Source organism: Narcine bancroftii, chromosome 5, assembly GCF_036971445.1.
Source record: "Narcine bancroftii isolate sNarBan1 chromosome 5, sNarBan1.hap1, whole genome shotgun sequence".
NCBI lineage: Eukaryota > Metazoa > Chordata > Chondrichthyes > Torpediniformes > Narcinidae > Narcine > Narcine bancroftii.
Genome location: NC_091473.1, coordinates 180,139,461 through 180,283,206, shown reverse-complemented (window position 1 = coordinate 180,283,206; position 143,746 = coordinate 180,139,461). Strand labels below are relative to the sequence as shown.

Here is a 143,746-nt window from a genome sequence, read left to right as displayed (position 1 = left end):
ACTCTGTCCCCGAACCCGTAAGTGTGTGACGGGACTGTGTTTTTTTTTAAATTTTTTAAAATTTTTTTTAATTTTTCACACCATAAACCGTATTGACCAAGATACATACATTTTCCTTTTCAAATATATACAGTGTCATTTTCTCCCCCCCCCTCCTCCCATCCTACCCTCCCTACCTCTCCCCCCATTCATTTCAAGTACAAAATCTAAGATACATTAAACCAGTCAAACAATGTTGTCATTCAATAAAAATAAACAAGAAATTCCACTGAGTCAATTCTTTTCATTTCTTTCTCCTTTCGTTATTTTAGGTGGTAAATGTCCCCGGTAGGTTTTCTCTAATGTGTTTCATGTATGGCTTTCATATTTGTTCAAATATTTCAATATTATTTCTTAAATTATATGTTATTTTTTATTATTCATTTCTATATATCATTGTTGTATTCTCAAATTATCTTCTAATTTCCAGGTTGACATAATACATTTTTTTGCTACGGCTAGAGCTATCTTAACAAATCTTTTTTGTGCTCCATCCAAATCAATTCCAAATTCTTTGTTTTTTATGTTACTTCGGAGGAAATCTCTGGGTTTTTTGGTATATTGTTTTCTGTAATTTTATTTAATATCTGGTTTAGATCTTCCCAAAATTTTTCTACTTTCTCACATGTCCAGATTGCATGAATTGTTTGTTGTTCCCATTTCTTTTTTACAACGAAAACATCTGTCAGATACTGTTGGGTCCCATTTATTTAACTTTTGAGGTGTAATGTATAGCCTGTGTATCCAGTTATATTGTATCATACATAACCTCGTGTTTATTGTATTTCTCATCGTTCCAGAGCATAACTTCTCCCATGTTTCCTTTTTTATCTTTGTATTTAAATCTTGTTCCCATTTTTGTTTAGTTTTACAATTTGTTTCCTCATTCTCCTTTTCTTGCAGTTTAATATACATATTTGTTATAAATTTTTTGATTATCATTGTATCTGTAATCACATATTCAAAGTTACTTCCCTGGTAACCTCAGACTGCTTCCCAATTTGTCCTTCAAGTAGGATCTCAATTGGTAATATGCCAGCACTATATCTTGAGTTATATTATATTTATCTTTCATTTGTTCAAAGGATAATAATCTATTTCCTGAAAAACAATTTTCTATTCTTTTGATCCCTTTTTTTCTCTCATTCTCTAAAGGATAGGTTATCTATTGTAAAAGGGAGTAACTGATTTTGCGTCATTATTAATTTTGGTAATTGGTAATTTGTTTTATTCCTTTCTACATGAATCTTCTTCCAAATATTGAGCAGATGATGTAATACTGGAGAACTCCTCCGTTGTACCAATTTTTCATCCCATTTATATAATATGTGTTCAGGTATCTTTTCCACTATTTTATCTAGTTCTAATCTAGTCCAATCTGGCTTTTCCCTTGTTTGGTAAAAATCTGATAGGTATCTTAATTTTGCGGCTCTATAATAATTTTTAAAGTTTGGCAGTTGTAAGCCTCCTTGTTTATACCATTCTGTTAATTTATCTAATGCTATCCTCGGTTTCCCCCCTTTCCATGAAAATTTCCTTATTATTTTCTTTAACTCCTTGAAGAATTTCTCTCTCAAGTGTATTGGCAAACCTGAAATAGGTATAGTATCCTTGGGAAAATGTTCATTTTAATACAGTTTATCCTTCCTATTAGTGTTAGTGGTAAGTCTTTCAAATGCTCTAAATCGTCTTGTAATTTTTTCATTAGTGGATAATAATTGAGTTTATATAGATGGCCGAGATTTTTATTTATTTGTATACCTAGGTATCTTATTGCTTGCATTTGCCATCTGAATGGTGATTCCTTCTTAAATTCTGAGAAATCCGCATTATTCATTGGCATTGCTTCACTTTTATTTACGTTAATCTTGTAACCCGACACTTCTCCATATTCCTTCAATTTCTTATATAATTCTTTTACTGATAGTTCTGGTTCTGTTAAGTATACTATAACATCATCTGCAAATAAACTGATTTTATATTCCTTGTCTTTTATTTTTATCCCTTTTATTTTATTTTCTGTTCTTATCAATTCTGCTAGTGGTTCTATAGCTAACGCAAACAATAAGGGTGATAGTGGGCATCCCTGCCTTGTTGATCTGCTTAAATTAAATTGCTTTGATATATATCCATTTACTGTCACTTTCGCCAATGGCCCCTTATATAATGCTTTAATCCAATTAATATACTTCTCTGGTAAACTGAATTTTTACAATACTTTGAATAAATAATTCCATTCTACTCTGTCAAAGGTCTTCTCTTCGTCTAAAGCAACTGCTACCGTTGGCGCTTTACTCCCTTCTACTGCATGAATTAAGTTAATAAATTTACAAATATTGTCTGTTGTCCGTCTTTTTTTAATAAATCCAGTTTGGTCTAGATTTACCATTTTAGGTACATAATCTGCTAATCTGTTTGCTAATAGTTTAGCTATTATCTTATAATCTGTGTTAAGTAATGATATTGGTCTATATGACGCTGGTGCGAGTGGATCTTTCCCTTGCTTTAGTATTACTGTAATTATTGCTGTTATACATGAATCTGGTAAGCTTTGTGTTTTATCAATCTGGTTGATTACTTCCAGGAGGGGAGGAATTAATAAATCTTTAAATGTTTTATAGAATTCTATTGGGAATCCAATAGTGTTTTATTATTTGGTAGTTTTTTTATTATCTCTTGTATTTCTACTATTTCAAATGTTTCTGTTAATTTATTTTGTTCCTCTATTTGTAATTTTGGTAGTTCAATTTTAGTTAAAAATTCATCTATTTTGCCTTCTTTCCCTTCGTTTTCAGTTTGGTATAATTGTTCATAGAATTCTCTAAAGTTTTCATTAATCTCCGTTGGATTATATGTGATTTATTTGTCTTTTTTCCTTGATGCCAATACCATTTTCTTCGTTTGTTCTGTCTTAAGCTGCCATGCTAGAATTTTGTGCGTTTTTTCACCTAGTTCATAATATTTCTGTTTTGTCTTCATTATGTTCCTCTCCACCTTATATGTTTGTAGTGTTTCATATTTTATTTTTTTTATCTGCCAATTCTCTTCTTTTAGTTGTGTCTTCCTTCATTGCTAATTCTCACCTCACTGACAAAAGGCAAAGGAGGAAAAACCCAACACCTAACCCCAACCAACCAATTTTCCCCTGCAGCCGCTGCAACTGTGTCTGCCTGTCCCGCTTCGGACTTGTCAGCCACAAACGAGCCTGCAGCTGACGTGGACTTTTACCCCCTCCATAAATCTTCGTCCGCGAAGCCAAGCCAAAGAAAAAAAATTCTTTTTCTATATTTACTATTTCCCTTTCCAACTGCTCTGTTTCCTGATTGTAGTCCTTCTTCATCTTGGTTACATAACTTATTATTTGCCCTCTGATGAACGCTTTCATTGCATCCCATAGTATAAACTTATCTTTCACTGATTCCGTATTTATTTCAAAGTACATTTTAATTTGTCTTTCAATTAATTCTCTAAAATCCTGCCTTTTAAGTAGCATGGAGTTTAATCTCCATCTATACATTCTTGGAGGGATGTCCTCTAACTCTATTGTCAATATCAAGGGTGAATGGTCCGATTATATTCTAGCTTTATTTTCTGTTTTTCTTACTCTATCTTGCATACGAGCTGATAACAAAAATAGGTCTATTCTTGAGTATGTTTTATGTCTAGCTGAGTAATATGAATTTTCCTTTTCCTTTGGGTGTTGTTTCCTCCATATATCCAAAAGTTGCATTTCTTGCATCGATTTAATTATAAATTTGGTTACTTTGTTCTTTCGGTTAATTTTTTTCCCAGTTTTATCCATATTTGAATCCAAATTAAGGTTGAAATCCCCTCCTATTAATATGTTCCCTTGCGTGTCTGATATCTTCAAAAAAATATCTTGCATAAACTTTTGATCTTCTTCATTAGGTGAATATACATTGAGTAAATTCCAAAACTCCAAATATATCTGACATTTTATCATTACATATCTCCCTGCTGGATCTATTATTTCCTCTTCTATTTTGATTGGTACATTTTTACTGTTTAATATAGCTACTCCTCTTGTTTTTGAATTATACGACGCTGCTGTTACATGTCCTACCCAATTTCTCTTTAATTTCTTATGCTCCACTTCAGTTAAATGTGGTTCTTGCACAAATGCTATATCAATTTTTTCTTTTTTCAGTAAATTTAGCAGTTTCTTCCTTTTGATTTGGTTATGTATTCCGTTAATATTTAAAGTCATATAGTTCAACGTAGCCATTTCATACTTTGTTTATCTTCCCTTTCCGTTTCCTCATCATCACCTTTCCTTCTTATCCATTTCTGCTTTCTTGTTTTGAACACTTTATAAGACAACATTTCTAAAACATCAAACATTTTCCTTATTCTCCTATTTAAAACTTCTTTAACCCCATTCTCCCATCCCCCTCCTGAGTTGCCTTTTATCCCTTGTCGGGCAACCACATCTCCCCTCTCCATTTGGATTTGCGAATTCACTCGCAAGCGTCAACTGATTTTGCAGTGACCGTAACTCCTCTCCACCCAGCCCCTCCCGGAAAAGATTTCAATTTTCATATATAACAAAGGTCACTCTTTTAATTCCCTCCTTATTTCCTCTATTCCCTTTCATTCCCTTATTAATTCTTATCTATACTCTATATATTTTCCTCTAAATACGGATGCACTCAATTATACACATACATAGCCATATATATACCCATATCCACACATATATATAGTTCATGGTCATTTTTACTCTCATTACATGTCTTCATCTCTCTGCTTGTTTTGTAGTTGTTCTGCAAATTTTCGTGCTTCCTGTGGATCCGAGAATATTCTGTTTTGTTGCGCTGGAATAACTATTTTAAGTACCGCTGGGTACTTTAACATAAATTTATATCCTTTTTTCCATAGGATCATTTTTGCTGTATTGAACTCCTTCCTCTTCTTCAGGAGTTCAAAACTTATGTCTGGATAGAAAAAAATTTTTTGACCTTTGTATTCCAGTGACTTTTTGTCTTCTCTTATTTTCTTCATTGCTTTCTCCAATATATTTTCTCTTGTTGTATATCTTAAGAATTTTACTAAAATGGATCTTGGTTTTTGCTGCGGTTGTGGTTTCGGGGCTAGTGTTCTATGTGCCCTCTCTATTTCCATTTCTTCCTGTAATTCTGGTCTTCCTAGGACCGTGGGGATCCAATCTTTTATAAATTCTCTCATATTCTTGCCTTCTTCATCTTCCTTAAGGCCCACTATCTTTATATTATTTCTTCTATTATCTTCTTCTTCTTTGGCTTGGCTTCGTGGACGATGATTTATGGAGGGGGTAAATGTCCACGTCAGCTGCAGGCTCGTTTGTGGCTGACAACTCCGATGCGGGACAGGCAGACACGGTTGCAGGGGAAAATTGGTTGGTTGGGGTTGGGTTTTGGGTTTTTCCTCCTTTGTCTTTTGTCAGTGAGGTGGGCTCTGCGGTCTTCTTCAAAGGAGGTTGCTGCCCGCCGAACTGTGAGGGGCCAAGATGCACGGTTTGAGGCGATATCAGCCCACTGGCGGTGGTCAATGTGGCAGGCACCAAGAGATTTCTTTAGGCAGTCCTTGTACCTCTTCTTTGGTGCACCTCTGTCATGGTGGCCAATGGAGAGCTCGCCATATAACACGATCTTGGGAAGGCGATGGTCCTCCATTCTGGAGACGTGACCTACCCAGCGTAGTTGGATCTTCAGCAGCGTGGATTCGATGCTGTCGGCCTTTGCCATCTCGAGTACTTCGATGTTAGGGATGAAGTTGCTCCAATGAATGTTGAGGATGGAGCGGAGACAACGCTGGTGGAAGCGTTCTAGGTGATGCCGGTAGGGGACCCATGATTCGGAGCCGAACAGGAGTGTGGGTATGACAACGGCTCTGTATACGCTTATCTTTGTGAGGTTTTTCAGTTGGTTGTTTTTCCAGACTCTTTTGTGTAGTCTTCCAAAGGCGCTATTTGCCTTAGCGAGTCTGTTGTCTATCTCGTTGTCGATCCTTGCATCTGATGAAATGGTGCTGCCGAGATAGGTAAACTGGTTGACCGTTTTGAGTTTTGTGTGCCCGATGGAGATGTGGGGGGGCTGGTATCTATCTTCTGAGCTAACAGCTCATGTGCCTCTTTAACTTTTTTATTAGATTCTTCTAATTTCTCTTTTAAGTCCTCTACTTCCATATCTACGATTATTTCTCGTTCTTCCACATTATCCACTCTTTTTCCTATCTCTGATATGACCATTTCTATTTTATTCATTTTTTCTTCTGCACTCTTAATTCTTCTTTTTATCTCATTAAATTCTTGTAATTGCCATTTTTTCACTGATCCATATATTCTTTAAAAAAAGATATATCCATTGTCCTGCCTTTCCCTTCTTCTTCCATTTCTCTATGTTCTTCTTCTTCTTCTTCCTCTGGGTTGGCCATCTGTTGTTTCCTTGTTTTCTTTTTGCTCTCTTCTTTCTTGTTCTCGTTGTTTTCTATGTTTTCCTCCTGTTGCTGTGTTGCAGCTGCCACTCTCGACTCCGCAGCTGTTCTCCCCTCCCATCAGTGTGTTGCGCACTTTTACTCGGCTCCGCGAGCCATTTTTGTAGTCCCGAGCTCAGGACTTCCACTGACCTTAGGGAGCGGGCTTCTCTCTCCGCGGCGGGCCTCCTCGGACAGGTAAGGCCTTCACCTTCTTCTTCCGACGTTCTTTCATCTTCTCTTCTTCGCGTTGCTTTCGACTTTTCTCTCTTCGCTGCCATTTTCTTCTCACCTTTACTTTTACTTTCTTTTAATTTTTATTCTTGTACCTTTGTGTTTTGTGCATTTTTTTTCAACTTTTCCGGAGAGGGCTGGAATTCCCTGACCGGCCACTACTCCATCACGTGACTCCTCCCCTGACGGGACGTTGTTGAGGGAGCTTCACTCTGTGTCTGAGCCAGGGAGTGTGTGAAGGGATGGTGCGGAGGAAGCTTCACTCTGGGTCTGACCCCGGCGGTGTGTGATGGGACATGCGGAGGGAGATTACTCTGTTTCTGACCCTGGGAGTGTGTGACAGGATGGTGCGGAGGGAACTTCACTCTGTGTCTGACCCTGAGAGTGTGTGACAGGACGGTGCGGGGCGAGCTTCACTCTGTGTCTGACCCTGGGAGTCTGTGACAGGACGGTGCGGGGGGAGCTTCACTCTGTGTCTGACCCTGGGAGTGTGTGACAGGACGGTGCGGAGGGAGCTTCACTCTGTGTCTGACCATAGGGGTGTGTGATGGGAGGTGGTGAGGGAGATTCACTCTGTGTCTAACCCTGGGAGTGAGTGATGGACCAGTGCAGAGAGAGCTTCCATCTGTGCCTCATCCCGGAGGTGTGTGATGGGTCGGTGCGGAGGAAGCTTCACTTTGTGCCTGACCCCGGGGGTGTGAGATGGGACAGTGTGGAGGGAGTTTCCCTCTGTGTCTGATCCCGTGAGTGCATGATGGACCAGTGCAGAGGTAGCTTCCCTCTGCATCTGACCCCGGCAGTGTGTGACGGGACGGTGCAGAGGGAGCTTCATTCTGTGTCCCATCCTGTAAGTGTGTGACGGCACGGTGCTCACTCTGTGTCTTTCATCGGGAGTGTATGATGGGATATTGCAAAGGGAATTTCACTCTGTTTTTGAGCTAGGGATTGAGTGATGTGACAGTTCGGAGGAACCTTCACTCTGGGTCTGAGCCTGGGAGTGTGTGAAGGGACGGTGCGGAGGAATCTTCACTCTGGGTCTGATCCTGCCGGTGTGTGATGGGAAATGCGGAGGGAGATTACTCTTTGTCTGACCCCAGGTCTGTGTCATAGGAGGTACAGAGGTGGCTTCACTCTATGCCTCATCCCAGGGGTGTGTGAGTAGACAGTGTGACGGGAGCTCTCCTCTGTGTCTGACCCCGGGAGTGTTTGATGGGAATGGTGCAGAGGTAGCTTCACTCTGTTCCTGACCCCGGGGGTGTGTGATTGGACAGTACAGATGGAGCTTTACTCTGTGTCTGACCCCAGGAATGTGTAATAGATCTGTGTGGAGGGAGTTTCACACAGTGTCTGACGCCGGGAGAGTGTGACACGACGATGCGAAGGAAGCTTTCGTTTGTGCCTGACCGTGGGGGTGTGTGAAGTGTGGTGCGGAGGGAGCTTTACTCTGTGTCTGATCTCGGGGGTGTGTGATGGGTCATTGCGTAGGGAGCTTCCCTCTGTGTCTGATCCTGGGAGTGTGTGATGGGACAGTGCAGAGGGAGCTTCACTTAGTGTTCGAATCCGGAAATGTGCGATGGGAGGTGTGGAGGGAGCTTCATTCTGTGTCTGACCCCAGGTGTGTGTGACACAACGATACAGATGGAGCTACCATTTATGTCTGACCCCGGGAGTATTTGATGGAATGGTGCAGAGATAGCTTATCTCTGTCTCTGACCCCGGGAGCGTGTGACGGAACGGTACGGAGGGAGCTTCACTCTGTGCCCAAATTCGGAAGTGTGTGACGGGACAGTGCAGAGGGAGCTTCACTCTGTGTCTGACACCAGCAGTGTGTGATGGGACGTTGCGGAGGGAACTTCTCTCTGTGTCTGAACCTGGGAGTGTGTGAAGGAACAGTGCGGAGGGAGCTTCACTTTGTGTCCGACCCAAGGAATGTGTAATAGAACAGTGTGGAGGGAGTTTCACACTGTGTCTGACCCCACAAGTGTGTGACACGATGATGCGGAGGGAGCTACCATTTGTGTCTGACCCCGAAGGGTTTGTGATGGAACGGTGCGGAGGGAGTTTCCCTCTGTGACTGATCCCGGGGTGTGTGATGGGTAATTGCGGAGGGAGCATTCCTCTGTGACTGACCACAGGGGTGTGTGATGGGAGGTGGTGAGGGAGATTCACTGTGTCTCTAACCCTGGGAGTGAGTGATGGACCAGTGCAGTGATAGCTTCCATCTGTGCCTGACCCCGGAAATGTGTGATGGGTCAGTATGGAGGGAGCTTCACTCTGTGCCTGACCCCGGGGATGTGTGATGGGTGAGTGTGGAGGGAGCTTCCCTCTGTGTCTGATCCTGGGAGTGTGTGATGGGATAGTGTGGAGGGATCTTCACTCTGTGCCTGACCCCGGGGATGTGTGATGGGACAGTGTGGAGGGAGCTTCCCTCTGTGTCTGATCCTGGGAGTGTGTGCTTGGAGGTGTGGAGGGAGCTCACTCTGTGTCTGACCCTGGGAGTGTGTGATGGGATATGCGGAAGGGGGGTTCCCTGTGTCTGAGCATGGGAATGTGTGATAGGACGTTGTGGAGGGAGGTTCACTCTGTGTCTGACACCGAAGTGTGTGATGGGACGGAGCGGAGGGAACTTCACTCTGTGTCTGACCCCAAGAACGTGTAATAGAACCGTGTGAAGGGAGTTTCACACTGTGTCTGACCCCACAAGTGTGTGACACGATGATGCGGAGGGAGCTACCATTTGTGTCTGACCTTGAAGGGTTTGTGATGGAATGGTGCGGAGGGAATTTCCCTCTGTGCCTGATCCTGGCGGTGTGTGATGGGTCGTTGCGGAGGGAGTTTTTGTCTGTGTCTGAGCACAGGGGTGTGTGATGGGAGGTGGTGAGGGACATTCACTCTGTGTCTAACCCCGGGAGTGAGTGATAGACCAGTGCGGAGAGAGGTTCCATATGTGCCTGACCCTGGAGGTGTGTGATGGGTCGGTGTGGAGGGAGCTTCACTCTGTGCTTGACACTGGGGGTGTGTGACGGGTCGGTGTGGAGGTACCTTCACTCTGGGTCTGACCCCAGGAATATGTAATGCAACAGTGAGGAGAGATCTTCACTCTGTGTCCTTCCCCGGGTGTGTGTGACACTTTTTTTTAATTTTCAAGATTTTTTTTTTTTTTTAATTTTTTATTTTTCACACCATAAATCACATTAGCCATGATATACACTATTTCTTTTTCACACATATACAGTGACTTTTTCTCCCCCCCCCCCTTTCCTCCCAAACCACCCCCCCACCCCCCCCTCTCATCCATTTTAGGTATACAATCTAGGTTGCATTAAGCCAGTCAGACAATGTTGTCATTCAACAAAATTACACCAGAAATTCTACTGAGTCCATTCTTTTCTTTCCTTCTCCTTCCATCAACTTAGGTACTGTTTGTCCCCGGTAGGTTTTCGCTATTGTATTTAATGTAAGGCTCCTATACTTGCTCGAATATTTCAATATTATTTCTTAACCTATCTGTTATTTTTTCTAATGGAATACATTTATTCATTTAAATTTAGTAGTTTCTTCCTTTTAATTTGGTTATGTATTCCATTAATATTTAAAGACATATAGTTCAGCGTAGCCCTTTTATATTTTGTTTATCTTCTCTTTCCGTTTTTCCATCATTACCTTTCCTCCTTTTCCATTTCTGTTTTCTTATTTTCAACTCTTTATAAGACAACATTCCTACAACATCCAACATTTTCCTTATTCTCCTATTTCTATCTTATTTATCCCCAATCTCCCCTTCACCTCCTGAGTTGTCCTTTATCCCTTGTCGGACAACCACATCTCCCCTCTCCATTTGGATTTGCGAATCCACTCGCAAGCGTCAACTGATTTTGCAGTGACCGCTATTTCCCCCCACCCCGCCTCCCCCAGAAAAGATTTCACTTTTCATATGTCACAAAGGTCACTCTTTTAATTCCCTCCTTATTCTCTCTATTCCTTTACCTTCCCTTATTAATTCTTGTCTATACTATCTATATTTTCCTCTAAGTACAGATACATTCACGTATGCACATTGTCTCTATTCACTCTTATACCTCTTTACCCGCATACATATCAATCGTGATCATTTTTACTCTCATTACCCGTCTTCATCCCTCAGTCTATTTTTGTCTTTACCCACATACATATCAATCGTGATCATTTTAACTCTCATTACCCGTCTTCCTCCCTCAGTCTATTTTTGTAATTGTTCTGCAAATTTTCGTGCTTCTTCTGGATCCGAGAATAGTCTGTTTTGTTGTCCTGGAATAAATATTTTCAATACCGCTGGATGCTTTAGTATAAATTTATACCCTTTCTTCCATAAAATCGCCTTTGCTGTATTGAACTCTTTTCTCTTCTTTAGGAGTTCAAAACTTATATCTGGATAAATGAAGATTTTTTGCCCTTTATACTCCAGTGGTTTGTTGCCCTCTCTTACTTTTTCCATTGTCTTCTCCAGTACCTTTTCTCTTGTAGTATATCTTAGGAATTTTACTACAATAGATCTTGGTTTTTGTTGTGGTTGTGGTTTAGAGGCCAATACTCTATGTGCCCTTTCTATTTCCATTTCATGCTGTAGTTCTGGACATCCTAGGGTCTTAGGGATCCACTCTTTTATAAACTCCCTCATATTCTTGCCTTCTTCATCTTCCTTAAGGCCCACTATCTTTATGTTATTTCTTCTGTTATGGTTTTCCATTGTATCTATTTTTTGAGCTAGTAGTTCTTGTGTCTCTTTAGTTTTTTTATTAGATTTCTCCAATTTCTTTTTTAAGTCTTCTACCTCCATTTCTGCTGCTACTGCCCGCTCTTCCATCTTGTCCATTTTCTTTCCCATTTCTGTTAAGGTCATCTCCATTTTATTTATTTTCTCTTCTGTGTTGTTTATTCTTTTTCTTAAATCCTTAAATTCCTGTGTTTGCCATTCTTTAAATGACTCCATGTATCCTTTAATAAGAGCAAGTATATCCTTTACCTTGCCTTTCTTTTCTTCTTCTATTTCACTGTACTCTTCCTCTTCCTCTTCTTCCTCTGGGTTGGCCATCTGTTGTTTCTTTGGTGCCCTTTCCTCCTCTTCTTTCTTGTTTCTATTGTCTTCTGTGGTCTCTTCTTGCTGCAGGTGTTCTGCAGCTGTCGTTGCCGGCTGTGGAGATCGACTCCCCAGCTGGTCCCCCCTCCCGTCGGTGAGGAGTCGCGCATGCGCGGTTGCGCACTTTTACTCGGCTCTGCGAGCCATTTTTGTAGTCCATTATTTACCGACCTGAGGGAGCGGGTTTCTCTCTCCGCAGCGGGCCTCTCCTTTGTCTTCTCTTCCTCTCTTCTTACCGTTGCTTTCGATTTTTCTTTTTTTGTCGCCATCTTCTTTCCACCTTTATACTCACTTTTCTGTAACTTTTATTTCTGTGCCTTTGTGTTTTTCTTTGTTTTTCCCGACTTTTCTGGAGAGGGCTGGAGTTCACCGTCTGGCCACTACTCCATCACGTGACTCCTCTGTGTGTGACACTTTGATGCGGAGGGAGCTACCATTTATGTCTGACCCTGGGAGTGTGTGATGGGATGTGCGGAGGGAGCTTCACTGTTTCTGAACCCGGGAATGTGTGATAGGACGTTGTGGAGGGACCTTCACTCTGTGTCTGACGCCGGGTGTGTGTGACACGGCGATGAGGAGGGAGCTACCATTTGTGTCTGACCCTGGGAGTGTTTGATGGAATGGTGCAGAGGTAGCTTCCCTCTGCGTCTGACCCCGGGAGTGTGTGACGGGACAGCACTGAGAGAGCTTCACTCTGTGTCTGACACCGAGAGTGTATGATGGGATGGTGCGAAGGGAACTTCACTCTGTTTTTGAGCTAGGGAGTTGATGATGGGACGGTGCGGAGGAAGCTTCACTCTGGGTCTGACCCCGGAAGTGTGTGATGGGAATTGTGGAGGGAGCTTCACTCTGTGTCTGACCCTGGGGGTGTGTGATTGGACAGTGTGGAGGGTGCTTCCCTCTGTGTCTAATCCTGGGAGTGTGTGCTGGGACAGTGCAGAGGGAGCTTCCCTCTGTGTCTGACCCCAGGAGTGTGTGATGGGACGGTGTGGAGGGAGCTTTGTTCTGTGTTTGACCCGGGAGTGTGTGATGGGACGGTGTGGAGGGAGCTTTGCTCTGTGTCTGACCCATGGAGTGCGTGATGGGATGGTGTGGAGGGACCTTCAGTCTTTGTTTCCCTACCCCCTAACCCTCTAGTTTTCTTCTATCCATGTGCCTATCAAAGGGTCTCTTAAACGCCCCCACTGTTCCAGCCTCCAGCAGCATCCCTGGTAATGCATTCCAGCCCTCCCACAATTTACCTCTGACGTCTCACCTAAACTTCCCTCCCCTCACCTTCTAATCACGTCCTCTGGTGTTTGCTGATCATGCACTTGGAAACAGGTGCTGGCCGTCCACCCTGACTATGACTCTCAGAATCTCGTCGACCTCTATTAAATGTCCTCTCATTCGATTTCACTCCAAGGAGAAGAGCCCCAGCTCAGCGAACCTTGCCTCATGAGACATGTTCTCCACTCCTGGTGAATCTCCTCTGCCCACTCTCCACAGCTTCCACAATCCTCCATGTAGTGATGTGATTAGAACCAAACACAATATTCCATGTGTGAGCTGAAACATTACTTCATGATTCTTGAACCCAATTCCCCGATGAATGAAGCCCAGCGTCCCATACACCTTGTTAACTGTCCTATCAGCCTATGTGTCATCAGAAAGAGATGACTGGAGTTGAGCCCCAAGATCCTTCTGTACATCCACACTGTTAAGTATCTGACCAGTAACACTGTCTTTCTGGTTTGCCCTTCCCAAGTGCATCACCTCACACTGATCCAGATTGAACTCCATCTGCCACTTCTCCATCTGACTCTGCATTCCTGAACTAATTTGACAAATCCATGGATAGGGCCGAGGAGTATGTTTGGAGGCTGGGTTACTCTCGTGCAATGTTGAGAGGGTTCCTCACCTGGACATCAGGTGACCACTTGGCTCCTGAGCCTTTGTTACACAAGGACAGGAGGAAGTTGGTAAGGCCCTCTCAAGCGCGTTAGACAGGGCCAGGAGTAATCACACATTGGGATACAGAGGAGAGATCCATGCTCCATCATACCCTTCCTCCAGCAGATCGATGACCTGTGGATCTGAAAGGGGTCATCTGCTGCATCCGGTGCTCCCATTGTGGTCTCCTCTACATCGGATGCACACTGGGAGATCATTTCGCTCTGTCCTTTGCAATAACAGGGATTTCCCAGTGACTACCCCTTTCTATTCCCCGTTCCATCCCCACATCGGCTTCACCCACTGCCAAACCAAGACCTCCTGCAAGTTGGAGGTACAGGACCTGGTATTCTCTCTGGGCCCCTCCATCTGTACGGCAGTAACATCATCTTCTCCAGTTTCTATTAACCCCCTCCCCCTGTCTCTCCCCCTTGCCATCCCTCTGTCTCCTTCCCTCCAATTCCCACCCCTTCCCTTCCCTCTCCATTCAGAGCTGCCTCCTCCCCCATCACTTCTCAGCTACTTTCTCTTCTACCCTCCCACCCAGATCCACCTGTGACCTCTTACCTGTTGGTCTCTCCTCCCCTGCCCCTTCCTCCCTCCTCTCCCCCTGCTCCTCCCTCCTTCCTTCCTCTCCCACTGCCCTCCCTCCCTCCCTCTCCTCCTCCCCTGCCCCTTCCTTCCTCCCCTCCTCCCCTGCCCCTTCCTTCTCTCCTCCTCCCCTGTCCCTTCCTCCCTCCTCTCTTCCTCATCGCTTCTCTCCTCCTCCCCTGCCCCTTCCTCCCTCTCCTCCTTCCTTTCTCCTTACACGCTTCTCTCTTCCTCCTCTCCCATTTTATTTAATTTTGATGAAGGGCCCAGTCCCAAAACATTGGTTATCCTACAGATTCTCTGTTCCCTGCAGAGTTTCTCCAGCACATTTGTGTTTGTCCTGTAGCTGTTGCCTTCTTCACTGTCCCATCCAACTCAAGGCACAGTTAACTGAGATCCCTGGCTCTCTTTGTTTTATCTAATGTCTGAGAGCAAGTAAATTATTCCATCTCATCCATAACTGGGTGAAATTCCCCCAGCCCCCTCAGCAAACAACAGGAAGCATTCCCCACAGATGCTGCCTGAGCCACTAGGTAAACTCTGACCATCACACCAATTTTGTCTCGGCATTCCATCAGCTGCAGGATTTCACGTTCAGCTTGCTATAAGAATGCGGACTCTCTCTTCCTCAACACAGGTTTTGGAACCTGTCCCGAAACAGGACCCTGAAGATCTTGGTGGTTTTTGGGGTATCTTCCACTGTGTCGGCGGTGACATCCACCAAACTTTGCAGTCGACCGGGAGATGGGCGATTGGATGCTGACTGGGATCCTGATTTCCAGCAGAAACTCCAGGAAGTGGAAGAGAGAGTCCAGGGTTTGAACCCTCTCCAGATGCTAACTGCTGACTCCAACCAACGGACATAAGTTCTACTCTTCCATCCCCACCTAGATCCACAGATGCCACCTTCCCTCCCACCAGATAATCCAACCCCAGGGTCACTGGGCAGGGATGGGGAGCAGGACCCTTGGCTGATTCCCTCCCCTTCTCTCTAAGCCTCTGTTTAATACTCTCTGCTGACATTCTTCATCGAGCTGTTCTGCTCAATAACCGCCTCCTGGTTTTTGCTCTCACTCGAAAGATGTCTGTGGTGGGATGTCTTGATGCTCAAGATGTTAGTGAAAAGGTCAGTGTGTGTGTGTGTGTGTGTGTGTGTGTGTGGGCGGGGGGAGAGACCAGGGGAGTGACGGGGGGAGACTGACAGGAACCTTGCGGGCGCTCACCGTCTTGGCTCCTCTCCCCACCTCACACAGACAGCCCTCCACATTGCGGTGCAGCACGACCAGCCCCAGATCGTGCATGACCTCCTCAGCCTCGGTGCCAACATCTGCGTCCAGGATGGCTTCGGGAAGACTCCGCTCCACATCTGAGCCGAGGATTGCCTCAGTTCCATCATGGAGGTGAGCAGCCACTCGACCAAACAGAATATTCCCGAAACCAGAGCCCAGAAACAGGCCCTGTGTTTGCCAATCATCCTTGGGTTTCAATTTCCCTACAAATGTCCAGCCTGACCCCAGTGAGGTTACAGGGAGTGGGTGAGGTCAGCAGGAGTTTACTGTGCACAGTCTCGGAGATCGCGCACCCTCGCTCTGTGCACTGCAACAAAAGGGACATCCCAGTGGCCAACCATCCCCAACCCCACATTGACCTGTTTGTCCATGGCCTCATGCATGGCCAAACCAAGGCCACCCACAAATTGGAGGAACAATGCCTTATTTTCCATCTGGACTCTCTCCAACACCGGCTTCCCAGGGCGACAGTAGCAAACACCAAGGGATGTCTGTACAGGGTGAGGGGAGGGAGATTTAGAGGGAGGCTATTTTATACAGAGAGTGGTGGGGGCCTGGAATGCATGACTGGGGGTGGGGGTGAACGCTGGTACAATAGAGACATTTGAAACTCTCTTAGACAGGAACACGGATGGAAGGGAAATAGAAGGTTGTGGATGTGGGGAGGGAAGGGGGAGATTGTTGAGTAGGTTTACATGAGTCAGCACAACATCATGGGCAAATGCTCTGGAGTGTTCTGCGTTTTAAATATAGAAATATTCAGGGGTGATTTATTTGGTTACAAGACACCAGTTATCCATTTCGCAGCCTGTGGGGAGAAGCCATTCCCCAACTTGCCAGTCCTGATTTTGATGCTCCTGTACCACCTCCTGATGGCGGTGGGTCAAAGACCCCGAGCGCTGGATGGAAAGGGTCTTCGATCATTCTCTGAGCCCTGTTTAAGCAATGGTTCCTGTGAATGGGGTCAAAAGAGGAAAGGGGGGACCCCAGTGGTCTTTTTGGCCATTTTGCCGACTCTCTGTATTGACTTCCGGTCCGATGCTTTGCAGCTCGTGTCCCACACATGATGCAGCCGGACAGAACATGCTCGACTGTGCTCCTGTGAGAAGTTGTCGAGATGGGGGCTGGTAGCCCTGCCCCCCTCACCCTTCTGAGGATTAAAACCTCAGTAAGACTGTAGTTAGAACCCACCTGGAATATTATGTTCAGTTCTGGTCGCCACACGACAGGGAAGGATGTGGATGCTGTAGAGAGGGGGCAGAGGAGATTCATAAGGACACTGCCTGGGTTGGAGGGCATGCCTCGTGAGGAGAGGTTGAGTGAACGTGGTCTTTTCTCCTTGGAGCGATGGAGGATGAGGGGTGACTGATAGAGGTGGACAAGATGATGAGAGGCATTGATCATGTGGATGGTCAGAGGCTTTTCCCCCGGGGCTGAAATGGCCGACACGGGGGAGGGGGGCATAGTATCAAAGTACAGGGGGATGTTCTTCGCACAGAGAGGGTGGGACATGGAATGTGCTGCCGGTAACGGTGGTGGAGGGAAGGGCAAAAGGATCTTTAGGAGACCCATAGACAGGTACATGGAGCTGCAGAAAATGGAGGGTTATTCAGCAGGGAAATTCTACAGTTATTAGAGCAGGTTATTGGGTCAACACAGCACTGTGGGCCAAAGGGCCTCTAAGCTGCCCAAACTGTTGAAACTCTGTGACATTAACATGGGCTGTCAGTCATTCTGTCCCAAACATGGCCCCTCCTCTCCTATCCTTGCTCCTCTCCCCTCCGGGGACAACATTCCAAGCTCTCTTCATGGGGCTGAGCAGGATGTTGGCCTGATGCTTCGGTTGAGATGGTGCCTAATTTCTCCCCCGCAGGCCATCAGGAGGATGGGTCTTCATGGAGTGTTGCTGGCACAAAGCACAGAAGATGCCAATGGTCAGTAGCTAGCCCCGCCCAACCCATCCCAAACCTGCTGACAGGGGGCTTTGCAGACAGGAAGGGTGACGGGAAAGGGGTGGGGTTCTTGGGGAGGGAGGGGGAAGGGGTGAGGTTTTGTGGGGCGGTAAGGCGAAGGGACGGGTTCCATGTGGAGGGAAGGAAAGGGGTTGGGAATGGTGGAATGGAATGGGGTCTGTGGGGAGTGAATAGGATGGGTTGGGATCTGTAGGGAGGGAGGGGAAAGGGGCGGAATCCATTGGGAGTGAGGGGGAAGTGGTAGGGTCCCCGGGGAGTGAATGGGATGGGATGGAGTCCATAGGTAGTGGAGGGGAAGGGATGGGGTCCCTGGGGAGGGAAGGGGAAGGAATGAGGTGTGAAGGGGAAGGGTTGGGATCCCTGGGGAGTGAACGGAATGGGGTGGGGTCCATGGCGAGAGCAGCGAGTGGGTTGATAACATGATCTTTTCATGTTGAAATTCTTTGCAGGATGTACACCCATGCACTATGCAGTGGAAAACCTGTCCTATCCAGACCTGATCCTAGAGGTGTGGCTGTGGAATCAAAAGTCGTACAACTTATCAGCAGCTTGTTAACTGTGGGAACCCACAGATATCTACAGGTGAGGGGGTTCGTGGAACAGGGTCTGAGCAAGTGGCAGAATGTGTGGGATGGATGAAGGTGTACAAGGTGTACAAGGTGTAAGTGCATATGTGTGAGTATCTGTGTATGTGTGTGAAGGAGTGAGTGTGTGTGTATGTGAAAAAGTGTTCGTGTGTATGTGAAAAAGTGTTCATGTGTAAATATTGTGTATGAGTGGGCTTGGGTGTATTTGTAAGTGTGTGGGTGGTTGTGTGTATATGTGGGTGTGTAAGTGTGTATGATTGTGTGTATGAGAATGTATGTGTGTGTGGTTGTGTGTATTTGTGAATGTGTGTATAAGTGTGTATGTGTGAGTGTGTGTATAGGTGTGTGTGTGAGAATGTGTGTATAAGTGTGTATGTGAGTGTGTGGTTGTGTATACATGTGTGTGTGTGCATGTGAATGTGTGTATAAGTGTGTATGGTTGTGTGTATATGTATATATGTGAGTGTGTGGTTGTGTGTGAATGTGTGTATGAGTGTGTAGTGTGTGTATATGAATATTTGTTTATGTGTGTGTGGGGTCTACATGTGAATGTGTGTGAATATGTGTATGTGTGAATGTGTATACATGTGTGTGTGAGAGTGTGAATGTGTGTATAAGTATGTATGTGTGAGTGTGTGTGGTTGTGTGTATGTGTGTGTTTGAATGTGTGTATAAGTGTGTGTGGTTGTCTGTATACGTGTGTGTGTGTGTGAATATGCATATAAGTGTGCAAGTCTGTGTGGTGTGTATACATGTGTGTGTGAATGTATGTGTATGTGAGTGTGTGTGGTTGAGTTTATATGTGTGGGGTTGTGTCTATATGTGTGTGTGAATGTGTGAATGAGTGTGTATCATTGTGTGTATACAAATATGTATATGTGTTTATGTGTGTGTGGTGTGTATATGTGAATGTGTGTATAAGTGTATATGTGTGAGTGTGTGTGGCTGTGTGTATACATGTGTGTGTGTGAATGTGTGAATAGGTGTGTATCATTGTGTGTATATGACTATGTGTAAAAGTGTGTATGTGTGTGTGGTGTGTACACGTGAATATAAGTGTGTTTGAGTGAGTGTGCGGTTGTGTGTATATGTGTATGTGTGAGTGTGTGTGGTTGTGTGTATACGTGTGTGTGTGAATATGTGTATAAGTGTGTGTGTAAATGTGTGTATGTGTGAGTGTGTGTGGTTGTGTGTATATGTGTGTGTGAATATGTGTATTAGTGTGCATGTGTGTGTGGTTGTGTGTATACATGTGTGTGTGAATGTGTGTATAGGTTTGTATGTGTCTGTGGTTATGTGTATAACTGTGTATGCGTGACTGTGTGTATAACTGTTTATGTGTGAGTGTGTGTGTTTGTGTGCAAATGTGTGTGTGTGAGAATGTGTGTATAAGTGTATATGTGAGTGTGTGAGATTGTGTGTGTATGAATATGTGTACAAGTGTTTATGTGTGTATGGTGTGTATACGTGTGTGTGTGAATGTGGGTATGTGTGTATGTGTGACTGTGTGTGGTTGTGTGTGTGTGAATGTGTGTATAAATATGTGGTGTGTATACACATGTGTGTGAATGTGTGTATAAGTGTGCATGTGTGTGTGGTGTGTATACATGTGTGTGTGAATGTGTATATAAGTGTGTATGTGTGAGTATGTGTGGTTGTGTGTATATGTGAATGTTAGAATGTGTGGTTGTGTGTATATTTGTGTGTGGTGATGTGTGAATAAGTGTATATATGTGAGTGTGTGTCATTGTGTGTGTGTATGTGAGTGGCTGTGTGTATACATGGGAGTGTGAATGTGTGTATAAAAGTGCATGTGTGTGTGCTTGTGTTGTATACATATGTGTGTAAATGTTTGTATGTGTGGTTGTGTTTATACGTGAATGTGTGTATGTGTAAGTGTGTGTGGTTGTGTCTATACGTGTGTGTGTGTGTAAATGTGCATATAAGAGTGTATGTGTGAGTGTGTGTGGCTGTGTGTATACATGTGTGTGTGAATGTGTGAATAGGTCATATCTGTGAGTGTGTATTGTTGTGTGTACATGAATATGTGTATAAGTGTGTGTGTGGTGTGTGCATGTGAATGCGTGTATGAGTGAGTGTGTGTGGTTGTGTGTATACAGGTGCATACATGTGTGTGTGAATGTATGTATAAGTGTGTATGTGTGAGTGTGTGCGGTTGTGTGTACATGTATATGTGTGTTTATGAGTGGTTATGTGTATACATGTGTGTGAATGTGTGTTTAAGTCTGCATGTGTGTGTGTGGTTGTGTGTATATGTGTGTGTGCATGTGTAAATGTGTGTATAAGTGTGTACGTGTCTGTGGTTATGTGTATACCTGTGTGTGTGTGCATGTGTGTGTGAATGTGCGTATAAGTGTATATGTTTGAGTGTGTGTGGTTGTGTGTATACGTGTATGTGAGAATGTGTGCATAAGTGTTTATGTGTGGTTGTGTATATACATGTATGTGTGTATAAATGTGTGTGTGTGTGGTTGTATGTATACGTGTGTGAATATGGGTATAAATGTGTATGTGTGTGTGTGCAGTGTATACATGTGTGTGTGAGCATATGTGTGAATGCATGTATAAGTGTGTATGTGTGAGTGTGTGTGGGTGTGTGTATATGTGTATGTTAGAATGTGTGTTGATATGTGTATATCTGTGTGTGTGAATGTGTGAATAGGTGTGTATGTGTGAGTGTGTGAATGCGAATATGTGTATAAGTGTGTGTGGTGCATATATATGAATGTGTGTATAAGTGTGTGTGTGAGTGAGTGGTTGTGTGTATACATGTGCATATATGCGTGTGTGTTTAAATGTGTGTATGTGTGACTGTGTGTGGTTGTGTGTATATATATGTGTGTGTGAATGTGTGTATAAGTGTGTATGTGTGTGTACGTGTGGTTGTGTGTATATGTGAATGTTAGAATGTGTGTGGTTGTGTGTATACATGTGTGTGAATGTGTGAATAGGTGTGTATGTGTGTCATTGTGTGTATGCGAATATGTGTATAAGTGCATGTGTGTGTGTGGTGCATATATGTGAATGTGTGTATGAGTGAGTGTGTGTGGTTGTGTGTATATGTGTCTGTGTGAGTGTGTATGGTTGTGTGTGTATGTGTGTGTGTGTGGTTGTGTGTATACATGTGCGTATGTGTGTGTGTGAATGTGTGTATGTGTGATTGTGGCTCAGTCCAAGATTCCGCCCTGCTCCAGCTCCCTCAACAGCCCCTAAGGCTAGAGCTGGATGAGGTTCTCACCCTGGATGAGACATATAAGGCAATCGAACAACTGAAAAGTGGCAAAGCAGCAGGTATGGATGGAATCCCCCCAGAGGTCTGGAAGGCTGGCGGCAAAACTCTGCATGCCAAACTGCATGAGTTTTTCAAGCTTTGTTGGGACCAAGGAAAACTGCCTCAGGATCTTCGTGATGCCACCATCATCACCCTGTACAAAAACAAAGGCGAGAAATCAGACTGCTCAAACTACAGGGGAATCACGTTGCTCTCCATTGCAGGCAAAATCTTCGCTAGGATTCTACTAAATAGAATAATACCTAGTGTCGCCGAGAATATTCTCCCAGAATCACAGTGCGGCTTTCGCGCAAACAGAGGAACCACTGACATGGTCTTTGCCCTCAGACAGCTCCAAGAAAAGTGCAGAGAACAAAACAAAGGACTCTACATCACCTTTGTTGACCTCACCAAAGCCTTCGACACCGTGAGCAGGAAAGGGCTTTGGCAAATACTAGAGCGCATCGGATGTCCCCCAAAGTTCCTCAACATGATTATCCAACTGCACGAAAACCAACAAGGTCGGGTCAGATACAGCAATGAGCTCTCTGAACCCTTCTCCATTAACAATGGCGTGAAGCAAGGCTGTGTTCTCACACCAACCCTCTTTTCAATCTTCTTCAGCATGATGCTGAACCATGCCATGAAAGACCCCAACAATGAAGACGCTGTTTACATCCGGTACCGCACGGATGGCAGTCTCTTCAATCTGAGGCGCCTGCAAGCTCACACCAAGACACAAGAGCAACTTGTCCGTGAACTACTCTTTGCAGACGATGCCGCTTTAGTTGCCCATTCAGAGCCAGCTCTTCAGCTCTTGACGTCCTGCTTTGCGGAAACTGCCAAAATGTTTGGCCTGGAAGTCAGCCTGAAGAAAACTGAGGTCCTCCATCAGCCAGCTCCCCACCATGACTACCAGCCCCCCCACATCTCCATCGGGCACACAAAACTCAAAACGGTCAACCAGTTTACCTATCTCGGCTGCACCATTTCATCAGATGCAAGGATCGACAATGAGATAGACAACAGACTCGCCAAGGCAAATAGCGCCTTTGGAAGACTACACAAAAGAGTCTGGAAAAACAACCAACTGAAAAACCTCACAAAGATAAGCGTATACAGAGCCGTTGTCATACCCACACTCCTGTTCGGCTCCGAATCATGGGTCCTCTACCGGCACCACCTACGGCTCCTAGAACGCTTCCACCAGCGTTGTCTCCGCTCCATCCTCAACATCCATTGGAGCGCTTTCATCCCTAACGTCGAAGTACTCGAGATGGCAGAGGTCGACAGCATCGAGTCCACGCTGCTGAAAATCCAGCTGCGCTGGGTGGGTCACGTCTCCAGAATGGAGGACCATCGCCTTCCCAAGATCGTGTTATATGGCGAGCTCTCCACTGGCCACCGTGACAGAGGTGCACCAAAGAAAAGGTACAAGGACTGCCTAAAGAAATCTCTTGGTGCCTGCCACATTGACCACCGCCAGTGGGCTGATAACGCCTCAAACCGTGCATCTTGGCGCCTCACAGTTTGGCGGGCAGCAACCTCCTTTGAAGAAGACCGCAGAGCCCACCTCACTAACAAAAGGCAAAGGACGAAAAACCCAACACCCAACCCCAACCAACCAATTTTCCCCTGCAACCGCTGCAACCGTGTCTGCCTGTCCCGCATCGGACTTGTCAGCCACAAACGAGCCTGCAGCTGACGTGGACTTTTACCCCCTCCATAAATCTTCGTCCGCGAAGCCAAGCCAAAGAAGAAAGATGTACATGTATATGTGTGTGTATGCGTAGTTATGTGTATATGTGTGTGTGAATGTGTGTATAAGTCTGCATGTGTGTGTGGTGTGTATATGTGTGTGTGTGTGAATGTGTATGTGTGAATGTGTATGTGTGAGTGTGTGTGGTTGTGTGTATACATGTATCTTTGAATGTGTGTGGTTGTGTGTATACATGTGTGTGAATGTGTGAATAGACGTGTATGTGTGAGTGTGTTTCATTGTGTGTATGCAAATATGTGTATAAGTGTATGTGTGTGTGGTTGTGTGTATACATGTGCATATGTGTGTGTGTGTTTGAATGTGTGTATGTGAGTGTGTGTGGTTGTGTGTACATGTGTATGTGTGGTTGTGTGTATATTTGTGTTTGTGTGAATGTGTGTATAAGTGTGTATGTGTCTGTGGTTATGTGTATACCTGTGTGTGTGTGTGAATGTGTGTATAAGTGCATATGTGTGAGTGTTTGTGGTTGTGTGTTAATGTGTGTGAGTGAGAATGTGTGTGAGTGAGAATGTGTGTGTATGTGTGGTTGTGTGTATACATGTGTGCGTAAATGTGTATGTGTCTGTGGTTATGTGTATCTGTGTGTGTGTGTGTGTGAATGTGTGTATAAGTATGTGGTATGTATACAAATGTGTGTATGTGTGAGTGTGTGTGGTTGTGTGTATAAGTGTGATATGTGAGTATGTTAGGTTGTGTGTGTGTGAATATGTGTATAAGTGTGTATGTGTGTGTTGTGTCTATATATGTGTGTGTGAGTGTGTGTGAATGTGTATGTTTGTGTGATGTGTATACATGTGTGTCTGAATATGTATATAAATGTTTATGTGTGAGTGTGAGTGATAGTGTGTATACATGTATCTTTGAATGTGTGTGTTTGTGTGTATACATGTGTGTGAATGTGTGAATAGGTGTGTATGTGTGAGTGTGTGTCATTGTGTGTATGCGAATATGTGTATAAGTGTATGTGTTGTGTGTATATGTGAATGTGTGTATAAGTGTGTGTGTGAGTGTGTGTACACATGTGTGTGTGAATGTGTGTATAAGTGTCCATGTGTGTGTGGTTGTGTGTGTGTATGTGTGAGTGTGTGTGGTTGTGTTTATACGTGTGTGAATATGTGTATAAATGTGTATGTGTGAGTGTGTGTGGTTGTGTGTATACGTGTGTGTGGTTGTGTAGGTACAAGCTTCTGGTATGGGTGTGGGGGTGATGGGGACTGTGTTGCTCCATTCAGGTGAATCCTTGCAGACCCTCGCAGGTTGACGGTACACAGTAACCACGGCTCCGGCAGTAGCCCACATAGGCATGGGGATGCCAAGCCCACTCTAGCCCATGCTACTCCATCTGTTCTCATCCAGGGACCAATCACTGACCCCGCATGGACTGCAAGATGCCAAACACCTCAGCAAAAGAGGTTGTCTCCTCATCTCAGATCAACCACATCCCAAGCCAAATCACGATTATTTTCATCCGATTGTAAAGTGCAACCTAATGAAACAGTGTTCTCTGGTCCTTGGGGCAAAACACGCAGAGACACAACCAGACATAACATTAGGGTTAGGGTTAGGACACTAAGGACCCAGGACAAGTATTTCATCAATACAAATAGATTTACAAATATTGTTTTGTGAATATGAGAGTCCTGGGTGGTCAGTGTGAGCAGTTCCTTTGGTCATTCAGCGTTCTCATTGCCCATAGGAAGAAGCTGTGAGTGGTGCCGGCTCTGATCCTTCTGTATCTCTTCCCCAATGGGAGCAGCTGAAAGATGCTGTGTGCAGGGAGGAAGGGGTCCTCAATGATTTTGCTCTCTCTCTTCAGACAATGATCCCAGTAGATCATGTCGATGGGGAGATGGACACCTCAGTGATCCTCTCTGCCACACTGTCCTGGTGATTGACCTCTGATCCATTTCTCTGCAGCGACCGTACCGCACTGTGATACAGCCGACCAGAACACTCTCGACAGAACACCTGTAGAAGGTTGACATGACCGTAGCCAGTAGCCTTGCCCAACTAAGTCTTCTCAGGAAGTGCAGTTGCTGTTACACCTTCCTGATGAATGAGGCGATATTGAGTGTCCACGATAGATCACTAGTGAAGTGAACTCAATGGAACTTGATGCTTTCCACTCTCTCCACTACAGAGTTGTTAATGTGTAGTGGAGGGTGTTCGTATGTGGTCCTCCTGAAGTCCACGATCATCTCCTTCATCTTGTCCATTGATACTCTCACACTATTTCATATGCACCATGTCAAGGATGTCTCCAACGATATATTTCCTAACAGTCATGTCTCTGAGAAAGTCTCACACTCTGGGAGGAGCTGGGAGGAGGGAGGGGGCAGAGTAGGGAGTGCAGTGGGGAGGAGGGGCCATGAGGAGGGAGGGGTCAGTGAGGAGGGGGTCGTAAGGAGGAAAGTGTAGTGAGGAGGAAGGGAACAGTGAGGAGGGAGGGGTGGTGAGGAGGGAGGGGATGGTGAGGAGGGAGGGTGTGATGAGGGAGGATGTGATGAGGGAGGATGTGATGAGGGAGGGGAAGGGTCAAACATCCTGTCACACCTCCCGATCAACTGTGGAGACGGCTAACCCATGTCATGAAGACCACTCCTCCCTCTCCTCATTGGGCAATGAGAGAAGGCAGATTTAAAACTGATTCTAAGCTCCAAACCCCACCATCCTTGAAGGAATTATTTTGTTTTAAAAACTCTGTATAACCGAATAATTATTAATTTGTGATTCCACGTGAAATCTGCTTTGTGAATAAATAAAGCTGCATTTGGCTCATTGCATCTGAGGTCAAAGCTCCGCACTGGTAAAAACACACAAAGGAAAGGGATTGTTGTTGCATTCACAGCAGAGGCAGAGAGCAAGGTAGGATAGGGCATCTACTGTGTCAGGGCAGTGTCAGTAGGGGAGGTGGAAGGGGGTAGAGAAGGAGTGTATAAAGATCATTAAGGGTTGTCCAATGCGGAATCTAGCCCAGATCTCTCTCAACCCGTCTGATCCACGGATCCGTCCAAATGTCCCACCTACACTATGTCCCTCTAAATCCATCTGATCCACGGATTCATCCAAATGTCCCACCCACACTGGTCCCACCTGCCGCACATCCCTCTCAACCCGTCCTATCCATGGATCCATCCAAATGTCCCACCCACACTAGTTCCACCTGCCCCATGTCCCTCTAAACCCGTCCTGTTCACGGATCTGTCCAACTGACCTACCCACATTTGTCCCACCTGCTCACGTCCCTCCAAATCTGTCCTAGATCAGAGTGGTCAAATGTGTGTGGAGCCTCATGTAGTGGGGAGATCTTAAAATGTTTTTTTTTGTCTCAGTATTTATTCAGGAAACTGGCAGAGTGTATAAGGTCAGGGCACAGATGGAGATTAAGGAGGAGGTGCTTGCTGCCTTACAGTGAATAAAGGTAGCCAAATCCCCTGGGCCAGACATGATATTCCCTCAGACCTTGAAGGAGACAAGTGTAGAAATTGCAGGAACCCTGGCAGATATATTTAAAATGTATTTAGCCATGGGTGAGGGGCCAGAGGATTGGAGGGTAGCTCATGTTGTCCTATTGTTTAAAAAAGGTTCCAAAACTAAACCAGGTAATTATAGGCCGGTGATCCTGACATCTATAGTAGGTAAATTACTGGAAGGAGTTCTGAGAGATGGGATATATAGATATTTGGACAGCCAAGGGCTGACTGTCAGCAGGGCTTTGTGTGTGGTAGGTCATATTTAACCAATCTTGTTGAGTTTTTCGAGGAGGTTACTCTGAAGGCAGATGAAGGAAAGGCTGTGGATGTTGTCTATGTGGGTCTTAGTAAGGCCTCCCCTACATGGGAGGTTATTCAGGAAGGTTCATGGTGAATAGTGACTGGGATCAGGCAATTTTCATACTGTGCACAGAATGTAACATTGATGCTCTTCTCCAGGCTCTGGTAATTCAACTTAAATTGTTACAGCAAAGGAAGTTTCTTGTTGGTTTAAGAGAGATATTCGTTGTTAGTTGGACACACAAACTGATCTCCTTCAATCAGCCACTTCAGTGTCTTGCAGAAGAAACTTGCCCCCTTGAGGTTTTTCCAAAAGAGAACCTCTTCTTCCAGGTTCCCACAAAGAGTTCTTCCCCTATTCAAGGAAAAAACACAAGAACCAGTAACATCCTCTTGTAATTGACTACCAAGGTTTTGAATAGGCTGAACTTGGAACTCAAAACCCATCTTCAAATGGAGTACTAAGTGTCGCAATTTTGCAGCCTTCACCATGAAGCTGCTGCAGTTAAAAATTCTCTCTCTCTCTCTCTCTCTCTCTGTTTGTAAAACCACATGAGTCCTCTTAGAACAGCAACCTTCAACCAGCAATTTAACTTCTGGCACCAGTCTAAATAGCAACAGATTTTCACTTCTCGAGCCTGGTCACCTGTCCCTTTAAAGGTGTTAGTCCATTTCAATTCTATTTTAACACTTACTTTTGAAGTCTCCACAAACACTCTTCAAGGTTTCTGTAAAGTCACTGGCAGACGTGGAGACCACATTTTGGATGTGTTCTGTGAAATGTTAATGTTTCATGTGGAATGTAAATGGATCCCTAAACCCTCACAATCTAACCTTACACTTAAGATCTATTGACTTATTCTGTATCAAGAGATTTGATTGAGGTTTACGAGTGGTACAGACAGAGTGGATGCGAGTAGGCTTTTCCACTTAGATTGAGGGGGGGATAAATTCAAAAGGTCATCTTAAGCTGAAAGGGGGAAGGTTTAGGGGGAATATTAGGGGAAGTTCTTCACTCAGAGAGTGGTGGGAGTGTGAAACAAGCTGCCATCTGGTGTGGTGATTGGAGGCTCGATTGTGTGTTTTAAGAATAAATTGGACAGGGACATGGATGGGAAAGGTCTGGAGGGTTATGGATTGGGAGCAGGTCAGTGGGACGAGGGAGATGATGGTCAGCACACACTAAAAAGGCCAAATGGCTTGATTTCTGTGCTGAGGCATTCTATGGTTGTACCATGGATCCATCCAAATGTCCGACCCACACTGGTCCCACCTGCCCATGTCCCTCTAAACCCAGCCCATCCATGGATCCGTCAAATCCTTCCTCAAACATTGCAACAGTCCCTGCATCAACCCCCTCCTCCGGGTGCCCGTTCCACACTCTCTTTCCCCATCCAGCTCACACACACATTCACTTCCTTTTCCTGTATCTCTCCATCAAGTTACTCTCTTCTTCACCATCCCTCTTTTTCCATCTCTCTCCCTTCCCTCTTTTCCCTCTCACTCTCCTTTCCTTTTCCATTCTCTCTATTCTTCCCTCCTTTCATCTATATCTCTCCTCTTCCTCTATTTTCCCTTTCTCTTCTCTACCTCTCTCTCTCTGTGCTGTGTGAGCAGGAACAAGATTTGTTTTCAGACCACATGAGCAAGTTGTTCCTTTATTTAAGTCCATTCAGCCCCTCTCAAGCCTGATGTAGGACCTCAACCTGAAATCTCGACCTTCCCTCTACAGGATCTGAAATCGTCCATCAGTTTGTTCTCCTTTGGCTCCTGGTTCCAGCATCTATCCAGAGGAAATCCCACAGAATTTTGGGTTCAATTCCCACCTCTGCCGCTATTGGTTTGTGTTTGGGCTGGGTGTATTCAGGGAACAAGGGTTTGAGAAGTGTTTGGGAAGCGTGGGTGTGGGAGGACTGTGTTTGAGGAGCCTGTGTTTTGGCAGCGTGTGTTCAAGGGGCTGCATTGGGTTGGCTTATGTTTGAGAAGCCTGTATATGCCAAGCTAGTGTTCTGTGTATTGTGTTGGTGAAGCCAAAACTAAGAAGTCATGTGTTGGGCAGGCCTGAGTTTGAGAATCTTGTGTTCAGGAGCTTGCGTTGGGTCAGCCTGTATTTGGGATATTGTGTTAGAGAAGCCTATGGTCAGGACCCTGTGTTGAATGCCTGAGCCTGATTAAGGAAGCACTGCTTCCCTTCCCCTACACCTCAAATGACTCCCTGTCAAAGGATTCCTGTCAACCTATGGGTGACCATACACGGCTGAAGCAGGCCTGCATGTCAGCTGCAGAAGATCTTGTGGTTTCCTGTCTTCTACGGAACCCTGTCACTGGTGGAACCAACCCCCTCCTTCCTGAATACCCCTCCCTGTCTCTGTAACACCCTCTGGTTCCCTACATCCCTCCCTGTCTCTAACCCCTTCCGGTCCCTGACACCCGTCCCTGTCTCTGTAACCCCCTCCAGTCCCCTACACCCCTCCCTGTCTCTGTCACTTTCTCCTTCTTAATTCCTCTCATACATTTCTCTCTCTCTCTCTCTCTGCCTCCATCCAATTTATCTGTTCCTACTTTCTTCATTCAGTATCATCCAGCCCCTCCTCCACCCTCTCTCCCCACCTTTCTGTACTGAACCTTTTCTCTTCCCACTTTTCCCCCTGCCCTCCACATGCATATTCCAAACTCTCTTTCCCCTCTCTCTGGTGGACATGATATTACAGTACATTTCTCACTGTTCTCCCTCTATCATTATTCTCCAACTTAAATACAGTCTCGCATCCATCCCTGCCTTCTATCACTCCGTCTCTCACTCCCTCTCTCTCTCCATCAATTTGTTTAATATTTAACTGTCTCTCCCCCACACTCCCTTTATCTCCCTCCCTCTCCATCTCCCTCTGCTCCTCTCTCCTCTCCAGATAGACTTTATGGGTAACACTTTTCTCCCTCTCTCCATTTCCCTCCCCTTATTCTCTCTCTCCCTGTCACTCCCTGAACCCTGATAACATTACACTTGATTCTAACCCTCTCTCTCCTGTCTCAATATCCTCTCTCTCCACTGATCGAATTATGGATAACTCTCCCCATTCTTTCCCTTTCCCTCTCCATCTCCCTCCCCCCCCCCCCCCCCCCCACACACCCACCTCCTCTCCCAGGTAGTCTATAGTCTATAACACTTCTCTCTCTCTCCCTCCCCCTCCCCTCTCTCTCTCTCTCTCTCTCTCGCTCTATGTCTGTCTGCCTGTCACACTCACACACACAAACATCCCTGATCCCTGTCGGTATTACACCGATACATAATCCTCTCTCTGGTCGTCTTTAACACACTCTCTCTCTCCCTTTCCCTCTTTCTGTCACCCCTGATCCTAAATGGTATTATGCTGATACATAACCCTCTCTCTCCACAGCCCCTCCACTCGTGGGCTTCCACCACTGCGCTCTGACGCAGTGGGAATTCCCCCCCACCTGCACACACACACACACACACACACACACACACCCTCTACCCCCGTCCACGCAGCCTGCCCCTTGCAGTCTACAGACAGGGAAGTGGGAACTGCCGGCAGATTCAAGGCGAGAGTGTGACAGGGAGGACGCGGGCTCTGCGATTGATGATGCTCTGGCAGAAGTGTAAGTGTGCTGTTGTCTCCCTCCGAGCCTGGATCTCACCGAGAGAGTCCGTCGCTGAAACAGTCCCTCCTCCCTCGCCACCTCCCCCTTCCCAACCCCGGTCGGCACCCCTCTGGCCCACTCTATCATCCCCAACCTTCCTCCAGTCTCCACATCTGTACCCCTCTCCCTGCCACCCTCCCTCTCCTTTCTCTGCCTTTCTCTCCCCTTTCTTTCTGTCCCCATCCTTCCCTACACCCCTCTCTTGCCCCTCTCTATCCCTCCTTCGTTCCTTCCCCTTTCTTCTCCCCCCCCACTGTCCGCTACATCGCGCTGCCTCTCCTTTACTCTCGATCCTGTATTTCTCCACTGTTTTTCTCTTTTTTACTCCTCCCTCTCTCTCCATCTCTCCTTCATTCCCTCCATCTCTCCCTCGCTCTCCCCCCCGCGCTCTCTCCTCTCCTCTCACCCTCTCTCTCTCTCTCCCCCTCCCTCTCCTCTCATCCTCGCTTCCCCTCTTTCTCCCCTCTCCCCATCCTCTCTCTCTCTCCCCTCCCTCTCTCTCCCTTCTCTCGGCTCTCCCCCTCCCCTCCAGCTGAGCGGGGACGTCATCGTGACCTCATCCTGTCTCCGTGGGAGGCGCGGAACCCCCGCCCGTCACCGCTCGGGACCCCGGGATTCCCCCGCCTGTGGCAGCGGGGACTCCGCTCGGGCGCGCACCAATCAGCTCCCGCAGCAGGCCTGACGTCACCGCCCCGTCGGCAACACCAGGTTCCAGGAGGGACTCGGAAACTTTCCACCAGTGCTGGGAGAGTACGGGAATGACGTCACCACGGCTGCGTCCAATCACACGGCCCAGCGGGGCACAGGGAGAGCCCAGCTTGCTGGCGAAGACAGTGGAGAGGGGACGAGGAAGAGAGGGTCGGGGTTGGGGGGGGATGAGTCAGAGGTGTGAGAAACAGAAGTACCTTCACAGAATTTGCTCGAGACAAAAATTGAGAACAAAGAACTTTTATTACAACAATGCAAAGTTGGGTGCTTCCCCTTACCCTGGGAATACACACAGATACTGAGGCTGACCCAACTTTTATACATTTCATTTCAGTACAGAGATACCTTCCCCTAACATTCTTCTGCCTCCTGGATTGGTTTAGCATTAGGTAATTCTGCCCACGTGGATTCTAACTTCTTATCAGTTTATGTGCCTTCCTGCAAACTTGTTAGCTGGGAAATATCATGTCTTTGTTCTTTACTCATTAATCAATCCCCAAGACTTGCTAAAGCTATCTACTTGCCATCCTGTTTTGAAGATCCTTATTTTATTATACTTTTATAACCCTTCCTCCCATTCCAGCATCCCTTCACCCTGATTTAACCCATAATACTTCATTTCTAATGAGCACTTGCTTGACTCCTCCCATTCCAGCATCCCTTCACCTTAAGTTAACCCATAATACTTCATTCTTAATTAGCACTTGCTTGACTCCTCACATTCCAGTATCCCTTACAATCCACCCTTTTTCTTTAGCTACGCTTAGTAAATCCCCATTCGGTAGTGTTCCGTTAAGCTTGGTCCCTTTCCCAGCGAGTGAGTAAACGAACTGCGGCCTCAGCATCATCAGACAGAGTTTGGGAAGCATACATCATTTGGGTTGTAGTGACCTGCCAAAGGGCCCGTTGAATTAAACACTGCACACAAGTCTTTAGGCAGGGGAACACCATAATGGCCAGAATAGTGAATCCAGCTGCTATAAGGGCTATGGGTATCAGACTCCAGTTACCAATAAAAAGTCTAGTTCATCCCACACCGGACCAAGGTTGCCCCGTCTGAACCTGGGCATGGGAAGATTTTCGAACTCCTGAAGAAGTGTCTTTAACCGCCTGACCGTTGTGAGCATTGTCATTAACCAGTCTTTCACAAACGCTGCCTTTAGCAGCCAACGAGTAATCGAGTGCCAGGCGGTTTTGTTGAACTGTGGCTCGTATCTGTCGTTTTTCTTCAGCCCCTAAATTCAGGGCCATTGCTATCTGTTCGGTGATGATCTCCAAGGCTGCCTGGAGTCTGATTAAATGATTTAAATGCCAAGCAGCTTTAGTATTCTGGAGCAGCTTATTTGTTTACAGCTGGAACTCCCCTTACAGTGGTGGTTTTTTTTAACATTCCGAATGTCTGTGTGACCCAAAGGATGCTTTACAGGAGACCAAGTTGGGGGGGGGTGTTTCTTGTCACTTAACCTGTGAGTTGCAGCTTGTCTGCGAACATTAGCATAAGTATCACTGAGCCTGTGAGTTGCAGCCTGTCTGTGAACATTAGCATATGTATTAACTCTATCTCTGCCACATGTACAATCCTGACTACCATTCTGTCTGTCTTTGTCCCACCATCTCCTTTGTGCTATCCCTTTAAAACTCCTCTCTTTAATACCTGTAGAGGCCAAAATACAAATCAAATCTACTCCTCTAGAGCCATTCTGTTCCCTTGGTTCATGTTGGGATCCTATATTAACCCACACCCCACTATGACTATACTTTATATCTATGCCCTGTCTACATTCTAAAGGTAAATAATTGTCACCTCTGCTGCCCCTATTCCAGGAGGACTTAATACATCGTGAGTAATTTAGGGATGTCCCAAAAATGGGGAACCAACAAGAAAAACAATACAATAAATGGTAAAAAACAACATTACAGCACTTTTTCCCGGCGTAGTGTAACTTTCAGATCAGAAGGATGAAGGACTGCACGCCCGGTGGAGGGTAGATTATCAATGTCTTTAGTCCGTGGATCAGCAGCTTGTTTAATTCGTTGTATTTGAGTCCACCCCTTTTCTTTAGTTCGCACTCGCACTGCAGTATCTGTAATCAAAAGTACACAATAGGGGCCATCCCAGACAGGTTTTAGTTGGTGATCTTGCCATGCTTTTACATATACCCAATCACCAGGTTTAATAGAATGAATAGGATACTCCAGGGGTGGACAGTAACAGCTGCATGTCTATTTTCTCCGTGAGCACAGCCTGTTTGGCTGCTGCATCTGCCTCTGTTCCCCTGTGCTTCAGGACTGTCACCACTTTGATGGCTCCGTACATGAACTACAGCTATTTCCTTAGGTAATGTAAGACCATCTAGAGATTGGACAATTAAGTTTTCATGGATCAACTTTTGTCCTTTTCCAGTTATCATTCCCCGCTCTTTCCAGATCTCCCCAAAGGTGTGCACTACACCAAAAGCATTCTCTGAGTCTGTGTAGATCGTGCCCACCTTGTTCTCTAGACCCTGGAGAGCTCTACAGAGGGCATACAATTCACAAGATTGTGCTGACCAATGACCAGGAAGGCGACCGGCTTCAATCACCACTCCTTCTTTCCCATCCACTACACTATACCCGCTATAGCGAGTGCCATCAATGCAACGAGAAGGTCCATCAATAAACCACCTTTCACCCTCCTGTAAAGGCTCATCACTTAAATCCTCTCTAATTTTGGTCTGTAAATCTATTACCTCTAAACATACATGCTCTAACTCATTTATGGTATTGTCAGAATTTGGAGAAACCAAGAAAGCTGCTGGATTGTGTTCTTTATTCGTAATCAGGGTCAAATCATCCCTATCCATTAGGATCGCTTCATATTTTAAAATTCTAGAGTCTGTGAGTCACCTTCCAGCACATCGTAAGAGAATATTGCGGACTGTGTGAGGGGTGTGAATTATCATCGGGGCACCAAACATAATCTTTCGTCCTTCCTCATCTAAAATAGCAGTGGCTGCGATGGCTTGCACACACTCTGGCCAATCATGACAAACAGGGTCTAAAACTTTTGACAGAAAAGCAACTGGCTGTCTACAGCCTGCCCTCTCTTGTGTTAGTACTCCGGTGGCTACACCTCCTTTCGCATTGGTATATAGGTCAAATGGCTTATTTAGGTTGGGTAAAGCCAACACTGGGGCACTAATAAGGGCACTGTTTCACCAAGTTAAAATCTTTAATCTCTTCCTCTGTCCAGACAACAGCTTCGCCCCCTAGAATCGTGAGTTTATCATAGAGAAATCTGACCAGGCTAGAATAATTTTCAATCCAGATTCTTCAGTATCCCACTAAACCAAGGAATTTCCTAAGTTCTTGTGCATTCTGGGGGGGGATCTGTAATATACCACGTATCCTCTCTGGACTTATTTTCCTAGTTCCCTGGCTTACCAGATGACCTAATTATTTAACTTCTAACTGAACAAATTGTAATTTGGATTCGCTCACCCTGAGACCCTTATTCTCCAGAAAATTCAAAAGTTCAACAGTATACTGTTTAGCTAATTCATACGTTTTTCCCGTAATTAACAAATCATCAACATATTGTATCAACTGACAATTCTCTCTCTGAGGAGCCTCATCTAGTATTTGTTCTAAGACCTGACCGAATAAATTTGGTGATTCTGTAAAGCCCTGGGGAAGGACCGTCCACCGATATTGATTCTTGCGTCCAGTAAAAGGATTTTCCCATTCAAAGGCAAACATGTCCCTGCTCTCTGTTGCTAACGGACAGGTCCAGAAAGCATCTTTGAGGTCAATCACACTAAACCATTTACTATGGGGATCGATTTTACCCATTATTGTATAGGGATTAGGTACAACCGGGTGACGGGTGAGAATAATTTTGTTCAGCTCCCTCAAGTCCTGCACTAATCGATAGGTACCGTCTGGTTTTTGGACAGGTAAAATTGGGGTATTAAAAGGTGACATACAAGGTTCGAGTATACCATCTTTCACCAACTGGTCAATTACTGGCTGCAGCCCCTTTCGGCCCGCCATAGGAATTGGATACTGTTTTCATCTAATTACTTGTTCAGAATCTTTTAAAGTAACTTGCAGGGGAGGAATATCTAATACTCCTCTATTGCCTCTTTCTGCCCATACTCTTGGATTGATAAGTTCTCGATCTTCCTCGCTTAATACATACAATTGAACCCTGATACTTGATTCCTGTGGTCTGGTGCCGATAGCCAATTGGTCCTGTAAATCTCGTCCTAACAAACAAACTCCAGCTTGGGGAACTAGTAAAATATCCTCGGTTATTATCTTTTCTCCCATTTGTATTCTTACATCCCTTAATACAGGGACCGTAAAATCTCTTCCTCCTACTCCCGAAATCATCACAGTCCCCTCTATCTTAACACCCTCGGGTGGTTGTAAAATACTAGACCGGGCTGCCCCAGAATCTACTAAAAAGGTCATCTTGTCACTGTGGGGTCCTATGCTTAAATTTACCAATGGTTCTCCGTGCAGCCCCACGGTGTGTATTGACTGAGAACCGTGACCCCCCCTATTCATAATCTGCTTCCATCTGTCTGACTCTGGCTTTACCCTACCCTTAATTTAGTCTATGTGTCGTCTGAGTCCAGCGTGTTCGTTAAATGAAATGATAGGAGAATCAGTTTATTACACAGCATAAGAATAAAGCTTAACAGAGCTCTGGTTCAGTCGTTAGTTCGTAGGTCACCTGCACAATGAGCTATTCCTAAGACTGACCTCTACTGTCCAGTCTCTACAGTTTATATAGCTCAACCTTATCATACAGAACAAAAGTTGGCTTTCTTTTCTAGATTTCTTGCATAAGATTTATCACAAGTAATTTTCTGCTCTGCAGTTATCTAGGGTGTAGAGCTCCCATCTTAATCCTCAAGGTCAGAATATCCTGTTGTTTTGATCAGAAATCAATTCATATCCCAGATATTTCTAATTATTTCTTTGATCTCATCTGGCCATATTCTTCTGTTCTACTAAACTCCTCCTTCTGTCTTAGCTTCTTACTGATTCCATTCTCTTTGTTTCTGACAGTCTCTGTCAGCATTCTTTTTGTTTGTGCTAATCAACACCTCCTTTTGCCTTAACATTCCTACTAAATTGTTTCATACATATCCTCTCTTTTGTATTTTGGGAGCAGGCAATTCTAAACCTACTGTAATCAGCCAACTTTGCTACATACTGTGGCTGCCCCTTACTTACATTACTCTTTCCCTTCACCATGACGTAAACATTAAACTGCCACATAGTACTGGATCCATGCACACAAACTGAACAGTACATAAGCACACACTCCACACACTCCCCACAATTAATTAACCCCTATATTCCAACACATCAGTGCGTAAGATCACGTCTCCCTGGCTTGCATTGGGCATTCTCTCTTAAAATGTTCCTCCTTTTTACAATGGTAGCAAACTAATACTCCTGTTTCCCAATTCCTACCGGGATTACCACGAGGTCCCGGGAATGGTCGTCATCCCCGGAATTCCCCTCTACCCTTGCCCCTGCTTTGGTCTCTACTCTCCCACTCCCGGAGCTCCTCCCAATGTCCAGGAGCTGGCACACAGCCCCTACCCTTTCCATGCTGTCCCTCAACGACTTCCTTGACTGCCTGCATCAAAATCTTAGCCTTTCCTTTCTGTTTATTGGGCATTCTCTTCTTAAAATTACGCACCTCCGTACTAGTCAGGGGCACATTTACGAAACTGAGACCCCCTCCCATGGGAACTTCCCGTAAAGATCTCATCCAGTTAATTTCTGGCTTATCCTCTCCTTTATAATGTCTAGATTCCTGCTCTCTGGGAAATGAATCAAAGGGTTCTGCCCTTTCTTCCCGGAGGGTCTCACACTGCTCTGAATTAAAGTCGCCTCTCTCTCTTGTCAATAGAGGTGGTAATCAAGTACTTTGTGAAGGGTCATCATACCACCCCTACTTTCTTCTCCTTTCTTTAGCTGTGGGGGAGGAGGGGAAGGTGAAGAAGGGTAGAGCATAGGAGGGGGGAAAGATAGGAGCCGGCATAGGAGGAGCATAAGGTGGAGGAAAGGAATGTAACACATCCCATCCTTGTGTTTCAGGGACAAAAGGTTCCTCATCCTTCTTGTCCTTACATTCCTTTTCATTCAAAACCAGTTGATCAACCGATACACTGAGCCAGCAGGCTGTATATTCTCTGCTCTCAATATTATCTCTTTGATTTTGATAGAGCCAGATGTTCAATGCTTGACACATCCAGTCATCCTCGGATCCGAGCTTTGGCCAATATACTGAACTCTCTTTAATCAGACTTTTAACCCATTCCAAACTGGAATACCTGACCATGGTCTGTTTGTCCTTCCCACGGGTTCTTCCTGCACCCCAATCAGATGGCATTAATCCTAACGGACTTTGCTTAGTTATCTGATCGTCCCGTCCTTCCTTAGGACCATTTCCCTTGCTACTCACACCTCCCATACTAACAGGTAAGTAAAATTCCTCTTACCGGGATCCAGTAGCTATTCCTAGCGCGCTTCCTTAACATCCTCCCGCCGTTTGTTCTCAATGCCTCTTCTCGGATATCACTCGCTTCGTCCACTGACAAGTCACCCACCGTCCGTGAGTCCAGCTGAATCAGCCGGGGTGCACCTACCCTCGTCGTCGGGCACTCTGTCAGTGGAGGGAGTGGGATCCCGGACGAGTCCCCATTTGTGAGAAACAGAAGGACCTTCACAGAATTTGCTCGAGACAAAAATTGAGAACAAAGAACTTTTATTACAACAATGCAAAGTTGGGTGCTTCCCCTTACCCTGGGAATACACACAGATACTGAGGCTGACCCAACTTTTATACATTTCATTTCAGTACAGAGATACCTTCCCCTAACATTCTTCTGCCTTCTGGATTGGTTTAGCATTAGGAAATTCTGCCCACGTGGATTCCAACTTATTATCAGTTTATGTGCCTTCCTGCAAACTTGTTAGCTGGGAAATATCATGTCTTTGTTCTTTACTCATTCATCAATCCCCAAGACTTGCTAAAGCTATCTCCTTGCCATCCTGTTTTGAAGATCCTTATTTTATTATACTTTTATGACCCTTCCTCCCATTCCAGCATCCCTTCACCCTGATTTAACCCATAATACTTCATTTCTAATGAGCACTTGCTTGACTCCTCACATTCCAGTATCCCTTACAGAGGGAAAGAGGAGGTGGGAGAGAGGGGATGGGGAGGAAGTAGAGGGCTTATGAGGGAGAGAGGAGGGGATGAGGAGAAGAGCAAGGATGAGGGAGAGGAGGGGATAGGGAGGGATGAAGGAGAGTGGAGAGATGAGGAAGAGCAGAGGGATGAAGGAGAGGGAGGGATGAAGGAAAGAGGAGAAGAGATGAGGGGTAGGGCACAAGGGGATGAGGGAGGGGATGAGGGAGATCAGAGGGGGAAATCCCCACTTCCTTTCCCTTGTTACCTGCAGCACTCCCTCCTCTCTTCCCCAACAAAAGGAATGATGGCCTTTTGCCTTAGTTGTGGCTGTGGGCTCTTGCGTTCTATATGTGCTCCCATTCCAACACTGCCTGTGATGAAAGAAATTGAGGAAGGTGAGGAGGTGGATGATGTGACTATGCATTTCTCCAATCCCTCATCCAGGCATGGGATCGCAGGAACCTTGGCTACTTGGATTCGGAATTGCCTTGCCTGCAGAAGGCAGAACTGCCAGGACTACTGGTGTTCCGCCAGGGCCTGTCCTGGGACACTTGGTCTTGGTCGTTCTTTTTTTCATAAAATGACTTGGACAAAGAAGTGGAAGGGTGGGATGGTGAATTTGCAGATGGCTTGAAGGTTAGAGTTGTTGTGGATAGTATCGAAGGTTGTCATAGGTTACAGTGGAATTTGCAGAGTTGGGCAGATGGAGTTCAATCCAGATCAACGTGAAATGACACACTGTGGAAGGTCGACCTTGAAGGTGGATATGTGGTAAATGGGAGCATTCTTAACAGTGTGGAAGAACAGATGGACCTTGGGGTACAAATCCATGTATCCCTCAAGGTCACGCGCAAGTTGAGAGAACATTTCACTTTTTTACATTTAGACCTACAACATGGTACAGGCCATTGCAGCCCAAGAGTCGTTCCACCCAATTTACATTCCATTAACCAACACCCGTGCTACATTAAGAAGGTCCATGGTGTGTTGGGCTTCATTAGTCGGTGGGGGGGGTTGAGTTCAGGAGTCGAGAGATCATGTTGCAGTTCTATAAATCTCTGGTGAGACCCCACTTGGAGCATTGTGTTCAGTTCTGGTCGCCTCATTACAGGAAGGATGTGGAAGCTGTGGAGAGGAAATTTACCAGGATGTTGCCTGGATTGGAGAAAGTGTCTTATGAGGCAAGGTTCACAGAGCTGGGGCTTTTCTCTTTGGAGCGAAGAAGGATGAGGGGAGTCTTAATAGAGGTCGACAAGATTCTGAGAGGTGGAGACAAAGTGGACGGCCAGCTCCTGTTTCCCAGGGTGGGAATAGCAAACACCAGAGGATGTGAGTACAAAGTGAGGGGAGACACAGAGCATGCTGGGGGCCTCGAATGTGTTACTGGGAGTGGGGGTGGAGGCTGGTTCAATAGGAGTATTTAAGAGCCTCTTAGACAGGAACACAGATGTAAGAGAAATAGAGGGTTGTGGATGTGGGGGAGGGGAGGGTGAGATTGTTGAGTAGGTTTACATGGATCAGCATTGTGGGTGGAGGGGCCTGGACTGTACTGGAATGTTCTATGTCCTTCCAAAGGCTGCTTGGAGAACAGTGGCTGGAGTTTGGGGTTTGAGTATCAGGGCCTTGGGAATAGGAAAAGACTGTCTTGAACCAACCAGTGTTACTCAGGAGAGAAAACAGATCCCACTGCTAAATCAACAGGATTTCTGCCCCTTCAACGCAATTAAACTGGAAACCAGCCTCTTGAAGAGGATTTAACTTGGAAAACTACCCCTTCAAGAAGAGTCCTGCTCCTTTAAGACAATTTCACCAAGAATCCTACCCCTTTTAGAGAATGGAAACAACAACCTGGCCCTTTAAGAGAATGGAAACTAGAACCCTGCTCCTTTAAGGTAAAACTGAACCAGGAGCAAGGTTTCTGTCAACCTTGGTGATCGGGATGGAAAAGCAGAGCATGAGTCAGGGTGGGGTCCGGCATGTGGTGACCTGACAGCAGTGAGAGTCTCTGACAAGGGGAAGACAGGAAGATTGTGTTACACCCTGATCGTTAAAGTGGCGCTCTCTCTCTCTCTCTCTCTCTCTCTCTCTCCATCCCTCTCCATATCTCTCCATCCCTTTCTCTTTCCATCCACCCTCTCTCCATCCCTCTCCTCCATATCTCTCTCCATCGCTCTCTCTATCTTGTTGGGTTGTCCTGGTACAATCAGATAACAGTAGATATGACGGTGTCTATACCTCTCTCTCACTATCTCCCCATCTCTCCCTCTTTCTCTCCCTCATTGTAACCAGCCAGGCAGGTCTGCATAGAGACAGATGACCCTCGTCCCCCCTTGGTGTACTCATCTGCGTATCGGGGGGGGGTGACTGTGGGGCTGATTCCTCTCGTTTCCTCCACAGCTTCGAAGGAGAAGTCTCAATCCAACCTGCCCACAGTCAGGGAACTGCTGGAGGCGAAGCGGAGAGGAAGCGACGGGAGTGAGGCGGTGGTGAGCTATGGGTGGAGGGGCGGAGTGGAGGGTGGAGAGAGAGAAGAAGGGGCCTGAGGGGGATGAGTGAAGGGGGCGGGTTACAGGACAAAAGGAGGGTTGGGGAGGAGAGGGTGAAGGGATGGAGGGGAAGTGGAGAGAGTGGGGATGAACGAGGGGAGGGGAGAGGGGCCTGAAGGGGGTGGAGCTTGGTGGAGATGGGCATGGTTCAGTGAGGGGCGGGGATAAACAGGCAGTAGAGCTCTGATTGGTTGAGCTGAGCATCAGTTTAAGTGATTTGTCTTCTGTTGCAGCTCAGGCCACCAAACGACCCTCAGCAGGAAGGTAAGAGTTAAATATGGACAGAGGGTGTCCCTACCCCACTCACCGGGGTCTCTCATTCTATATACAAACCCCTGGATCAGACCCCAGCCTGTGACACACTCCTGGGGATCTGTGTTATTCTAAATATAAACCCCACCAAACCCCTGGATCAGATCCCAGCCAGTGACTCACTCCCGGGGATCTGTTATTCTATATATAAACCCCGAACCCCTGGATCAGATCCCAGCCTGTGACCCACTCCCGTGGATCTGTTATTCTATATATAAACCCCCAAACCACTGGATCAAACCCCAGCCTGTGACCCTCCACCAGGATAAGTTAGTCTATATATAAACCCCTCAAACCACTGGATCAAATCCCATCCAGTGACCTACTCCCAGGGATCTATTATTCTATCTATAAACCCCCCCCCCCCGAACCCCTGGATCAGATCCCAGCCTGTAACCCACTCCTGGGGATCTGTTATTCTCTGTATAAACCATCCCGGACCCCTGGATCAGACCCCAGCCTGTGACCCTCCCCCGGGATCTGTTAGTCTATATATAAACCCCTCAAACCACTGGATCAAATCCCATCCAGTGACCCACTCCCAGGGATCTATTATTCTATCTATAAACCCCCCCCCCCCGAACCCCTGGATCAGATCCCAGCCTGTAACCCACTCCTGGGGATCTGTTATTCTCTGTATAAACCATCCCGGACCCCTGGATCAGACCCCAGCCTGTGACCCTCCCCCGGGATCTGTTAGTCTATATATAAACCCCTCAAACCACTGGATCAAATCCCATCCAGTGACCCACTCCCAGGGATCTATTATTCTATCTATAAACCACCCCCCCCCGAACCCCTGGATCAGATCCCAGCCTGTAACCCACTCCCGGGGATCTGTTATTCTCTGTATAAACCATCCCGGACCCCTGGATCAGACCCCAGCCTGTGACCCTCCCCTGGGATCTGTTATTCTATAAATAAACCCCCCAGACCCCTGGATCAGACCCCAGCCTGTAACCCTCCCTCGGGATCTGTTATTCTATATATAAACCCCCCGAACCCCTGGATCAGACCCCAGCCTGTGACCCACTCCCCGGGATCTGTTATTCTATATATAAACACCCTAGACCCCAGCCTGTGACCCACCCCTTCGATCTGTTATATAAACCCTCCATCCTCTACTAGTGTTAGGTTCTGTGTTGAGGATATTCCCTGTTGTTTATCTTGCAGATGTGTTCAGTTTTCCGAATTCTGAAGCGAGCTTTGGTCCTGTTTTTCCAACCCACTACCCCTCTTGGCACACCGATGTGTCACAGGGTCTTCTCTCCCCTGAACCCCCTCTCATTGACATGTCAGCTGACAACCTGGGCAACGTGAACCCGGTCGGGGTGTCCGTCCCCTGTGGACCTCCTGCTCCCGACAGCCTGTACCTGGAGCAGCCAGCTCCCTACAGGGTGAGTGAAGCCCTGCCCATGTGAGGGTGGTGGCTTGCTGGAGGGAGGGGAACCAGGGGGTGGGGTGGGTCAGGAAGGTAGGGGGGAGAGGTCCAGGGACGGGTCTGGGAGGGAGGAAAAAGCTCTTGGGGAGGAAGGGGGAAAGAGGGAGAGAGGTGGGGTGGGGAGTGTGGAACGGAGGGGAGAGAGGAGTGGGTGGGGGAGGCATGGGTGGGGGAGGCAGATGGGAGGGAAGGATGGAGGGACTGGGAGAGTATATTGGAGTAGAGGGATGAGAGTCAGTAGGGATGGCGAGGCATGGGGTCAAGGGAGAATGGGAAGGAGGGGAGGGGGTGATGAGGGTAGAATTGGGGTGAGAGAGGAGAGAGAGGTGGAGGGGAAGTAGGGGCAGAGTGAGGGAGAAGGGGACAGGGTTTGGGGGGTGGAGGGGATTGGGATGGGAAGGTGAAGGCGTCAGGAACTGAAGTAACCATTCCCTTTTCTCCCCCTCTCTACCACCCTCTCTCCTCTCTCTCTCCCCCTCTCTCCCCACCTCTCTCCCCTCCTCTTCTCTACCCCTTCTCTCTCCCCAGCCCATGCTACCGGGAGCTGAGCCCCTCTGTTTTGAGCCCCCGCAGCTGCCGTGGACACTGTCTTGCGGCCAAGGGGAGGTGCAGCCACTGCTCCCCCCCAGCCCCTCACTGGGGCTGTTTCCCCACACCCCTACCCCACTGGGTGGGCCGGCATTGGACAGGGTGAGGGTGAGGGTTGGAATGATGGAGGTGTCCGAGCTCCTTGAGGTGGACCAGGATGGTGACACGTGAGTCTCCTCGCCCTCTCCCCCCGTCACCCTCTCCCTATCACTCTCCCCTGTCACCCTCTCCCCATCACTCTCCCCGTCACCCTCTCTCCCATGTTAGGTCTGCTTTGTTCATGAATGAGTGAGACAAACACCAGGCTGAGTCGAAATCAGGGTTCTTTGTTCTTTATTACCGGATTGTAACACTTGCGACTAACAAAGTTAGTCGGAGAATGCATTCTGCCGTTATCAGCAAAATGGTGATTTTTTATACCCTTGGATACATGCTTAGAACATCATCATATCATTACTTGTCCAATGACTAAAACTGTTGCTATCCTTTCCCTGCTAGCTTCCTGCCTCTCAATCCATCAATGTCTCTCTTATCTTGTAAGTACAAGGATGCATTCTGTTACTCCTTAGTACTGGGTGACTCCTTCTCCGGTCCCATCTCATGATGTTTTACCTAACAGGAGTACAAGGACACCTCCCCTTCTTGTTACTGCCCTGTACAGGGTAACTCCCTACACATTCCCATCTCATGATGTTTTACCTTACACCCATCACTCTCCCCCCATCGCCCTCTTCCCCGTCACCTCTCCCTGTCACACTCTCCCCAGTTGCCCTCTCTCCGTCACGCTCTCTCCCGTCACCCTCTTCCCCTCGCCCTTTCTCCCCCTTGCACACCCAGCAAGCCTTTGTATGACCACACCTGCCTCGCGTGCCCTCCCCTCACACGCCTATTTGTATACCCCTGCACACTTTCCTGCAGCGGCCTTCATGCATGCACGCTCCTGCTCGCCTCCATCCTTACAGTCCAGCATGGCACTATACCTCGCACGAGACCGTGCACACGCGTTTCCTTCACCTGCTCCGTCCCTCCCATTTGGCAAGCATGCACCCAGGCCCACAGACAGGTTTAATCCCCCTGTGCCGCACGGAGCTCCCTCCGAAGAACACATGTGGCCTGCTCCTGCACAGAACCCACTGGCAGGTGTGCATGCCTGGCATGTACATGTGCTTCCCCGCTGACGCTCTCTGTCTCTGGCAGGATCCTGCATATTTACGTGGCCAAAGGGATGAGGGAATTTGCCCTTGCTGCTGCCGACAGAATCCGGGGGCTCGGGGGCCTGGAGATCCGTGAGCACAGGGGCAAGGTGAGGAACGGAGTGCAGGAGGGGCGGGGGCATTGGGGACTGTGTCACCTCAAGTTTATTGTTATCTGATCGTACAAGTACTACCCGACGAAACAGCGTTCTCCAGTCGTCAGTGTAAAACACGCAGACACACAACCAGATATAACACATGTCCAGACAAACAATACACATGCAGATCAAGTATTTCATTTATAATAAATAAATATTATTTTGTGAATATGAGGGTCTTGGATGGTCAGTTCCTTTGGTCGTTCAGCGTTCTCACTGCCCGTGGGATGTAGCTGTTTCCACAGCCTGGTGGTGCTGGCTCTGATCCTCCTATATCTCTTCCCCGACGGAAGCAGCTGAAAGATGCTGTGTGCAAGGTGGAAGGGGTCCTCAATGATTTAGCACGCCCTCTTCAGACAACTATCCCAGTAGATCACGTCGATTGGGGGAGGAGAGGGAGACCCCAGTGATCCTCTGTGCCACTCTTTCGGTCCTGTGGATTGACCTCCGATTCATTTCTCTGCAGCAACCGTCCCCGCACTGTGATGCGGCCGGCCAGGACACTCTCTATAGAGCTCCTATAGAAGGCTGACATGATGTTGGCCAGTAACCTTGCCCACCTCAGTCTTTGTAGGAAATGCAGTTGCTGTTTTGCCTTCCTGACAAGTGAGGAGATGTTGAAGTGTCCACGATAGGTCAATAATAAAATGAATTCCAAGGAACTTGGTGCTCTCCACTAGAGAGTTGTTGATGTGTAGTAGAGGGTGGTCAATCCTGGTCCTCCTGAAGTCCGCAATCATCTCCTTCGTCTTGTCGCACCATTTCACAAGATTTTCCACCTCTTCCCTTTAATGTGACTCGTTGTTGTTGCTGATGAGGACAATGACTGTTGGAGCTAGATCTGGCAACAGAGTCATGGGTCAGTAGTGCGAACAACAGCAGGCTGGACAGTGCTCTGCAACGTCGGTCGTTTATCTGTACCTGGTAGACGGATGTTGGGAGACTAGCTGAATTCCTCCAGCATTTCTGTGCTTTTAATGCTTTTCCGGATTCTCAATTTCCCTCTACAGACACCTCTCCTCGTGGCCGTGACAGCGAATCAGCCTGAAATCGTGTCAGACCTGATCATTCTGGGTGCTGATGTGCACGCTGCAGATCTGAAAGGACAAACTGCCCTCCACCTTGCCGCTTCTGAGGGGTATTCACAAATTCTGCAGGTACCAAGGCAGAGGGTCGGGATAGTGGCCCTTTTTCACAGTCGTCTCCACCCACCCATTCCAGGAGGGAGCTTCACTCTGGGTCTGACCCCAGGAGTGTGTGATGGGATGGCAGGGGGGGGGTATGAGGAGACGGTTGGGGGGAGGGTGTGATGGGACGGTGGGGGGAGGGTGTGATGGGATGGTGGGGGGAGGGTGTGAGGGGACAGTGGGGGGAGGGTGTGAGGGGACAGTGGGGGAGGGTGTGATGTGATGGTGGGAGAGGGTGTGTTGGGGAGGGGGTGATGTAATGGTGGGGGGGTGGGTGTGAGGGGACGGTGGGGGGGAGGGTGTGAGGGGACGGTGGGGGAGGGTGTGATGTGATGGTGGGGGGGAGCGTGTGATCAGATGGTTGGGGGGGAGAGTGTGATAGGACAGTGAGGGGAGGGTGTGATGTGATGGTGGAGGGGGGAAGGGGAGATGGGACAGTGGGGGGAGGGTGTGATCAGATGGTGGGGGGAGGGTGTGATGGGATGGTGGGGGGTTGGGTGTTATGGGAGGTTGTTATGTGATGGTGGGGGGGAGGGTGTGATTGGACGGTTTAGTGGGGAGCTGCAATGACTTTGCTCTGTCACACAGGCGATCCAGTGGACTGGGGTACAAGTGAATGTTGAGGCTCGAGACTATGAAGGTAATTCCAAACCAATTGCTTCTTATTTTTATTCTTTCTGCTTCACCACTTGTGCCCACACCATGGGTTTGATCGTTTATCTGCACGGGGTGGGGGGGGGAGAGGTGTTGTCATTGGTTCTCTGTAGACCCTTTCTCCGAGTCAATAACCATGTCCTTCCAATAAAGATAAGGCGGTTGAACCTTCTTGAACAGTTTCTACTGTTAGACCCCATCAAGTCTGCAATCGACATTGTTCACCAACTGAAAGTGGTGTAGGGGCCACAAGCCTTGCCCCACCAGGTTCAGGAACAGCTGCTCCCCCTTCACCATCAGACCCCTCAACAACAAATTCAATCAGGGACTCCTTTACAGACTCCGACTTCTGCACTTGATTGATTTTCTTTCTCTCTGTATTGCACAGGCAGTTTGTTTGCATAAGGACATCAGAAACAGGAGCAAGAGTCGGCCATTCGGCCTGTCGAACCTGCTCCCCCATTCAATGTGATCGTGGCTGATCTGACGATCGGCTCATCTCCACCTTCCTGCTTTTTACCCATAACCCGTAATTCCACGAAGATGTAAAAATCTACCCAACCTTGTTTTAAATACATTTACTGAGGTCGCCCCCATTAGTTCAATGGGGAACAATTTCCACAGATTCCGCACCTTCTGGGAAAAGCAGTTCCTCCTCATCTTTGTCCTAAATCTACTGCCCTGAATCTTGAGGCTGTGTCCCCTAGTTCTGGTCTTCCCCACCAATGAGAACAACTTACTGACCTCTATCTCTGCCTTTCATAATTTTATACATATCTGTAAGATCCCCTCTCATTCTTCTAAATCCCAGCGGGTCCAGTCCCAGATGACTCAATGTCTCCTCGTAGGCCAACCCCCTCATCCCTGGAATCGACTCTGCACCCCCTCCAAAGCCAGTCCACTTTTCCTCCAGTTAGGAGACCTGAACTGCTCGCAGTACTCCAGATGCAGCCTCACCAGGACCTTGTCCAGTTGCGGTAGAACCTCCCTGCTCCTAAACTCAATCTGTCAGCCGATGAAGATTACATTTCTTTATTTCTCAGTGGTATGTAATGACATGTCTGATGATAATCTGACATCTGATCATTCCTTTGACATTCATTTCTTTCATTGTCTTGCCATACTTGAAAGAGTGCGTACTGGGATGTTGCCCGGACTTCAGGAACTGAGTTACAGGGAAAGGTTAAACAGGTTAGGACTTTATTCCCTGGAGCATAGAAGAATGAGGGGAGATTTGATATTTAAAATGATGAGGGGGAGAGACAGAGTAAATGTAGGTCAGCTTTTTCCACTGAGGGTGGGTGAGATACAAACCAGAGGATGTAGGTTAAGGGTAAAAGGGGAGAAGTTTAGGGGGAACTTCTTCACACAGAGAGGGGTGGGACTGTGGAACGAGCTGAGGTGGCGAATGTGGGCTCAATTTTAACATTGAAGAAGAATTGGACAGGTACATGGATGGGAGGGGTATGGAGGGCTATAGACTGGGAGAAGGTCAGTGGGACAGCACAGAATAATAGAGCATTAAACAAGAACTTACCGGTTTGAAGATTGATGGTTATTTATTTGAGTAACGGGAGTGGTGAGAAACATGTGCAGCTAACCTATGAATCTCAGAAAAGACGACCACTGGTAAGATTCTGTCAAAAGAGCATTTTATTGTGAGCTATACATGCAACACGAAAAACTAGCTTAATAACGTCATGGTAATTACGGGGGGGGGGGGGGTGGGGGGGGTGGCGGAACAGAGGGCGTATTATCTTACCACTCAAATAATAATCATTAAACTTCGAACCGGCAAGTTCTTGTTTAATGCTCCATTATTTTTCATAATGCTCGTTGGTTCGCTAATATGAGATCTCAAAGCTCAGACGTCTCTTTCTCATATTGTCCAAAAGACCATAGGGTAGATCAGTGGGCCTCCAGTAAGAGGCTCCATTAAATCAGCAGCCTGGAAAATTGCTGCAGTGAATTTTTTTTTCCCCCTCTGTCCTCAGAGGTTTATTGTAAAACCTGTTAAAAGCTCTTTCATTTGATCATCCCGCCAGACAGATGAGATCCCAAATGGAGACTTCCGCTCTCCCAGCTGTAGACATAGCTGCCGCTCTCGTTGAGTGGTATCCACTCCAGCCAACCTCATGGTCCTCTTTAGCCATCTGGTCAAGGCCTGAGAGGATGCCGCTGATGCAGTTTCCTGTAACATACAAACAAGAATCTCTCTTCCCCTCTGATATCGTGAGTACATTCAATATATTGTCTCAAATACTGAACGACACATCCTCTTTTTTTTAAAATTTTTTATTTTTCACACCATAAATCACATTAGCCATGATATACACTTTTTCTTTTTCACACATATACAGTGACTTTTTCTCCCCCCCCCACTCCTCCCAAGCCACCCCCCCACCCCCCCCCCCCCTCATCCATTTTAGGTATACAATCTAGGTTGCATTAAACCCGTCAGACAATGTTGTCATTCAACAAAAATACACCAGAAATTCTACTGAGTCCATTCTTTTCTTTCCTTCTCCTTCCATCAACTTAGGTAATGTTTGTCCCCGGTAGGTTTTCGCTATTGTATTTAATGTAAGGCTCCCATATTTGTTCGAATATTTCAATATTATTTCTTAAACTATATGTTATTTTTTCTAATGGAATACATTTATTCATTTCTATATACCATTGTTGTATTTTCAAATTATCTTCCAATTTCCAGGTTGACATAATACATTTTTTTGCTACGGCCAGGGCTATCTTAACCAATCTTTTTTGTGCATCCTCCAAATCAATTCCAAATTCTTTGTTTTTTATGTTACTTAGGAGAAAGATCTCTGGATTCTTTGGTATATTGTTTTCTGTTATTTTATTTAATATCTGATTGAGATCTTCCCAAAATTTTTCTACTCTCTCACATGTCCAGATTGCATGAATTGTTGTTCCCATTTCTTTTTTACATCGAAAACATCTATCAGATACTGTTGGGTCCCATTTATTTAACTTTTGAGGTGTAATGTATAGTCTGTGTAACCAATTATATTGTATCATACGTAGCCTCGTATTTATTGTATTTCTCATCGTTCCAGAACATAAATTCTCCCATGTTTCCTTTTTTATCTTTATATTTAAATCTTGTTCCCATTTTTGTTTAGTTTTACCATTTGTTTCCTCATTCTCCTTTTCTTGCAGTTTAATATACATATTTGTTATAAATCTTTTGATTAACATTGTATCTGTAATCACATATTCAAGGTTACTTCCCTCTGGCAACCTCAAATTGCTTCCTAATTTATCCTTCAAGTAGGATCTCAGTTGGTAATATGCCAGCGTTGTATCTCCAGTTATATTGTACTTATCTCTCATTTGTTCAAAGGATAAGAATCTACTTCCTGAAAAACAATTTTCTATTCTTTTAATCCCTTTTCTTTCCCATTCTCTAAAGCAAAGATTATCTATTGTAAAAGGGAGTAGCTTATTTTGCGTCAATATTAGTTTTGGTAATTGGTAATTTGTTTTATTTCTTTCTACATGAATCTTCTTCCAAATATTGAGGAGATGATGTAATACTGGAGAAGTTCTATGTTGTACCAATTTTTCATCCCATTTATATAATATGTGTTCAGGTATCTTTTCCCCTATTTTATCTAATTCTAATCTCGTCCAGTCTGGTTTTTCCCTTGTTTGATAAAAGTCTGATAGGTATCTTAATTGTGCGGCTCTATAATAATTTTTAAAGTTTGGCAATTGTAAGCCTCCTTGTTTATACCATTCTGTTAATTTATCTAGTGCTATCCTCGGTTTCCCCCCTCTCCATAAAAATTTCCTTATTATTTTCTTTAACTCTGTGAAGAATTTTTCTGTCAGTTGTATTGGCAATGCCTGAAATAAGTACAATATCCTTGGAAAAATGTTCATTTTAATACAGTTTATCCTTCCTATTAGTGTTAGTGGTAGATCTTTCCAATGCTCTAAATCATCCTGTAATTTTTTCATTAGTGGATTATAATTGAGTTTATATAATTGGCCTAGATTTTTGTTTATTTGTACCCCTAGGTACCTTATTGCCTGCATTTGCCATCTGAATGGAGGTTCCTTCTTAAATTTTGAGAAATCCGCATTATTAATAGGCATTGCTTCACTTTTATTGACGTTTATCTTGTAACCCGACACTTCTCCAAATTCCTTCAATTTCTTATATAATTCTTTTATTGATAGTTCTGGTTCTGTTAAGTACACTATAACATCATCCGCAAATAGACTGATTTTATATTCCTTGTCTTTTATTTTTATTCCTTTTATATTATTATCTATTCTTATCAATTTTGCTAGTGGTTCTATAGCTAGCGCAAACAATAAAGGTGATAGTGGGCATCCCTGCTGCGTTGACCTGCTTAAGTTAAATTGCTTTGATACATGTCCATTTACTGTCACTTTCGCTAACGGTCCCTTATATAATGCTTTAATCCAATTAATATACTTCTCCGGTAAACTGAATTTTTGCAATACTTTGAACAAATAATTCCATTCTACTCTGTCGAAGGCCTTCTCTGCGTCTAAAGCAACTGCTACTGCAGGTGCTTTATTTCCTTGTACTGCATGAATTAAGTTAATAAATTTACAAATATTGTCTGTTGTGCGTCTTTTTTTGATAAATCCAGTTTGGTCTAAATTTACCATTTTCGGTACCTGCTCTGCTAATCTGTTTGCTAATAGTTTAGCTATTATCTTATAATCTGTGTTTAGCAAAGATATTGGTCTATATGACGCTGGTGAGAGTGGTTCTTTCCCTTGTTTTAGTATTTCTGTAATTATTGCTGTTTTACATGAATCTGGTAAGCTTTGTGTTTCATCAATCTGGTTGATTACATCCAGGAGGGGGGGAATTAATAAGTCTTTAAATGTTTTGTAGAATTCTATTGGAAATCCATCCTCCCCTGGTGTCTTATTATTTGGTAATTTTTTTATTATCTCTTGTATTTCTACTGTTCCAAATGGTTCTGTTAATTTATTTTGTTCCTCTATTTGTAGCTTTGGTAGTTCAATTTTAGTCAAAAATTCATCTATTTTCCCTTCTTTCCCTTCATTTTCAGTTCGGTATAATTGTTCATAGAATCCTCTAAAGTTTTCCTTAATTTCTTTTGGATTATATGTAATTTGTTTGTCTTTTTTCCTTGTTGCCAATACCATTTTCTTGGCTTGTTCTGTCTTAAGCTGCCATGCTAGGATTTTGTGCGTTTTTTCACCTAGTTCATAATATTTCTGTTTTGTCTTCATTATATTCTTCTCTACCTTATATGTTTGTAGTGTTTCATATTTTATTTTTTTATCCGCCAATTCTCTTCTTTTAGTTGTATCTTCCTTCATTGCTAATTTTTTTTCTATATTTACTATTTCCCTTTCCAACTGCTCTGTTTCCTGATTATAGTCCTTCTTCATCTTGGTTACATAACTTATTATTTGCCCTCTAATGAATGCTTTCATTGCATCCCATAGTATAAACTTATCTTCCACTGATTCCGTATTTACTTCAAAATACATTTTTAATTGTTTTTCAATAAATTCTCTAAAATCCTGTCTTTTAAGTAGCATGGGGTTTAATCTCCATCTATACATTCTTGGAGGGATGTCCTCTAGCTTTACTGTCAATATTAAGGGTGAATGGTCCGATAGTATTCTAGCTTTATATTCTGTTTTTCTTACTCAATCCTGCATACTAGCTGATAACAAAAATAGGTCTATTCTTGAGTATGTTTTATGTCTAGCCGAGTTGTATGAGTATTCCTTTTCTTTTGGGTTTTGTTTCCTCCATATCCAAAAGTTTCATTTCTTGCATTGATTTAATTATAAATTTGCTTACTTTGTTCTTTCTGTTAATTTTTTTCCCCGTTTTATCCATATTTGAATCCAAATTCAGGTTGAAATCCCCTCCTATTAGTATGTTCCCTTGCGTATTAGCTACCTTCAAAAAGATATCTTGCATAAACTTTTGATCTTCTTCGTTAGGTGAATATACATTAAGTAGATTCCAAAACTCCGAATATATCTGACATTTTATCATAACATATCTCCCTGCTGGATCTATTATTTCCTCTTCTATTTTAAATGGCACATTTTTACTAATTAGTATAGCCACTCCTCTTGCTTTTGAATTATACGATGCTGCTGTTACATGTCCTACCCAATCTCTCTTTAATTTCTTGTGCTCCAATTCAGTTAAGTGTGTTTCTTGGATCAATTTTTTCCTTTTTCAGTAAATTTAGTAGTTTCTTCCTTTTAATTTGGTTATGTATTCCATTAATATTTAAAGTCATATAGTTCAGCGTAGCCATTTTATAGTTTGTTTATCTTCTCTTTCCGTTTTTGCATCATTACCTTTCCTCGTTTTCCATTTCTGTTTTCTTATTTTAAACTCTTTATAAGACAACATTCCTACAACATCAAACATTTTCCTTATTCTCCTATTTATATCTTCTTTATCCCCAATCTCCCCTTCCCCTCCTGAGTTGCCCTTTATCCCTTGTCGGACAACCACATCTCCCCTCTCCATTTGGGTTTGCGAATTCACTCGCAAGCGTCAACTGATTTTGTAGTGACCGCTATTCCCCCCCACCCAGCCCCCCCAGAAAAGATTTCGCTTTTCATATGTAACAAAGGTCACTCTTTTAATTCCCTCCTTATTCTCTCTATTCCATTACCTTCCCTTATTAATTCTTGTCTATACTATCTATATTTTCCTCTAAGTACAGATACATTCACGTATGCACATTGTATCTATTCACTCTTATACCTCTTTACCCACATACATATCAATCGTGATCATTTTTACTCTCATTACCCGTCTTCATCCCTCAGTCTATTTTTGTAATTGTTCTGCAAATTTTCGTGCTTCTTCTGGATCCGAGAATTCTGTTTTGTTGTCCTGGAATAAATATTTTCAATAACGCTGGATGCTTTAGTATAAATTTATACCCTTTCTTCCATAAAATCGCCTTTGCTGTATTGAACTCTTTTCTCTTCTTTAGGAGTTCAAAACTTATATCTGGATAAATGAAGATTTTTTGCCCTTTATACTCCAGTGGCTTATTGCCCTCTCTTACTTTTTCCATTGTTTTCTCCAGTACCTTTTCTCTTGTAGTATATCTTAGGAATTTTACTAAAATAGATCTTGGCTTTTGTTGTGTTTGTGGTTTAAAAGCCAATGCTCTATGTGCCCTTTCTATTTCCATTTCTTGCTGTAGTTCTGGACATCCTAGGATCCTAGGGATCCAATCTTTTATAAACTCCCTCATATTCTTGCCTTCTGCATCTTCCTTAAGGCCCACTATCTTTATGTTATTTCTTCTGTTATAATTTTCCATTATATCTATTTTTTGAGCTAGTAGTTCTTGTGTCTCTTTAGTTTTTTTATTAGATTCCTCCAATTTCTTTTTTAAGTCTTCTACCTCCATTTCTGCTGCTACTGCCCACTCTTCCATCTTGTCCATTTTCTTTCCCATTTCTGTTAAGGTCATATCTATTTTATTCATTTTCTCTTCTGTGTTGTTTATTCTTTTTCTTAAATCCTTAAATTCCTGTGTTTGCCATTCTTTAAATGACTCCATGTATCCTTTAATAAGAGCAAGTATATCCTTTACCTTGCCTTTCTTTTCTTCTTCTATTTCACCATACTCTTCCTCTTCTTCTTCCTCTGGGTTGGCCATCTGTTGTTTCTTTGTTGCCCTTTTCTTCTCTTCTTTCTTGTTTTCGTTGTCTTCTATGTTCTCTTCTTGCTGCAGGTGTTCTGCAGCTGTCATTGCCGGCTGTGGAGATCGACTCCCCAGCTGGTCCCCCCTCCCGTCGGTGTGTTTTTTTTCATGCGCGGTTGCGCACTTTTACTCAGCTCAGTGAGCCATTTTTGTAGTCCTATTTCTACCGACCTGAGAAAGCGGGCTTCTCTCTCCACAGCGGGCCTCTTCGGACAGGTAAGGCCTTCTCCTTCTTCCTCCGTTGTCTTCTCTTCCTCTCTTCTTACCGTTGATTTTGATTTTTCTTTTTTTGTCGCCATCTTCTTTCCACCTTTATACTCACTTTTCTTTAACTTTTATTTCTGTGCCTTTGTGTTTTGCCTTGTTTTTCCCGACTTTTCTGGAGAGGGCTGGAGTTCACCGTCCGGCCACTACTCCATCACGTGACTCCTCCCAACGACACATCCTCTTGATAAGCGTAGAATCTAAACTTTGTTCCAGGTTTGTTATGTTTCAATAAGTCACGAACATGAAATTCAACAAAATAATTTTTCCAAATGATATAGTCCCAGTGTAAACAAGTTAAAGTCTGTATTCTTTGGTCCAAAATCAAAGCCAGAAACATGATCAATTTCCAGAATAAATCACTAAGTCCAAAGTGTACGCTGGCAACAAATGTTGCAACAAATCCAACACAACTTTAACATTCCAGTTAGCATGATTACATGGTGTAGGTGGACGTAAGTGAATTACTCCCCTCATGAATCTTGAAATCAGGGGATGATTACCGACAGAGTGTTCGGTGTCTTGTAGAGTCAGGAAAGCCACCAAAGCCCTCTTGGCTGTATGGATAGGACTATACCTGGCTACCTGAACAGAAATCAAATCCGTGAGGAAATGTAAAACATCTGAAACTGAAACATAATGAATGTTTAAACTCTCATTAAAACAAAACAGTTGCCATTTGTTAACATAAGTGGCGAATTGCTTCTGAGTTGACTTTCTCCATGAAGCACCAATAATGTCAATTTTTCAATGCAATCCTTTAACACCGAACTTTTCACACCAGTCCTGCAACGTAAGAGATGGAGATGAGTGAGAGGATGGGGAAGGAGAGATACTGGCTGAACTAGCAGGTCCTTGCTCCTTCTCAACAGTAAAGGCCGTTCTGGCAGCATCCAGTTCAGCACTGGGAACCAGGATTGGGAAGGCCAATTTGGCACCACCAGGAGTCCAGTGCCCCCATCCTCCTGAACTTTGTGCAGGCATTTAGCTACTAATGAGAAAAGCATAGAAAGTCAGTTCTGCACAATCAATCATAGAGGCGTCTATGCCTTCTGCCTGGGGGTCCGGCAACCAGGATACATATCTTGGTACTTGGGCATTTAAACAAGATGCAAACAGCTCGATCTCTGGCAACCCAAAATTCTGTACGATCAGATTAAAACTCTTTCTCCCCTCCCAACATCCATTCCATTTTTATCATCAAACTTTCTAGTTCAGACGCCCTGGCAAATATGTGGCCGTAATCCAGATATTCCTTTCGATGCACCAACTCCACGTCTGTATTGTGAGCCAGTTTCATGATGGGGACTTCAAGCCTCCCATTTTAGTCAGATATGCTGTTGCTCTCTAACGTCACATGTACATCCCCTTTTCTCTGCACAGAATGACTTCAGTGCCAACTGAACTGTCAACACTTCTAGGAAGTTAATCCCAGATGCTGATGCCAGTCTAATGTCTTGAATAGTCATCTGCCACCAGCCGAGGTAGTTAAGTCTGTGAGACCCCATTCTTCCCCATGAGGATTTGATCGGATTTCCATATCAAACTTTCTAATCTCTATCATGGCATAAGCCTGAGATACATTTGTTGTCCACCATGCAAGTTCTGCTCTAGCCTCTTGCGGTAAGCTCATAGGTCCATCAAAATGACCCCTGGCGGCCTTTAAGGCTCGTACTTTATTTCTTTCCAGGATTCTATACTTCAGCGCACTACACTGAACGGCTGGGAAAACAGCCAACCAATTTCCCAATGACTTTTGCTACATTCCATACAGAGGGACATGATTCTGCAATCAAAGCATGCCAAGCCTGTACCGTTTTATCTTCGGGCAGGGTTATTCTCATAGATTCTATATTTAAGAGGAATGCGAGGAATTGAATTTCTCTGTTTGGGCTGAGGAATGATTTTTCTGGGTGTATAATAAATCCCATCTCCTGCAGCAGCGCCGTAGTGGCGATCACTGTTCTCTGTGTTTCGCCCATGGACCTGCTGATCACAATGGTGTCCTCCAGTAACCCATCACCTTATGACCCTCCTTTCTGAGCCGGGAGAAAACCGGTTTCAGCAATTTAGTAAGTATTCTGGGCCAGAACTAAGTCCATTAGGTAGTACCTTATATTGCCATAATTCACCCTTCCAAATAAACCAGGTTCTTTCTAGAAAGCGGGTGAATAGATACTGAATAATAAGCATCTTGTAAATTGGCGGATGCCATAAAATACCCCTTAAGTAATAATGGCATAATGGGGTGTATTGTGTCCATTTTAAAAGGTTGGTATGAGACATGCTCATTTAGGTCAGATCAATCTAAGATCACTCTTGTTCCCCTGCTTCGCTTAGTTCTCATGACTGTGTTTGAGACTAACTCATTCTTTTCCCGACAGCAGTGTTCTATTAAATGTTTGCATTCTGAAGCCATAATCTCTTTCTGTGTAGTTTCCATGAGCTGGGGGCTGCGTATGAAATTGTATAAGCCCTTACTCCTAGCCAGAGGGAATTTCTCTGGGTCAAACTCAATTTGACGCACAGACACTGTATGCCAAATATTAGCATCAGTAGTAAGATTACACCATCGGCTAAAGAACATTGTTAATCGACCACCCACAATCTTATCACCGTAATTAGAAAATGCACTCAGCTGTCTTTAGGTGGGGCTCATTTTCTCGGCATGCTTGGCTGGCATGGCTGTGCAATCTGGCTCGACCTCTGCGAAGAGCTTTGGGCAGGAAAATTCTGCTGCTGCTGTCTCCACATAGGGCGTTGGCCTAAAAAATGCCTGTGAGGTGGTGCTGCCTGAGAGGGATATCCCCTCTTAAAGTCCCCCGCGTTCCTGCAATGGGAATGAAGCATAGCAGTTGCTCTTGCTTGTACTCTCGAGCCTCTGATGGTGTAATCTTTTCAGCTTCACGTCCTTGGCTCTTGAGGGGACGTTCAAATTGTCCCAAATTGTGGGTACATCCACCACAGGGCAATTGGTAGGGCAGGGATATATTTTAATCGAGTCCTCTAGCACCATCTCTTTGAAGACATTAGATAACCAGCTATGATATTGAAGCTGTGGAGAGGGGGCAGAGGAGATTCACCAGGGTGTTGCCTGGATTGCGGAACATGTCTTGTGAGGCAAGGTTCACAGAGCTGGGACTTTTCTCTCTGGAGCGAAGAAGGATGAGAGGGGACTTAACAGAGGTCGACGAGATTATGAGAGGCTTAGACAGGGTGGGCAACTTTTTCCCAGGGCAGGATTAGCAAACACCAAAGGACGTGTGTACAAGGTGAGAGGAGGGTCATTTAGGGGAGACACAGAGGGTGGTGGGGACCTGGAATGCATTGCCGGAGGTGGGGGTGGAGGCTGAAATGCTGGAGGCACATGGATGAAAGGGAAAGAGAGGGTTGTAGCAGGAGTATGTGGTCCAGTAGTCAGCCACAATCTGGATGGGGAGGAGTCTCGATGGGCTGAATGGTCTCCTTTTCCAACGGCCTTCTGGAATCAGTCACTGGTGTAACGTTGTGGACGTGCGTGAGTGACTACAGCAGTTGTGGATTTGACCATCTGTACCTTTCTGCTCTCACAGGATTCACACCACTGCACAGTGCTGTCAGATCCCACAACAGCAGCATGCGGAAGCAGTGCGAGGCAGAGAGGTTTCACGGAGAGGTCTGCATGGATCTCCAGACCCTCATTCAAAACAAACTCGACTGTATCATCCTTCTGCTGAACATGGGAGCTTCCATCTTCACTCAGGTACCTGTCCCACAGAGCTCCCTCCACCAGCCCCTCGGTACGCCATCCTTTCTCCCCCTCTCCACTCCTCTCCCCTCCCTCTACCCCTCTCCTCTTTTCCCACTCTCTATCCCCCCTTCCCTTCTTTTCCCTCTCTCTCACTCTCTCCCCTCTCCTCCTCTCTCTACCCCTCTCCCTCTTCTTTCCCACTCACTCTCCCAACTCTTCCACTCTCCCCATCCTTCTTTTCCCCCTCTCTTACTCTCTCCCCCTCTTTAGCCCTCTCTGCTCACCTTCTCTCTCCCTCTCAACCTCATTTCCCCTTCTCTCACCCCTCCTCTCTCTGTCTCTCTACTCGCCTCTCACCCTCTCTCTCCTCCCCACCCCTCTCTACCCCTCTCCCCGTCTCTCTAACCCCCTCTCACGCCCTTTCCCCTCTCTTTCTCCTTTCCCCTCTCTCTCCTCCCCCTCTCCCCCCATCTCTCTCCTCCCCCTCCCCTTCTCTACCCTCCCCCCTTACCTTCTCCATTCTCTGCAGGATGTGAAGAGCAGTATGTCGGTACTCCACCATTCTGTGCAGGAAGGGAACGTGTTGCTGGTCCAACTATTCCTCCAACTGCCCAACACCAGGCTGCAGGAGTTCCTCAACATGAAGGTAAGCCTGGGGTTAGGCGTCCGTGCTCTCTGAGGGCACAGGGTGGGAGGGGGGGTTCATGATCTCAAGAGCTTGCCACTGGCCTCAGAGGTTGGAGGTCATGCCCTGTGGCCACGGGAAGGATCATGGGAGGGAGCGTCGGGGGTCACCTTTCCTTGGTATCGCACGGAGTCAGGGCCTGCCGGGTGTGGGAGGTCATGTCTCAGCCCAGAGGGTTTAAGGGTCGATGCCCAGTGGGTCAGGAAGTCTATGCCCACAGGGAAAAGGGAATCATTACCTTTGGGGAGTCACGGGGTTGTTGCCAACGAGGGTCAGTGGGTTGTGCCCTCATGGAGCCTCCCTCCTCTGGCAGGCTCATGGCAACACGGCCCTGCACATGGCAGCTGGCCTGCACGGACACAGGAACCAGGAACGGATCATCCGGCTCCTGCTGAACCATGGAGCGGATCCCGGACTCAGGAACTTAGAGCACGAGCAGCCGGGGCACCTGGTGGCGGCAGGGCCCGAGGGAGCACAGGTCAGGGTGAGGGGTCAGAGGTCAGGGTGTGGGTAATGGGGTGGAGTTCAGGGTGGGTGAAATGGCGGTTAGGGTAGGGGTGAGGGGGCAGAGGTCAGGGTGGGGCTAATGGGGTGGAGTTCAGGGTGGGAGGTGAAGTGGTAGAGGTCAAGGTGGGGATGAGGGGTGGAGGTCAGGGTGACGGGCAAGGTCAGGGTGGAGGTAATGGGGTGGAGTTCAGGGTGGGAGGTGGTGGTGGAGGTCAGGGTAGGGGTGAGGGGGCAGAGGTCAGGGTGGGGGGGTGAGGGGGCGGAGGTTAGGATGAGGGGGCAGAGGTCAGGGTGGGGGTAATGCGGTGGAGTGCAGGGTGGGAGGTGAAGTGGTGGAGGTCAGGGTGGGGGGGTGAGGGGGCGGAGGTTAGGATGAGGGGGCAGAGGTCAGGGTGGAGGTAATGGGGTGGAGTTCAAGGTGGGAGGTGAAGTGGTGGAGGTCAGGGTGGGGGGTGAGGGGAAGGGTGGGTATGAGGTGGGGAGGGAGGGGGTTGAAACAGGGGAAAGAGACAGAACTGGGGGGAGGGAGGAGCGGGGTGGGGGAACCAGGGGTGTCTGACCAGGGAGAACTCACCTTCACCCTCCCTTGTCTCTGCAGATGAAGCTGATGTTGAGGCGGAGCCGCCCAGCCCCGTCGGCCAATCACAGAGCTGGATCCTCATAGGATGCCAATCAGACCCGGACTACTTGCAGTCCCCACGTATCCCTCCGCTGCATGGAGGCCAAGTCACTCCCATCGGGAGGAACCTTCGTCTTCCTCCCCACAAAACGTTCCCCACCCTCCCTCTAATTCTCCAGCCCTCCCCTCCTCTCCTCTCCCCTCCCCCTCCCTTCCCTCCTCTCCCTGTCCCCTCCCCCTCCCTCCCCTGCTCTCCTTTCCCTTCCCCTCCCTCCCCATCTCTCCTCTCCCCAGTCCCCATCCCTCCTCTCCTCTCCCCTCCCCCTCCACTCCCTTCCCCCTCCCTCCACTCTCCATTTTGTAGAATCCTCTTATTTGATTTCTGTGAAATTTGAATCCAAGGAGCAGAGTTAAACCCCCCCTCCCCGGGGACTTTGACCCATTGCCCTTTGGCTTGGGCTGGGTGTTCCCTGCGGCTTTGTGTGAGGGGCAGCAAGGACCCCTCCCCACCCTTGAGGGGTGGGTTTTCTCATGTTTGGACCAGTGCACTGTATCATTGTACTATGCCCATGTGACTGTGTACACACTTGTCTGGGAGAGGTGTGTATGTGCATGTGCGTGTCTGAGTGTGCATGCCTGAGTGCGTGTCTGAATGTATGTCTGTGTCTGAGTGTGCGTGTCTGAATGTGTGCCTGTGTGTGTGCATGTCTGTGTGTGTCTGTACCTGTGTGCGTATTTGTGTGTGTGTGTATGTGCATGTCTGTGTGTGTGCGTGTGCGCGCATGTGTTTCTGTGTGTATGTCTATGTATGTGCACGTCTGTGTGTGTGTGTGCACATCTCTGTGCGCGTGCGCATGTGTGATTCTGTGTGTATGTCTGTGTGTGTGTGCATGTCTGTGTGTGTGAGCGTGTGCATGTATGTTTCTGTGTGTATGTCTGTGCATGTGCACGTCTGTGTGTGTGTGCATGTCTGTGTGTGTGTGCATGTGCATGTGTGTTTCTGTGTGCATGTCTGTGTATGTGCATGTCTGTGTGTGTCTGTATTTGTGTGTGTCTCTGTGTGCATGTGGGTTTGTGCATGTGCATGTGTGTGTGAGCATGTCTGTGTGTGCGCGCGTGTCTGTGTGTGTGTCTGTGTGCATCTGTGTTTGTGTGTGTCTGTGTGTGTGTGTGATTCTGTGTGTATGTCTGTGTGTGTCTGTGTGAGTGTGTGTGATTCTCTGTGTATGTCTGTGTGTCTCTGTATTTGTGTGTGTATGTCTGTGTGTGTGAGTGTCTGTGCGTATGTCTGTGTATGAGTGTCTGTGCGTGTGTCTGAGGAGTGCATGGTTGGGATTGGCCTGCACACCTAAGGGAGCCAGCTGTGTTTATGTATGTGCTCGTGTCTGAGAAGGAGGGCTGGCATCTGCACTATGTGCAGGACCTGGTGGAGGGATGCAGGAGGAGAAATTTGAAATGCTCACTGCTTACAGACTTTGTTTTGGGGGGAGGGTCGGTTTGGGAAGATTTTACCTCCTCATCCTTTTGTCTCATTTGACCTCCATGAGGCCATTTGCTCCATGAAATTCATGCTTTAAAATTGCATAGAGGTTTGCAAATAAATAAATAAATAAATATGGAAATGATTTGCATTAATCCAGTGTTTCATGACCTTGGTCAGGGGCGTGGGAAACCATGGGGACCAGTGGGAGCCATGGGGACCAGTGGGAGCCTTGGGGATCAGTGGGAGCCAAGGGGACCAGTGGGAGCCGTGGGGGTCAGTGGGGAGCCGTGGGAAGCAGTGGAAGCTGAGGAGAACCGTGGGGAGCAGTGGGGGCCAGTAGGGAGCTGTGGGGATCAGTGGGATCCGAGGGGTCCAGTGGGAGCCATAGGGGACAGTGGGAGTCATGGGGACCAGTGGGAAGCCGTGGGGAACATTCATGTGTGTCAGGTTCATAGCCAGGTGAAAACCATGAGAGATAAGTGCAGAAATAGGCCATTCAGCCCATCAACTCTGCACCACCATTCAGTCTTGAGCTGATCTATTTCCCCATTTTTTTTAACATACAAACTTTTGAACAACGACATCCCTCAAGGTCCCCGCAGATTGATAGGAGAGTTAAGAAGGAGTTTGGGATGCTGGGCTTCATTAGTTGGGGGATTGGGTTCATGAACAGTGAGGTCATGTTACAGCTCTGGTGGGACCACACTTGGAATATTGTGTTCAGTTCTGTCACTTAATTACAGGAAAGATGTGGAAGCTGTGGAGAGGGGGCAGAGGAGATTCACCAGGGCATTGCCTGGATTGGGGAACGCGTCTCATGAGGCAAGGTTCGCAGAGTTGGGACTTTTCTCTTTGGAGCAAAAACGGGTGAGAGGAGACTTAATAGAAGTTGACAAGATTCTGAGGGGCATGGACAGGGTGGATGGCCAATGGCTGTTTCCCAGGGCAGGATCGACAAACACCAGAGGACATATGTACAAAGTGAGGGGAGGAAAGTTTAGGGGAAACGTAAGGGGTAAGTTTTTTTACACAGAGTTGTGGGGGCCTGGAATGCATTACCAGGGGTGGGGGTGGAGGCTGGAACATTGGGGCATTTAAAAAACTCTTAGACAGGCGCATGAATGGAAGAAAATCGAGGGTTTTGGGGAAGGGAGGGTTTAGTACTTTTTTTAAGGAATATATGGGTCGGCACAACATCGATGGCTGAAGGGCCTGTACTGTGCTGTAGCACAGAGCTACAACTAAAAAATGCCATTAACATGGCAAAAATCCCCTGTGAAGCAGTAATCACGATCATCTCTCAAAAAACACATCAAATTAAAATCGATTTTCACCGACAACTACATATGATCCCCTGGGAAGCCCACTGTTCACGGGACTCATCCACCATCCCCATGGATACCGCACGTTCCCACTCCAACACTGCACAGGAACAGACGTTACCCCGAAAGAGGACCCGCGAATAGCCAGTTCACCGGACCCAACAGCAACCCCACAAGGAGATTCCATTTCCCATTTCGCCCCACTGCCCGGCCATCTCCCCATAACCTCTGATCAAGAACCTGTCAATCTCTGCCTTAAATACCCCCAATGACCTGGCCTCCGCAACTGCCTGTGGCCCCAAATCCCAAAGTTTCACCGCCCTCTGGCTGAAGAAATTCTCCGCATCTCGGTTCTAAGCGGACACCCTTCAATCCTGAAGTTGTGCCCTGTTGTCCTGGACCCTCCCACCATGGGGAACAACCTTTCTACATCTACTCTGTCTACACCTTTCAACATTCAAAATGTTTCAATGAGATCCCCCCTCCTTTTCCTAAATCCCAATGAGTTCAGGGCGTTATGTGAAATAAATTTTGTTTCTAGCATTCATTTCAAGAAGAACAGAATATAAGAGCAGGGATGTGATGCTGAGGCATCACGTATTTTGAGCTCTTCATTTGAGAAAGGATGTGGTGATGTTGAAGAGGGTTCAGACGAAGTTCACAAGGACAATTCTGGGAATGAAAGGGTCAGAGCATTTGACAGCTCTTGTTGTGAGTGGAAAGGGTTGAAAACTTCAAATACCTGGGTGTCAACATGTCTGAAGATCTGTCCTGGGGCCTCCATGTCGATTGAATTAGGAAGAAGGCTCGCTAGCAGCTATAATTCGTGTGGGTTTTGAGATTTCGTTTGTCAGTAAAGACTCTTGCAAATGTCTGGTATGGAGGTGCCAATGCATAGGACAGAAAAAAGATATCGGGAGTTGTGAAGTCGGCCAGCGCCATCATGGGCACAAGTCTCCACTCCATCGAGGATGTCTCCATGAGGTGGTGTCTTATAAAAGCAGCCTCTATCCTCAAAGACCCCACCTCCCCAGGCCATGCCCTCTTCACACTGCTACCATTGGGGTAAAGGTACAGAAGCCTGAAGACGATCCCCCAGCAATACAAGGATGGCTTCTTCCCTCTTTTTCAAATTTTTTATTTGTGTAAACAATGCACAAAGGGATGAGGGGAAAATATCACTGTGTGACCTCAATGATGGAACATATCGCATTATCCACAATTAACAAAGATCTTCTCTCTCCTCAAACTGAATTTTTCTCAAAATGAAAAATTTTATTGTAAAAATCCCCAACCTAATCTTAAAAAAGAGAAAAAGACCTGGCAGCCATTCCTGAGAATTCATTAATAAAATTTAATTGTCTAGTCTTCACCAGCAAGAAGAAAAAAAATTAAATATTGTCTGGAAGGGAAAGTCATTACACGAACGAAGTCACGTGGACGTGATTTATAAATGGCTGCTGTCTCTTTGTATTTAACAGACGTATCAAGGGTTCAACTCCTAACTTTCTCTCTACTTCAACGTGACATCATGTGAGAGAACCATCGCATCAAAGTAGGAGGATTCTAGCCAACAATGTAGAAAAGGCTCCAACACGATGTGTGGAACTTGTCCCACTTCTGGAAGTCTCATTCCAAAAGGAGCTGTCAATGGGTTGGGTTGCAAACTGATAGTCAGTATTGCTGACAAAGTTGCAAAGATAACTATCTAATACCTCTCCAACATTGGGCATGACCAAGACATAGGAGTTAGAGAAGCCTCTTTTGATTTACATTGATTCCAAATAGAGTAATATTAGAACAAACATGGGCCAATTTGGATCAGCGGATGACGAGCATATAATGATGAGGTGTGAACCAATCCCAAAATCTTCTCCCATGATTCCCCTGGAAGATGGAACTGAAGTTCCTCTTTCCAGGGCCTTTTTAATGTTGTCATTAGAATTTGATTCCAATCTTAGTAACTTATTATAAATGATACCTATTAAACCCTTGTAGTCGCGCTGTGTCACAGAGGGAGATAAAGATGGAGTCTGACTCGAGTGAGGTTCAGTTGGAAAAACGTTTTGCTTGTTCACACATGCATGTATTTTAAACATTCCTCCCAGGAACCCCCACGCACCATGGGGCAGAAATGATGTCACCTTCCCGCCCGTGGTTTGCCTTGCAGGCAGAGCCCCTCCCAGTTGCTAACGTCAGCGTTTCGCCTGCGGCTTTCTGAGCCGGTTCGAATTGCGTGTAGGCGAGCCGCCACACACTTAGGAGAAGGGTTCAAATGAAAAAAAATTATCAACCAAATCGGGTTGTTACGATGTTGGAAAATCAGGCAGTAAAGTATTCAGAAAATGTCTAATTTGGAAGTATCTACAAAATGTGACTTGAGTTTATTAGATTTAATGGATAATTGTTCGAAAGACATTAAACCACCATTTATAAACAAATCTGAAAAAGAAACAAATCCTTTAACTTTCCAAACAGAGAAGGCTTGATCAATTATAAACTGTTGGAAAAAATAATTAAGAGAAATGGTGCTGGATAAAATAATATTTTTCAAGTCAAAGAACGTCTGAAATTGAAACCAAATCTGTAACGTGTGTTTTGTGTCGGGTTGAAGGTATGTCGACTAATCTTAGAAAGTGTCAAAGGAAGAGCTGCTTCAAATAAAGAGGTGATTGGTACCTCCATATGAAATTCAATTCCAAATCCATCCAATAAAGGTGCTCAAATTTATCAGAATAGTCAATCCAGAAAATAATATAACAGATGATAACCGTCCAATTACAAAGTTCAAGATTAGGAAAAGCCAGGTCATCGTCTTTAATTTCTGCACATGGGATTTACTCAATCTGAGATTCTTTTTTTTTCCCAAATATAAGATATTTTAGAGTCAATATTGTCAAAAAAGGATTTTGGAATCAAAACTGGGACTGCTTGAAATAAATACCAAAATTTAGGGAAAATTATTATTTTAATAGCATTAATACAACTTATTAAAGATAAAGAAAATGCAGGCCATTTGGAAAGAGATTGTTTCACTTAATCTTTCAAAGGAAGGAAGGTAAATTTATATCAATCTTTAATTGTTTTGGTAATTTTAAGATCGGGAAAAAGGTCTTTAACTGCTCTAAAAGGTGTGTGGCTATAAATAGGTAACTGCATGTTTATTGGGAATAACTTGCTCTTTTAAAATTTATATCCAGAGAAGCGACCAAATTGGGAAAGACCACATTGGCAAAATTGATGTGTCATGATCTGAAATATATACAAAAGGATCATCTGCAGAAAATTGGACATTGTGAATTCCATTTCGTCTAGTAATTCCCCGAATCCCCCTCAGAATTTTAAAGACCTGTTCCTGGTGATATCTCAGGGCGTTCATGGTGGTTTTGCTAATCACATATTTACAATAGGAGCTCAGACACCCTGGAGCATTCACACACCTTCCATGGAATGCAGACACACACACCCTTCTGTTACCACCATGTCCGTGTGGTTCTCGCCACACCCCAGCTAGGCCACACGTTTCAGGGAAGAGACTCCACAGAGATCTGAGGGATCCTTGTCCACACATAGGGTAGTGGGTCAATGGGACAGGGAAGACGGAGCAGTAGGGATGGGTTCTCCCTCACGCGCAGACACACACACAACATACTCACCACACAAGCACTCGCGCACGCACACATCTTCACTATCTCAATCCTTGTTCTGCCTGACAAAGAACTTAGTTTAAGTTCTTCCACAAGTAATCCAGCCAGTCAACTCTAATTTTCACACAACTGGGAAGAGCAGATGGACAGGATAGGGAGTTACGGTGAAAGATCAGTTAGTAAAGAGCAAGGGCAGTGCAAGAGTGTTTGGGGTGGGGTTCATTCAGGGTCCTGCTGGCAGTTGGACCACGATCTGCCAACTCACAATCCTCCTTCAAACAGAGATGAGGGAGGGTGTCTGGTGGGGCTCGGGGTGGAGATGGGTGGTTCAGCATCACAGTTGCTTCTCCCATTCAGCGGGAGGTATAGGCGGAGCAGACGGAGGGGGAAGGGAGGTTTATGTGGGAGGTGAACACGGAGTAGGGGGAGGGAGTTGCAGATGGAGTGAATGGAGGGGGAGGGAGGTTTACGTGGGAGATGTAGACGGAATGGATGGAGGGAGGTTTCGGCGGGAGGTGCAGAAGGAGTGGATCGAGGCGTTGTCTGACCACCCTATCTAAACCCCTCAGAATCTTGTAGACCTCAAATCTCCTCTCATCCCTCTTCGCTCCAGAAAAAAAAGTCCCAGCTCTGCAAACCTTGCCTCATGAGACTCATTCTCCAATCCAGGCAACATCCTCTACCCCCTCTCCATAACTGCCACATCCTTCCTGTAATGAAGCAACCAGAGCTGAACACAATACTCTGCGTGTGGTCTCACCAGAGATTTGTAGAGCTGCCACATCATCCGAACTCAATCCCCCGACGAATGAAGCCCAGTGACCGATTGGCCTTCTGAGTTCCCCTATCAACCTGCGTGGTGACCTTGAGAGTTCCAGGGGTTTGGACCCCAAGGTCCCTCTGTTCTTTCACACAGTTAAGAATCCTCCTGTGTACCAGACTCGACCTTCAAGTTCGACCTTCCAGAATGCATCACCTTACACTGGATTGTTGGGTAGGTTTACATACAGTATATACTCGTGTAAAAGTCAAACATTCTAGACCATTTTTAATGTTAAGTTTATTGGCCTACTATTACATAGATGCTACTTTTGAGGGGCTGAAATTCACCCTGGAATCCATAATGCCATAGCAGAGGTGTGGTGGAAAGTGAGCTGACCGACTGCGTTACGGTCTGGTACGGGGACACTGAGACTAATACCCTGCCAAAGGTAGTGGACACAGCCCAGGACATCTCAGGCAAAACCCTCCCCACCATCTACAGGGAAAGCTGCCATCGGAGAGCAGCAGCGACCATCAAGGATGCACACCACCCAGTACATGCTCTGTCCTCACTGCTGCCATCAGGAAAGAGATGTAGGGGCCACAAGACTCGCTCCATCAAGTTCAGGAACAGCTACTACCCCCTCCACCATCAGACCCCTCAACAACAAACTCAATCAGGTACTCATTTATGGACTTGTGCACTTTATTGATTTATTCCTCTCTGTATTGCGCAGTCAGTTTGTTTACATTTCTTGACCTGTTTACACCTACACTGTGTACAGTTTTTCTTGCTCTACCAATAAGTGGTAATTCTGCTGCGTCTGCAGGAAAGAGAATCTCAGAGTTGTGTGTGATGTCAGGTATGTTCTCTGACAATAAATCTGAAATCTGATGGGAGTCTTTGCATCACACATCCCACCATGGGAAAGGTCAAGACTGCATTACCTATCTGAATCGTCCAAAGTGTTAGGAGCTCCAATGGACGGGAAGCTGAGGCCAAGGTGGGAGCCCACTTTCAAGGCGTCAGTGGCTCCGACAGGTGGGCAGTACAGTTAACGCTGCACATTTACAGCGTCAGCAATTGGGAGCAGGGTTCAAATCCTGTACTGTCTGTGAGAAGTTTACACATTCTCCCCATATCTGTGTGGGGGCTCTGAGAGAGGGAGGGGAGAAGAGAGAGAGAGAGGGAGAAGGCAGGGAGAGAGGGGGAGAGAATGGGAGAGAGGGGAGAGAAGGCTCATGGAAGGGTCTGTTACCGTGGCATACATCTAAATTTAAATTGACAGGGATCGGTGCTGGGACCATTGTTGTTTGTCATCTATATCAATGATCTGGATGATAACGTGGTGAATTGGATCAGCAAGTTTGCAGATGACACTAAGATCGGAGACTTTGTGGGCAGTGAAGAAGTTTTCGAAACTTGCTCAGGGGTCTGGACCAGCTGAAAAAATGGGATGATAAATGGCAGATGGAGTTTAATGCAGACAAGTGTGAGGTGTGGCATTTTGGAAGGACAAACCAAGGCAGGTCATACACGGTAAACGGTTGGACAATTCCCTGAAAGTGGCGTCACAGGTGGACAGGGTCATAACGAGAGCTTTTGGCACATTGGCCTTCATAAATCAAAGTATTGAGTCCAGGAGCTGGGATATTATGGTAAAGTTGTATAAGACATTGGTGAGGCTATATTTAGAAAGAGTGCAGAGAAGATTTACTAGGATGTTGCCCGGACTTTAGGAACCAAGTTACAGGGAAAGAGTAAACGGGTCAGAATTTATTCCCTGGAGCGTAGAAGAATGAGGGGAGATTTACAAGATTATGAGGGGGAGAGACAGAGTAAATATGAGTAGGCTCTTCCCACCAAGGAGAGATAAATATGAGAGGACGTGGCTTTAGGGTGAAAGGAGAAAGGTTTAGTGGGAACATGAGAGGGAACCTCTTCACTCAGAGAGTGGTGGGGCTGTTGAATGAACTGCCGTCTGATGTGGTAAATGTGGGCTCACTCGAGTTTTAAGAATAAATTGGATAGACACGTGGATGTGAGAGGTCTGGAGGGTTATGGAATGGGTGCAGGTCTAGTGGAATGATGTATTTGGCACAGACTAAAAAGGCCAAATGGCTTGTTTTCTGTTTTGTGGTTCTATGGAAAATATCAGATTTATTGGCCAAGAGATCAACTTTTACATGAGTATGCACAGTGGGTCAGCACAAGATTGTGGCCCTAATGGCCTGTACTGCACTGTGATGTTCTCTTCACTTCACAGCTCTGTCTTGAGACAGGGAGAGCCCCCACCTGCCAGGGACACCTCCGGGATTTAGTAACAGGGAATAGGCAGACAAGGTGTGGCTGGGACTGGGTGGGACGACCATTGGTGACGGGGGATGTGGACCAGGCTCACGATGCCTCTCCCACCACTAATGAGGGTTGAGCAGGGTACATTAAGGAGCTCCCCGTGGTTTCGTCCCGAGAAGGTTTGCCTGCTGCCTCACAGAAAGTTGATCACCCAAGGACGAGTTGACGTTGAAGGAGATTTGGACAGGTATGTGGATGGGAGGGGTGAGGAGGGAGATGGACTGGGTGCAGGTCAATGGGATGAGGCAGGATGAAAGTTCAGCATGGACTAGAAGGGCCGAAGGTGCCGTCTCTGTGGTGTCACATTCTCTGGATCTGTGGTGAGGTCTTTCTGCAGGCTCCAGGTTCCCTGTTCCTGTGGGGATCTGGTGTGGGGTGGGGGGAGAACAAGGGTGTGAACCCCAATCTCTAGGCTGGAGCGGGGTGGTAGAGAGAGAGAGAAAGAGAGAAAGAGAGAGAGGGAGAGGGGAGAGAGGGAGGGTAAGATAGGTAGAAGGAGGGAGAGGCAGGACCTTCATATTGATGGGAGCCTTTCAGCGAGCCCCTTCTCCTAGAGCTCCTAGAGCTCCCATTACCCCAAACCCCAGGGCTATTTGGCACTTCCTGTGAAGGTTGGGGTTCCCGGACCCAAGACGACGGTGAATTAATCAAATGTTCACTCGGTGCAGGACAAGAGGGAGCGGGTCGAGCCTCTCCTCTGTTGGACGGGCTGCACGGCTGGGTGGTGCCGAACTGAAGAAACAGTGATGAGGCTTCTCTGTGTGTCGGTGTCCGTCCTGTTCATATCCCTGTGCGCGGTGACAGGTGGGTAGTCACCTGGGCTGGGGGACTTGGAGGGCGGGGGTGTAAGGAAGGGAGAGGGTGGAGGGGGAGGGAGGAAAGGAAGGGAGGAGGGGAGAGGGACGAGGGGAAGGGATGAGGGGAGGAACGAAGGGGAGGGAGGAGGAGGGAGGGAGGAAAGGAAGGGGAAGGGAGAGTGTGGGTGAGAGGGAAGAGGGAGGTGAGGAGGGAGGAAAGGAAGGGAGGAGGGAGGAGGGGATAGGGGAGGGGGAGGGAGGATGTGGAGGGAGGAGGGGAGATGGAAGGAGGGGTGATGAGGAGGAAGGGAGAGAGGGGTGATGAATAGGGGAGAGGGAGGAAGAGGGTGAGAGGGGAGGGAGGGAGGTTGGGGAGAGGGAAGGGAAGGAGAGGGTGTGAGGGGGAGGGGAAGAATGGAGAGCAGATGGAAGGGGAGTGAGGGGTGGGTCAGCAGATCGGAGACCAGACAGGGCTGACGACCCTCTCGCCCCTTTACCCAGACAGGGCAGGGAGCTCGGGGGTGAGGTCAGTGGCAAGACATGGGGTGGAGAGGACCTACATGTCGGAGTATTACAGCCTGAGTGAACGGCTGCGGAACTTCTGGGAGCGCTGGAGGGCGGCTGTGCGGGAATTCCTGTCTGATCTCAACCTCTCCAACTTTGGTGAGAAGCTCCGGTACGTCTGGAAGTTTCCTGGAGTGAATCACTCCCACACACCCTGTGCCCACCCCCCCATTTGCCTGCCCTGTCAAGAAATCTGCCTAGACATCTGCTTGCCCAGGCATCTCCATAGCCCAAACGTGCACAGTTCCTGGTCTCCGTATCCCACACCAGGAGCACCGTGCACAGTTCCTGGTCTCCGTATCCCACACTGGGAGCACCATGCACAGTTCCCGGTCTCCGTATCCCACACCAGGAGCATTGTGCACAGTTCTCTATCTCTGTATGCCACACTGGGTGCACCGTGCATAGTTCCCCATCTCCGTATCCCACACCGGGTGCACCGTGCACAGTTCCCTGTCTTCATACTGATGTACAAACCATTTCTCTCTGAACCCTCAGGGCTGACCTCCACTCCCTTCTCTTTCTAACCTCACCCTCTCCCCGGTGCCTTGCAGACAGTTTAACCAGCAGTTGCGGGATGCATTTCGGGACCTACTCTTCTCATGACTGGGGTGGAAATCTCCACCATTGTCCCTTAACCAGAGGTCGACTGGGGATCAGCATCATCAAGGACACTCCTGGCTTCCAGCCGCTCTGTGTGAACCAATAAGGCAGCAGCTCGAATAAATTGTGAAGTGACTGACACGTCTGTTCTGAATTATATATGTCCAGGTCACTCACACACACACACACACACACACACACACACACACACACACACACACACACACACACACACACACACACACACACACACACACACACACACACACACACACACACACACACACCTGGCCCATGTTGGAAGATCAGTTCTAATGGAGATGGAGGTGTACGGATATGACTATCCTGGTTGTGAGGGAGTGACAGGTCAGAACAGGCCAGCAGCTGCCATCATGAACCCACTTGGGAGTGGATGGGGGTGGTCTTGTGTCCCTGGGGTGGGATGGGGATGTGTTGGAGTGGGTAGAGGTGTTGTGTCTCTGGCATGGGACAGGGATGTGGGATCTTCCAATGCCAAATTGTTCTGCATTCCAACCGCCACTCCTCCTCTCCATCCCTTCTGTTCATCCCTCTCTCCTTACTTCCATCCCTCCTCCTACCTCTCTGCCCCTCCATACCCTTCACTTCCCTCTCCCTCCCCATCCCTCTCCTCATCTCTCCCTCCTACCACTTCCCACATTATAAACTCTCGGAGACCCCAGCACAGAAACAGGCCCTTTGGCCCATCTCCGTGCTGACCCCATTGTCTCTTGGAGCTCAGCCCATTTCCCTTTGTTGGGCTTGTGTCCAACAAACCCTTTTCCACCCACAGACCCTCCCAAATGTCCTTCATGCTGAGTTTTAAATGGTCTTAACTCTCATTTCCCTCTCGCTCCCACCCTTCATACTCTCTCTCCCTTCATCTTGCCCTTCCCCTTCTCTCCATCTCATCTGACCCCTTCCTTGTCCTCTCTCTCCCTCTCTCACCCCTTCTATCTCATCTGCTGCCCTCCTTCCTCCCTCATTCCCTCTCTCTCTATCTTGTCCCCTTTCCCCTGCTCTCTATCTGCCCTCCTTTCCTCTTTCATTCTCTCACTCCCTCCTCCCATATCTCTCACCGCTCTCTCTCTCCACCCCCTGTCCGTGACTTGCTCCCTCCCTTCCTCTGCTCTACGTTATTCTTCCCTCCTTTCCCCACACATCCACCCTCTCTGTCTCCCTCTGTCCCACCCACCGCAAGCATGCCTGGGAGGTCGAAGGTTAATCCCTGCTCTTCCCAGGGATCCAGGCTGATTAAAGGCTTTGTCTGGACTTGGGGTGGGGAGAGAGACTTTGATTTGCTGAAAGTATATCTAATTCATATCTGCTGAGAGCTCAAGGAAGGAACCATGCTTTCAGGATAACTCCCTTTCCAGAACATGTCATTACTTTTGTCCACGCTGTTTAAATGTGACTAGCAATTAGCTTTGAAGCAGGGGAGGGAACTGGTGACTCCTCTGTGCAGACTGGGAGGTTGCCTCCGTGAGCCCCCCAGCTCCGTCCACTGCAATAATGCGGATCTCCCAGTGCTCGTCCATACTGTTAGAAACAGAAGGACCTTCACAGAATTTGCTCGAGACAAAAATTGAGAACAAAGAACATTTATTATACAACAATGCAAAGTTGGGTGCTTTCCCCTTACCCTGAGAATACACACATACACTGGGGCTCACCCAACTTTTATACAGTGGATTTCAGTATAGAAGTACCCTCCCCCTTACATTCTTCTGCCTCCTGGATGAGTTTGGCATTAGGCAATCCTGTCTGCCTACGTGCTGTTTCTGTGAACTTGGAGGACCAGGGGGTATCCTGTCGGTGTCCCATCATGTCATTGTCCTTATTCACACCTTCCCGACTCTCAGGGCTTACTAACTTCTTATATACGGAACTTGCTAATTCTGTCTAAAAGGCTAGAAGACCCTTATCTTATTCAGACTAACTTTACTTCCTACATTCTATTATCTACCCTTATCCTATACATACTGGCTTTATTCATTACACATTATATCCATACTAGCTTTCTTCATCTCATATTTTCTTATTAGTTTTACTCATCTCTCACAATCCTCACTTTTCTTTTAGCTACGCTTCGTGAATTCTCAACTGGAATGTATTACTTGTAAACTTGGTCTTTTTCCCAGCGAGTCAGATCTGACGAGGGGTCCGTTGAATTAAATACTGCACACAAGTCTTTAGGCAGGGGAGCACCATAATGGCCAGAATAGCGAGTCCAGCTGCTATAAGGGCTGTGGGTATCAGACTCCAGTTACCAATAAAAAGTCTAGTCCATCCCACACCGGACCAAGGTTGCCAAGTCTGAATCAGGGCATGGGAAGATTTTCGAACTCCTGAAGAAGTGTCTTTAACCGCCTGACCGTTGTGAGCATTGTCATTAACCAGTCTTTCACAAACGCTGCCTTTAGCAGCCAACGAGTAATCGAGTGCCAGGCGGTTTTGTTGAACTGTGGCTCATATCTGTCGTCTTTCTTCAGCCCATAAATTCAGGGCCATCACTGTCTGTTCGGTGATGATCTCCAAGGCTGCCTGGAGTCTGATTAAACAATTTAAATGCCAAGCAGCTGTGGTGTTCTGGAGCAGCTTACGTCGTTTACAACTGGAACTCCCCTTACAGTGGTGGTTCTTAACATTCCAAATGTCTGTGTGACCCAAAGGATGATTTACAGGAGACCAAGTTGGGGAGGGGTCTTTCTTGTCACTTAACCTGTGAGTTGCAGCTTGTCTGCGAACATTAGCGTAAGTATCACTGAAGCTGTGAGTTGCAGCCTGTCTGTGAACATTAGCATATGTATTCACTCTATCTCTGCTAAATGTACAATCCTGACTAACATTCTGTCTGTCATTGTCCCACCATCTTCTTTGTGCTATCCCTTTAAAACTCCTCTTTTTAATACCTGTAGAAGCCAAATACAAATCAAATCTACTCCTCTAGAGCCGTTCTGTTCCCCTGGTCCATGGTGGGATCCTATATTAACCCATACTAAATAAGGTACCCCACTATGACTATACTCTATACCTGCGCCCTGTCTGCATTCTAAAGGTAAATAATTGTCACCTCTGCTGCCCCTATTCCAGGAGGATTTAATACATTGTGAGCAATTTGGTGATTTCCCAAAAATTGGGAACCAACAAGTAAACAAAACAGCAAATGGTAAAAACAACATTACAGCACTTTTTCCCGGCGTAGTGTAACTTTCAGATCAGAAGGATGAAGGACAGCACGCCAGGTGGAGGGTAGATTATCAATGTCTTTAGTCCGTGGATCAGCAGCTTGTTTAATTCGTTCTGTGTGAGTCCACCCCTTTTCTTTCGTTCGCACTGCAGTGTCTGTAATCAAAAGTACACAATAGGGGCCGTCCCAGACAGGTTTTAGTTGGTGATCTTGCCATGCTTTTACATATACCCAATCACCAGATTTAATAAAATGAATAGGATGCTCCAGGGGTGGGTTTGAGAGAGGCAGAAAGTCCCTTTAAATATTTGGATATGTACTGGTCGTTAGCCTCAGGGGTAGGGGTATTAAAAGGTGACATACAAGGTTCGAGTATACCATCTTTCACCAACTGGTCAATTACTGGCTGCAGCCCCTACCCTTTCCTTGCTGTCCCTCCACAACTTCTTTGACTGCCTGCATCAAAATCTTAGCCTTTCCTTTCTGTTTATCCTCAGACCTCCAGACCTCTGGACGCATGCCCTTTGTGCGATCTGTAAAAGCTGCGTTATTCCCTGTTCATGCCAATTCTCAGTCTTCTGCAATTTCCTTCTAATGTCTGGGGCTGAATTTGTAACGAAGCTCGTTAATACCAATTGTTCACCCGCTGGGGATTCTATATCCTGACCCCCATATTGCTGTATGGCCATACGCAATCTATTCAGAAATGCAGAGGGGGTCTCCTCGGGACCTTGGGGAACCTCAAATGCTTTCTTAAAATTCTGTCCCTTTGGAACAGATTCCTTGATTTCTTTTATCAGATTAACCCTATATTCCTCCATTATTGTGCGACCATTATTAGTATTCTTATCCCAATTTGGTTTTGTCAGGGGAATTTAAGTTCCCCAGGTATCGCCTCTGGTCCCCCTTGGTGTTCCCTATCCCAGACTCTAATCCCTGCCTGGCGAATCATTCCACGTTCATCCAAAGTGAACAGAGCCCTAAAGATCGATGTTAACTCATCCCATGTATATATATTTGGTCCCAAAAATTGATCTAATTGTTCGGCACATCCCTGAGGATCCTCTATCCGTACTAGTCAGGGGCACATTTACGAAACCGAGACCCCCTCCCATGGGAACTTCCCGTAAAGGTCTCATCCAGTTAATTTCTGGCTTATCCTCTCCTTTATAATGTCTAGATTCCTGCTCTCAAGGGAAATGAATCAAAGGGTTCTGCCCTTCCCTCCCGGAGGGTCTCACACTGTTTTGAATCAAAGTCTCCTCCCTCTCTTGTCAATTGAGGTGGTAATCTAGCACTTTGTGAACAGGTCATCATACCACCCCTACTTTCTTCTCCTTTCTTTAGCTGTGGGGGAAGAGGGGAAGGTGAAGAAGGGTAGAGCATAGGAGAGAGGGGAAAGATAGGAGCCGGCATAGGAGGAGCATAAGGTGGAGGAAGGGAATGTAACACATCCCATCCTTGTGTTTCAGGGACAAAAGGTTCCTCATCCTTCTTGTCCTTACATTCCTTTTCATTCAAAACCAGTTGATCAACCGATCCACTGACCCAGCAGGCTGCATATTCTCTGCTCTCAATATTATCTCTTTGATTTTGATAGAGCCAGATGTTCAATGCCTGACACATCCAATCCTCATCAGATCCGAACTTTGGCCAATATACCGAATTCCCTTTTATCGGGTTTTTAACTCATTCCAGACAGCAATACCTGACCATGGTCTGTTTGTCTTTCCCGTGGGTTCTCCCCGCACCCTAATCAGATAACATTAATTCTAACGGACTATGTTTAGGTATCTGATCTTCCCGTCCTTCTTCGGGACTGTTTCCCTTGCTACTCACACCTCCCATACTAACAGGTAAGTAAAATTCCTCTTACCGGGATCCAGTAGCTATTCCTTGCGCGCTTCCTTAACGTCCTCCCGTCGTTTGTTCTCAATGCCTCTTCTCGGATATCACTCGCTTCATCCACTGACCAGTCACCCGTCCGTGAGTCCAGCTGAATCAGCCGGGGTGCACCTACCCTCGTCGTCGGGCACTCTGTCAGTGGAGGGAGTGGGATCCCGGACGAGTCCCCATTTGTGAGAAACAGAAGGACCTTCACAGAATTTGCTCGAGATAAAAATTGAGAACAAAGAACATTTATTATACAACAATGCAAAGTTGGGTGCTTCCCCTTACCCTGGGAATACACACATACACTGGGGCTCACCCAACTTTTATACAGTTTATTTCAGTATAGAAGTACCCATCCCCTAACATTCTTCTGCCTCCTGGATGAGGCATTAGGCAATCCTGTCTACCTACGTGCTGTTTCTGTGAACTTGGAGGACCAGGGGGTATCCTGTCGGTGTCCCATCATGTCATTGTCCTTATTCACACCTTCCCAACCCTCAGAGCTTACTAACTTCTTACATACGGAACTTGCTAATTCTGTCTAAAAGGCTAGAAGACCTTATCTTATTCAGACTAACTTTACTTCCTACATTCTATTATCTACCCTTATCCTATTCATACTGGCTTTATTCATTACACATTATATCCATACTAGCTTCCTTCATCTCTCATATTTTCATATTAGTTTTACTCATCTCTCACAATTTCAATCCTGTGAGAAACAGAAGTACCTTCACAGATTTCGCTCGAGACAAAAATTGAGAACAAAGAACATTTATTGTATAACAGTGCAAAGTTGGGTGCTTCCCCTTACCCTGGGAATACACACATATACTGGGCCTCACCCAACTTTTATACAGTTCATTTCAGTGTAGAGGTACCCTCGCCCCCTTAACATTCTTGTGCCTCCTGGATTGGTTTGGCATTTGGTAATTCTGTCTGCCTATGCAGTTTCTTGAAACTTGAAAGACCATGGGGTATCCTGTCTGGGTCCCATCATGTCATTGACCTTATTCATGAATCTGCCTTTGTCCTTATTCACACATCTCAACCCCCAGGAACTTACTAATTCTATATTCTATTATACTTGAGTAACCCTTCCTCACACTCTTATCGGAATTCATCCCTACTCAGCACTTTCTTAACTTCCTCTTGTCTAGTCTATTATTCTTTATTTCATTCATACTAACTTTACTTCCTATATTCTATTATCTCTCACAATCCCCACCCCATTTCCTCGTTGACATATCTGTCCATGGCCTCGTACATGGCCAGACTGAGACCACCTTCAAACTGGAGGAACAACACCTCATCTTCCCTCTGGGCCCCTTCAACCAGATGGCATTAACTTCTCTGGTTTCCTATCTTCTTACCGCCTCCTTTCCCCATCTCTCTCTCTATCTCTCCCCCCCCCCCCCACCCCCCGGCTTCCCTTTTCCCACTATCTCCTTTCACAGAGCCAAAATCAATTCTCACCTTTCCTCTTATCATATATAATTCACACATTTTGTTGCTCTGGATCCCTCCCCCATTGTTCTGGGCCCCTCCCCCCATCCTTCCCCCTTTTCTCCCCACTGTTTCATTCTGACACCTGCCTGCTTTTTGCTTCTACAGCAAGAGCAGGGATGTGACATTGCGACTCTATAGGGCCCTGGTGAGGCCTTGAGTGGAGACTGGGAACAGTTTTGAGCACCTTATTTGGGAAAATATGTTGTTGTTGGGAGGATTTACCAGGATGAGGGTTAGTTCATGAGGAACGACTGTTGGCTCTTGGACTGAACTCGTCAGGGTCCAGAAGGATGAGGGGGGACCTCATGAGGGGCATTTCGGATCCTGAAAGGCCTGGACGGAGTCGATATGGCAAGGAGGTTCCTTGTGGTTGGGCAGTCTGGGACAAGAGAGGACACCCTCAGCCAGAGGGTCGCGAGTCTGTGGAATCTGTCGCCACAGGCGGCCGGGGAAGCGAGGTCGATGGGTGTATTTAAGGCAGAGATGAACAGGTCAGTCAGGGCATCAAGGATTATGGGGAGTGGGGCTGAGTGGGAAGGTGGATCAGCTCATGATGAGAACAGCGGGGCAGACTCAATGAGACGATGGGCCAACTTCTTGTGCTCTTGCAACGTTCCTGCTGAGGATGGATCATGACAAGGACCCTCGTATCTTTCTCTGCGCACTCGTAACAAATCCACGGTCTGCAGAGTTCAAGTCAAGTTTATTATAGAAGGATATTCCAGTGCAGTGCTCCTCAGTCCTGAACCCCCATGCCGTCTGGGCACAGAGTCCCAGAAGTCTTCCATCCTTCTGCCAGAGGTCCCCACCCGCAGTTTCAAACAACAGCCCCTTCCCCCTCAAATCTCCTCCCAACAGTGGACATACCTCCTTATCCTCCCCCTCTCCTGTCCCCTTGTAAACGGGCTGGAGAGAGGGGCTGAATGGCCCCCACTCCCATGCTAGTGTCTTTGGCTTGGCTTCGCGGACGAAGATTTATGGAGGGGGTAAAAAGTCCACGTCAGCTGCAGACTCGCTTGTGGCTGACAAGTCCGATGCGGGACAGGCAGACACAGGATGCAAAAACACCAAAATGCTGCAGGAACTCAGTTGGTCTTTTCAGCATCCGTAGGAGACAAAGATATGTTACCGACCTTTCGGGCCTGAGACATTCTTCAAGGAATAAGCAGAATGAATCCAAAGCAGGAAATCCCAGACAGTCTCTGAATTCAGAAGGCACTGGCTGGGGGAGGAATCCACACCAACAAAAGGTGTTCACATGGTCGTAGAGTTTGAGAGCAGCTGGGAGTGCAGGTGGGGAGCAGAGAGAGAGAGAGAGAGAGAGAGAGAGAGAGAGACTTTCACAGAGAGAACTTCTTCAGGGTAGGAACCCCTTGAAGAGATTTCGCAGTAGAATGATCGAACGAGTGAAAGAGGAGTCCAGACCATTGTTAATTGGATATGATGTGAGAGAAGATGAGAATGGATGGGGGGTGGGGGAGGGCGTAGTTTTTGGCTCCGTGAAGGGAGATTAAATAATGTAGATCTCCTGGTGGCCGCACATTTCAAATCCCCATCCCATTCCCACACCAACATGTCTGCCCATAGTCCCATGGCCTGGCTGAGACCACCTGCAAATCATTGGAACAAAACCTCGTCTTCCACCCTCCAACACCCTTCCCCTCCCTGTCTACCTGTCCCCACTCCCAGGGAACGATGTCCCTGTACCCTGGGGTCTCTCTGTTCTACCACACCCTTCCCCACCCCGTCTACCCGTGTCCCCACTCCCAGGGATCGATGTCCCTGTACCCCAGGGACTCTCTGTTCTACAACACCCTTCCCCACCTCGTCTAGTCGTGTCCCCACTCTCAGGGATCGATGTCCCTGTACCCTGGGGTCTCTCTGTTCTACAACACCCTTCCCCACCTCGTCTACCCGTGTCCCCACTCTCAGGGATCGATGTCCCTGTACCCTGGGGTCTCTCTGTTCTACAACACCCTTCCCCCCCGTCTACCCGTGTCCCCACTCTCAGGGATCGATGTCCCTGTACCCCGGGGACTCTCTGTTCTACCACACCCTTCCCCTCCCCGTCTACCTGTGTTCCCACTCCCAGGGAATGATGTCCCTGTACCCCGGGGTCACTCTGTTCTACAACACCCTTCCTCACCTCGTCTACCCGTGCCCCCACTCCCAGGGATCAATGTCCCTGTACCCCAGGGTCTCTCTGTTCTACAACACCCTTCCCCACTTCGTCTACCCGTGTCCCCACTCCCAGGGCTCGATGTCCCTGTACCCCGAGATCTCTGTTCTACAACACCCTTCCCCACCCCGTCTACCTGTGTCCCCACTCCCAGGGAATGATGTCCCCGTACCACGGGGTCTCTCTGTTCTACAACACTTTTTACCGTCCAATCTACCTATGTCCCCACTCTTAGGGAACGATGTCCCTGTACCCCGGGGCCTCTCTGTTCTACAACACCCTTCCCCGCCCCATCTACCTGTGCCCCCACTCTCAGGGATCGATGTCCCTGTACCCTGGGGTCTCTCTGTTCTACAACACCCTTCCCCACCACGTCTACCTGTGTCCCCACTCTCAGGGATCGATGTCCCTGTACCCCAGGGTCTCTCTGTTCTACAACACCCTTCCCCACCCCGTCTACCTGTGTCCCCACTCCCAGGGAACGATGTCCCTGTACCCGGAGTCTCTCTGTTCTACAACACCCTTCCCCGCCCCATCTACCTGTGTCCCCACTCTCAGGGATCGATGTCCCTGTACCCTGGGGTCTCTCTGTTCTACAACACTTTTTACCGTCCCATCTACCTGTGTCCCCACTCTCAGGGATCGATGTCCCTGTACCCCGGGATCTCTCTGTTCTACAACACTTTTTACCGTCCCATCTACCTGTGTCCCCACTCTCAGGGATCGATGTCCCTGTACCCTGGGGTCTCTCTGTTCTACAACACTTTTTACCATCCCATCTACCTGTCCCCACTCTCAGGGATCGATGTCTCTGTACCCCGGGGTCTCTCTGTTCTACAACACTTTTTACCGTCCCATCTACCTGTGTCCCCACTTCCAGGGAACGATGTGCCTGTACCCCGGGGTACCCCTGTTCAACAACTCCCTTTACTGCCCCGTTTACCTGTGTCTTCACTCTCAGGGAATGATGTCCCTGTACCCCGGGGTCTCTCTGTTTTCCAACACCCTTCCCCACCCCGTCTACCTGTGCCCCCACTCTCAGGGAACAATGTCCCTGTACCCCAGGGTCTCTCTGTTCTACAACACCCTTCCTCGCCCCATCTACCTGTGTTCCCACTCTCAGACGCAGAGCTCTTGATCCAAATCCACGGCTCCCCATCTGAAAAGGGCAGTTCTGAAAATTACCACTGTCGCAGCAGGGATGTTAAATTCAGCATTCCACCCTATTGGCACACATCAGCACTTAGGAGAGAGACAGACAGAAAAATTCAAAGTCGAGGGCTTTAATTTACATCTTGGAGACTTGTAATTGAAATGATTACTGTTACAGCAACCCGAGTGGGTCTATATATAAAGGCTCAGCTGAGGATGGAGTGCAGAGCGGGGAGAAGGTGAGGGGAATTACCTCCTTCCAGGATCAGCTACACCAGGACCTCGGAACAGGTCAAGGGGAGGTTTAATTGGGGTGTCAGAGGATTGGACTAATGCATGACCTGTTCAGGGAAGATATTGGAGAGGAAGGAAGGCAGGGAGACAAATCTGTCGTCTGATGCCCCAGCACATCCGATGGGAACTAACACTGACCCCTCCCTCCTCACCACAGGGACCACTGCTCCTTGTGATTTTTATAAATGACTGGGATGAAGAGGTGGAAGGATGAGTCAGTAGGTTTGTGGACGACTCGAAGGTTGGAGGAGTTGTGAATGGAGCTGAAAATTGTTGTGGGTTACAATGGGGTACAGACAGGAAAGAGAGTTGGGCGGTGACCTGGCAGATGGAGTTCAGTCCGGATCAGTGTGAGGTGATGAATTTGGAAAGGACAAACCAGACGGCTGAGGACAGGGTTACTGGTCGATTACTTCAGAGGGGCCTTGGGGACCAAATCCATACATTGCTCAATGTTGCTGCACAATGAGGAGGGGGGAGGTGAGGGAGGGGGAGGTGAGAAAAAAGGGGATGGTGAGGAGGGAGGGGATGGGGAGGAGGGGTTAGGTGAGGAGGGAGGGATTGAATGGTGAGGAGGAAGGGAGGGGAAGTGAGGAGGGAAGGGGTAGTTTTCCCCACTCTCCGAGGTCCGTGTGGTTCAGTAACTGCCTGAAATTCCCCCTCCCCCCTTCTTCACCAACAGCACAGACAGTTGTCATCACCCAGAGAAAGGTTCGGAAACATGAAGATCACAATCCTCACCATCGGTGTCTGTCTCATCTCCCTGACCACACTTACGGGTGAGCCGGGCGATGGGGATGGAGGGAGGACAGAAGGAGGGGTGAGAGAAATGGGGGAGAGAGTGTGTGGAGAGGGGGAGAGGGGGGAGAGGAGAGAGAGGGAAAAAGAGGAAGAAAGAGAGAGAGAAGAGTGAGGGAGGGAGAGAGAGGAGAGAGACAGAGAGAGAACATGGAAGATAGAAATCTACAGCACAGATCAGGCCCTTTGGCCCTAGTGTTTGGCAGTCCTAGATCAGTAGAGTGAGAGAGGGGGAGAGAGAGAAACATGAGGGAGAAAGAAAAGGGAGAGGGAGAGATGGGAATGGAAGGGGAAAAGAGAGAGAGGGAGAGAGGCAAAGGAGAGACAGGGTTGGGGGAAGACAGAGAGAGAGAGGGTGAGGGATATTTCGAGGTGAGAAGGCAGAGAGAATGAGAGGCAAGGAAGAGAGATAAAGGCAGGAAAGGGGAAAGATAGAGTGGGAGAAGGAGCGGGAAGGCTGGGGTTGGGTGTATCTGATGGTATTACCCTCTCTCTGGCCCGGGGTGTGGGGGTTGGGGTGTATCTGACAATATTTCCCCCTCTTTGGCCTAGGGTGTGGGAGTTGGGGTGTATTTGATGGTATTACCCCATCTCTGGCCTAGGATGTGGGAGTTGGGGTGTATCTGACAGTATTGCCCCCTCTCTGGCCCAGGGTGTGGGATTTGGGGTGTATCTGACAGTATTACCCCCTCTCTTGCCCGGGGTGTGGGGGTTGGGGTGTATCTGACAGTATTGCCCCCTCTCTGGCCCAGGTTGTGGGATTTGGGGTGTATCTGACAGTATTACCCCCTCTCTTGCCCGGGGTGTGGGGGTTGGGGTGTATCTGACAGTATTGCCCCCTCTCCGGCCCTGAATGAGGGTGTTGTGGCTAGTGTGAGGTATGGAAGCTGTCAACCCCAGATTTTCTGATTGTGCAGGGAGTTCCCCCACTCTGGGGCAGGATGCAGGAAATGGAACGGTCACTGGGTCAATGGCAGACCGTTTCTTCGCCTTCCAGGAACAGGTCAGGAACTGGGCCAATCAGCTCGGTCAGAAAACACGGTCTGCCTTCCAGAAAATGCAGGTCCAAGAGATGAACAGGGTCATGAGGTGAGGTCTCCTTCCTCTCCCCCACCCTGGCACACGTCTTCACACCAACACCTGGGGGTCAGGACACACCCTCAGACCATCCTGTTCCATCCCTCCAAACTCCATTCAATTCCTCCTTCACAACCATCCCCTCCCTCCATTATCTCCACTCCCTCAATGGTCTCCCCTCTCCTTCAATGATCTCCCCCTCCATTATCTCCCCTTCCTCCATTATCTCCCCTCCTTCCATGATCTCCCCCTCCATTATCTCCCCTCCCTCCCATATCTCCCCTTCCTCATTATCTCCCCTCCCTTCATTATCTCCCCTCCCTCCATTATCTCCCCCTCATCTCCCCCTCCCTCCGTTATCTCCCCTTTATCTCCCCTGTTATTTCCCTCCCTCCATTATCTTCCCTCCTCACCTCCCTCTGTAATGTCCCCCTCCTCACCCTCTCCATCAGCCCCCTCTCCCATACCCTCTTCCACTCCTTCCTACTCCCTCCTTTACCAAAACCCTCCTCCTCTCCACATTCCTCCCCTCCCCATGCCCTCTGACCTTGTCTCCCCCACACCTCTCCACTCCCCTCCCTCCTCTCACTCTCTTCTCTTACCTCCCGCTCCCCCCAACTCCTTTCTCTCTCTCTCCCATTGTTTCTCCCACAATCTTCCTTCCTCCCACTCCCACTCCCAATCCCCATCTCTCTACACCCCACATCCCCTCCCTCTCTCTCTCTCTGTCCACATTCTGTCCAACCCTCTCTCCTTCCAATCTCCATCCCCTATCATTCCACAACGTTTTTCCACAAGATGACCACCCTGTGTTCTCACAAGCAGATCCCCAGGCAGAGAGGGGTCTCCTATCCAGTGCTCCCACCCTTATTGTCTCTCCTCTCCCTCCCCCTCTCTCCTCAGCTCCTGGTTCTCCAACCTCGGCAAACATTTTGGAGGGTACAGCAAGAAGGTGCAATGATGGTGGTGGAAGGGTCACGCGCACTCTCCCTACTCTACCCCCTCCCTGTGACTCACCCCCACCCTGTCCCCCACCTCCTTCCAGCCTCCCCCCGCCCTCCCCTCTCCCCTGCCCTCCTCCCCTCCCACCCGCCGCTTGTGGCCCAATTCCACCCCTGCCCCCCTGCACCTCCACAGCCCTGCATTGAGGGTGGGGCACCTCACCTCCCCTGACTCTCTCCTCCTTATTCGCCTCCCTCCACGGAGCCGCGGGAATCCCAGAAGATGGTCTGCTGGATCGGCTGCGTGGAACAGGAACCTGGACGGATCCCCTGCTGACAAACCATGGCCTTGCTGTTAAATAATAAAAAGACTTATTAACTGAGAATCTGTTTGCAGTTATTAGTCTGAGCCCTCTGGTCCAAACACATTTACAGCATTGGGTTCAGTTCTAATCACCGCTTCACAGGGAGGATGTGGAGGCTGTGGAGAGGGGGTAGAGGAGATTCACCAGGATGTTGCTTGGATTGGGGAAGATGTCTCATGAGTAAGGGACTTTTCTCTTTGGAGTGAAGAAGGATGAGAAGAGGGGCTTGTTCGGGGTGGGGGTGGTGCAGATGGTACTGATGGTGGGGTCGGATCTTGACCATGTCTGCTAGTCAAGGGAAAGTTGGGAGGGGGCGGCTGGGATGTGCTGTTTGATCAACCATGGTTGGTTCAGCTAGTGGCCCATTTGCAGTGGTCCCAACCATGGTTGGGACAGTGACAGTGTCTCTCCGCCCATCCTGCTACTATACGTAGGCATACTGGGGGTTCTCATGGAGGAGGTGGACCTTCTTGACCAGGGGGTCTTCTTTGTGTATCTTCGGAGTTGAACAGGTCCTGGGGTTGTCAACCAGACCAGTAGTGTTGTTCCCAATGCCGACCTCCTGGGAAAGGAGAATAACTTTTTGTGTGGGGTCACATTTGTTGCCGTACAGAGGAGGGACCAGGTGGCATGGAGTGCCTCTGGTAGGAATTCTTGCCACTCAGAGACGGGCAGCCCTTTTGACTTGAGGGCCAGGAGGACTGCCGTCTAAATGGTGCCATTCTCCCTTTCCACCTGGCCATTCCCTCGGGGGTTATAGCTGCTGGTCCTGCCCATGGCTATGCCTTTGGCCAGCAGGTTTTGGTGCACTCCTTGCTCATGAATGAGGACCCCCGGTCACTGTGGATGTAACTAGGGTATCTGAAGTGTGTGAAGAGGTTACTCAGGGGCTTAATAACAGTGGCTGTAGTCATATCTGGGCAGGGGACGGGAATTGTGAGCATTTGTCAACAATGTTGAGGAAATACACGGTCTGGTCCATGGAGGGGAGGGTGGGTCCTTGAAGTCCATAGTTAGATGTTGAAGGGGCGGGTGGGCCTTGATCAGGTGAGCTTTCTCTGGCCAGTAGAAGTTCAGGTCAGCTCCCTGATGTCCTCAGCAGAGAACAGGAGGTTGCGGGATCTCACAAAGTGATATAGTCTGGTGACAGAGACTGAGGCTGTTGTGAAGGGCTTAGAGAGATCTGCTTGCACATTGGCGCAGGTACCCTGGGACAGGGCATCAGGAGGTTCATTGAGTTTCCTGGGCCGGTACAAGATCTTATAGATGTAGATGGACAGATCAATTCTCCACCTCAGGATCTTGTCATTCTTATTTTTTCCCAGCTGTTTGTTGTTAAACATAAATGCGGCTGCACGTTGGTTACTCAGCAGGGTGAACGGTTTGCCGAATAGATAATGGCTCCAGTGGCACACAACTTCCACTATGGGCTGGGCCTCTTTCTCAATGGCTGAGTTCAGGGCCCTGGAGGGTACAGGAGAAAAATGCCACAGGCCTACCCACCTGGTTCAGCGTGGCAGCCAGGGCGAAGTCGGACGCATAGCTCTGCACCTGGACTGGGATGGATCCACGCCACCTTCGCAATGTCGATTTGGGCTCCTGCCGACGGGGAAAGGTAGTAGTTTTTCCAGGTGGCGGGCTTTGTCCACATAATTGGGGACCCATTGTGAATAGTAGGTAAAGATCCCCAGGCATCTTTTTAGGGCCTTGAGGTTATGGGGGAGCGGAAGCTCCATCAGGGGTTGCATACGCTCAGGGTCAGGTCCAATGATTCCATCCTCCATCACGCACCCTACTATGGCCAGATGCGGCGTTGAACACGCATTTCTTCTGATTATATGTGTGGTTTAGGGCTTTTGCAGTCTGTAATTTCTGCTGGTCCTGGTCACAGATGGTCACGTTGACCAAGTAGGGGAACGTGGCTTTCAACTGGTGGTCATCCACCATTTAGTCCATCTCCCTCTGGAAAACCGAAACTCCGTTTGTGATTCCAAAGGGGACCCTAAGGAAATGGTAGAGGTGGCTGTCTGCCTCGAATACTATGGAAGGGCTGTTCTCCGGGCAGATTGGGAACTGGTGATAGGCTGACTAGAGGTCAGTGGTGGAGAAGATCCAGAACTGGGCAATCTCATTCACCATGTCAGGTATGTGGGGGAGGGGGTAGGCATCCAAGAGAGTGAACCATTTGACAGTCTGGCTGAAGACTATGGTCATTCTGTGCTTCTCTCCTCTCTTTACCCGTGCTCTCCAAGGACGAATGCTGGCCCCTATGATGCCCTTGGCCCGGAGTTGCTTAACCTCAGCCTTGATAAAGGCTCTGTTCCTGGGACTGTATCGCCTACTCTTAGTTGCCACTGGCTTACAGTCGGGGGCGAGGTTTTTGAACCGGGGGAGGGGGGGGTGGGTGACGATGGGACCTGGTGGGTGAACAGACTACAGGTCGTGAGCAGTGGGTGGTGGTCGGGCCGCTGATTGGCTGTGTTCAGAAAGATGGGCGGTTGTTTTAAAAGTTGGTTACTACGGACAGTTGTGGGGGGGCTGGGGGTGGTGGGGACTGTCATATTGCACAGAACACTGGAAGTTGGCACTGGAAGTCCAGCCCCAGTCTGACCGGTGTACAGAGTCGTGGCATCGTGAGCAGTTTAAAATCCTTGTACTTGGTGCCACCCACAGTTAACGTTACTGTGCAGCTCCCTCGGATTTTGGCCGAGTGGAACTTGGAGGCCAACAAGATTTTGCCCTGGACTGGGGTCACTGTGAGGGAGCAGAGCTGTATCAGTTCATGGGTAGATAAAGCTTTCGGTGTTTCCCATGTTCAACAAGCAGTTCGTTAAGCAGCCGTTTACCTCCATGTCCATGGTGGACTTCACTAATTGGTGTGGGCTGCTCTGATCCAGAACGATGGACGCCAGCTTCAGTTCATTGTCTGACTCGCTGCTACTGTATGTGAGTGTCGGGACATCTGCCCCGAGGATGGCTGCCCCCATTGTTTGCACACGGTCTCGCCAGAAGTGAAGTTGAACCGGAAGTGGGGCTGGAATCATGTGGTCCAAGATGGCGTTGGTCACTGTCCGCATGCGGCGCTACAAGGGGAAGCTCCGGACCTACATACCCGTACGTCGTGTCCTTTTCTTCCACAGCTGTAACAGGCCATGCTTCTAGCAGGGCAGATCTTCCACAGGTGCTTTTCTGGCTGCAGTAATAGCACTTCGGGTGCTCGACAATAGTGGCTGCAATTTGGCATCCTGCATCCCAAGATGGCGGCGCCCGAGCTCCTCACACGGTGGCGGGATTGCCGTAGAAGTAAGCCTTTGCGTTCTGTTGGGCTGTCTCAGGTGCCTTGGCAAGATTAACCACCTCCTGCAGGGTTCAATCCTCCAGGAGGCTTTGTTTGATACGATCAGACCTGAGACTGGCCACACAGGGGTCCCTGATCAGTTCCTCCTGGTAGACGGCCGCCATAACGTCGGTGCATCCTGAGGGGAGGTGGGACAGTTTCAGGGCCGGCCCAACCAGTACAATGCCTGTATTGCAGTGTTCCACCACAGGGGTGGGTCACTGACTGGCTGGGCAGGGAGGCAGAGGGCAGGACCTAGCCGGGAGTATTTAACCCTGGGCGGGACAGAGGCCGCAGATTCTCCAGAGGAGCCGGTGAGTGGCCACCCCTCGCCCTGCCTGCTTGGCCACGGTACACACCTGTAGCACAGGCCCAGGCTTGGCAGGACAGGACAGGCCTCATCCCCCTCCCTCTCTCTCCTTCTGTCTCCCTCTCTGTCCCTCGATATTTTTCCCACTCCTCTCACTCTCCCTTTACCCCACCTTCTTCTTCCCCTCCCTTTCCCCTTTCACCATCATCCTCAATGTTCTCTGGGATGGGGAGTGAGGGGGAGAGAGAGAATAATGGAGGGGGGAAAGAGAGAAAACGAGAGAGTGTGTCAGGCCAGAACAGAGATGAAAGGTCTCCAAACAGCCTTCTCCGTATCTGGGCCCATGTTTACTCGGCCCAAGGTCACTGGGAGCAATTTGTGGCAAAGGGGAGGGGGGGAGGGAGGAAGGGAGAGTCTGGGACAAGAATTTAGGTGAACCAACCTCCACCCCTCCCAAACCCGATCATATATTCCAGGCCCCCACCACTGTGTGGGTATAAACACGTCTCCCCTCAACTACCCTCCCCTCACCTCGTACAGACACCCTATGGTGTTTGCTACAATCACCGTGGGAAACAGGCGCTGAGTGTCCACCCTGTTGAAGCCTCTCGTGATCTATAGACCTCCATTAAGTCACCTCTCGTTACATTTCCAGCATTGCAAAAGGCTTTTGGAGGTGAAAGAGTTTACGGGAGAAGGACATCCGACAGGTAGGGAGCAAAGGAATGGGTCAAGGAGAGAGGGAGAGAGAAATGTGGGGATATGATGTTGAGCCCACTTGTACTGGGAGCAAATTTGGGCTCCTCGTTGAAGAAAGGATGTGCCGACATTGGAGATAGTTCAGAGAAGGTTCACAAGGATGATTCCAGGAATGAAAGGGTTGTCATACAAGGAGCGTTTGACGGCTCTTGGCCTGAATGGGGGGGAGGGGTCTCATTGAAACATTTTGAATGTTGAAAGGCACGGACTGAGTAGATGTAGAAAGGTTGTTCCCCACGGTGGGATGGTCCAGGACAAGAGGGCACAACTTCAGTACTGAAGGGTGTCTGCTTAGAACAGAGATGTGGAGGAATTTCTTCAGCTGGAGGGGCGGCAAACCTGTGGAATTGTGGCCACGGGCAGTTGTGGAGGCCAGGTCATTGGGTGTATTTAAGTCAAAGATTGACAGGTTATTGATTAGACAAAGGCATCAAAGTTTATGGGGAGATGGCTGGGCAGTGGGACTGAGTGGGGAAATGGATCAGCTCATGATTGAAGGGTGGGCCAGACGTGATGGGCTGAATGACCTATTTCTGATATGTCATATGGTCTTATGGAGTGTGGGAGAAGTCACAGCATCTCTTCAGCCCAACTGCATCCCTGACCACAGGAGAGGTAGTGAGGAGGGAGGGGCAGTGAGACTGGAGTCTGTGGGATCTCCCTTAGAGGGCTCCCATCCTTCAGCTGGGAGCTGGGGCACAGGTCTGAGAGAAACACCGGGTTTCATTTCTAATCTAATGTCTTGCAGGAGGTTCATCTGCTGACTTTGCTCCCAATACAGCATCCAGCACAGGTCGAGGTAGGAACCTGGTTTCCGGAATGGCCCGGGGTTGTTGGGGGGGAGGGGAGGATGAAGGAATGACCATCAATAGTGAGGCAACAGGAATCAGGGAGGGGAGGTGTAGAAGTCTGGAGGGGTTTACAGAGAAGGGGGTGCAGGGGAACAGAGGGGGTTACAGAGACATAGAGGGGCATAGGGGACCGGAGTGGGTTACAGAGTTAGGGAAGGGTGGAGAGGACCAGAGGGGATTACAGAGACAGGGAGGGGTGAGGAGGGGATTACAGAGATAGGGAGGGGTGGGTGTTGAATGTAAAGGGAATGGAAGGGAGGAAAGAAGAAAGGCGGGAAGGAGGCAAGGGGTGAGGGGTGGGGTCCTGTCAGAGAGACAACTCTCACCCACTCCTGTCTCTGCAGCTGTTTTGGTTTAGGATGAAGGTTTGTGGGATCATTTTCGTCACCTTCCTTTTGGCCCTCGCCAACTCTGGTATGTGACTCCCCTTCCCCTCCCGCACTCTCCCCTCCCCCTCACACTCTCATTCCTCTCTCCCCCTCTCCTCCTCCCAACCATCACTCCCTCTCTCTTACTCCCACTCCCCCACCCTCACTTACCTCCCCCTCTCTTCTCTCCTTCCTCCCTCATTCTTTCTCTATCCCATACCTTCACTCCCATTCCTGCAACATCTCTGCCACATTCCTTCTCTCCCTCCCTCTATCCTCTCTGCAACATTCCCTTCCTTCACATCCTTCCCTCTCCCCAGTCTACCACAAACCCTCCCTCTTTCTCTCTATCCTCTGCCCCTCCCTCTCTCCACCCTCTTGCCACATTCCTTTTCTTCCTCCCTCTATCCTCTCCACGACATTCCCTCTCTCCATTACATCCCTCCCTCTCTCTATCCTCTGGCTCCATCCCTCCCTCCACCAACTCTGCCTCGTTCTCTCTCTCCCTTCCCTGCTCCGCACCATTCTGTGCACCTGGTGTCTCACACCCCAGTGATTCCCTCCATCCTGCAGAGAGTTCTACTCCTCTAGAGGAGGAGGGGTTTGCCAGTTCCCTACGTGACCTGTGGGACAGTGCTTACACCAAGATGTCCCAGTATGTGGCTGCCATGTCTGACTCTACTGGAGTACAGTACATCAGGTGGGTGACTGTCGGGAAGAGGCAGAGGGAGTGAATGTAACCCGGGAGTGTGTGTGAGGGGACGGTACGGGGAGGGAATGTGTGACGGGACAGTGTGGAGGGAGGGAATGTGTGAGGGGACGGTGCGGAGGGAGGGAGTGTGTGATGGGACAGTACGGAGGGAGGGAGTGTGGGATGGAACGATGCGGAGGGAGTGTGTGATGGGATGGTGCGGAGGGAGGGATTGTGTGAGGGGACGGTCTGGAGGGAGGGAGTGGGTGAGGGGACGGCATAGAGGGAGGGAATGGGTGAGGGGATGGTGCGGAGGGAAGGAGTGTGGGGGGCAGTGCGGAGGGAAGGAGTGTGGGAGGGGACGGTGCGGCGGGAGGGAGTGGGTGAGGGGATGGTGCGGAGGGAGGGAGTGTGGGAGGGGCAGTGCGGAGGGAGGGAGGGATGGTGCGGAGGGGTCTTCATTCCTGGACCCTCTGTGACCAACACTTGCCCTTGTGGATCTCAGGTCTGCTTTTAATGAGGGTTTGACGGCGTTGGCCACTTATGGCCAGGTTCTGACCGACCAAATCAAGTATCTGGCATAGGAGCGACCGGGGACCTGACTGACGAGGCGTAGCAGAGACGTTCCCGGAACAGCAGGACCCACAGTTCAAAATATAAACTGCTTCTCCCACTCCGTGTGTGCCTGTGTGTGTTTCAAAGGGAGGAACCTTGGCACTATCCAACTGCAATGGGGCATCACACACTGACACCCCCTCACTCCATCTCCACGAGCTGCTTTCCGCCTTGGGAGAGACAAGCGGGGCGGTGAGGAGGGAGAGGGCGGTGGAAAGGGACGGGCACAGAGGAGGGAGGGAGGTGGAAGCAGGTGGTCCTCTGGGTTCCTCCAGCTCTCTCCTTCCCTCCCTCCCCCTCTCCTCCCTTCTCCACTCCCTACTTCCTTCCCTTTCTCTCCCCCACGTTCCCTATCTACTGCCTTGCATCCTCCCCTCGCCCGTCTCTCTCCCTCACCGACTTCCCCCCTACCCCGTCTCCCCCACCTCCATCCTCCCCCAACCTGTCGCTGCCCATCCCATCCCCACTCTGTCTCTCTCCAAACCCGTCTCTCCCCTCCCCCGTCTACAGACGTCCTGTCCAGAGGTTACTCCGCTGGACGTGTCCGGCGCCGGGTCCAAGGTTCACTGGGAATTTGGAACTGTGGTTCCGGTCCCCTCTGCAACACTGGTGGGGAGAGGAAGTCGATGAAGGCGCTTGGTGGATGGTGCACTGCGCTGGTCTGGGATACGGTATCCTGCGGAGAAGTGTTGGGAGTCTAGCCCAGAGCAGTTGGGCAGAGTGACCTCCCAGCTGCTTGTCCAACAACCCAGGGAGAGACCAGAAATATGGGGAGAGAGGGCAGGCTCCCTGTTTCTGTCACCCAATCCGGTCCCTTGCACCCCTTCTCGTTTCTGTCACCTCCTCCGGTCCCCTACACCCTTCCCCGTCTCTGTCACCCCTCCTGTCCCCTCCACCCCTCCCCGTCTCTGTATCCCCCTCTGGTCCCCTACACCCCTCCCCCTCTCTGTCACCCCCCCCCCCCCATGTCACCCCCTCCGGGTCCCTACACCCAAGTCTGATCTGAATCCTCTGTCGTGACAAAACTCACTTTCCCCAATCTTCCCTCAGTCCGGAGCTGATGACTGTGTGGGTCGGTGCACACGACCTGTCTGCTGAAGAGCCCTCCCGGCAGCCTCACCGAGTGGTCCGAGCTGTCCGTCACCCCGAGTACAGCCTGCAGACGACGGACAGCGATCTGATGTTGCTGAAGGTTCAGCCACCTGTCGGCGGAGCCCGTGCAGCTGCCTGACATACACTGAGTGTGAGTTGGTGTGAGTGCGTGTACGTGAATATGTGTGAGTTTGTGTATGTGTGAGTGTGTGCAGAATTTGCACAGCCCCCCTAACAATCAGAGAAAAGAAGCAAAAGGCCCCCCCCCCCCCACCGAGTGTCCGTGGATTCTCCCCCAGCGCTCCGGATTCCAGTAAAAGCGATCAGTTGCCCGAGGTCCCGATCCGAGCCTCCGACTTGATCAGGAACCCTCTCGCGTCCCAGTTCCGACACCTGGTTCGCCTTCATCCGGTCCCGAGCAAAATCAGCTGGTGATTTCAGCGTCTCTCGGAGACGTTTTGGCCCTGAGCCCTTCTCCAAGGATAAAGCAGATTTCAGAGAGACTCCGAATTCAAAGAAGAGGGGAGATTCCACACCAACAAGCAATGCCCATTGGATGTGATTTGGGACGGTCATGTCTGACAGGGAAGGGAGAGGCGACGGGCTGGGGTGACGAAGTTGATTTAAAGCCCTGGTGTGAATGACAGATTTGACACTGACAGAGTTGAGGAACAGTCCGTTTTCATACAGAAGTCGTTTTGCGTCACTTGATTTAAAAGTTAAATCTTATCCGTAGTCAAGGGCGCTACTGGCACATTCAAACATGACGCATAAATATCATTAAAGGTGTCATTGTGGACCGCAAGGGTTGGTCCACGATCTCATCCCATTTCTGGAACAGCTTGTTTGCCTTGCGCTGATGGACGTGAATTCCGGGCGCGGTGAACAGTGGGGAGGATGGAGGTGGGGGAGACGGGGTGGGGGAAGATGGTGAGGGAGAGAGAGACGGGCGAGGGGAGGATGCAGGGCAGCAGATCAAAACGTGGGGGAGAGAAGGGGAAGGAAGTAGGGAGGAGAGGGGGAGGGAGGGAAGGAGAGAGCTGGAGAAACCTCCCTCCCTCCTCTGTGTCCGTCCCTTTCCACCGCCCCCATCCCTCCTCCCATCCTCTCAGTCTCCCTTCAGTTTATTTGATTGATAAACTCCTCCGTTTCTACCCCTCTGTCACACCCTGTCTGTCCCCTACCCCCGCCCGTCTGTCCCAACATCTCTGCTCCAAATCATTGATATTAAGTTTGTAGCCCGAGTGTGGACCCCTGCGGAACCCCACAGGTAACCTGTAGCAATAGGATCGCTTTATTCCCACTCTGTTTCCTCGATCCCCGCGAGTATCCTTCCTGGAATCCCATGGGCTCGTCTTGTTTAGCAGCCAATGTGATCTCCAGGCTGTTCCCAGAGAAGGACACTGCTAGAAGACTCGGTTAATCCCCCCCACTTAGGTCAGCCCGAAACCTGTTGGTCTTTCAGCACAAGGAGATGTCGGGGAGGGATTGCTGCCGACCGGCACATTCAAGGCTGCAGGAGGACGGGCTGAGGTGCAGCCAACGCGAGGGTGTCGCGGGGAAGGACCCCAGTCCGGAGTCCGTCCGTCATCGGGCGCCGAGGGACCGAGTGGTGGGAACGGTGCTGCGAAACTAATTAGTGAATTAACCTAACAATGCAATGTCCGAATAAGGGATTCGAAATTATTCCTTTCCTTAAGCACATTTTATTGTGAATAGTTTATTTTTGGAACAAAAGTCAATGACTGGCTATTGAAACCCAAAGGGTTCATAGTGTTTAACACCTCATCGGAGAGGGAGAGACAAGGGAAGAGAGAAAGGGGAGGAAGAGAGGAGGGAGACATGGCTGCCTCCGACAGTACAGCCGATGTCCTTTGGTCGCCCCCCTTCCATCGCCCCATAGACATTTAGACGTGGGCTGGTCAAACGGGAAGTGGGCAGTTGAGGGTTCAGTTCTCCGCCAAGGTCTCGTTTATCCATTGCAGGTAGTGACAGAGCTTTGTGTAGACGCTGGGGTATCCGGGGAGACCACACTCGTAACCCCACGACACCAATCCTTGCTGCAGCCCCTCGCACACTAACGGACCTCCCGAGTCAACCTGGGGGGGGGGGGGGGGGGTTGAGGGCCAGAGGGGAATGGAGGTCAGAGTGAGTTTGGAGGTGAGTGCGAAATGTATCAGCCCTCCATCGGCGCCTCGCCTCTCCCCTCCCTCCCTCCCTCCCCTCCGCCCAGTCCGCTCTTTTCTCCACCTTGCAAGCCTCTCTGCCCCCTTCCATGATGCCGGCACAGAACATGTTCCTCGTGATCATGCCAGGGTAGCTGCCCTCACAGATTTCGTCTGGCAGGACAGGGACGTCCAGACACTGCAGCCGCTCGGCCAAAAGCTCTGTGGGTGAAAGATGGGGCCGTCTGGTTAAACCCGCGGGGTATCTCGGCCTGGACCTGAAAAGGTGGGAGTGAGTCTCCTCACCCCCGGAACCTGCATCTGCGAGGAGGGGTGGGCTCACAAGGCACTGGGGGCGAAGGGAATACCGGGACTGGGACACGGTGAAGAACGGCGGCAGATTTTCCCGCCCGAGGCGGTGCAGGGGCCACGATGTTTCCACCAACACCCCACTCCCCAATCACACCCTCCCCCTCCCTCACCCACACACAGACAAAAACACGAGAGACTCTCTCTCTCTCCCCACCCACCCACCAGGCTGAGCCCACACTTACCCCCACCCGTCACGTTATTACCCCACCCTGCCACTCTGCACACCGTTCCGTTCGATGGACAGGAGTCAGGCAGCTGCACGGGCTCCACCGACAGTGACAGGCCGACAGGTGGCTGAACCTTCAGCAACATCAGATCGCTGTCCGTCGTCTGCAGGCTGTACTCGGGGTGACGGACAGCTCGGACCACTCGGTGAGGCTGCCGGGAGGGCTCTTCAGCAGACAGGTCGTGTGCACCGACCCACACAGTCATCAGCTCCGGACTGAGGGAAGATTGGGGAAAGTGAGTTTTGTCACGACAGAGGATTCAGATCAGACTTGGGTGTAGGGACCCGGAGGGGGTGACATGGAGGGGTGACAGAGAGGGGGAGGGGTGTAGGGGACAGGAGTGGGTGACAGAGAGAGGGAGGGGTGACAGAGACGGTGAGGGGTGGAGGGGACAGGAGAGGGTGACAGAGACAGGGAGGGGTGGAGGGGGTTACAGACATGGAGGGCTGTAGGGGACTGGAGGCGGTGACAGAGACAAAGAGGGGTGTCAGAGACAGGGAGGGGTGGAGGGGACCGGAGTGGTTTACAGAGACGCGGATGTGTGTAGGGGACCAGAGGGGGTGAAAGAGACGGGGAGGGATGTAGGGAACCGGAGGGGGATACTCAGACGGGGAGGGGTGTAGGGGACCCAAGGGGTTATAGAGATGGGGAGAGGTGGAGGGGACTGGAGGGGGTTACAGACAGGGAGGGGTGAAGGGGACCGGAGGGAGTCAGAGACAGGGAGGGGTGAAGGGGACTGGAGGGAGTCAGAGACAGGGAGGGGTGGAGGGGACCGGAGGGAGTCACAGAGACAGGGAGGGATGGAGGGGGTTACAGAGACGGGGAGGAGTGGAGGGGACCGGAGGGAGTCAAAGAGTCAGGGAGGGGTAGAGGGGTCCAGAAGGGGTGACAGAGATGGGGAGGGATGTTGGGGACCAGAGGGGGTGACAGAGATGGGGAGGGGTGTGGAGGACTGGAGGGGGTTACTGAGATGGGGAAGGGTGTAGGGGACCGGAGGGAGTCACAGAGATGGAGGGGTGTAGAGGATTGGAGGAGGTTACTGAGATGGGGAAGGGTGAAGGGGACCGGAGGGGGTTTACAGACAGGGAGGGGTGAAGGGGACTGGAGGGAGTCAGAGACAGGGAGGGGTGGAGGGGACCGGAGGGAGTCACAGAGTCAGGGAGGGATGGAGGGTGTGACTGAGACAGGGAGGGTTGTAGGGGACTGGAGGGTTGTAGGGCACCGGAGGCAGTTACAGACAGGGAGGGGTGGAGGGGACCAGAGGGAGTCACTGAGACAGGGAGGGGTGTAGGGGACCAGAGGGAGTCACAGAGACAGGGAAGGGTGGAGGGGACCGGAAGGGGTGAAGAGACAGGGAGGGATGGAGGGGGTGACAGAGATGGGGAGGGGTGTAGGGGACTGGAGGGGTTTACAGACAGGGAGGGGTGGAAGGAACCGGAGGGAGTCACAGAGACAGGGAGGGGTGGAGGGGACTGGAGGGAGTCACAGAGACAAGGAGGGGTGGAGGGAGTCACAGAGACAGGGAGGGGTGGAGGGAGTCACAGAGACAGGGAGGGGTGGAGGGAGTCACAGAGACAGGGAGGGGTGGAGGGAGTCACAGAGACAGGGAGGGGTGGAGGGAGTCACAGAGACAGGGAGGGGTGGAGGGAGTCACAGAGACAGGGAGGGGTGGAGGGAGTCACAGAGACAGGGAGGGGTCGAGGGGACCAGTGGGAGTCACAGAGATAGGGAGGGGTGTAGGGGTCCAGAGGGGGTTACAAGGACTGGGAGGGGTGTGGAGTCAAGGATGGGTATGGGCAGTTCCAGTGCAATCGTGGACCGTTCTGTGGGGAGTGGTTGACACCTACCGGAGGTAGCAGTGGGCTGCAGACAGCACCCAGGTGGGGTTGAGAAGAGAAGCCCCACACCACTTCTCCTCACTGCGGCTGATGTAGGCTTGATAGGGGAGGCTGTGGGCAACACACTCCCACCCCCCGACGATACCATCCAGTGGGGAGCAGAGCGATGCTGCGGGACACAAATCAAAGTCAGTTCCTTCTGAATGGGGGAGAAGGTGTTGGGGGCGGCGAGGAGGAATCTCCACCATTTATTCCAGGAAACACCTTGACCCTCTGTCTGGACGTTCTCCCCACCCACACAACCCCACCAACCCAACCCTTCACACCCACCCCCTATTCACCCACTCCCACTTATTTTATCCAGCCTCGCATCCACCCTTGAGATCATGATGGGCTAAGTCGGGGCAACCACTCCCTTGATTCTAGCCCCCCTGCCAACCCCCACACCAAGCCCTCTGCCCCCAAGTGACTGATCTCCCTGGGGCTGTCAAACAAGTGGAGATGGTTTGAGACATGGAGGGATGTTGGGGTCCAGAGAGGGGGGGGGGGGTGTACAGGACCAGAGGGAGTTACAGAAGCAAGGAGGGGTGTTGGGGACCAGAGGGGGATTACAGAGACAGGGAGGAGTGTTGGGGATCGGAGTGGGTGACAGACACAGGTAACCTGCTCTCTCTCCCCATGTTTCTGGTCTCACCCTGGGTTGTTGGACAAGCAGCTGGGAGGCTATTCCGTCCATCTGCTCTGGGCTAATCTCCCAACACTTCTCTGCAGGATACCATACCCCAGACCAGCACAGTGCACCATCCACCGATCACCCTCATTGCTCTCCTCTCCCCACCAGCATTCCACAGTTCCAAATCCCCATTGAACTTTGGACCTGGCTCCGGTCACATCCAGTGGAGTGACCTCTGGACAGGAGATCCACAAACAGGGAGGGGAGGGGGAGGAGTGGAGGGAGAAAATGTGCATGGTACAGAGAGAGAGTGAGAGAGAGAGAAGGGGCAGAGAGTGCCTTGAAAGTGAGGCAATGCCTGTGGTTCATTGATCATACAGGAATCTGATGGCAGGGGGAGGTGGTGGGGCAAGGGAAGAAGCTGTCCTTGTACCATTGAGTGCTCGTCTTCAGGCTCCTGAACCTCCTTCCTGATGGTAGCAGTGAAGAGGGTGTGGCATGGGTGGTGGGGCCTTTGAGGATAGAGGCTGCTTTTTGAAGATACCGCCTCATGTCGATGTCCTAGATGCATTGAAGACTGGTGCCTGTGATGTTACAGGTTGAGTTAACAAACTTTTGGAGTTTATTCTTGCCAGAGAATTGGCGCCGCCGTACCAGGCAGTGATACAGCCAGAATGTTCTGCACGGTCCACCTTTAGAAATTTATGAGAACTTTCGGTGACATCCTGAATCTCCTCAAAACATCGAAACCCTTCCTCCTTCATAACCCTACATTCTTCTTTCATCTCCCCAAAACGTTCCTCCCTTCGCTTTGGACAGATGTCTTCTAGTGTTTGCTACTCCCATCTGGGTTTCAGGCAGACCGAAGGGCATCTTTTACTGAGTTGCTGGTCGTCCAGCAGTTCTGGATGTCTGTCTCTGGAGGCTCTGCTCAGGGGACCACCCCGCAGTATCCATCCTAGTCTCTCTGTGTCAGCAGGAATTCCGTGCAGACCACTGCCTGTTGGCCGTGTGGTCAAAAGTGTTTGTCTCTGAAAACTTTTCCACGAAGGTGATGTGGCAAAGTCCAGCTGACTGGGACATTGCGCGGCACCGGGCCAGATCAATCCTTCATGACACCTGAGACAGATAGAACTTCAGCACATAGCGGCACTTGGTGCCCTTGTACTTTGGTTCCACGCACGGCCACACACAATGAGGGCCAGGCTGGTTACACCCTTGACCACATTGTCTTACAACGTACATGGGCCTCCTCTAGACCCTATCCATCAGGGGATACCTGAATAGGAAAAATGTTCTAGGAACTGCCAGGGTGGAGATGTGGGGGATGGGTCAAACCTGAACCACGTGCAGCAGTACCGAGAGCACCTTGCACCTGATGACCAGGTTCTTCCCTGTTACTGAGAGGGAGTGCCATTCCCACAGACCCAATTTCTGGTGGACCTTTACTATCCGCTCTGATCAATTCTTGTTGCACGCCCCGGCCCCACCAAGACAGTTCCCCGACACCTTCAGGTGGTAGATCTGACTGTGAAGAGGACAGTGGACTGATTTACCGAAGTGCATTCCCTCGCTTTTATTGCAGTTTACTCTGGTTTCCGATGCAGACTCAAACTGGTCACAGATGCTGATCAGTCTGTGGACTGATCGTGTGTCTTTTCTTTCTTATTTATTTATTTATCTATCTATTTATTTATTTATTTATTTTTTACGGATGCAGCTTGACTCTTGAGTTCCTCCAGCAGTTTGATTTTTGCACTCTTCGACTGATCGTGTGTCTGAACAGACGGTGACCAAGTACAGGGAGGCCTTGACCTGAGTGCCTCTGCTGTCTGGTAACGTCACTCCTGCCCTTGTCCTTCCTGATGGATTTAGCAAAGGACTTCATGCAAACACACAAATAAGAGTGGAGAGATCAGGCAACCCCGCCTAACTGCATACTTGACGGGGAAGCTATTTGTTTCCCACCCATTGATTTGGACTGTGCTACAGATGTTCCTGTAAAGCAGTTTAATCCAATTCTGGGTTCCCTCCCCAAAACCCATTTAGGAGAGCATGTCCATCATGTACGTGTGCGATATCCGGTCAAAAGTCTTCTCCCTGGTCCAAACTGACCAGGCAGGTGTACACCCTCCTGTCCTGCACAAAGGCGATGGTATCCCTGAGCAGCGCAAGGCTGTCCGAGATTTTCCTGCCCGAAATGTGCAGGTTTGATCTGGGTGGATCATCTGCCCAAAAGTAGACTTGACGTGATTGGTCATGATTTTGTACTTAGCTTTTAATTATGGTCTAGGTCTCCATTCCTGATAACCTCCTTATCCTGTTTGAAGTTGAGGGTGACGATACCCCTCCTCATGGTCTGACATGCTGCCCGCCAAGAGATTAGCATTGTATACTTCCTGGCCCACCCACTAAATTCACTTGGCAATGCAGTTCAATGGCTTGCTTTAATACAATGCATTAAAACTCCAATAATATTGACACCAGGTGCTGATTCCTTCATTCCCTTTGTTACGAGCCCAGAGGACTCCAAAACACTGGTCTATGTCTAGTTCAGCAATGTGGTCGAAGAGCCTGTTTCTGTGATGTGTAAGTCTGTGATTCACATTCCAGAGCTAACTGACGACCTTGTCAAACCTTTCTAGTCTGGCATGTGAAATTCCCTATATACTCATGTAATAGTTAAATTTTTTGACCTCGATAAGTACCTGCGTCATTCAAGGCGTCAGGAGCGCGACTGGCTGGGACCAGGTGGTAAGTCCATGGTTGGGGCATCGGGAGCTCAGATGGCTGGGTCGAGGCTCCACTGTCAGGGCATCAGATGGGTGGGCGGTCGGGGCCAAAAATAGGGGGGAGGGTTGACTTTTACACGTCATATAAAAACACCTGATTTTTTTTGGGGGGGGGGGTCAACAGTATTGATGGTTATATGGTATTGCACACAGTACATCCTGCTCACAGATCAGAATCATATTCATGAACATGTGTCATGAAACCTGTAATCTTGCAGCAGTATTCTGTAGAACAAATCACTATAAATTAATTTTCAAAAATATAGGTTTAAAAATATAAATAAGTAGTGCAAAAAAGATTTCAGAAATCAGATGGGAAGGAAAGAAGCTGTTTTTGTAACATTAGGTCTTCGTCCTCAAGCTCCAGTTCCTTCTTCCTGAAGGTAGCAGAGTGAAGATGACACAGCCTGGGTGGTGGGGGTCCTTGAGGATAGAGGCTGCTTTCTTAAGACACTGCATCTTGTAGATATCCTTGATGGAGCGAAGTCTGGTGCCTGTGATGTCGCAAGCGGAGTTAGCAACCCTCTGGAGACTTTTCCTGTCCTGTGCATTGGCACCTCTGTATCAGATGCCGATGCAACCAGCCAGAATGCTCTCCACGTTACAACTGTAGAAGTTTGTGAGAGTTTTTGGTGACCGACTGAACCTCCTCAGACACCTCACAAAGTATAGCCGCTGGCGAGCCTCCTTCATGATTGCATTGGTATGATGGAAGGGCCAACACCAAATGGGATAAGTCCAAGCCATTTCCCATTCTCTTACTCGGTCTTTCAAAACTTGCCAATTTTATATATATATTTTCTGCCTCTTAGCAGAGCTCACTCGACAGTCCCAGAGTCACGCAGTCTGAAGGGAAATAATGAACTGTTCCAACAATGTCAGCTGAGAGTTCCACTCCCCTCCACCCACTTCCACACCTCCAATAACCCATTGGTTGATCAGACCACACCCTGGCCACATGTGGCTGGGATCTCAGCCTTCGCAACATGAACAGTGATCAATCCGTTACACCATTGGCAGAGTAACGCCAACTCCCATCTTCAGTTCCACTGGAAAGGGAGTACTGCATCGAGACTGTTTCAATTTCTCTCACCAGCTTTTCTCTTATAATAACTGATCCCATAAATCGCTATTTTCTTGCAGCCTGTTTCTAAAATATTGAAAACTATTCTCCAGTTCTCCTCTGTTCATGCTTCATCATGTTAACCTCAGTTCTAACTTGTGCGTGTTTGCTCCATTTATTCCCAAACCCCTGCCCCATATATCCATGCAATTGGACCATGTCCATCCAAGGAAGAGGCTCCAATTGCCCACAGCAGAACATCTGTAGTGCTTCACACCAGCACTGGCCACGATGCAGACCAAGATGTCCTGATGTCGGCCCCATGACCATGATTTAAGGGCCAGGTGTTAGTTCAAGTTGCAGGGAATGGAGGACTTTCTTCTGGGAATGGTTCTGTTTATACACTGATTAAGACCATGCAGAAACCCCAAGAGGAGACTAATTAAAATTCAAGAAATATTTGCTTTTATACCTTAATTACCAATTATAAAGCCATACAATTATATGAACAAGATCAATGTTAACACATCAGTCGATAATCAAGTACATTCAACAATTCCAAGGTTCAATAGGATCAGGATGAGTTCTCCTGGAACTCGGTTAGTACATCAGGGTTAGAACATTTACAATACACATCCCTTGATTAAGGGTTCAAGCCCAGAAACTTGGTTATATATCTTGGTTTATATTATATAAAATATACTGTGTGACCTGCTGAGTTTCTCCAAAACTGGAGATGATTTGGGCCCATTCCCTGACCCCTGGCCCTTCTCCAACACTGGAGATGATTTGGGCCCATTCCCTGACGCCTGGCCCTTCTCCAGTTTAACTCTAGCTGCTTTCAGGTTGCCAGAATAATACCCAAATGTAAAGCCACCTAAAATACCCGAATATGGCTGTCGGGAGGCCACCTGAAAGTGGAAAACCCACCCCTGAGGAGCACTTACTCAACCCACCTCAGGGAGGTATATTCTCCGCTTTGGAGTGCTTCCCCTAGGCAACTGAAAGCAGCAAGGCAGAGCTTTTAGGTACCTAGCAGGGAGTGGGCTGATGACAGGCAGCCGCTCGCTGCCTGTCGACAGCCCACCAGCATGGGACTATGGGGCTGGGGCTGCTGGCGCGGGGACTACGGGGCTGGACCAGCTGTGCAGGATGTCAGGGTTGTCAGGCAGTGGGGAGGGGGGCTGTCAGACGGCTGCCCCTGCTCTGACTCAGGAGCCAGCGTTTGTTCTGCGGCCCCTCTCCCCACTGTAGACCTTCAACGCTGCCACCTGAACGTCCCTTCACCGACCCCCAGAGCCGCCACCTCCCGGCGATTCCACCTAAATGTCCCTCGCTGACACTCACTGATATGCCCCACCTGAATGGTTCATGAGTTGCATGTGATGCAGGTTAATGATATGCCCCACCACTTGGGCACTGAGGATTAGCGTTTCCACCCTGCCCTTTCCACTCCACTGTTTCTATGCCTCTTTACCCAACCCTCTGTTTCCACCCCACTGTTTTCACCACTCTCTTCCCTCCCCTCTGTTTGAACTCTGTGTGCAGTTCCTGGGTTCACTTCGGTTTCAACAGCTCTGTTTCCCCCATTTTTCCACACCCCTGATTCCATGCTGTGTATACTCCTCTCTCTTTTGGCCCCTCTGTTTTGAGCCCTCCCTTTCTTCCCGTCTGTTTCTATCCCTCTAATTAGGCACCTCTTAAGGAAACGCTCAATTGTGCAGTTTGCTCCCTCTGTCGCCAGATGGGGGTATTGCGCCTAACGTGGGCTCTTGCAGTTTGCTCTCTCTGTCGCCAGATGGAGGTATTTAGCCGGACACGTGGGCTCTTGCAGCTTGCTCGTTTTGCCTCCGGATGGCGGTATGGTCCCACTTTCTCCCCACCACATCTGCCATCACTGATTCACCAAAATTAAGTCACTAATTTTTAGGTAATTTTGATTGTTAAATATTTGTAAAACACACTTTAAACACAATGTTTAATTTTAGCAGGGTTTTGGGTCATTAAGAAGTGTGGTGGTGCCTTGTGCCCAGAAATAAGCACCAGGAAATTGTTTTTTCTGGTTGAAGCTCTGATTAAACGTCTACAAGGACAGTCTCCCCTCCATGGAATGACCATGGAGACGTCCAAGGACGTCTCTTTTGCTCTTGACTGCAAGAAGCACTTCATTTAACTTTTGGCTAAGGTGACTTTGCCTTATGCCTGAATGAATATTGCACTGTTACATGACAATCAATTGAATTTTGATCTTGGCATGTTTAGCAGAATGTTCTGAAAGTGACAGTGACCCAGGTACAAATCTGTCCCCGTGTAAGGAATGATTTTGTCTCACTCTTCAACAAATGGGAAAGTGAATGGGGGTATTTGTGTGGTCAGGGCTTGTTATGACCTGTTACTGTTCTGTATAAAGTTCCTGTCTGTATGGATGTACAGTTCAGGGTGAAATGTTCTGATGCCAATTCTTCTGTGTTCAAAGGTAGTAACTCAACAAAATTCTGTAACATCACAAATGCTGGAGAAGCTCAGCTTGTCAAGTGGTGAACTTTATGTAGTATAGATACTCGCCCTGATAAAGGGCTCAAGCCTGAAAAGCTGGTTGTGTATCTACCTGAATACTGTCTGTAGGAACCAAACCAGGGTCTCCAATCAGAATTGGTTAGGGTGTTTTGTGCTTTATAGTCCTATTGATACAACATTTAAAAATCTTGAGGTTCATCTGTGTCTTAAATCTTTAATGTTTTACCTGCAGGACAATAACAGGCCCTTCACCCCCATGAATCTGTGCTGCCCAAATCCCCATTTATCTTCCAGAGAACATGACAGCACAAAAATGGGTCCTTCGGCCCTTCAAGTCTGTGCTGAAGTATTATTCGGCCCAGTCCATAGCCCTCTGTACCCTTCCCATCCAAATTCTTACATGTTAAAATTGACCACTCATTGACCTAGCAGCTTGTTCCACACTCCCATAACTCTCTGAACACATTTCCACTTATTTTCTCCCTAAATTTTTCCCTGCGATATCTAATTCCCTGAAAGTGGAGTCACATGTAACGATCGGGTCGTGAAGAAAGCTTTTGGTTTGTTGGCCTTCAGAAATGAGAGTACTGGGTCCAGGAGTTGGGAGATGTCATTTTGAAGTTGTACAAGTAATTGGTGAGGCCAAATTTGAAACATTGTGTGCAGTTTTGGTGGTCAGATTATAGGAAGGATTTTAATGAGATAGAGCACAGAGATTTACAAGAATGTTGTCTGGGTTTCAGGGTTTGAGATCCAGGGGAAGGTTGGACAGGCTGGGACTTCATTCCCTGGAGTGTAGAAAATTTGACAGGTATTTAAAATTGTGAGAGGGACGGATAGAGTCGATATGGATAGGCTGTTTCCATGGAGAGTGGGGGAAATTCAAACAAGAGAATGTGGATTGAGCTTGACGGAGGAAGTAGAGGGGGAACATGAGGGGGAATTTCTTCCCTCTAAGGATGGTGGGAGCGTGGAATGAGCTTCCGGCCAAAGTGGTCGAGGTGGGATCGACTCTAATATTGGGGGAAAAGTTGGGTAGGTCCATGTGTGAAAATCTGCAGCCTGAATTGGACATTGACTGGACACCTCTGATCTCCTCTTTCAGCAGTGGGAGAAGAGGTTCTCAGGACAGATGTGGGCATCAGCTAAACAAGGGGACTCCAAAGGGCTGGATATTGACCCCCTGGGGCCATCCAGGGGGTCGGGGTGGGAACAGAGCCCAGGAAGATTTGGCTCAACCACTTGTGAGAGCAGCCCCTGGGGGCCACCATGTTGTATTTCACTCCCGCTCTTGGATGAGTTAGTCGCGAGCGGGAGGGCGGAGAGAGGTTCATGTCTGTGGTTCATGGTCGAGAATTGGTGCATTTTTGGAGTGAAACAAGGAAGGATGGAGTTTCCACGGATTGCCCTTTGGGTCTGGGGCAGCCAGAGGTCGGATGGGAATGGGTGGGAAGTTCATGGTTGGGGTGTCTGGGGTATTGGTGTGAGGTGGGGATGAGGACCCGCGAAGGTGAGGGGGATGGGGATCTGTGAGGGTGAGGGGGATCCTGGAGGTTGTGGCGTCCGGAGCTCGGATCATAATGGGCGGAAAGTTCATGGTCATTGTATTGGAGTGTGGTGGGGATGGGGACTTGTGAGGGGGAGGTGGTCAGGGCCAACTGTAGAAAGGTTCCACTTTTCCACAGGACCAACTGTTCCTTGAGAAGATGCGGCAGCGATCTTACACCCACTTCATCCAGCACTTGGATTCCAGGCCTGGGGGTTGATGAGGGATCAGGTGGGGTTGGTGCCTGGAGCACATTGCTGGGCGGGGCAGGTGCCTGGAGCACATTACTGGGTGGGGCGGGTGCATGGAGCACATTGCCGGGCAGGGCGGGTGCCTCGAGCAGATTGCCAGGCGGAGCGGGTGCCTGGAGCACATTGCCGGGTGGGGCGGGTGCCGGGCGGGTGCATAGAGCACATTGCCGGGTGGGGCGGGTGCATTGAGCACATTGCTAGGCAGGGCGGGTGCATGGAGCACGTTACCAGGTGGGGCGGGTGCCTAGAGCACATTGTCAGATGGGGCAGGTGCCTGGAGCACATTGCCAGATGGGGAGGGGCGGGGCAGGTGACTGGTCCACTTTGCCAGGTGGGGCGGGTGTCTGGACCACTTTGCCAGGCCGGGCGGGTGCCTGGAGCACATTACATCACTACAATTGTTAATTCAGATCAAGGCCCTTTATCAGTACTTCAAATCTATTCACAACAACAAAAACCTTTCTTTGCTCTTTCATAATCCTGATTAATCTTCAATTTACGGGGCACCACGGTTGGCGCAGTGGTTAGTGCAACACTGTCACAGCACCAGTGATCAGAACCAGGGTTCAAATCCCGCTCCGTAAGGAGCTTGTATGTTCTCCCTTGTCTCTGTGGGTTTCCTCGGGGGCTACTGTTTCCTTCCAACCTTCAAAATATACAGAGGTTTGTGAGTCAACTGGGTGGAATGGGCTAGTGGATGGAAAAGACCTATTACCCTGCTGTCTACATTTTAAAAAATAATTAAATTGTAAAAGATTCTATAATTTTGACAAAAGTGGGGCCGCTGCAGCAACTTCTGTCATGGCAGAACAGCTGCCGGCGTGAAGCCAGCAGAGCAAGGGGCGAAGAGAGCGTTGCTCTAAAGAGAGTCACAGTCCAGACCTTTTGTCAGTGGCTCCGCACAAATTCTCATCACATCAACTTAGCATCATTTCAATAACTCCATTGGAAAACCATCTTCACCTGGAGACTTGCCATTTTGGATAGTATTAATAGTGTTAATGACCTATATAACCGAAAATGGTGGTTCTAAATCTTCACGATCTTGGGAATTTAAAGAAGGAAGATGAACTTCAGATAAGAAACTATTAATCTTTACTTCATCATTATTAGATGAAGGTGTGTGTGTGTGTGTGTGTGTGTGTGTGTGTGTGTGTGTGTATATATCTCTAAATATATATTGAAAATGTCTAAAAGAATCATTTATATCTTGAGGTTTACAAGTAATTTTTGATTTTCTTTTAAAAGCATTAATAGTTCTTGAAGCCTCTTCTGTCTTCATTGCCAAGCCAATACCTTATGAGTTCTCTCCCCTAATTCATAATATTTTTCTAGTTCTCTGAATTAACTTCCCTGTTCCATAAACTCTGTACTGATTTATAATATGTTCTTATCTATTAAATTTATATTTTTCTTTTCAGACGGATCACTCTGCAAATCATTCTAAATTCTCTATTTCTTTTCCCAATTTATCTACTTTTTTAAGATAATCTTTCTCAATTTAAGTGGAAAACCCTATTATATGACCTCTCAAATAAGCTTTTAAAGCATTCCATAAAATAAATTTATTAACAACTGAATCAGAATTTGATTTCTTATATAATTACAGATATCAACATTTCTTAGCAACAAAGAATTAAACCTCCATCTATAAAGTAAATTAATCTTTTCTGAACCTAGCCATGAAATCAAAAGATCTGAATGATCTGTAACCATCCTAGCCTTTTATTTTGCATACATTAGTCATCCTTGTAATTGAGCCAAAATTAAGTAAAAAAATCTATTCCAGAATAAGAAACAAATTTGAAAGAGTGGAATGAGTGATCCTTTTCCTTCGGATTCAATCTTCTCCAAATATCAACTAAATTCAAATCTTTCATCAACATTAAAATTCTTTTTGCGGTTTTTGTTTTGGTTACTGATTTTTTCAATTTATCCAGAAATGGATCTAAACAACCATTAAAATCACCACCAAACTATCACATTCTCATGTGGTTCTGCAAGATAAAGAAATGACTCCTGAATAAATTTATCATCATCTACATTAGGTGCATAAATATTCATAAAGTTTCAAAATTCCAAAAAAATTCACAATTCACTAAAACAAACATTCCTGCAAAATCATTAACTGTAAATTGCAATTTAAAAGGCAACTTCTTATTAATTAAAATAGCATGAAGCTATACCTTAAGTGACCCATTCCCTTTTTAATATTTGATGTTCTTTCTCATTTAAATGAGTTTCCTGTAAAAAGGCAATATCAACTTTTTGATATTGAGACAGATTAGATATGTGTTGTGAGATAAATTGGGGCAGATTTTTTAGTGTAGATCACATACAAACACTTTAAAACAGATCTTATTTAAAATACTGGAGCTCTGCTTGTCCTAGGCAGGCCGGCACCAAAAGTTTTGGAGAGTGCCTAAGAGACTTCACTAATGGATTGTTGTTTACAAAAAGCCAACAGATGAATGAACTTGTGGGAGCCTCAGGCTGTCTAGAGTGGAACCTGCTGTTTTAAGAGGCTCATGTGGTTTTGCAAGCAGAGAGAGTAAAATAGGCTTTCTCTCAAAGAGAGAGAGAGAGATAAGTTCTGCTGTTTTAAAGTCAGCAGCAACAGCTGGGACTGGAAGAGGACAAGCTGGAAAGCTTATGGAAAACCCCATTTGAAAGATGGGTTGTGACTGTTTAGTTCAGCCTGGTCAAAGCCCTTGTAGTTCATGCAAGAGGAGAGGTCTGGCTGTTTAATGTTTCACTTGAAATAAGTGAAACAAAAAGGAACTCTATGGTGACCTGATAGAAATAGCTTATCATCTGGGAAAACTCTGATGGGGAAAGTTTCTTTGGCAAGACACTGAAGTGGCTGGTTATAAGGAATCAGTTGTGGGTGTCCAGCAAACAACCTATCTCTCTCTGAAAACCAACAAGAACCTTCCTGAGCAGTAACCATTTACCTTTCAAGCACCAAAGCCTGGTGAACTTCATAAATGTTAAATTCTAGGCACAGTATAAGAATTATCTGTAACTAATGAACTTGGAGGAATGAGAAGTGAGATTGGACTGTGAATCAAATAACTTTTCTGAACTTCTTTCTCTTTGGCTTGGCTTCGCGGATAAAAATTTATGGAGGGGTATGTCCACGTCTGCTGCAGGCTCGTTGGTGACTGACAAGTCCGATGTGGGACAAGCAGGCACGGTTGCAGCGGTTGCAAGGGAAAATTGGTTGGTTGGGGTTGGGTGTTGGGTTTTTCCTCCTTTGTCTTTTGTCAGTGAGGTGGGCTCTGCGGTCTTCTTCAAAGGAGGTTGCTGCTCGCCGAACTATGAGGCGCCAAGATGCACGGTTGGAGGCGATATCAGCCCACTGGCAGTGGTCAATGCAGCAGGCACCAAGAGATTTCTTTAAGCAGTCCTTGTACCTCTTCTTTGGTGCACCTCTGTCTCGGTGGCCAGTGGAGAGCTCACCATATAACACGATCTTGGGAAGGCGATGGTCCTCCATTCTGGAGATGTGACCCACCCAGCGCAGTTGGGTCTTCAGCAGCATGGATTCGATGCTTGCGGACTCTGCCAGCTTGAGTACTTCGATGTTGGTGATGAAGTCATTCCAATGAATGTTGAGGATGGAACGGAGACAGCGCTGATGGAAGCGTTCTAGGAGCCGTAGGTGATGCCGGTAGAGGACCCATGATTCGGAGCCGAACAGGAGCGTGGGTATGACAACGGCTCTGTACATGCTGATCTTTGTGTGTTTCTCAGGTGGTTGTTTTTCCAGACTCTTTTGTGTAGTCTTCCAAAGGCGCTATTTGCCTTGGCGAGTCTGTTGTCTATCTCTTTGTTGATCCTTGCATCAGATGAAATGGTGCAGCCGAGGTAGGTAAACTGGTTGACTGTTTTGAGTTCTGTGTGCCCGATGGAGATGTGTGGGAGCTGGCTGATGGAGGACCTCAGTTTTCTTCAGGCTGACTTCCAGGCCAAACATTTTGGCAGTTTCTGCAAAACAGGACGTCATGCGCTGGAGAGCTGGCTCTGAATGGGCAACTAAACCGGCATCGTCTGCAAAGAGTAGTTCTGAACTTATACACACATTAAATATACATGCGCTTAGAATTAGAAGGGGCTTAAGTTAGGTTAGTTAAGTTAATAGTGATAAGTTAATGTGTGATTCTGTTTTCATGTATAAAGATAATTAAAAGCAACTCCTGTTTAAGTAACTATTTGTCTTGGTGAATATCTATTGCTGCTGGGTTTTGGGGTCTTCTGGGTTTGTAACCCTAAGCCAAAACTTTCTTCCTCTTAATTTGGTTATTGAGCCCATTCACATTATAAGTAACAAAGTTCAAATTATTCACCACCATATTACTATAAATCTAAAAATACATAAATCTTGCCACTCGTCCCAGCAGATCCCAGCTCCTCAGCAGTTTATAAAAGTAAATAACATTTCCTATTAAAGAAAAGTATGAAACCCCTGAAAAGAAAATCAGGAAAAAAAAACACAAAAAAGTACTGATAGAAAAACCCAGTGCAACTTCCCTCTATTATACGGGAGCAGCCTTTGCCACTAAGTGTCACGCAGCTTCAGAAGGAGAGGACAAAAAGTCTGGCCCACCCAGACAGAATATAAAAATCATATTTATCAGTCCATCAAGTAAGATAAGCTTCTTCGAGATCTTTGTTCATTTGATCGTCATCAGTCTCAATGATTCTCGGTGTTCCAACATCTGAGATCCATCTCGTGACTTTTTTTGACTCAATTTAGATTGTTGAAGGGGATAATTATGATTAGTGTCTTGTTTACTTTTAGGTAATGAATTAGCAAACACTGAAGCTTCATCAGTAAAAAAATCCGTGATTGAAATTCTCTGTAAAAGACTAAGTCCAGCTAGGTATCGAGGGGCAAATTTATATCCTTTTTTCCAGAAAACAGATATTGACAGATTAAATTCTTTCCTTCTCTTAACAATGGTCATACTCAAATCTTGATAACAAAACCATTCTTTACTGGAGTCTTTTTCTAATGGAATTATAATAGTTATACCCAAGAAAGGTAGAGATTTGTTAAAGACTGAATCTTATAGACCAATTTTGTTATTGAATGTTGATTATAAAATTGTAGCTAAAGTTCCAGCTAATAGGTTGACTAAATATTTACCAAATTTAATTCATTATGAACAATCTGGATTTGTAAAAAAAATATTGTTCTGCAGATAATATTGCTGTTAATTAGTTTAAATCATGCTTCTCAGAAGAAATTTGATTTATCATTAGATGCTGAAAAGGCGTTTGATAGATTAGGATGAATTTTTTTTGATGTTAGAAAAATTTAGATTTTGATCAGTGTTTATTAGCTGCATTAAAACTTCATTTAAAAAGTGGTGACAAATGGACAAACATCTGCTTTCTCATTAATTCGATCAACTAGACAAGGATATCCTTAGTCCCCAGCTTTATTTGTTTTAGCAATTGAACCTTTAGCACAATTAATAAGATATTAATATTAATGGAATTAAAGTTAATACTGATGAATGTAAGATTAATTTATTTGTTGTTGATGTTTTGATTTATATAATAGATCCTGACAATTCTTTGTGTTCATTGTATATGATACTAAAGGAATATGGTGAAATATCAGGTTGTAAAATTAATTGGAATAAAAGTGAAATTATGCTTTTGGTTGAGGGAGATAATACTCAATGTAAAAAAAAATGTTTAATTTAGGTGATCAGATAATGGAATTAAATATTTAGGTATTAAAATTGATAAAAATATGGATAATTTATACAAGTTGAATTATTTACCATTATTTAATAAAATTAAAGAGGATTTCAATAGATGGAATGATTTACCAACAACTTTAATATGTAGAGTCAATTGTATTAAAATAAATATTTTTCCAAGGATTCAAAATCTTTTTCAATCTATTCCTTGGTATATTCATCAAAATATTTTTAAGGATTTAAATTCAATAAATAACATTTTTTTGTGGATAGGGCAAATGGTAAGAGTATGTTTGGAGAATTTAACTTGGAAATTTGAATTAGGATGTTTAAATCTTCCACATTTTCAAAATTATTATAAAGCTGCTCAGTTGAAATTTATTAATGGAATGTTTGATTGAGATAAATCCTTAACCTGGGCTAAAATAGAATTAATTAAATAGATTTATACAATTTATACAAGAATTTATTTATAAATGGAACACTAAATTATTAATTGGTAATAAGGACCCACCAATATTGAAACATAGAATTGAATTATGGAAGAAAATAGATTACTACAGGTGGGGAAGGTAAGATTTTGCATAAAAAAAACTTTATATCAAACTCACATCACATCAAATTAGCATTATTTCAAATTTACATGGCTTCAAATTCATATCCTGTCAAACTTGCATCATATCCAATTTGCACAGCATCAAATTCACATCATGGCATAATTGCATCGTGTCAAAATTGCAATGCATCAAATTTGCATCTCGCGAATTTGAATTGATGATAATTTGACATTGCAGCAAATTCATATCAACTCAAATTCACATTGTGTCAAATTCAAATTACCTCAAATTCACATCGCATCAAATATGCGTCACGCAAAATTCACATCATGGCGGCACTGATGGGGGGGGGGGGTTAGTGGCAGCACTGAGGGGATGTTAGTAGCGGAATAGGAGAGATCAGTGGTGACACTGAGTGGAGGTGAGGAGTGGCAATGAGGTGGGGATTCAGTGGTGGCACCTAGTGGAGGGTCAGTGGCAGCACTGAGTGGGGTGGGTCAGTAATGGCACCAAGGGGGTATGACTGGGGGGATGAGGAGAGGTACAGTGGGGGGGACTGAGCAGCGGCACTGAAGGGGGGAGGTCTGTGGTGGCACTCAGGAGAAATTCAGTTTCGGTCTTTGGTTGAGGGAGTCAGTGTTGGTACTGAGGGAAATGTCAGTGGTGGCACTGATGGATTAACATCAGTTCAAATTTGCATGGTTTCGAAATCATATCATGTAAAACTTGCATCGAGTTATATTTGCATCACGTCAAATTCATGACATGTCTAATTCAAATCATGTTAAATTCATATCGCATCGAATATGCATCGGGACAAATTCACATCACATCAAATTAGCATCATTTCAAATTCTCATCGCGTGAAATTCAAATCATGTCAAACTTGCGGGCCAATTCTCATTGCATTATATTCACGTAAGGTCAAACTTGCATCCTGTCAAATTCTATCACCTGAAATTTTGCAAGGCGTCAAATTTGAATTGTCATATTTGATTGTGTCAAATTGGCGTCGCGTCAATTTTCATCACCTTAAATTCACATCATGTCAAATTCACATCACCTCAAATTTGGATCACGTCAATACTCATGTCATCAAATTCGCATCAAGTCAAATTCTCATCACGTCAAACGCGCATGTTATCAAATTCGCATCGCATGAGGGGGCGTGGGCAAGATGGCATACAGTCTAGACGTGGGATCTCGACCTCTCGGTCGGACTTTTAAGTACCCATTTTTAACCCTTTGTTTTCAAGTTTAAACTTTAAAAATTTTAGTTCAGAGTATTAAGGAATAGTTATGGCCATTAATGGTAAGGAGATTAAACCTCAAGTGCAGAAGAAGTTACATTTTCGAAGTGTTGAAGATTTGGGGCCTAAACAACTTGCTACAGCTTCAGGTTTAACTTCCTTAGTGCCTAAATCACAAAAATTGCCTGTGGGAGCTAAAAAAAAAATGTCTACTACTTACCAAGTGAAGGATAGCACTGGAATTACCTGTTCTCTGGAGGAAGGTGCATGTTCCCAAGATTTTAAAAAATTTCAGTCTGCTTTTTTGGAATGTAAACAGCAAGTGGCTTCTAATACAGAAAAAGTTTTGAAGGTTGAAAAATCCGTTATAGAATTGCAAGAACGTGAGAAGGAGTTAGAGAGGAAAATAGACTATTGGAGAATCAAAGTAGAAGGAATAATGTGAAAATTGTTCGTTTGCCAGAAGGTATGGAAGGACAAGATCCTCTTCGTTTTTTTAAAGACTGGATTCCACAAGTATTAGGGCAAGAATTTTTTTCTGAAGGCTTGGTACTGGAAAGAGCTCATAGAGCTTTAAGGAGAACACCTTTACCTGGTCAGCCACCGAGACCTGTAATAATTCGATGTTTGAATTATTTGGACAGAGAAGCAATACTTCGACTTGCAGTGCAAAATGCGAGAAAATGACAAACCCCGTTATTGATTCAGAATAGCAGTTTTTTAAAATCCTGATTTGAGTCAAGAGGTTATTCAACGTCGACGTCGATTTAATCCAGTTAAAGAAGTTTTGTGGCGTAAAGGTTATGTCTACTTTTCGCTACCCGGCTGAAGGTGTTTCATGGAGATTATCTCGGTTTTTTGAGAATGACTGTGAAGCACTGATTTTTGCTGATTCATTGCCAGATATAAGAGGACAAAGACGTAGTCCACCATTGTCTCCTAAAGAAAAATCTGGTTGTTCTGGAAACGGAAGAAATGGCAGAAATGGGAAAAACGGGAATGGAAAGAGTCCAACTTCTTTTGAAATGGGATCTCTGAGTTTGGAACCTCTTGGATGAATAGAAGATTTTTCTTATTTTACTTTTTATGTTATTATGATATTTTGAGATTATTTTTTGTTCGGCTGGGGAGGGAGAGATTTGTTCTAGGTTCTATTAGTCATCAGCCACTGGTGGGTGACCACACCCAAATTTTGTTTAGGGATTACTACCTTTTGGTAGTTTTTTTTGGGGGGGGGGGTGGTTTTGTTAATTATTTTTTTAAATTTTTATTTTATCTAGCTTTTAATTTGTGATTTTTTTTCTCCTATTGGAGGGCCTATATACTTTGATTTGAGTTTTCATATAAAGATATTATTGGTCTTTAGTAATATTAGTAGATATGTCAAAGTTGAGGTTTGTTACTTTTAATGTTCGAGGTTTAAACAGTCTGATTAAGCGTAAAGATGAGGGACAGCTATGGTATTGATAAGAACTCTTTGTTTCTTTATTATTAAATTCGATCTTTGGTAAAACATGTGCATGGTAGAGATATGATTTTACCTGAAATGACTAAATTTGAGACTTTTCTTATGAAGGTACCAGAGAAGGGTGATATTTCATTTATGTATTAAATATTACAGGATGGTATGGATAAAAAGGGTTGGGATAAATCCAAAGGTAAATGGGAAGTGGATATTGATTTTATTTTTTCTGAAGATGATTGGTTAGATATTTGTTATGATAGTGTAATTAAACTGATAAATGCACGCTATGCAATGATTAATTATAATTTTTTATTTTAATTATACTTAATGTCTGAAAAACTAAAAAAGTATGGTTTTCGTGAATCAGATTTATGTTTTAGATGTGGTAATTCGTTGGAACTTTTTTCATGCTGTCTGGTCATGTGTATATATATATATATATATATATATATGTATATATATATATATATAATTTTTTTGGAAGAAAATTCAATTGTTTTTAGAATACCTTTATAAGATTAAAATACCTTTAGATCCAATAGTATCTTTATTGGGCAGTTTGCAACCTCTGAAAGGTTTGGGATTAGATACATTTCAATTTGCTTTTGTATATTTCGCTTTCTTTGTAGCGAAAAAATGTATTGCTAGTACGTGGAAAGATACAAATATGATTGATATTAATAGATGGCATGAAATCAAATATTGTTTAATAATGGAAAAAAATTACATATGTTTTGCGTGATAACTATAGTGTTTTTATTAGTAAGTGGTTGTTATATTCAGAATATTTACATTTTGATTTACGTTGATTTGATCTTAATATGGATCTTAATATGGATCTTAATATGGATCTTAATATGAATGTTTAATTTTTCCTTAATATTTTTTTCTCCTTTCTTTATGGCTCTCCTTAAGAGAGCTGGCTGAAGGGGGGGGGGGGGGGGTTTCTTTTCTTTTCTTTTTTTTCTATAAAATATAACGTTCATGTTTCTGGTTCATTGTTGTACATGTTATTTACTATCTGTATTTTGAACGAATAAATAAGTTTTGAAAAAATAATTCGCATCGTGTCAAATTCTCATTGTGTCATGTTCGCATCACATTAGATTCACATTACTCAAATTCTCATCGCGTCAAATTCGCATCGCGTAAAGTTCGCATCACTGCATTAAATTCGCACCGCGTAAAATTCACACCGCGTCAAGTTTGCATCACTGCATCAAATTTGCATCCTGTCAAATTCACATCCTGTCATATTCACATTGCGTCAAATTGGCATCACGTCAAGTTCACATCATTTCAATTTTGCATCATGACAAATTCACGTCGCTTCAAATTCACATCACGTCTAATTACATCATGTCAAATTTCTGGGGCATCAAATTAGTATCAAACAAATTTACATAATGGTGGCATGGGGGGTGAGGGGGTGGTCAGTGGATGTCTTGAGGGAGGCTGTCAGGGGCAGCGCTGGGGGGTCCAGTCAAGTCCAAAACAACCCTCCCTATCACTGTAAACTCCTCCCATCCCCTGCTCATCTCCATCTCTATAAACCCCTCCAGGTCTCCATCTCCCTTTTTGTCGATAATCTGCTCTGTTACCCCTCATCCCTCTTTGTCTCGATACTCCCTCTGTTCCTGTACACTTCTCCCTTTCTCAGTAACCCCCTCCATTCCTCCTATACTCCTCTCACCCTCTGTCATCCCCTTGGTCCCTTTTATCTCTTCTCCCCCTCTGTAACATCCCTCCCTGTCTATGCCACCCACTCTGCTACCCAACACTACCAGCTCATGTCCTCTGCATCCCTCCCCATCTCTGCAAACCCATCCAGTCCCTAGCACCTCTTCGGGTCTCAGTCACCCTTCTTGGCCACTACCCCACTCCCTATCCCTGTAACCCCCTTTGGTCACCTCCAGCCCTCTCTGTCAACCCTCTCCAGTCCACTGCTCTCCCACCTTTGCTCCAACACCCATCAATCCCCTACGCTCCTCCCTGTCGTGGTCAACCCCCTCCATTCACCTACAACCCTCCCTGTCACTGTCTCCCACACTGATTCCACTCCACCACAACCCCCCACTCCAGACCCGACACACCTACCTGTCTCTGTACCCTGCCCCTCCAGTCTGCAACACCCTTCCCTGTCAAAGAAAGCACGTCCAGTCACCAACAACCCGCCAATCACTATAACCATCTCCTCTTCCCAGAACGCCCCTCTGTTTCGGTAAACCCCTCAGTGACCCTGCACTCCTCATTTTCTCTGTAACTCCCTCTGATTACCTGCTCTACTCCCTTTCTTTGTAAACCCTTCCCCAGCTCTATGACCCACCCTATGTCCCCGTCTTCTGTTGTTGTCTCTGTAACTTCTTCCTTTCTCCTCCACCTCTCTCTGGTCCCTGGCACCCCTTCCTGTCTCTGTAACCTTCTCCAGTTCCCAAACACCCCTCACCATCTCTATAACCCCACCACTGGTCCACAGCACACCATCGGTGTTGTCCCCTTCCATCCCCTATTCAGCTCCTCACCTCTGTAAGCCCCGGTCAGTGAGGTACGTCACAGGTACAAGTGGGAAACGACTGTTCAAGGAAGTCAGAATTCTTGATCGCCTTCAATCAGCCACAATCCTATTGAATAATGGGGCTGGCTCACAGACCAGATGTCCTCCTCCTGTTCCTATTTTTCTCTGTGTTGAGGACACATTTGCAGTCTTAATCTATCGGAAATGCAAATTATAAAAATGTTTCGAATGAAACTACAAGAATACCTGTGTTTGCTGTTCTTTTTAATCATCATTCTTTGATGGCATCAAGGCCTCAAACTCCTTCAGTGTATTTGCAGCCACTTTCACATCTTCATGGAATGAAGTCTGCAAAACAAACAGCAGGCTTGGTTGCTATCAATCCGACAAGGAATAAAAAGCATTTTAAGGTGTTACTGTTAAACAACTGAATATATCAAATGCAGATAAATAGAAAGATTTCCAGAAGGAAACACCTTTCTAAGGTTAATATCGAACATCGTGTTGCTTGGAAAACATTACTGGAGCAGAGGTTACATTTATAGTATATCTTGAGACGCAATCGCTGCTTAAATTATTTGGTGGGCGAACACCAAACGATGACATTATTGTCCTTCTAGAGTAACATTGCATGAAATAGGGAACCCAAGCTAAATTCCCGGAATTTGATTTTATCTGTCAATATAAAACTCTGGCATTTCTTTAATGAACCAACAAGGATGCTGAGAAAAATATATTAAAAACAGCTCAGATTTAAAAGCTGAACCCAAAGCTTATACCTTTATAAATCTAAACATATTTTCATGATAATATTGACACAGCACATGAAATAATATTGCATGAGCTCCTTCAAAACACTTGCAAAGGTGTCCATATTGTTGGGATCAGGAATGAGGACAGTGCGTTGAGCAAAGTAACACAATGTGTTTCAAACCAGAACTCGGTTCTGATGAAAAGGTGTCCACAATGATAATTCCTTTCTCCTCCTGATAGGAATTCGGTCCACTTCCAATATTTCTCGGATGAAAACAGTCCAGTCAGGCAAAGATGCCCCTCAGAGAAATATCAAAATCTCAGTCAAAGGACATTGAGAGAACAACAAAATATCAACCACGAAGCTCTCCATCAATGGGTCCCAAAGAGAAGGGAATCCAGAACGACCCCTTCACGATGAGATTCAGTTTCACCAATGTCTGCATCCAAATAAAGGCTCTTGGCGCGATGTCTTTTATTGACTCAGTTCGGCCCAAAAGAAAATACTTTTTTGCCACTTTATTTTGAGGATCATCTCCAGTCCCTTCAGGCAGCAAGGAACCGACTAGAATCACGCTATTTGGACCCGACCATAATCTCAGCTTCATTCTTTCTTCATTCTCCTTTAACAGTAGCAAAAGTAATGTTCTTCTCAGCCAAAGTGATGAAGAATTCAACAAGAAATAAGACAATAATTCCATTAAAACATCAAGAATCTTATATTGCACACAAATCACTGAAAACAAATCAAACATATTTTAAGACAGAAAATACATATTTTAAATATCTATTCAGAGCTTAAAAAGAGTGAGCTTCTGGATTTAAATCTTCCACATACCTTAATTATTTTAACAGGGCTCACATCCACAATCTGCGGGTCTGCTCCCTGAGGAATGGGGGCTCCTCCTCCACAAGATCCATTTTGAGGTCTTATTCTGAAAAGTAGCAGACCCATTCAAGCAACAATTCAACATTTTGCAAAAACAAGATTTTTAAAAACATTTTTGCATGAAAACACACAGCTGGGACCTGAATTGATTAAATTGCATCACCTTCACCAATCCAAACAGAAATTTTATCCTTTCTTGGGCATTCCAGTGTCTAATTGCTATTTTGATCACCCTGCACACAGCATCTTTCAGCTGCTCCCGCCGGGGTAGAGATATAGGAGAATCAGAGCTGTACCACCAGGCTGAGGAACAGGTTCTTCTTACGGGCAGTGAGATGAATGACCAAAGGAACAGCTTAACCCTCCAAGACTCTCATTTGTACCAAACAATATTCATTATTTTAGTTTGTATCAAGGAATACTTGTTCCGTATATATATATATATATATATCTTGTTTGTCTGTGCGTGTGTTGTGTCAGGTTCTGTGTCTGCGTGTTGTGCACTGAGGACCGGAGAACGTTGTTTTGTCGGGTTGTACTTGCACAATCAGATGACCACAAATCTGACTTGATTTCAAGATTTTTGCACTGCAGTATTTCACGTTTAAAGAAATGTTAGGACACATCAATGTCTGTTTTCCCCCAAATATAAACAGAATAGTTCAGAATATTACAGAACGATACAACACGTTACTTTAGAACATGTTATACTGCTCTACTATTTCCTCACTAGTCAAATAGGATCTCCTCCTTTGTGGAATGTTCTCAGCAACCGAGGCTGCTTTACCCCATGTTTTGAAAGGATTATTTCCCTCTGGTTGAAGAAACATTTCCCATCTCCCCTGTATCCTTCATTGCTTTGCTCATTTACTGGTCTATCCAAATACGGTTCGTATCTAATTCCATCATATCCTGCGGCAGTGCGTTCCAGTTACCGACCAGGCTCAATGTATGAAAACTCTACATCTCAAGTCTTGTCCAATCTCCATCTCTTCACCTTAAAGCTCAACACTATTGGTTTTATCACCTCCATGTTGTGAATAATAAACATTTACCCCAGCAATGCCTCATAATTCATACATTCCATCACCCTCAGCCTCCTTCACTTCAGTGAAAATAAGCACAGCCCCTTACCCAATGTCACTGATCCGGGCAATATCCAGTACCTGCTGTGTGAACTTTCCCCAGTGTAACCACATCATGACTGAAGAAGGATAATTGCTAGAGCAGCACATCGACCACAAACTCATTCGAGGCCTCCAAACCCATCCAAACATTATCTTTTGGGAGCGGCTAAGAAACAGAAGATGCTGGATATTTGATTTAAAACATGAGAAAATGCTGCCCGACTGCTCAGTGATCCCGTGAAAAGAAGAACAGATTTAACTTTAGATGTCCCGTGAACATCTAAGTTCATTCTGTCTCACTGAACTGTATCATTGTAAATTGCCCTTCTGTCCACGATGTCAGTGTGAGCCACCAAATGCTGATACACTGGTCTACACGATACTAATCCCATTTCAAACTCTTAGCAGAAAGACTTTCAATTCCATTCTCAACCCAACAAAAGGCCCCACAAACCACTTCTGTCACCTGCATTGAGCAGCCCTGTGAAAATGTGAAATTCATCTCCTATCAGAGACCTCGTCAACAGAATCAAATGGCAAATGTGAAATTCAGTGTGACATTTAAACTGTTTTTTATTTGGAACCGGAGCTGCAGGTTGACTATAAACTGAACATCACATACATGTACTCTACCAGAAGGTCTGGGTCACCGGGCCACGAAGACAGGTCACTCATAGAAAGCTGAGACACAAAGGACACCGCAGCACAGAAACAGCTACCCCCACAGGGATACCTTACAGCGCAGTGCACACCTTTAGCCCACAGAGTTGTACCCACCCATGTAAACCAACTCACACCGATCTAATTTTTAATCTCCCACACTTGGAACTTCTGATTTTTGTCAGAAATGTACCTATTGGGGGCGTGGAAAGATGGCGTAAGGAATAGACGTGCCTTCCAGTCCTCTCCTGACTCTTTGTTATTGTTTTGTCTATAAGTGCACGTTGAAACTTTCTAAAAAGTTTATAAATAGTTAGAGGTGCTGAACTAGCTTCTAATGGTACAATTGCAAAAAAAAAAGTAAAAGAAAACGGCAACAGATTGCTAAGAAATTACATTTCCTGAAGTTATCTGAGCCTGCCTGTACCCGGCAGCCTTTGGAACAAAGGGCTAGCCGGGCGCGTGTATTTCAATCAACGTCCGCTATGAGCGTTGTTACTGAACCTTTGACAGTTGTAACAGCTGGGACGCCGCCAGCTGAAGACCCGACTTTAAAGAGACGTCCACCGATTGATGTAGCAGTGGCGCTGTGAAATGCACCACCAGTTATGAAGACTTCAACGGATCTTGATGTAATGAAGGCTTTTGATGTAATATGGGTTAAGGATAACCCTGACTCTCAGTCTTCTGATACTGCTGAGGAGGTTATGGCAGGGGTTTCTACACGTAGTTATACTGCAAGAAAAGCAGTTAAACTAAGGGAAGGATTAGAAGACCCTCTGGTTACTCAGAGACAGCAGGATCCTATTTTGCCTGAATCTATTCCAATTGATATGCTTATTAAGAATCTTGAATTTAAGTTATCTTCTTCAATCAAAGAGATAGGTAAATTTTTGGTTCAAGTTAATACTAAGCTTAATATCTTGGTGGACATTAATACTCAACAGATGGTTGATTATGGAGCTTTTAAGCTTGAAACGAATGAAAGACTTGATGTTTGTGACCAAGGTATAGTTGAGGTACAAGATCAAATACAAGACGTAAATAAAACAATTGAGACTTTACAAATCCAGAATAAAAATTTAGCGAAAAAGGTTGATTATATGGAGAATCAGTCCAGATGGAATAATGTAAAAATTATTGGCTTGGCAGAAGATATAGAAGGATCAGATCCAAGAAAATTTTTTACTGATTGGATTCCACAAGTGTTAGGACAAGATAAGTTCCCGGAAGGTTTAATACTGGAACGTGCTCACCGAGCTCTGAGAAGAAAGCCTCTTCCAGGTCAGAATCCAAGACCTGTTCTGATCCGTTGTCTAAATTATTATGATAGAGAGACAATTTTGCGTGTGGCTATTAGAAATGCGCAACAAAGCAGATCTCCTTTGATGGTCCAGAACAATCGTGTTTTTTTTAAATCCGGATTTGAGTCAAGAAGTTATGTCTCAACGACGTGAATTTAATTTTGTGAAAGAAGTGCTATGGAAAAAAGGATATAAAGCAACATTTAGATACCCTGCAGTATTGAAGATTTTCCAGGATGGATGTCAACCAAAATTTTTTGATAACCCTAAAGAAGCTATGGACTTTGCTCAACTGTTACCAATCACGCAATTCCAGGAACGACATAGTCCTCCACGGTCTCCAAAGAGAGTGGAAATGCAAGATGGGAATCGAATTTCGAGAAGAAATGGAAGCAATGGTGGTCGGAGTGACAAAGCTGATTAAAAATTTTTTTTTTTTTCCAAGAAGATTTAGATAATGATGATAGTTTAATGTGAAATGGGAGTTAGGAGAGGGGACTGGGTGGGCATTATTTTCCAGAAGTAATCAGCTATGTGTGAGTTATCTCACACCCAATATTTTGTGGGAGTTACCGCATTGTGCGGTTCAGACAGGAGGAGGTAGTTGTAACCTCTTACCTGTTTTTTTTAAATTATTTTTTTGGATTAAGGAGTGAAGTTTCTTTTTATTATTTAAAAAAAAGCAAATAATTTTCTTTTTTTTTGTTGTAGTTTTAAGAGGGGATAAGGGGAGGGGGTATTTTTTTTACTTGTTTTTTTTTCTTTTTTTTTTCTCTTTTTTTTCTTGTTGTGTTGTTGTAAGAAAGGTCTAAATTAAAGTTTGCTTCTCTTAATGTCCAGGGTTTAAATAATTTTATTAAGCATAAGAAAGTATTTGTTTACTTAAAAAAACTAAAAGTTGATGTGGCTTTTTTGCAGGAAACTTATTTAACAGATAAGGAACATTTGAAACTTAATGGGTTGGACAAGTTTTTTTTATTCTTCATTTAATTTAAAGGCAAAAGGAGTGGCAATTTTGGTGTACAAGAATCTACTATTTCAGTTACAGAATGAAGAGAAAAATGGTGGAAGATTATTAAAACTGAACTGTACAATTTTTAACGAGGCTTGGACTTTGTTTGATGTTTATGCTCCAAATGTTGAAGATACAGCTTTTGTTGTGGATATGTTTTTATTACTTGGACAAGTAAATTCTAGTGTGATGATTGGGGGAGATTTAAATGTGGTATTGGAGCCTTTATTGGACAAGTATCCAAGAGTAATTAAGCCATTATATAATAATCATCTTGTTCCTTTTACATATACTGTTTGGTTTTGTGATCGATTGCAACAGTTTTGGAAAGGTATTCAATTTATTTTTAATAGTCTATATAATATCTATGTTGTATTAGATCCTGATATATTTTTATTAGGGAATATGCAATCATTAATTGACTTAGGCTTAATTGATTATTAGATTTCTTTTATTTATTTAGCCTTAGCGGTGGTCAAGAAATATATAGCGCTTACTTGGAAAGATAGTATATTAACCTTAGATAGGTGGTATTTAGAGATGAAGTCCTGTTTAATTCTGGAAAAGATATCTTTTTCAATTCAAGATAGGATGTCTTTTTATAAGCTGAAGTGGACTCCATTTGTTAAGTACATGCAATTAAGTTTGATTTAAATATGTTTTAGGTGTGATATTTTAGATTTGATATAAAAAAAATTATTAGTATTTTTACCTGTTTTTTTTGTGTTTGTTTGTGAGTGTTTTTTTTTATATATAATATTATTAATTTTATTAATTCTTCACTCTTTATTTTTGGGGGGGAGGGGTGGGGTTTTTTTAATATATAGATTTATTTTAGTGGCCATATATATGGGGGGGTTAGACTAATTTAAGTTAGGACATTAATGCTGTGTTGTAATAATTACTTTATTTTTATTTTTCTTTAAATGTAATTTTTTTTGTTTTATTCATGTGATAAAATCTTTAAATAAAGTTTAAAAATAAGAAATGTACCTATTCAATTTTTTATCAAATGTAAAATTGAGTCGACATCATCATACAGCTGGCAGCTTATTCCACAGTCTCACTCTCTTCCTGAAATTCCTTTGCTTCCTGTCACTGTCTCCACCTGCCCCTTACTCTCCCACCCACATCAGTCTCCAGCTTCCACACCTCCCACTTCTGCCATCTCCCCCTCGCTGTTCCAACCCTCCCTGTCTTCCATCTCTTCCTCCACCCTCCCTGTCTCCCAACTCCATCACACTTCCACCCTTTGAATATCCCACCTCTCCTTCACTGGCTCCCCCTCCTCCTTCTCCCCCTCCTCCCCCTCCTCCATCTCCCCCTCCTCCATCTCCCCCTCCTCCATCTCCCCCTCCTCCATCTCCCCCTCCTCCATCTTCCCCTCCTCCATCTCCCCCTCCTCCATCTCCCCCTCCTCCATCTCCCCCTCACTGTCTCAAACCTCCCATTTCTCTCCTGCTGCTCACCCTCTCTACCCTCCCCATCTCCCACTCCACACCCCCAGCTCCCTCACCCTGCACTGTATTTATTCTCCCCATCATGGTCTTCAGATTTCCAATCCCCACTTCTCCCTCAATATGTACACCTACCGATCACCCATCTCGTCCTCACATTCAACCCTCCTCATCTCCCACCTCACCATCTACACCGTCAATTTCTCACTTACTCACCCAATCTGCCACCTCCCCCTCATCACAGAAATGTCATCCTGTGCCTTTGTCTAAAGGGTTTCCAAAACCATTTTGCTCCCCGAGACTTTGCCCCAACCTGGTTTATCTCAGAGCCAGTGATGATGCCATGAACCTTGCTGATACTGCTATTTTCCCTTGCGAAGGCATCTCCCCAGAACTATAAACAGAAACAAGAAGTCTGAGGAGATTTGGTACACTGTTAAATGTTAAATCAAACTTCAACAGGTGAACTGTGCAAAGTTTATTAACCAGTCACATCACAATCTGGTTTGGGAATTTAAACTGCCAGGAATGCAGATGGCTGCAGAAGGTGACAAACTCAGCCAGATCCATCACAGGCTCCGACCTTCCTCCCAGTACAGACATCTGTGTGAGGCACTGTCTCAAGGAGGCAGCCAACAGGGGGCCTGGTGTGATGGCTTATGTTGGAGGTATGAAACTATGCCTCTCCCAGCAAAATTCATTAAAACTTGAATAGAAAAATTGTTGTTTTTAAAAATTAAAACATTGAGACTTATTTTAAGTTATCTACAATCGCTATGAAGAAATCAAACACTCAAACTGCGAAGAAAACAACATTTAAAGAGATTAGTATGACTTGAGAAATCGGGCCTATCTTACCAATCAAGCCTGCTGACTTGCTTCCTCTCCCTCCGAGATCAACGCGACAAACGACGGCTAAAGTAAATGTAACTTCAGCGCCATCTTTGTAGACTCGCCGGGGAAGTAGCGCTGGAGTTCAGAAGAGAGTTTTTGAATTGCTGTCACAGGAACAACCAGCCACGCGGACACTTTGTGCATGTGCACTACTGAATCGACATCAAATAACGGAGCCAGTGAAGCCCATGTCTACAAGTGTTGCAAGTCAGACTAGGGCTAAGCAAACAGCTCGGAGACAAGTACAACAGATTGCAATGTCAACTGAAGAGGAAGAAATAAGAACATAAGTTTTAGAAGAGTCGGAGGGAGCAGATTCAATATACTATGGACAAAGGCCCCAAGGTTTGGAAGAAGGCAAATTTCAAACTGCAACTCAAAATGCAGATTTCTCAGCTCAACTCTCTATGCTTTCACAACAAATTAAAGCATTGCCTACTCAAATAAATCAGCAATATGATTCTATAAAAACTGAATCAAATACAGTTTGAATATCTTAAAGATGAAATGAGTTCTATTAAAGTTTATGTGGGAAAATATGCTAAAACTGTGAATAAAGTTAAAGCTAAAGTTCAGAAGATTGAAGAAGATTTTCAGGATTATCATCTTGATGTGGAACAATGTAAGGATACACTTAATAAAATGGAAGATTTTTTTTACAGCCTGGGAAGTTCAAAGGAAAGAACTTTCACAGAAAATTGATGGACTGGAAAATCATAGCGGTAGAAATAATGTTAAAATTGTTGGACTGTCTGAAGATTTTGAAGGTCCTAATTCAGTACAGTTTCTTCAAAAATGGATTCCTGAAATTTTGGGTCCTGAAAACTGCCTTTAAGGACTTGCTTATCGAGACATCCGGGCTCTCACGGCATGAGAGAGGGGCATGTCTGCTCCCCCTGGATGGACTAGAGGACAGGACCCCATCAGCTCTCATGAACAAGATGCTGGCCATCCTGGGCAAACACAACCCTCCATCACGTTCGAGCAGGCATTCCTGGAGCAACTGCCCAAGGACGTCTAACTGCACCTGGCAAACACTGACTTTAGTGACCCCTGGAAAGTCGCAGCACGAATGGATGTTCTGTGGAAACAAGAGAAGTTCCGGTGTTCATTGGGCTCGTCACTAAACCCCACAGCTAGACCCATGCAGACCGGCCGAGAGAACAGCAGTCCCACAGAGGAGGCGATCCCAACGACCAGTGGTGATTTTACCACCAGTGATGGGGCGCTGGAGCCCACCGGAGCAGACCGCCATGCACGTTTCAGGGAAACCCCAGGGCCAGCCATCACTAGTGGCCATGATGGGTAGCCAACGAGACAGCCTCCAGTAGGGTGTGAGGGCGATCTAGCTGTGAGATCTGCTGCCCCATTGATTTGTAGGGATGATTTGGCTGATCGGGCTGGCAAGGCGGGGGTCATCCTTCCCTCACAGCTCCATGTGCTTCCCTCCCAAAGCTCAGCACTCAATTGCAGAGGATGGACCCCAAGAAGAGGACCGCTGAGGGCTGCCAACAACAGCACGATCCGGACCTATGGTTCCCACAAGGTCCAACTGCATTTGGGAGGCAGCCTTTTCTTGTGGGTGTTCACCCTGGCAGCAGTGGAACAGCTGCTCCTCGGGGTAGACATCCTGCGTACCCATTGTTAGCTCATGGACCTCAAGTGTCAAAGATTTGTCCATGCCAAAACTTTCCAAATCTTCCCCCTCAAAGACGCTAAGCTCCCAGCATTCCACCCGGACTCCATGCAGCAATCAACCGATGAATACGCCAAAGTCCTGGCCAAGTTCCCTGCAGTGCTCATTCTCCAATTCACCACGGTGATGCCCCGGCATGGAGTACAGCACCATATCCTGACCCAGGGCCCACCGCTCCATGCAAGAACAAGATGCTTTTCTCCGGAGATGCTCCAGCTGGTAAAGGAAGAATTCAAGAAAGTTGAGGAGCTCAGCGTCATACGGCAGTCAGCCAGTCAATCATCTTCTCCCCTGCATATGATGCCCAAAGCAACTAGGGGTGGAGACCATGCAACGACTACCTCTGGCTGAACGAGGCCAAAACACCGGATCGATACCCCATGCCGCAAATCCAGGACTTTGCAGCAAACCTGCACAGGGCAAAGATCTTTTCCAAAGTGGACCTCATGCAGGGATATCATTGGATCGCAGTACATCCCGATGATATCCCCAAGACCGCCATCATCACCCCATTTAGCCTTTTCAAATTCCTTCGAATGCCCTTTGGATTGAAGAATGCGGAACAGACCTTCCAACAGCTAATGGATGCGCTGGACTGAGACCTGGACGGCACCTTCAGATACCTGGATGACATCTTCATAGCAAGCAGGAACTAACAAGAACACGACACACCTCCGCAACCTCCACACCTGATTGAGCGAGTACGGCCTGACGATCAACCCAGGCAAACGCCAATTTGGGTTGGAGGCCCTAGACTTCCTGGGCTACAGGATATCCAGGGAAGGAGCCTCACTGCTACCCAGCAAAGTGGAGGCATCTGGAAATGTCCTAGGCCCATCACAATCAAGAGACTACAGGAGTTTGTGAAGATGATCAACTACCAAAGGTTCATCCCCTCAGCTGCCCAGATCATGTGGCCCTTGTTCCTCGTTCACCCACATGGCAGGAAAGGCAAAGGACATCACATGGGATGAGGAGTCAGCGGAGCCCTTTGTGAAGGCCAAGGCACCCCTGGCAGGCACCTCTATTCGGGCACACACCAGGGCAGATGCTCCAATGGCCCTGATGGTGGATGCCCCAGGAAAGGCGATCAGTGGAGTTCTGGAGCAGCAGATCAAAGGAGGTTGGCAGCCACTGGCTTTCTTCAGCAAACATCTGCAGCCTCTGGAACTGAAGTACAGCACTTTTGACAAAGAGCTGCTGACACTGTATTCAGCCATCTGCCACTTTAGGTACTTCTTAGAGGGCAGGTCTTTCATGGCATTCACAGACCACAAGCCTTTGACTTTCACCTTGGCTAAAATCTTGGACATCTGGTCAGCCTGCCAGCAACAACTCCTGTCTTACATCTCGGAGTAAACCACAAAAGTAAGGCGTGTCCCCAGCAAAGACAACGTGGTGGAAAACGCACTGGCCAAAGTATCCACGTGTTATCAAGGGGAGTGGACTTTGTGGCACTGGCGGTGGTGCAGCAGAGCGATGAGGAATTCCCCAATACAGGACTCCCATATTGGGACTGCAGCTCCAGGATATCCCAGTCAGCACTGGTAACACTACCCTCCTGTGCCACGTGGCCATCGGCCAGGTCAGACCTATAATCTCGGCAGCTTGGAGATGGCAGGCTTTTGATTCCATCCATGGACAGGCTCACCTGTCCATCAGGACCAAGGTCTGGCTGGTGGAGAGCAAGTCCACGTGGCATGGATTGCAGAAACAGGTCAGCGGGTGGGCGAAGGCGTCCATGCAGACCCAAATAACCAAGGTTCAGTGGCACACCAAGACCCCACCTCAGCATTTTGAGCCTGCCGAACAAAGATTCGACCACATCCACGTGGACGTAGTAGGGCCCTTACCAGTATCTCAGGGTTTCCGCTACCTATTCACGATGGTCGACTGCTTCACCAGGTGGCCAGAAGCAGACCCGCTGGCAGACACATCCACAACCTCATGCACCATCTTGTCCTTGGTGGCATGGTTCCGGTTACTGCCCCACATCAAATCTGACAGAAGGTACCAGTTCACCTCCAGCCTGTGGTCTGACCTCTCCAGCATGTGGGGCATCCAGCTACACCACACAACAGCCTACCACCCACTGTCAAATGGGTTGGTGGAGCACTTGCACAGGCACCTCAAGGCTGATTCATGATCAGACTTCAAGGACCTAACTGGGTAGACGAACTACCATGGGCACTGTTGGGTATCCTCACGGCACCCAAGGAGGACTTCAACATCTCTTTGCCAAACTCATCAATGGAGCTCCACTGGTGTTCTCGGGGGAATTCGTACCACCCCAGGCAGACAGCAAGAAGACTCGACAGCTTTCCTTTGCAGGCTAAGGGAGTCAGCAACTTGGCCCAGACTCCATCTTTCAGGCACAGACACACGAGGACCAACATACCCAAAGACCTATAAGATTGTGACTACGTTTTCATTCACAGGGGTCCACATCATCCACAGCTGCAGAGGCCATACGAGGGTCCGTTCAAGTCATCGGTAACAACAGAGCCACATTCAAGCTGGAGGTCAGAGGCAAGTTTCCACTACAGACAGGCTAAAGCCAGCACACCTGGACCCGGCGCACCCCCATCGAGACACCAGCACCATGGCGGAGAGGCAGGCCACAGAGAAGCCTGCAGAGATTCTGCCTCCAGGCACCAATGACAACACAGCCAGTTCTGGAGGAGGGTCATGTGGTGATACACTACCGCAGCAATCAAGCCAGCGCTCCGAGCAGCAAGGGCATTTAAAGGCCAGCAGCCCTGGCCCCAACAAGCGAACATGTGGTCGGACAGCAAGGGCAGCTTAAATGCCAGTGACCCCAAAATGGTTCTGGCCTTGCTGCACAGCCAACAGTCAGGGACAGTGAGCAGGGAATGGATTGTCATGTAAGAAGAAACCCGGTTTTGATATGCGAGATGTGATGTCGGTAAAAGGGGGAAATGGCAAGAATGCAGTTAGGTCTGAGCCACCAATAAACACAGAGCTTAACCTGACTACACTACGTGTCTGTGTCTTCCTTTGAGTAGGGTGTGGCTACGCACAATATGAAAGTGACATGATGCGAATGTGACGTGATGCGAAAGTGAAACAAAATGAATGGGACAAATGCTATTATGATCCAATGTGAATTTGACTTGATGTGAATTTGACACAACCTGAATTTGTCATGATGCGAGTTATATGGGATAGCAGAAGGTACAGAACGTTCATGGACTGCTCCAATATCTCTAAAGAATTGTCTGCATATTGCAAGGTCACTTTTTTGCACCAAGATAACTGAATATTTTTCATCTTTTTCGATTCAATGTCTAATTCAATTTAGACTTGCCATTGTTGTTTCTAATTTTGTAGCGGTTTTAGAGATTGCAAAGTATCTGGCTGCAGAAAGCATGGATGTTGGAACATATGCCCATTGTACAATGTAAAGGATCAGGTGAAAGTCAAGGTTCCATTCCTGTCACGGAATGTAACATACATTAAATTCTTTACTTTTTGTGAACTTTAAAGTAGTCACCACTTTACCCAGCGCCTCTCACAGAAACCGACAGCACCTGCTGTTCCAAGGCGCTCTCCCCTCCAAGTACCGACCAGTCCTGTGTTTGCTTAGCTTCCGAGATCAGACAATCGTATTCAGGTTCAATAAAATGGGCTCAGCCAGAGAGGATACTTGCACAACCTGCTTGTCCCTCCTGGCATCACCCACTAAATTGGCCTGTGATGTGACCACTTCCCTGGCTCTCCTGTCACCCATCTACACACCCAGCCCTGTGGTGCCCCTCCCTGCCCCTCACCAACTGACTCACCAGTATGTTCCCACTACTCATTGATCCGGTCCTGTATCCACCCCCCCCCCCGTGCAAACTGTAGCCGGACACAATCGCTGCGGTCGGGCCCCTCCTCCCTCATGTACCCCATCTGACTGGAGGCCTCGTCCCCCACCAACCCCCCTTCCCCGCCGCTTCCACACACGTTGGAAGGTGGCCCTGATGTTGCTCGTCCCCACGGACCTCACCGAAGCCCCCACCCATCCCCAGAGGCTCCGCTCCACCACGTGCCGGTGCCAGTTGGTTGCTTGGACAACGGCATTCAGCGTCAGTGTTCGGATACTGTGACGTCAGCACGACTAAACCGTGACCGGATGTCACATGACGATGCTGACCCGGCTGACCACTGATTGGATGGCGATATTTGCTGTGAACTTCCAAGGTCGCTGCGTGATGACGTCAGATCCTCTGTGTAGCGTCATATCCACTGCAACAGGCCTCACATACGTCACCCCCCCCATCTCCCCCAACCCTGATGGGCCGGCAGCCGGGTCGGAGGTGAGATGCAGGGTGGTCCCAGTGTGTTCGGACCCAGGGGCCTTCGTGGAGCGAGGCCGCCCTGAGGGGGAGGCGCTGCCTTGGGGGTGGGGAGACAACGTCGCTCTTTTCTCTCCCCGACCCCCTTCAGGAACCCTCTGCCATGGGGGCTCTGGGATCGGTCCGGGATTCATGTCGGGGGGGCTGGGATTGGGAGGAACCAGTTGGAAACTCCTCTGCCATTGGGGGTCTGGGATCGGTCCGGCGGGATTCCTGAAGGGAGGCCGGGAGTGGGATGAACGACTCCGGGATCGGTATGGGATTCGGGGTTTAAAAAAAAATTAAGAATTTTATAAAATATTACAAGACAGAATACAAAATTACAAGTACAAAGAAAACAAATGAAAAAAAATATATCCCCCCCCTCCCTTTACCAACTTACACTATTCTCAGCTATCACCCCTCACCTCTCGGAGCCTTAAAAAAATTATTTTTAACATTAACAATTAATAATTCGAGGTGCCAAGTCTTTACATATCATTTACTTAAAATCAAATATGAACACATCCTCATGGCGAACCGGCCCCGCTTGTATCGCCACGTGGCGGGGCAGCCATGGGGAAATGGTGGCCCTTGAGGTTTCTCTCAGACTCCAGCATCCCTTCCCGCGCTCACCCTGGGCAGCGATTATGATGTCACAATGCACCAGGTGACTGAGCTCGTGCTGCCCTTAAAGGGGCGAGCTGAATTGGAATAAAACCTGTCGTTAACAACCTTCGGTGTTGTAGCAGTGATTTCCTTCAGTTCCTGCAATCGCCACACTGGTGACCCCTACAGGTCCAGACGTCTATCTGGACCCAGCCGAGGTGAACGATGAGGCCCTCAAACCTCCCCCCTTTTGGCCCTATCGCCCACGGTCGTGGTTCGAGCAGGCAGAGGCACAATACCACCTCCACAACATCTTAGCCAACGCCACAAAAGTTTACCATGTCATGGGTGCGCTGGACAAGGACACGGCGGTGAGGGTGGACGACATCATTCACCAGCCACCAGCAGTGGGCAAGTATACCGCCCTTAAAAATCTACTCCTGCGGAAGTTTGGCCTTTCTCCCCAGCAGTGTGCTTCCATGCTCTTACACCTGGATGGGTTGGGGGGATCGCAGCCCGTCAACCTTCATGGATGAAATGCTGGCTGGCCCTGGCAGAGGATCATGAACCGTGTTTCCTCTTCCACCAGATGTTTCTTGAACAGATGCCAAAATATATTAGGATCCATCTGTCCAAAGAAGACTTTTCCGACTCCTGCAAGGCCGCAGCCTGGGCAGATGCCCTCTGGCATGCAAAACAGGAGAACGAGGCAGCCCTCAGCCAAGTGTTCAAGCCAGGACCCCGCTGTTCACTGGATACCCCCAAGCACAAGCCGGAGGAAACCCAGTCAACATGGTGCTTTTATCACCAGTGCTGAAGAGTGAAAGCCCGTAAGTGCCGTCACCCCTGCGACTTCCAGCCAGCCGTGCGACTTCCAGGGGAATGGCCAGGCCAACCGCCATTGATGGCTGCCACGGTTGGCCACATGAACAGCCTCCTTTACATCACTGACAAGTCCATGGGCTGCTGGTTCCTGGTGGACACAGGATGTGCTGAGCACCCTCCCCCCTACAGTGCTGGAAACTCACACCTGGACCCCGCAGTCCAACCCTGCGGGCTGCCAATGGTTCTGCAATCAAGACCTATGGCACCTGTAGGGCTCAGATACAGATTAAGGATGAAAAGTCCACTTGGAGATTCGTCCTGGCCTCGGTGAGCACGATGCTGTTAGGGGCTGACTTCCTAAGGGCTCACGGTCTGCTGGTGGATGTGAGGGTCAGGAGGCTGCTCAACGCCTGCACATTTCGCTCGGTGTGCCTGGGCACGGCGGACAACGACAGACCCAAAATTGTCACGCTAGCCAACGCCACAGAAGAGTTCGCCGAGATCCTCAGTGAGTTCCCTGCCATCCTGGAGCCTCGCTTTGACATCATCTCCTCCCCACCAAGAAGTTTTCCATCACATCTACACAAAAGGCCCCCTGCTGTATGCCAGCGCTAGGTAGCTGCCACCAGAGAAGCTAAAAGCGGCAAAGGAGGAATTCTTCAGGCTCCAGGAGTTGGGCATCTTTCGGCGGTCGGACAGTGCTTGGGCGGTGCCACTGCACATGGTCCTGAAGTTATCAGGAGTTTGGAGGCCCTGTGGAGACTACAGATGGCTAAATGATGCCACGACTCCAGACAGGTATCCAGTCCCCCATATCCAGGACTTTGCAGCCAACTTCCACTGTGCGCAGTTCTTTTCAAAAGTCGATCTGGTGCGCGGATACCACCAGATCCCGGTCCACCCTGTTGACATTGGAAAGACCACCATTATCACCCTTTTTGGCTTGTTCTAATTCCTCTGAATGCTGTTTGGATTGAAAAACGCAGCCCAGAAATTCCAGCGCCTCATGGGTGCAGTGGGTAGGAATTTGCACTTTGTCTTTATCTACCTAGATGACATCCTGGTAGCCAGCCACAGTCGTGAAGAGCACAAGGCCCATCTCCGTACCCTGTTCGCCCATGTAATGGAAAATTCTAACCGTGTTTTTTATTTTTGCAGCCTTTGCTTCTGCAAGGCTGAGAACCTGCTTGTGTTTTAGAATCAGCAGACATAAGTTAAATTCCACCGAGGGGCCAGAGATGCAGTTATCTGACGAAAGGACATCTGTGTACCAAGAAAATTTAATCTTCCTGCTTGTTTTGGTCACAGACTGTCAGAGGCCTAGCCTTGATGCAAAATAAACCATTGTATTCAAAGTGATAAGCTGAAAAATATGTTATTCGATAGAAGCCTAGCATGCTAACTTGCTCGCTTATCTTCCTGTGCTGGGAATAGGTTCTTGGGTAAGCAGTTTTTGGGTAATATAAGCCATGGTCCCGCTGCTGAAGTTTGAGACTCTCTGACAGGTGGCAACATCTCTCAGCAAGAAGAAGAACTAGAGTCCAGCCAACGTCCCGGTTGGGGGAGGTGGAGAAGCTGCTACCAGCGTCCTGACAACCTACTACAAGTGTGCAGTCGTTGTCTCGCTTCAGCAGTTGGGACCAGTCCAGGCATTGATAAGTATAGTTGGGAAGGGCTTGCATATTGTAGTTTGAAATCAGCTTTTGAATTTGTAATAAACATCTGTATAATCTGAAATGCTCTCGGTGTGTGTGTCTATTTTCTTTCGGTAGCTCAAACACTGACCAATCTAAAACGAACAAAATGAGAGGTATAAGTTTACCCAAGACAGCCTGGCTGGCAAAATTCAGCCTCACGGTCAACAAGGCCAAATGCCAGTTTGGGAAACAGACATTGCAGTTCCTGGGGCACACCATCTCAGCTTCTGGGGCAGCTCTGGCACTGGAGAAAGTGGCAGCCATCCAGCATTTTCCCAAACCCTCCTCCCTCAAGGGCCTGCAGTAATTTGTGCGAATGGTAAATTTTTACCATAGATTCATCCCCAACGCTGCCCGCATCATGTGCCCTCTTTTTGCGCTGATTGCGATGAAAGAGAAGACCCTGGCCTGGTTGGAGGAGGCGGATGAGGCCTTCGCTGCTGCAACAAAACAGACCCTTGCAGAGGCGACTTTGTTGGTGCACCCGTGCCCAGAAGCACACACGGCGCTCTTGGTTGATGCTTTCGCCACAGTGGTTGGAGGAGTACTGGAACAGTGGCTGGATGGGCAGTGGCACCCGCTGGCCTTTTTCAGTAAGCAGTTGCAGCCGCTGGAGCTTAAATACAGTGTGTTTGACTGGGAGCTCCTGGCGCTGTACCTGGCCATGCACCACTTCTGATACTTCTTGGAGGGCAGAACTTCACTGTTTTTACCGATTACAAGCCCCCCACCCAAGCACTGGCCATGGCCAAGGACCTGTGGTCGGCCAGGCAACAGCGCCACCTGTCCTACGTGTCCGAATTCACTAAAGACATCCAGCACTGGGCAGGCAAGGACAATGTAGTTGCGGATGTGTTCTCCCGCCTGGCCATCAGCACACTAGCTCCTGGCCTCGACTAAGCGGAACTAGCGCAGGCCCAGCAACCACGACGCCGAAACTCAAACTCTCCGGACTGCCATCTCAGGTCTTCAGCTCAAGGATATCCAGCTTCCTGACTCCGCCCAGCCACTGCTCTGCGACACCTCCACCTGGTAGTCCCATAGGAGTTTTGGGCTAGGGTCGTCAGCTCTATCCATGACCTCGCCCACCCCTCAGTAAAGACTACCATGCATATGGTGGCGCAGCTATTTGGCACGGCCTCAAGAAGGAGGTGGCAGCACTAACCCACAACTACATCGGGTGCCAGACATCTAATGTCCACAGGCATACGCAGGCCCCTGTTCAACATTTTGACTCAGCAACACAGAGGTTCCACCATATCCACATGGATGTTGTGGGCCCCTTGCCGGTGTCCAGGGAGTCGCGGTACCTGTTTACTATAATGGACAGAGCAAACAGATGGCCAGAAGCCATCCTGGTCAGCGAAGACCTGTGCTAGAGTTATGGTCAGCCAGTGGATTGCTCGTTTTGGTGTACCGGCACACATCACGAACGATAGAAGTGCCCAATTTACATCCGCACTATGGTCGCAGCAGGCAACGCTTTTAGGGGTAACACTGCACCACACCACACCCTACCACCCACAGTCTTAACGGGTTGGTAGAGAGGTTCCGTCAACACCTAAAGTCTGCTCTGATGGCAAGACTTTCTGGCCCCAACTGGGTGGACTAGTTGCTCTGGGTTCTCCTTGGGATTAGGATGGCGCCCAAGGAGGACCTGCAAGCCTCGTCAGCAGAAATGGTTTACGGCGCACCACTTTCCCTACCAGGTGAATTCTTTGGCCCAGAGGACGATACGACGCACAATGAAGGTGAGCGGTTCACGGACCTCTGTAAGCAACTGGGCAACCTTACCCTGTCACCTCATCGCACCACAGCACCCGACCATCCCATCAATCGAAAGATCTGGATGTGGCGCAATTTGTGTTCATCCGGAGAAGACCACAGAGGCCCCCACTGCAGCGCCATATGAAGGGCTGTACAAGGTTCTCCAGCGGTCGGGTGGGAATTTTAATTTAGATGTGGGGGCAGGGAAGAACTGTTTACTGTGGACGACTTAAAAGCTGATCATTTAGACTTATCACAGCTGGTGCAGATGGCTGCGTCCATGCACCAGGGCTGGCCACCAAAGCAACAGGACACATAGCCAGTTCTGGGGAGGAGGGGTTGTGTGGCGGCGCAAATCCTCATGGCGAACTGGCCCTGCTTCTATTGCCATGTGGTGGGATAACCATGGGGAAATGGCATCATCAGAGGTTTCTCTCTGATTCCAGCATCCCTTCCAATGCACCAGGTGACTGAGCTCATGGTGCCCTTAAAGAGGCATGCTGAATTGAATAAAAACAGTTGTTAATGACCATCAGTGAGGTAGCAGTGATTTCCGGGTGGAACCTCTCTGCCATGGGGGCTCTGGGATCAGTCTGGATTCTTGAAGGGGGATCGAGAGTGGGAGGAACCTGGTTAAACCCCTCTGCCATGGGGGCTCCGGGATCAGTCTGGATTCTTGAAGTGGGAGGAACCTGGTTAAACCCCTCTGTCATGAGGTTCCTGGATCAGTCTGGGATTCCTGAAGGGGGGCCAGGAGTGGGAAGAACCAGGTGGAACCCCTCTGCCATGGGGACTCCGGGCCCTCAGTCCTGCCCCTCCTGAAACAAAGTTTCCCGAATGGCCACAATGTCATAATTCCATGTGACAATCCATGCTCTGAATTTGTCTGCCTTTCCTACCACACTCCTTGCATGGAAATAGATGCACCTGAGAACATTGCCACCACATGCAACCCTTTGATATCTGACTTAATATGCTGTCTTAACATCATCTTTTCCCCCTACACTCCACTCTCTGCTCTGACCCTCTGGTTCCCATCCCCCTGTAAATCGAGTTTAACCCCTTGGGCAGCACCAGCAAAACATCCTGCAAGGAAAAAAAATAGATGATCTACCTCTCCTCACAAGAAAACCTTCCATTCCAGACACCACCCTGTCCAGATCTCCTTGAATCCTTCTTTGGTTCCCTCACTGCCCTATTCTGTGTGAGGAATGATTTTAGTGTTGTATACATTAGACAATGTACATAGGCAACAAAATTCTTAATTTCTGCAGCCAAACAGTTACTTTTTAAAACAAAACAACTGAAAAACAATTTCAGTAATGTACTGTAATCAATTAAACATGGGCATAAATATTAACGGTTACATCTCAATCTGCTGGATCCCCAACGAGTCCCCCACTTTGTTACACCTCGCACCAGCATCATCAGAATTCACAATTCAAAAGGGTTAAATTTTAACTCTAAATTTAATACGTCTTAACCCAATGAACCCCACTATAAGTATCCTATTACAAATATAGGGATATCAACTCTTCATAAACAGCGTGTATGTAAAATAATAAACCAGTCTGCAGAAGACAACAACATTGGTGATATAGTAGACACTGAAGGAGGTTGTCCAAGGTATTAATGGTATGAATCCACTGGGAAAGTGCACAAAGGAATGGCAAACTGAATGTAACTCAGACCAGTGTGAAGTGATGCAGGCTAGGAGATATACAGGAACTGGTGGGGATCTTGGGACCGTTGGTGACCACAGATTTCAGCATGACACACAGTTCCCTGCAAGCGTCGTCAGAGGTGGGGGTTGCACTTGTCTCTTCATTGGACATCGTGTTCTTCTGTGTTGGACGTTGGTGAGACCACACCTGCAGCATTGTGTGCAGTTCGAGAATGACAGAAGCCATCAATTCCATGCTGAACGATTCTTCTGCCTCATCCCGCTGACCAGCATCATAGCCCTCCATACCCAGTACCCCCATCCATTTACCTATCCAATTTTTCTTCCAGACCGTTATTCATAACACCTTCAACCTTGTTCCACACTCTCTCCATGAAGAACCCCCTGTGTTCCATTTAAATACTTCATCTTTCAGCTTTCACCCATGTGCTCCATTTATGGTCTCATCCAACCTCAGTGCAAAAAGCATGATCTCTGCCCCTTATCATTAGGTCTACCTTGACCAAATCTCCCTTCAGCCTTCTGGGCATCATGCTTCAGGAAAGATGGAATTCAACCCGAGGGGTTGCAGAAAATATTCTCAGGGATGTTGTCTGGCCTGTGGATCTAGACCTGTGAGGAGAGGTGGGATTGTCTGTCATGCCAGGAGTAAAGGGACTGAGAGGTGAAGTAATGGAGGGATGTTAACATGTGAGGGTCTCGAAGCTGAGTATTTCCCATGATGAGGGTATCTGCAATGAGGGGACAATGATTAAGGTGAGAGGGAGGAGGTTTAAAGGGGATCTGAGGGATACATTTCTCACACACAGAGTAGTTTGTGCCTGCAATGACCTCCAGAGGAGATGGTGGAGGTAAGAATTATAGGAACATTTAAAACAGTTCCTGAATGAGCAAGGCATGGAGGGAGACAGCATTAATGCAGACAGGTGGGGGTAGTGTCGATAGACATGTTTGGTATCGACGCCAATGCAGAATGAAGCACAATGATACTGATGATCGCTGACCACTCTCATCTTCAAGGGATGAGTTTTGACACTTGCCTGTAGAAATCCTCAGGTTTTTCCTTCACATTGTCTGCCAAAGCAATCTCCTGTCCGCTTTTTCCCTCCTGATTTCCTTCTTGTTATTTTTCTTGCACTTTTTTCATTCCACAAGTATCTCATTTGCTTTTTGTTGTGTACACCTGCTTTTCACCTGCCTCTTTTCCTTAACTATATCCCCAATATCCTTAGATAACGAAGGTTCCTACACCTGTCAACTTTACCTTTAATCCTTCCACTTACCAAACAAATCCTTGCCAGAAAACAGCTTGTGGCAATCCACACTTTCTAGACCTTTCTCGTTTCCTCAGAATTAGCCTTTCTCTAGTTTAGAATCTAAGCCCAAGGACCAAACCTATCCTTATCCAGATTAAAGGAGAAATGAATGGCAGAATGATCGTTGGCAGTTGCAGAGACCTGGGACCTCACAGTGCACTCACAGTTTACTAGACCCGTGTCCTCAGAGGGCATCCCCTTGGCTTTGATGCTGATCCACTGAATCATGATGAACATTTATGTCCAATGCATAAGTACAATGTAGATAATTAATTCATTTCTTGCTGTGGCTGCAGAGATATTACAAAATGACCAAGAAACAAAGATCAAATTAAACCATCACAATGTGCTCTGAGAGAATCCTAAATAGAAAAGATTACAGCCACACAGTTGTAATGGCAAAAAGAACAATTTTAATTGAATTTTTGTTTTCACATCTACAGAGATACAGTAAAAAAAACCCTTTGTTTTGAGTGCTATTCAGGCAAGTCAACTCGCACAGCAGGTTGAGCAATAATACAATAAAAGTGCAGTGATCAATAATGTCGTTAGATTCAAGTTAATAATGGAAAACGTAAAGTCTGGTCCACATGTGGGGATTGTAAGTTGGAGGAAGGCGAATTTTGTGGAAAAGAGAAAAGATCCAGGAAGAGTGAATTGGGTTATGTTGTTTCCTGGCAAGGATGTGTAAGTGAATGGATGGCCTTCAGAGGATAATTTTTGAGAGTGCAGGGTTTGCATGTTTCTGTTAGGATTAAAGGCAATATTAGCAGGCACAGTTTTCAAGGGATATTGGCAATCTGGTTAAGAAGGTCCATAGCAAGTATAGGTAACAAGGAGCTAATGAGGTACTTGTAGAGTCCAGAAAATGCAAGAAAATACTCAAGAAGGAAATCAGGAAGGCAAAAAAGAGACATGAGGTTGCTTTGGCAGATAATGTGAAGGTAAACACAAAGGGTCTCTACAAATATGCTATTAGTTAAAGGTTAGTAATGGACAAAATTGGTCCCCGGGAGGATTAATTATGTGTGGACTCTCATGTAACGGGGGAGATCTTAAATAGTTTATTTTCCATCAGTATTTACTCAGGTAACTGGCAGAGTGCTTGAGCAAGGAAGGAAAATAAAAAATAGAGTCATAGAACAGAGGGAGATTAAGGAGGAGGAGGTGCTTGCTGCCTTACAGCAAACAAAGGTAGATAATCCCCTGGGCCAGATATGATATTCCCTCTGACATTGAGGGGGACTATAAAATCAAAAGGTCCTTAGCTGCAGGTGAGGTGTCAGAGGATTGGAGGGTACCTCATATTTTCCTATTGGTTAAAAAAGACACTTAAAATAAACCAGGTAATTATGGGCCGGTGCTTGGTGAAACAAATTAGACATCTACCAACAATAGCCTTTTGATATGGGACATCCTCAAAGCACATTTGAGGGGAAAAATGATACCTTATACAAAAACACCTTAAGAGGAAACATATGGCAGAAGATGAACAGTTTGGAGAAAGATATTACAGAATTAGAAAAACAAGTATCAAAGAACAGAACATGAAGAAGAATGCGGACTACTGGAGACTAAAAAGCTAAGATACCATATATTACTAACATATAGAAAGAAAAAGCTATACTAGAGGAGGTTGTAATGACGTGGAAAATACATGCATGCATATTAAAATTATGAAAGGAATAGATAGTCTTGACATAAACAGACTCCCCTGAGGGCAGGGATGGTTGGAACAAGAGGGCATGAGTTAAAGGTAAGAGGGCAAAACTTTAGGAGAAATATTAGAGGATGCTTCTTCACTCAGAGAGTGGTGGCAGAATGGAATGTTCTTCTGAATGAGATAATTGCGGCAGGGTCCCTTCTGTCATTTAAGAAAAGGTTGGATGTGTACATGGAGGTGAGGGGGTTGGAGGGATATTGGTGGAGAGCGAGAGGATTGAGCTAGTGGAGTTGTTCAAGTGAACTGGTGTGGACTTGAAAGGCCGACATGGCCTGTTTCCGCTCTATAAATGGTTATATGGTTAAAAACTAAACAAAAATATTTTGAGCGAGGCAAACGGGCACATAAAATCTTATCTTGGCAAGTTAAAACAGAGGAGTTGTCAAGAATAATAAACACTATGAAAACAGAAACATATTCTAACAGATAAACAAAAGGAAATTAATGATATTTTTAGGCAAGATTACACAAAATTATACAAGTAATAATTACGGAGATGAGAATAAAATGGAAGAATTTCTTTCAAATGTTCCGAACCTAGAAGAGAGAGAAAAGATAGAACTGGTCACTCCCTTTACAAGAGAAGAATGTGAAAAAGCCTAATAAATCAGCGAGGAAGGATGGATTCCCACCCAAATTTTACAGATAATTCGTCTCTTTCTCTGTCAATCCCTCTGGTCCTCCCTTTCTCTGTAAATAGCATAATTTCAAATTCTCATCACCTGAAATTTTGCAAGGTAAAACAAATTTGAAGTCAGATTTGATTGTGTCAAATTTGTATCACATCAAATTTACATTCTGTCAAACATTCATCACTTGAATTTTCATCACCTTAAATTCATATCATGTCAAACTTGCATCATGTCAAATTCATATCGTGTCAAATTCTCATCAAGTCAAATTCGCATCATGTTAAATTTGCATCACATTAAATTTGAAACATGTTAAATTCGCATCACGTTAGTTTCATATCACATCAATTATGCGTCACATCAAATTTACATAACATCGAATACACATGGAGTCAAATTCACATCACATCAAGTTCACATCAGGTCAATTTTACATCATGACAAGTTCACGTCAATTAAAATTCATGTCACAACTAATTACATAATGTCATATTTGCATCACCCCTCTGTTCTGCACCTTTGTTCACCCTCCTCTGTTACTGCACTTTTATTTAGCCTCCTCTGTTTCTACACCTTTGTTCCCACCCTCTGTTCTGTACCTTTGATTCAACCCATTTTTTTCTGCACCTATTTTTTCAAACCTCTGTTCCACACCATTGTTTCCACCCCTCTATTCTGGACATTCGATCCCACCATGCTGTTCTGCACCATTGTTTCTACTCCTCATTTCATGCCCCTTTCTTCCCACCCCTCTGATCCTTCACCTCCCCCCCACTGCTATGCACCTTTGTTTCCACCCTTCTGTTCTGCACCTTATTTCCCACCCCTTAGTTCCTGCCCTTAGTTCCCACCCTCTGTTCTGCACCTTCATTTCCACCTCTCTGTTCTATATCTTAGTTCCCACCCATCTGTTTGCACCTTTGTTCCCACCCCTCTGTTCTGTACCTTTGTTCCCACCCCTCTGTTCTGCACCTTCATTTCCACCTCTCTGTTCTACATCTTAGTTCCCACCCATCTGTTTGCACCTTTGTTCCCACCCCTCTGTTCTGTACCTTTGTTCCCACCCCTCTGTTCTGCACCTTCATTTCCACCTCTCTGTTCTACATCTTAGTTCCCACCCATCTGTTTGCACCTTTGTTCCCACCCCTCTGTTCTGTACCTTTGTTCCCAC

General features: G+C 46.9%; 3 protein-coding genes and 1 long non-coding RNA gene across 6 annotated transcripts; 2 read left to right on the top strand and 2 right to left on the bottom strand.

Moving 5' to 3' along the window:
• Positions 1-40,585: 40,585 nt before the first annotated feature.
• LOC138765370 (NF-kappa-B inhibitor delta-like) lies at positions 40,586-60,387 on the top strand. The gene is made up of 12 exons (XM_069942411.1): positions 40,586-40,604; positions 41,044-41,132; positions 41,426-41,456; positions 42,678-42,901; positions 43,474-43,700; positions 44,731-44,836; positions 45,895-46,041; positions 46,660-46,711; positions 58,301-58,470; positions 58,988-59,104; positions 59,457-59,621; positions 60,249-60,387. Exons 1-12 carry the CDS (start codon positions 40,586-40,588, stop codon positions 60,312-60,314), a joined length of 1,413 nt encoding a protein of 470 aa, XP_069798512.1. The 3' UTR covers positions 60,315-60,387.
• A 7,872-nt stretch (positions 60,388-68,259) lies between these two features.
• Positions 68,260-85,240, top strand: LOC138764258 (uncharacterized). 3 transcript variants are annotated; one of them, XM_069939923.1, is made up of 6 exons: positions 68,260-68,346; positions 70,508-70,643; positions 71,138-71,299; positions 82,721-82,817; positions 83,754-83,925; positions 84,817-85,240. In XM_069939923.1, the coding sequence occupies exons 2-6, from the start codon at positions 70,586-70,588 to the stop codon at positions 85,084-85,086; spliced, it is 759 nt and encodes a 252-aa protein (XP_069796024.1). In that variant the 5' UTR covers positions 68,260-68,346; positions 70,508-70,585; the 3' UTR covers positions 85,087-85,240. The 3 variants fall into 3 exon arrangements, with proteins under 3 accessions (XP_069796024.1, XP_069796026.1, XP_069796025.1); XM_069939925.1 differs by lacking the exon at positions 68,260-68,346 and adding an exon at positions 68,419-68,487; XM_069939924.1 differs by lacking the exon at positions 68,260-68,346 and adding an exon at positions 68,443-68,525.
• Positions 85,241-94,925: 9,685 nt separating this feature from the next.
• LOC138764257 (trypsin-like) lies at positions 94,926-98,715 on the bottom strand. Its single transcript, XM_069939921.1, has 5 exons — positions 98,626-98,715; positions 97,854-98,013; positions 95,962-96,221; positions 95,493-95,629; positions 94,926-95,341 (listed from the first exon to the last, which is right to left on the bottom strand). Exons 1-5 carry the CDS (start codon positions 98,663-98,665, stop codon positions 95,192-95,194), a joined length of 747 nt encoding a protein of 248 aa, XP_069796022.1. The 5' UTR covers positions 98,666-98,715; the 3' UTR covers positions 94,926-95,191.
• A 41,895-nt stretch (positions 98,716-140,610) lies between these two features.
• LOC138764256 (uncharacterized) lies at positions 140,611-142,661 on the bottom strand. Its single transcript, XR_011358091.1, has 2 exons — positions 142,576-142,661; positions 140,611-142,480 (listed from the first exon to the last, which is right to left on the bottom strand). It is a non-coding gene; the product is annotated as an uncharacterized lncRNA (long non-coding RNA).
• Between the last annotated feature and the right edge of the window lie 1,085 nt (positions 142,662-143,746).

Coding starts and splice junctions, on each gene's coding strand:
- LOC138765370 (XM_069942411.1), top strand. Junction 41,457..42,677: donor AAACGACCCTCAGCAGGAAG/GTAAGAGTTAAA, acceptor TTTATCTTGCAG/ATGTGTTCAGTTTTCCGAAT. Junction 42,902..43,473: donor AGCAGCCAGCTCCCTACAGG/GTGAGTGAAGCC, acceptor CTCTCTCCCCAG/CCCATGCTACCGGGAGCTGA.
- LOC138764258 (XM_069939923.1), top strand. CDS start 70,586: ATGAGGCTTCTCTGTGTGTCGGTGTCCGTCCTGTTCATATCCCTGTGC. Junction 71,300..82,720: donor TCTCAACCTCTCCAACTTTG/GTGAGAAGCTCC, acceptor CTTCACCAACAG/CACAGACAGTTGTCATCACC. Junction 82,818..83,753: donor CTCCCTGACCACACTTACGG/GTGAGCCGGGCG, acceptor CTGATTGTGCAG/GGAGTTCCCCCACTCTGGGG.
- LOC138764257 (XM_069939921.1), bottom strand. CDS start 98,665: ATGAGGGTGATCGGTGGATGGTGCACTGTGCTGGTCTGGG. Junction 96,222..97,853: donor GCAGCCCACTGCTACCTCCG/GTAGGTGTCAAC, acceptor ATCTTCCCTCAG/TCCGGAGCTGATGACTGTGT. Junction 95,630..95,961: donor TAATAACGTGACGGGTGGGG/GTAAGTGTGGGC, acceptor TTTCACCCACAG/AGCTTTTGGCCGAGCGGCTG.